The sequence below is a fragment of the Microcebus murinus genome, chromosome 14 (genome assembly GCF_040939455.1).
Source record: "Microcebus murinus isolate Inina chromosome 14, M.murinus_Inina_mat1.0, whole genome shotgun sequence".
In the NCBI taxonomy this organism is placed as follows: Eukaryota; Metazoa; Chordata; class Mammalia; order Primates; family Cheirogaleidae; genus Microcebus; species Microcebus murinus.
Window position 1 is genome coordinate 79,038,590 of NC_134117.1, and position 144,179 is coordinate 79,182,768.

At 42.6% G+C, this 144,179-nt stretch overlaps 1 protein-coding gene, 2 long non-coding RNA genes, 2 other non-coding genes and 2 pseudogenes across 6 annotated transcripts; 4 read left to right on the plus strand and 3 right to left on the minus strand.

Annotated features, from left to right (window-relative positions):
- Window positions 1–32,099: 32,099 nt before the first annotated feature.
- LOC105878994 (uncharacterized) lies at window positions 32,100–42,885 on the minus strand (annotated as a pseudogene).
- Window positions 42,886–55,176: 12,291 nt separating this feature from the next.
- LOC142875788 (U7 small nuclear RNA) lies at window positions 55,177–55,238 on the plus strand. The gene has a single exon (XR_012923074.1). It is a non-coding gene; the product is annotated as a U7 small nuclear RNA (small nuclear RNA).
- A 1,731-nt stretch (window positions 55,239–56,969) lies between these two features.
- LOC105878995 (uncharacterized) lies at window positions 56,970–74,377 on the plus strand. Its single transcript, XM_076010333.1, has 3 exons — window positions 56,970–57,024; window positions 68,649–68,739; window positions 71,969–74,377. The coding sequence occupies exon 3, from the start codon at window positions 72,272–72,274 to the stop codon at window positions 73,445–73,447; it is 1,176 nt and encodes a 391-aa protein (XP_075866448.1). The 5' UTR covers window positions 56,970–57,024; window positions 68,649–68,739; window positions 71,969–72,271; the 3' UTR covers window positions 73,448–74,377.
- LOC142875599 (uncharacterized) lies at window positions 73,390–121,403 on the minus strand. Of its 2 annotated transcripts, XR_012922925.1 has the most exons (6): window positions 120,924–121,403; window positions 119,482–119,540; window positions 96,457–96,581; window positions 96,085–96,181; window positions 88,060–88,155; window positions 73,390–73,525 (listed from the first exon to the last, which is right to left on the minus strand). It is a non-coding gene; the product is annotated as an uncharacterized LOC142875599 (long non-coding RNA). The 2 variants fall into 2 exon arrangements; XR_012922924.1 differs by lacking the exon at window positions 96,457–96,581.
- On the plus strand, window positions 82,725–83,658 carry LOC142875598 (high mobility group protein B1 pseudogene; annotated as a pseudogene).
- An 8,225-nt stretch (window positions 121,404–129,628) lies between the features above and the next one.
- On the minus strand, window positions 129,629–142,506 carry LOC142875600 (uncharacterized). Its single transcript, XR_012922926.1, has 4 exons — window positions 141,993–142,506; window positions 136,386–140,095; window positions 132,484–132,579; window positions 129,629–131,163 (listed from the first exon to the last, which is right to left on the minus strand). It is a non-coding gene; the product is annotated as an uncharacterized LOC142875600 (long non-coding RNA).
- Window positions 139,686–140,099, plus strand: LOC142875837 (small Cajal body-specific RNA 2). The gene has a single exon (XR_012923117.1).
- Window positions 142,507–144,179: the final 1,673 nt, after the last annotated feature.

Genomic DNA, 144,179 nt, shown 5'->3' on the forward strand with positions numbered 1-144,179 from the left:
CTGTCTGATTGCTGTAGCCAGGACTTCCAGCACTCTATTGAACAGAAGTGGAGATAGTGGGCAGCCTTGCCTGGTTCCAGTTCTAAGTGGGAATGCTTCCAGTTTTTCCCCATTCAGTATGATGTTGGCTATGGGTCTGTCATATATGGCTTGTATCATTTTTAGGTGTGTCCCTTCTATGCCTATTTTCTTAAGTGTTCGTATCATGAAATGGTGTTGAATTTTGTTGAAAGCTTTTTCTGCATCTATTGAGAGAATCATGTGGTCTTTGCTTTGCTTTTGCTTCTGTTTATGTGGTGAATTGCATTTACAGATTTTTGTATGTTGAACCATCCCTGCATCCCTGGGATGAAGCCCACTTGGTCATGATGGATTATTTTTTTGATAAGCGTCTGGATTCGGTTAGCTAAGATTTTGTTGAAAATTTTTGCATCTATATTCATTAAGGATATTGGTCTGTAGTTTTCTTTTTTTGTTGCATCCTTTCTCGGTTTTGGTATCAAAGTAATAATCGCTTCATAAAAGTTGTGGGGGAGGTTTCCGTTCTTCTGGATGTTGTGGAATAGTTTCTGCAAGATAGGTACTAGTTCTCTTTGTAAGTGTGGTAAAATTCGGGTGTGAAGCCAACTGGACCGGGACTTTTCTTTTTATAGAGATTCTTAATTGCTGTTTCCATTTCAGCTGTTGAGATTGGTCTGTTCAGGGAATCTATTTCTTCCTGATTGAGCCTAGGGAGGCTGTGTGTTTCTAGAAATTTGTCCATTTCCTCCACATTTTCCAGTTTGTGTGAATAAAGATTTTTGTAGTACTCATAAATTATATCTTCCATCTCTTCGGGACCAGTTGTGATATCTCCTTTTTTGTTCCTGATGGAGCTTAGTAGAGATTTTTCTGCTTTTTGTTAGCTTAGCCAGTAGCATGTCAATTTTGTTTATTTTTTCAAAGAACCAACTTTTTGTTTTGTTGATCTCTTCAATAGCTTCCCTGTTTTCAATTTCGTTTAGTTCTGATTTGATATTGTTGATTTTACTCCTTCTGCTGGGTTTGGGGTTGGTCTGTTCTTCTTCTTCCAGCTCTTTGAGTCATTTCAGTAGATTATCTATCTGTGATCTTTTTGACTTTTGGTTATAGGCATTTATGGAGATAAACTTTCCTCTCGGAACCGCTTTAGCTGTGTCCCAGGGGACTTGATAACTTGTCTCTCCATTGTCATTTTCATCATAGAATTTTTTATTTCCATCTTGATTTCTTCATTTATGAAGTAATCAGTTAGTAGGAGGTTGTTTAATTTCCACGTTTTTGTGTAGAAATGTGAGTTTCTGTTAGGGTTGATTTCTAGTTTTATTCCACTGTGATCTGAGAAGATACATGGTATGCTTTCTATTTTTTTAAATTTCTTGAGATTTTCTTTGTGTCCTAGGATATGGTCAATCTTAGAGAATGTCCGGTGAGCTGATGAGAAGAATGCATATTCAGTGGATTTTGGGTAGAATGTTCTGTGTCAGTCAGTCCCAATTGTTCTAGAATTTTGTTTAAGTATATTATTTCTTTGTTAATCTTCTGATTGGAGTATCTGTCTCGTGCCATCAGTGTGGTGTTGAAATCTCCAGTGATTATGGTATTGCTATTAATCAATTTGTTTAGATCCAGTAAGGTTTGCTTTATGAATCTGGGTGCACCTAAGTTGGATGCATATATATTTAAAATTGTTATCTCTTCCTGTTGAAGTGTGGCTTCACCATTATATAATGACCCTCATTGTCTTTCACTACTTTTGTTGGTTTAAAAACTAAATCGGGAGAGAGAGTCAAGATGGCGGACGAATAACACCGCCAGACAGAGTGTCTCTGCAGAAAAGACAGATTCTAGCAGAAATTAGAGGAAAGAAGCAAGAAGACGAGCATTCAGCGGACAAGGGCCAGAAGGAGGGGTACCTGAGACCCCGGGAGACTTTACGGGATGAGGCTGGGTAGGAGAACTGGAGGCTGAGACCACCGGAGCAGCCTGGAGACCAGCGGCAAGGGTAGGTGGATTTGCTGTTTTCCCTCCCCTGCATTTGGAACTGCTGGTGGGCTCCCCAGCGGGTGGAGAGACCTGCGGACACCAGCCCAGAGACGCAGCTGCCAGCCAGCGGTGAGCCTGTAGCAGACGTGGCACCAGGTTCCCAACTTCCTCCGGGCACCTCCATATGCACAGACCCAAGCCGCGCGGCAGGTGCCATATTGCCTCCTCCTCCCCTCCGCCGAACCTACCCGCAGCTGGCCAGAGAGACAATACAGCCACCAGCCAGAGGCACCTCCAGGGAACGGGACCTTCCCTTTTGGGACCCTACAGCTGACTCAGGGGAACTCAGACTGTGAGCTCCCTACCCGTCCGCCCTCCCAGGTGCTGCTGGCATGGTGTTCCCAGGAGAACGGTGCTGACTCAGAGGATGAGAGACATGGACCCAGCTTGGGCTCCCTGTGGGTGAATTGGGACCGGAAATCCTCTCCCTGGTGGGGATACAGTTTGAACTCTGGGACCCAGAGGTCGGACCTGCAGACCAGATCCCCTGCACCGAGGGCTAGCATTGCCCGGGGCACAGAAGGGTTATACGTGAACAGCCTACTGAGGTGTGTGTGCCTCCAGGGACAGATTGGCGTCTTAGAGGGCAACCCTCCTCCCAGGAGGAGGCCGTGCACCCAACCCAGGTGGCGTTCCTGTGCAGGGAACCTCCCCGCCGACATCACAGTCCCGGGACACCTGGTGGCTTGTGGTCTGGCCTGCTGGCAGAGGCCCAGGAGTAGCTGCGGAGTTGGGGAGGGTGGAAAGAAGTGAGGCCCGCTCCAGACTGCGGGTCTCCGACAGCCTCACCCCCCCCACACAGACTTTCTGGCTGAGCGGGACCATTCCAGCCCTGCCCTGACAGCTTTCTCTGCAAGCAGGGAACAGAACTTTGACCCCTGCTAACGGCCTGAGGGCAGGCTTACACAAAATCAACAGCATAGCCTGTTCCCCCAAGCAAACGCCACCTACTGACAGGGATGGAATCCTGCACAGCCATTTCACGGCACCCACTGACTCAATATACAGGAAGTGGTCCAATTTCACCCACAGACACCACCTAACATCACAGAATCTAAAAAAGGTGTGTGAATACCCAAACAATAACTTAAGGAAAGAAACAACAACTGATCGACATGGGAAGAAATCAGCGAAAGAACTCAGGAAATATGAAGAGTCAAACGGAAAACACACCCCCAAAGAGGAGCACCAGCCCCCTAGAAACGGACACCAACCAAAATCAGGCAACCAATATGACAGAAGAGGAATTTTGTATGTGGATCATAAGAACACTCACCGAGCTGAAACAACAACTCAATAACCAACACAAAGAAACCACAAAAAGCCTCCATATATGGAAAAAGAAATAGACACAATGAAGAAAAGTGTAACTGAACTCCTGGAAATGAAGAATCAATTCAAGGAACTACAAAATACAGTGGAAAGTATCAAGAACAGGGTAGATCAAACAGAAGAAAGAATCTCAGAGATTGAAGATAACACCCTCCAATTAAATAAATCAGTCACAGAAATAGAGCAGAGAAACAAGAGAAAAGAGCAAAGCCTACAAGAGCTGTACGATTATGTGAAGAAACCTAATGTGAGGCTCATAGGGTTACCAGAAAGAGAAGAAGACAACACTCAAGGGTTGGACAAGCTGTTTGAAGATATAATAGAGGAAAATTTCCCAGGCCTTGCTCAAAATCTTGATATACAAGTTCAAGAAGCTCAGAGGACCCCTGGGAGATTGAATAAAAACAGGAAGACGTCATGACATGCAGTCATCAGACTGTCCAAAGTATCAACTAAAGAGGCCCTTCTAAGAGCTATAAGACAAAAGAAGCAAGTAACATGCAAGGGAAAGCCAATTCGAATAACATCAGACTTCTCTAATGAGACTTTACAAGCAAGGAGAGACTGGGGCACCATTCTCACTCTTTTGAAACAAAACAATGCCCAGCCTAGAATATTATTCCCTGCAAAACTAAGCTTCGTATATGAAGGAGAAATAAAAACATTCTCAGACAAGCAAAGGCTCAGAGAATTCACCAAGACAAGACCAGCCCTACAAGAAGTACTTAAAACAGCGTTACGCACGGAACATCATAATAATAACCCACGAACATAAAAACAACCAAAACCCAAAGTTATTAAAGGCCGGATTATACAATGGCTCAAGACAGAAATCATAGCAACAACATCCAACCCAACAAAATTAACAGTAATCTACCTTACCTATCAGTACTCTCAATAAACGTGAATGGCTTAAACTCTCCACTCAAGAGACATAGGCTGACTGAATGGATAAGAAAATACAGGCCAAGTATATGCTGTCTTCAGGAAACACATCTAACCTGCAAGGATGCATATAGACTAAACATAAAAGGGTGGAGATCAATATTCCAAGCAAATAGAAGCCAAAAGAAGGCTGGTGTGGCAGTTCTAATTTCAGACGATTTAGTTTTTAAACCAACAAAAGTAGTAAAAGACAAAGAGGGTCATTATATAATGGTGAAGGGCACAGGCCAACAAGAAGAGATGACAATTTTAAATACATATGCACCCAACTTAGGTGCACCCAGATTCATAAAGCAAACCTTACTGGAGCTAAGCAAATGGATGAATAGCAACTCCATAATCGCCGGAGATTTCAACACCCAACTGATGGCACGAGACAGATCCTCCAAACAGAAAATTAATAAAGAAATAATGGACTTAAACAAAACTCTAGAACAATTGGGTCTGACTGACATTTACAGATCATTCTACCCAAAATCCACTGAATATACATTCTTCTCATCAGCTCACGGGACATTCTCTAAGATTGACCATATCCTAGGACACAAAGAAAATCTCAAGAAATTAAAAAAAATAGAAATCATACCATGTACCTTCTCAGATCACAGTGGAATAAAAGTAGAAATCAACCGTAACAGAAACTCACATTTCTATACAAAAACGTGGAAATTAAATAACCTCCTACTAAATGATTACTTCATAAATGAAGAAATCAAAACGGAAATAAAAAATTCTATGAAGAAAACGACAATGGAGAGAAAAGTTATCAAGTCCTCTGGGACACAGCTAAAGCACTTCTGAGAGGAAAGTTTATCTCTATAAATGCCTATAACCAAAAGACAAAAGGATCACAAATAGACAATTTAATGAAACAACTCAAAGAGCTGGAAAAAGAAGAGCAGGCCAACCCCAAACCCAGCAGAAGAAGTGAAATCAACAAGATCAAATCAGAACTAAACGAAATTGAAAACAGAGAAGCTATTCAGGAGATTAATAAAACAAAAAGTTGGTTCTTTGAAAAAATAAACAAAATTGACACACCATTGGCTAAGCTAACGAAAAGCAGAAAAGAGAAATCTCTAATAAGCTCCATCAGGAATAAAAAAGGAGATATCACAACTGATCCCAAAGATATACAAGATACAATTTAGGAATACCACAAAAATCTTAATGCACACAAACTGGAAAATGTGGAGGAAATGGACAAATTTCTAGAAACACACAGTCTCCCTAGGCTCAACCAGGAAGAAATAGATTCCCTGAACAGCCCAATCTCAACAGCTGAAATAGAAACAGCAATTAAAAATCTCCCTAAAAAGAAAAGTCCCGGTCCAGATGGCTTCACACCTGAATTTTACCATACTTACAAAGAAGAACTAGTACCTAACTTGCAGAAACTATTCAACAACATCGAGAAGAACAGAAACCTCCCCGACACCTTTTATGAAGCGAATATTACTTTGATACCAAAACCAGGAAAGGATGCAACAAAAAAAGAAAACTACAGACCAATATCCCTAATAAATATAGATGCAAAAATTTTCAACAAAATCTTAGCTAACCGAATCCAGACGCTTATCAAAAAAATAATCCACCACGACCAAGTGGGCTTCATCCCAGGGATGCAGGGATGGTTAAACATACAAAAATCTATAAATGCAATTCACCACATAAACAGAAGCAAAAATAAAGACCACATGATTCTCTCAATAGATGCAGAAAAAGCTTTTGACAAAATTCAACGCCATTTCATGATACGAACACTTAAGAAAATAGGCATAGAAGGGACATACCAAAAATGATATCAGCCATATATGACAGACCCATAGCCAACATCATACTGAATGGGGAAAAATTGAAATCATTCCCACTTAGAACTGGAACCAGGCAAGGCTGCCCACTATCTCCACTTCTGTTCAATAGAGTGCTGGAAGTATTGGCTACAACAATCTTACAGGAAAATGGAATCAAAGGTATCCAAATAGGGGCAGAAGAGATCAAACTTTTACTGTTTGCTGATGATATGATATTGTATCTAGAAAACCCCAAAGATTCAACCAAGAAACTCCTAGAACTGATAAATGAATTTAGTAAAGTCTCAGGATACAAAATTAATACACAGAAATCAGAGGCATTCATATAGGCCAACAACAATCTAATTGAAAAACAAATCAAAGACTCAATTCCCTTCACAATAGCAACAAAGAAATTAAAGTACCTAGGAATATACTTAACCAAGGACATAAAAGACATCTACAGGGAGAACTATGAAACACTGAGGAAGGAAATAGCAGAGGATGTAAAGAGATGGAAATCCATACCATGTTCGTGGATCGGCAGACTCAATATCATCAAAATGTCTATACTACGGCCGGGCGCTGTGGGTCACGCCTGTAATCCTAGCTCTTGGGAGGCCGAGGCGGGCAGATTGCTCAAGGTCAGGAGTTCAAAACCAGCCTGACCAAGAGCGAGACCCCGTCTCTACTATAAATAGAAAGAAATTAATTGGCCAACTGAGATATATATAAAAAAAAAAAATTAGCCGGGCATGGTGGCACATGCCTGTAGTCCCAGCTACTCGGGAGGCTGAGGCAGAAGGATCACTCAAGCCCAGGAGATTGAGGTTGCTGTGAGCTAGGCTGACGCCACGGCACTCACTCTAGCCTGGACAACAAAGTGAGACTCTGTCTCAATAAAAAAAAAAAAAAAAATGTCTATACTACCCAAACTGATCTACAGATTCAATGCAATACCTATGAAAATCCCATCAGCATTCTTCAGAGATATAGGAAAAATAATTTTATGCTTTGTATGGAACCAAAGAAGACCCCGAATATCAAGAGCAATTCTAGGCAACAAAAACAAAATGGGAGGCATTAATATGCCAGATATCAAACTATACTACAAAGCTGTAGTAATTAAATCAATATGGTATTGGCACAAAAATAGGAATATTGACCAGTGGAACAGATGTGAGAATCCTGATATAAAACCATCCTCATATAGCCATCTAATCTTTGACAAAGCAGACAAAAACATACGCTGGGGAAAAGAATCCCTTTTCAATAAATGGTGCTGGGAAAACTGGATAGCCACCTGCAGAAGGCTAAAACAGGACCCACACCTTTCACCTCTCACAAAAACCAACTCGCGCTGGATAACAGACTTAAACCTAAGGTATGAAACTATTAGAACTCTAGAGGGAAAAGTTGGAAACACTCTCCTAGACATCGGCCTGGGCAAAGAGTTTATGAAGAAGTCCCCAAAGGCAATCAAAGCAGCAACAAAAATAAATAAATGGGACATGATCAAACTACAAAGCTTCTGCACAGCCAAATAAATAGTCATGAAAGTAAACAGACAACCTACAGAATGGGAGAAAATTTTTTCATCCTATGCATCCGATAAGGGACTGATAACTAGATTATACTTAGAACTCATAAAAATAAGTAAGAAAAAATCAAATAACCCCATTAAAAAGTGGGCAAAGGACTTGAACAGAAACTTTTCTGAAGAAGACAGAAGAATGGCCAACAAACATATGAAAAAATGCTCAACATCTCTAATCATCAGGAAAATGCAAATCAAAACCACAATGAGATATCACTTAACTCCAGTGAGAATGGCCTTTATCAAAAAGTCTCCAAACAATAAATGCTGGCGTGGTTGCGGAGAGAGAGGAACACTCCTACACTGCTGGTGGGACTGCAAACTAGTTCAACCTCTGTAGAAAGCAATATCGAGATACCTTAAAGTGATACAAGTGAATCTACCATTTGATCCAGCAATCCCATTGCTGGGCATCTACCCAAAAGATCCAATGACACTCTACAAAAAAGACACCTGCACTCGAATGTTTATAGCAGCAAAATTCATAATTGCAAAGCTATGGAAACAGCCCAAGTGCCCATCAATCCAAGAATGGATTAATAAAATGTGGTATATGTATACCATGGAGTACTATTCAGCTCTAAGAAACAATGGTGATATAGCACATCTTATATTTTCCTGGTTAGAGCTGGAACCCATACTACTAAGTGAAGTATCCCAAGAATGGAGAAACAAGCACCAGATATATTCTCCAGCAAACTGGTATTAACTGAGTAGCACCTAAGTGGACACATAGGTACTACAGTAATAGGGTATTGGGCAGGTGGGAGGGGGGAGGGGGTGAGTATACAGATACATAATGAGTGAGATGTGCACCATCTGGGGGATGGTCATGATGGAGACTCAGACTTTTGGGGGGAGGGGGGAAATGGGCATTTATTGAAACCTTAAAATCTGTACCCCCATAATACGCCAAAATAAAAAATATAATAATAATAATGAAAAAAAAACAAACTAAATCATCTGAAATTGGAACTGCCACGCCAGCCTTCTTTTGACTCCCACTTGCCTAGAATACTGATCTCCACCCTTTTACTTTTAGTCTATATGCATCCTTGCAGGTTAGATGTGTTTCCTGAAGACAGCATATATTTGGCCTGTATTTTCTTACCCATTCAGACAGCCTATGTCTCTGGAGTGGACAGGTTAAGCCATTCACGTTTATTGAGAGAACTGATAGGTAAGGTAGATTACTGTTCATTCTGTTGGGTTGGATGTTGTTGCTTTGATTTCTCTCTTGAGCCATAGTGATACCTGGCCTTTAATCTTTGGGTTTTGGTCATTTTTATACTTGTGAGTTTCTATTATGTTGTTCCGTGTGTAACACTGTTTGAGTACTTCTTGTAGGGCTGGTCTTGGTGAATTCTCTGAGGCTTTGCTTGTCTGAGAATGTCTTTATTTCTCCTTCATATATGAAGCTTAGTTTTGCAGGTAATAAGATTCTAGGCTGGGCATTGTTTTGTTTCAGAAGAGTGAGAATGGGTGGGGAAGAGAAAAAAATGGCGCAGTAGGGGTGCCCTCCTGGCTCTCTGCTCCAAGAGCGAAAAGTGAAGGAAGTGGATAGCCACACTCGAGTGATCTGCACTTCTACGAGACCAACTTCGCAAGCCTGCAGACATCCAACAGGAAACCGAGAGATAAGACCATTTGCAGCCTAAAGCAAAGATGAACTGATCATTCTTCCGCAAAACTCGGGGATTCAGAGGCATACAACAGGGAGGGAGCGAGGCGCAGGTTAAGCTGCTGCCATCTGGCAGTCGCGCCAGCCTTGCCCGGTGCTGAGAAACACCCCATCCCACACCGAGCTCCACTTCCACATAGATGGGGAGGTGCCTGAAGTTGGTGAGAAGTGGCAGCCCGGGACTAAGCCGTGTGGAGAGGAGACTAGAGCAGGGAACGCGCTGAGTTCGCCAGAAGACACAGCTGCCGCAGTTTAAGGTGGGGGAGGGTCCGAGCACAGCAACCGCTCTCCACACAGCAGGAACCAGAGCCCACTCGGGCATGTCCCTGCAGAACACTCCCAGGTCAAGGTTAGGGAGTTTATACAAAAGGAGGCTTTGACTTTGGATATAGAGGAGGTTTGGGATAGCACTGAGAGGTCAGAGTGTGCAAAGTTAGACTCCTTGATCCATTAGGACCCCCCTACCTCTGCCCCTCCGGCACCACTCCCACCCCGCATTCCGGCACTGACTCGGCATTCCAGCACTGACTTGAGCTCGGGGTTTGGAGAGGAGGTGCAGAGAGAGCGCTGGTACACGCCCCTGCTCCACCAATTTGATATTGGACCGTCACTTGCTGCACAAGTGGCACAGACTCTGTGCTCAGAGAGTGCACCCTGCCAGAACGGGGCAGTGCTACAGGGGAGATTGCCCTTGGTGGATTTAAGGCAGAGAAACATTGCCTTCCACACTCTCCTGGGACCCAGAGCCCCGCCCTGAGCTCCAAAGTCTCTGTCCCAACCTTGGGGGCAGAGCTGAAATAGAAACTGTTCTCATTCCTGCCGCTTATCTCCACCGGTGTAATTAAAAAGACAAAAGTCAGGGATAGGTGGGGCCCATTGACTGCCTGCCCACTTCTGGTCAGTCTTTCCCTGCACAGGTCGCCCTCGATGCGTGTGGAGCCTGCCTGGGCAGAGCTGGGCCTTGCAGGAGGCAGCCATTAGTGGTTATAAGGCAGAGATATTTTACGACCCCCACATCCAGGGATTTGGGGCTAGGCCTCTGGCTCCAAAGTTTGTATCCCCACAATGAGGGTGGAGCCCAGATAGAAACTGCTCCCAGTCCTGCCACTTATCGCCACCAGTGGAACTAAAGAGTCAGAACACGGGGCCTGGTGGATCTGGCTTCAGGACAATCTCTCACTGCACAGGTCTCCCGTGCTCTGTGTCCAGAGTGCAGAGCCCGCGTGGGCAGTGCCTACCCTCGAAGGAGGCTGCCCTTAGTAGCTATAAGGCAGACAGACTTTATGTCTACCACCGTCCGGTGTCTTCTGACTGAGCCTTCGGCTCCAAAGTCTCTGTCCCCACCTTGGGGGCGGAGCTGAGATAGGAACTGTTCTCATTCCTGCCGCTTATCTCCACCTGTGGAATTAAAGAGACAAAAGACAGGGATGGGTGGGTCCCATTGCCTGGCTGCCTGCTTCTGGTCAGTCTCTCCCAGGATAGGTCTCCTGCGCTCTGTGTCCAGAGTGCGGAGCCCGCCTGGGCAGGGCTGAGCATTGTGAGAGACAGCCCTTAGTGGCTATAAGGCAGAGAGACTTAATGTCCACCACGCTCAAGTGTCTTGTGGCTGAGCCTTTGGCTCCAAAGTCTCTGTCCCCACCTTGGGGGCAGAGCTGAGATAGGAACTGTTCCCATTCCTACCGCTTATCTCTACCTGTGCAAATAAAGAGACAGAAAATGGGGAACCGTGGGTTTGGCTACGGGCCTGCCGGCTTCAGGCCAGTCTCTAATTGCACAGGTCTTCTGCGCTCGGTGTCCAGGCCCTGGAGTTTGCCTGGGTAGTAACGAGCCTAGTAGGTGGCAGCCTTTGGTCAATACAAGACAGACAGACGTTACACCCCACACATTCTGGTGACTTAGGGCTGGGCCTTCAGTTCCAAAGTTTCTAGCCCCGCCTTGGGGGTGGAGCTGAGATAGGAACTGCTTCCGTTCCTGCCATCTATCTCCACCTGTATAATTAAGGAGGCAGAAGATGGGAGGCCGCCAGAGCAGCCCAGAGACCAGCGGAAAGGGTAGGAGAATTGGCTGTTTCTCCTCCACTACATCTCGGACTGCTGACTCCCCAGAGGGTAGAGAGACCTGCAGACACCAGCCCAGCGATGGCTGCCGCCAGTGAGCAACATCACCTACCGGCTGAGAAACTAAACAGACATGTGAATACCCAAATGAAAACCTAAAGGAAAGAAACAACAACTGAGCGAAATGGGAAGAAATCAGCAGAGGAACACCGGAAATATGAAGAAACAAACGGAAAACACACACCCAAAGAGGAGCACCAGCCCCTTAGAAACAGACAACAACCAAAACCTGGCAACCAAAATGACAGAAAAGGAATTTCGATTGTGGATCATAAGAACACTCACCGACCTGCAACAACAACTCAATAACCAACACAAAGAAACCACAAAAAGCCTCCAGGATATGGAACAAAGGTTCACTAAAGAGGTAGACACAGTGAAGATAACTTTAACCGAAGTCCTGGAGATGAATAATCAACTCAGGGAATTACAAAATACTGTGGAAAGTCTCAAGAACAGGGTAGATCAAACAGAAGAAAGAATCTCAGAGATTGAAGATAACAACTTCCATTAAATAAATCAGTCACAGATATAGAGCAGAGAAACAAGAGAAAAGAGCAAAGCCTACAAGAGTTGTGGGATTATGTGAAAAAACCTAATGTGAGGGTCATAGGGTTAGCAGAAGGGGAAGAAGACAACACTCAAGGGCTGGACAAGCTTTATGAAGATATAATAGAGGAAATTTTCCCAGGCCTTGCTCAAAATCTCGATATACAAGTTCAAGATCTACATTCGAAATTCGAAATTCCTCTTCTGTCATTTTGGATGCCAGGTTTTGGTTGTTGTCTGTTTCTAAGGGGCTGGTGCTCCTCTTTAGCGGTGTCTTTTTTGTTTGTTTCTTCATATTTCCGGAGTTCCTCTGCTGATTTCTTCCCATGTCGCTCAGTTGTTGTTCCTTTCCTTTAGGTTTTTGTTTGGGTATTCACACATCTTGATTAGTTTCTGAGCTGGTAGGTGGTGTTGCTCACTGATGGCAGCCATCGCTGGGCAGGTGTCTGCATGTCTCTCTACCCGCTGGGGAGCCCACCCGCAGTCCAAGATGTAGTGGAGGGGAAACAGCCAATTCCCCTACCCTTCCCGCTGGTCTCCAGGCTGCTCTGGCGACCTCCCGTCTTCTGCCTCCTTAATTACACAGGTGGAGATAGATGGCAGGAACGGAAGCAGTTCCTATCTCAGCTCCACCCCCAAGGTGGGGCTAGAAACTTTGGAGCCAAAGGCCCAGCCCCAAGTCACCAGAGTGTGTGGTTTGTAACGTCTCTCTGTCTTGTATTCACCAAAGACAGCCTCCTACTAGGTTCGGCCCTGCCCAGGCAAACTCCAGTGTCTGGACACTGAGGGCAGGAGACCTGTGCAGGTAGAGACTGGCTTGAAGCCGGCATGCCAGTAGTCAGACCCAGGGATCTCTGTCTTCTGTCTCTTTAATTGCACAGGTGGAGATAAGCGGTAGGAATGGGAACAGTTCCTATCTCAGCTCTGCCCCCAAGGTGGGGAGAGAAACTTTGGAGCCAAAGGCTCAGCCACATGACACTTGAGCGTGGTGGACGTAAAGTCTCTCTGCCTTATAGCCACTAAGGGCTGTCTGTCACAATGCTCAGCCCTGCCCAGGCGGGCTTCGCACTCTGTACACAAAGCGCGGGAGACTTGTGCAGGGAGAGACTGACCAAAAGCAGGCAGCCAGGCAATGGGACCCACCCATCCCTGTCTTCTGTCTCCTTAATTACACACGTGGAGATAAGCGGCAGGAATGAGAACAGTTCCTATCTCAGCTCCGCCCCCAATGCAGGGACAGAGACTTTGGAGCCAAAGGCTCAGCCACAAGACACGGGGACGGTGGTGGACCTAAAGTCTCTCTGCCTAATAGCCACTAAGGGCAGCCTGCTACGAAGCTAGGCCCTGCCCAGGCGGGCTCTGCACTCTGGACACAGAGAGCGCAGGAGATCTGTGCAGTGAGAGATTGTCCTCAAGCAGGCCAGCAGCCAGTCCCACCAGGCCCCGTCTTCTGTCTCTTTAATTCCACAGGTGGAGATAAGCGGCAGGACTGGGAGCAGTTTCTATCTCGGCTCTGCCCCCAAGGCGGGGATACAAACTTTGGAGCCAGAGGCCTAGCCCCAAATCCCCGGATGTGGGCGTCGTAAAATATCTCTACCTTATAACCACTAAAGGCAGCCTCCTACAAAGTCAGATTCTGCCCAGTCGGGCTCCACACTCTGGTCACAGCGCGGGAGACCTGTGCAGGGAGAGACTGACCAGAAGTGGGCAGGCAGGCAGTCAATGGGACCCACGTATCCCTGTCTTTTGTGTCCTTAATTAGACAGGTGGAGATAAGTGGCAGGAATGAGAACAGCTCCTATCTCAACTCCGCCCCCAAGGCTGGGACAGAGACTTTGGAGCCCAGGGCGGGGCTCCAGGTCGCAGGAGAGTGTGGAAGGCAATGTTTCTCTGCCTTAAACCCTCCAAGGGCAATCTCCCCTGTAGCACTGCCCTGTCCAGGCAGGGTCCACTCTCTGAGCACAGAGTCTGTGCCACTTGTGCAGCCCGTGAAGGTCCAATATCAAATTGGTGGAGCAGGGGCGCGTACCAGTGCTCTCTCTGTGCCTCCCCTCCAAACCCTGAGCCCAAGTCAGCGCTGGAATGCCGAGTCAGCGCCAGAGTGCAGGGGCAGGAGCGGTGCTGGAGGGGCAGAGGGAGGGGGGTCCTAATGGATCAAGGAGTCTAACTTTGCGCACTCTGACCTCTCAGTGCTATCCCAAACCTCCCCTATATCCAAAGTCAAAGCCTCCTTCTGTGTAAACTCCCCTTAACCTTGACCTGGGAGTGTTCTGCAGGGGGATGCCCAAGTGGGCTCTGGTTCCTGCTGCGCGGAGAGCGGTTGCTGCGCTCGGACCCTCCCCCTCCTTATACTGCGGCAGCTGTGTCTTCTGGCGAACTCAGCACGTTCCCTGCTCTAGTCTCCTCTCCACATGGCTTAGTCCCACGCTGCCACTTCTCACCAACTTCAGGCACTTCCTGGCCTACGTGGAAGTGGAGCTCAGTGTAGGGGGGGTGTTTCTCAGCACCGGGTTGGGCTGGAGCCACTGCCAGCCGGCAGCGGCTTGAACCACACCTCGCTCCCTCCCTGTTGTGTGCCTCCGAATCCCTGAGTTTTGCGGAAGAATAATCGGTTCACCTTTGCTTTAGGCTGCAAATGGTCTTATCCCTCCGATTCCTGGTGGATGTCTGCAGGCTTGCGAAGCTGGTCCCATGGAAGTGCAGATTGCTCAAGTGTGGCTATCGCTTTCTTCACTTTTTGCTCTGGGAGCAGAGAGCCAGGAGGGCACCCCTACTCCGCCATTTTCCTCTCTCAGAAGTGTCAGAGCGTGCTCTTTAACCGGTGCAGTGGGAGTCAAAGCCAGGAGCCGCTCACGGGGGAAGCCTGCGCTGCTGGGACCTGAGTGGGCACCTTTCTTCCCACTCCCCGCAGAGCCAAAGGGCTGCAAGGAACCCAACCATCAACCCGACGGAGGCCTCAGTGGTAGCTCAAGGACTCAGTCTGGTCACAGCTTCTTCCTCAGACTGAAGGAGGATTTTGGCGCAGGGTGGTTGGCCATCATGGAAAAGGAACATGAGGAGGGGACAGTTGGCAAAGGGAGTTAGTATTTGGGTGCAATGCCTGCCGTGGCTCTCTTTGTGATGGCTGAGGACTCCAAGTCTTGCTTCCCCTTGGTGACTGGGTGATAGCTGGAGCCGCATGTCAGGTTCCTAGAGAAATGCTGAGCCCCAGGACCTGGGGCCTCAAGCTCTTTCTTCACTCGAGAGGTCCATGAACTAGGAATGTGGGAGGAAGGGGTGACAGGGGCTGGAATATTCCTTCCTCTGTGCTGGCAAGGCTGTGGCCATGTCAGCTTCTCTCTCTGCTTAGACAGGTGATGGAGAACTGGGTGGAAGAACAGCTCAGGGGGGACGCATACCTGGGCAGCACCTGCCCTGGCAATGGTGATGCTGAAGGAGTGGGGCAGGGGAGGGGCAGACGAGAGGGAAGGGAGAGCCAAGAACCTCATCTCCATTCAGGCTCAAGTGTGCTACAAATCCAAGGGATACTTGTAAAGATTTGCTGAATTTCTTAAAAACTCATTTTCTTCTCCCATCTGCTGTAGTTAGAAAAGTAGCTTACAGGGCAGGTCTGACCAGAAGTGTGGGATCTTAGGGGTGAAGGTCTAGAATGGTCTGGCTTGTCAGACCTGTAGCATTTGATTTAATATTCAAGAAGATAGAGCTTTCTACCCCAACTCCTTCCGTGGGCTGTGGGCCCTTCCCTCAGTTTTTAAGTTTTCTTTCCTCATCTCCCATAAAAAGCAGAAAGGCCATTCTCTCAGTGCCCATGGGTCAGTAGAAGGCTACATACTTCCAAGATAGCGTGTGATCTTCTCCCCAGATAGGGAAAAGGAGCCACTCCAATCCGTTTCCCTGGCGGCGGCCACAGCTTCTGCTTCCTCTGCTCACGGCATCTGGGGGCTCCCTTTTCTCTCACTGCAGCCCTGCTTTCTTCATGTCTCTTCAGGGGACTGTGTAGGCAAGAAGAGTTGATTAAAGATTATTTTTCTTGAGCAAGGCTTTACTGTGGCCCCCAAAGTGGCCTACAGAGCCTGAACCCTTCCTCCCAGATGCTCCTGCTGCGAATGCAGGAATTTAGGGGTCACCTGATTCCTATCCAGCCTCACAGGTCAGTACCAGAGAGGAACCGTGGTGCCCTCATCTTTCCCTCTCACCTGTCCTGCTTCTGCTTCCCAAGGGAGCAGAACAAAAGTAAGAAATAATCAGCATGGGGGAGGGAGTGGAAGTTATTGGAAATCTCTCATTTAGGAGGTCGTGCCAGGTACTAAGAGCAACCCCTTCCCTTGTCCAGCTAGTCCCCTGCTCCCAAGCCTGGAGACCCAGAGACTCAGAGCCCACCGGCGTGCCTGCCTCACCTCCTCCCTGCAGCTCTCTTCCTTTGATTGTGACATCATGGTCATCTTGGCTGGCCGAATACCTTCTGGACCACCCATTTCTTTTTCCATGGTTTTGCCCAACTTTTATCCATTCCCCCACAGAACCTCAGAAAGGAATCGTCATTGCTGACTCCATGTTTGGCTCCAGCCTGCTCTCTACCAGGGCCCCCTTGTGCATGTGTGTTCCATACCTCTCTACGGCGAAACCAGCAGGCAGGCAGAGACCTCCATGGACAGAGCGAGGCGTGGAGGGGCAGTGCAGAGCCAGCAGCCTCTGCCTGCTCTTTCTCCTGGGGAGCTCCCTGCCGCCTCGGTTTTCTACTGGGCCTGCTGAAGAAGGAGGAAGAGATGGCCCAGAGGGTCTCCTGACCATACTTTCACTGTGAATCATTTCTCTTTTCTCCTGTGGCCTTGCTACAGTGAGAGTGCAGCTGCGCGAGGGGCTAGAGGTGGTGAGGGTTTCCGGGGACCAGGCACTGGGTAGAAGTGTCATTTCACCACTCTTTGTCTCATCCCCGGATCTCTTCTTCCTGCCCAATTCCAAGAGGGGCAGAAGCCCCAGGGAACCTCATACTGAGAAATAACAAATCATTTCATTGCCATCTGATTGCATTGATATGCAGCCTGGTTTCTCCCCCTCCTTCAGCTGAGGGACACACAGGTGTGGTGGCCTTGGAGGGCAGGCCAAAGAAGCCACAATATGGGGGTGGGTGAGTGCAGAGGTATCATGGAAGAAAACACCCAAGGAGTTAAAATTCTTCCTCTGCCTGCTTACTGACTCTTGCTAAGCTCTGTCCCCACTGCTTTTGCCCTTTAATGAAAGCAGAAAACATAGCTTCCTCTTCTTTATTTGCTCAATCAAGGCTCATGGCATCTACAGAATTATTATCCCTTTCCTGCCTGGAGCCAGGACCTCAACCTGACCTGGCAAAGTCCCCTTGCCATGGAAACATATTACCTTGTCTAAAGGTTCTGGCTCCATGTGACCACAGTGTCTCTGTTTGAACACATCTGCCCACCCACCCAGCCATGCTTAGAGTCTTCAGGTGACAGGGCCTGCCTGTCAGTGCCTCCTGAGGGGTCAGTGTGGGGTGTGAAAGAGGAGTGGAGTCCAAGGTTGGGGCCAAAGTTATCAGGAGCATGAGATGCAGAAGTCTGAGGGCAGGAGGGATGGGGATGGAGCTTTTGGCAGATTAAGTTTGAGACAACTATTAGACATTCGTTTGGAGATGTTCAGTGGGCGCTTGGAATGGGCTAGAGATATAAACTCTCGATGCTTTTAAATACTTGATCCTGGACAACTCCACCAAGGGTGAGAAAAGAAAACTAAAGAAGACAGGAGTGGCGCCCTGGTGCACACTAGTGCTCAGAGGTAGGGATGGCAGCTGGGGAGCAGCAGCCAGGTGGGGGCTGGCGGAAGACCAGGAGATGTGCCTGCCTGCGTGTTCCAGCAAGGAGGGCTTCCCCATGAGGGCATGGCCCACAGAGCCAATGCTGCCGACGGGTTGGGGAAGTGAGGACGGAGAACCCTCCGTCAGCTTTAGCAACATTCAGGTTATTGTTGACCTTGAAAAGTATAGTTTTCATAGAGCAATAGAGCCTTAAATAGTGTGGGTTCCAGAGAGTTGGGAGAAGAGTGTCAAGAGAAAAATCAACCAAATATAAGGCCTCAATTAGGTCCTGATTCAAATGAAGCAACTTTACAGCAATCGGAGAAATTTGAACACAGGTAAGGTATTAACTGATGTTAGAGAAATATTGTTATTTTGTTAGATGTGGTAAGGATTGTCTTTTAAGAGTTCTCATTTGTTAGAGATATAGTCTACTAGGTGAAATGACATGATTTCTGGGGTTTGCTTTAAAATAAGCAAAAAAATTAAGAGGTTGGAAAATTGAATATTGGCAAAATGTATATTTGAAATTTCTTTAGTGAAAGATGACAGAATTGGAGGAATTATAGAAGGTGAGTATAGAAAAGTATTTGGTGAATTTTCCTATAAAGAGAAGAAAAGAAATGGAGTGCTCGCTGGAGGGGGAGTGGGTCCAATATAGAGGATTGCTCTGCAGGTTGGGAGGAGTCGTGGCATGTTTGTGTCGGCCATACGGGTTCACTGCATGGGCTGATGTCTGCCACAGGGAAGGCCTATCCTAAGCACTGTAGGGAAATTGAGAAAGGCTATGTCAGTCCTAGAGGAAAGCAATAATTTAATGAAAACTAATATTGACCATGTACTTACTATGAGCTAGGCACTGTGTTAAATACTTGACAAACTTTCTCTCAATGTGTCCTAGTAACAGCTTCCTGAGCATGGCCCAGTCCATATTCCAAGCAATGTGAGGCTGCTTGTCCAGAGTCAGGCCCAGTGTGATTCCGGCAGTCAGTGCTCCCAGCCTGTCCTCTCCACTGCCTTCCTGCAGATGGCTGAGGTAACATGTGTCTCAATTTCCAAGAGACATGTTTTCAAATTGCACTTGCCCCAGCCCAGCCCTGGAGACTGTTGTTCAGCAAGGATTAGGAGAAGAAAGGCAGCCAAGTGTGTTTTAAATGAAGCTGTCAGGGGCTTCTGGTGCACCTCCCTGTGTGATAGCAATGAGAACAGACCAGCCTGGGCACACTCAGTCATCGACACCTGCACATATGCTCACACCAGTGCTGTGCGTGTTAGGCTAGCTGGGCTGGAGAAGAAATGAAAGTATGGGGGGGGCGGTGCTGTACAGGAGAAAGGGAAGTGGAGGCATGTTTGGAAATAGAGCTAAAGACGTTGAAAGTTGCAGGAGTTTTGCAGGGCTTCTCCTTGAAGGAATCTGTGGGCGTGTTAGTTCACAGACCAGAAGCTGCTTAGAAACAAGGGGGGCATTCCACCGATCAGGTGGAATGCAGCTGCAAGGCAGCACCTGTCCCAAGGCCTGCAGGCCAGCGCCTGGAGCTTGTGCATGGCAGAGCTCGGCATGGGCCGCAGGTTAAGGACTAATCAAAGAATGTCAGCCCAGCAGACACCTGCAGCTGAAACCAATTAGCCTGAAGGACAGTTACTGTTTCAGTCCTGACCACATGTCTCAGTTAATGAGGAGCTAAATAAAAAAAATATATTGTCTTTATGTTTCTGTTTTAGCTTTACTGCTAATTGGCAATTTTATCTTTAACTTGTATGCTCAGCTAGGTCTGTTCTTAGTGCTTAAGAAGCTTATCTTTGAAAAATTTTGTAACCATATGCTCATGTAGATAGAATTAATTAAGGGATCCCTTGAAACCTTTGGGGAGCCATGAAACCTAAACAAATAATTTGTACATATAAATCTACAATCACTAACAACTAATTTCTGTACCAATATGGATGTGAGACTTCACTCAGTGCCTCCTGGCTCACAGGAATGCTGAGGGACCTCTGATTTCCCCACCACTTTAAACTACACTTTGTCTCCATCTCTATTATTTCCAAATCTCTTGTGATGATCCTGCCTGGGACCTGTTTTGCTGGGAGAGTAACTAACTCCCGGCAACTGGTGCAGTGAGCAGAGTCCTAAAAGCAGAAGGCTTCACCGGAGTGAAGGAGATTCCCATACAGTGTCACAGAGACCTGGAGAAGGATCTGAGCCATGGTGCCCAGGAGGGGTGAGCTCAGCTCTGGGGATTGTTCAGTCAGGGTAACAATGTGGCAGAATCAGTCTAAATTACTGAGTACATTGAATTGTTGCAGACTCTGTTACAGAGTTCTGGGGTGGTTGCCAAGCATAAAACTTTTGAGGACCTCTTTCATTTAGTTTCCAAACCCTGCTATTGGTTTCCCTCTCCAGGTGCACTCAGACAGTGGCGGCCGGCCATCAGAGCACTGTGGCACACGCACCAGAGAGGAGAGAAGGTCCCTTTTTCTGTGTGACAACTTTGCTCCTTAATTACTCAGGCTCTGAAACCATTTCAATCAGACTTAGACTGATAATGAGATGGCTCACTCCTATCCTAAAATAAAGACAGTGTCTGATCCAGAGCCCGGCTTTCATACGGAAGAGGAGGTTATATAAGATCTTCCACATGCATCAGGCAAGGATGAAGAAAAGCTGCTAAATTTGGCTGCTGGTCCTCAGTATGGATCAATAGAGAGAATGAAGGAGTGGAAAAATTCTGAAGATGAATTTCTGCTTCCCCTTCCCTTGGCTCCTTGTGAAACTGAAAGTAAAGGCAAGACCTCAGATAGAGACTTCCCTGCGCCAAGTTCTCACCCTTTGCACAGCTGCTTTCTTATGCTGACTTTTCCCTGAAACATGATCCTCCCCTTAAAAAGGCTTTAAAGAAGGCTCCTAAAAAACAAACAAGAACTCAAGGAGGCATTCAGGAAGCCATAAGAGAGGCACAGCTGAGGGGAGACCTGGAAGCTTGTCTTGTCCCGGTTGCTATAGTACAGCCAGATTCAGATTCTGATGATCAAGGCCAGGTGGCACGAGCAACTTGGACCCCATGCTATATTCATGAGCCATCACTTAAAACTTTGAAAGAATTAAAACAAGCCTGTGTTTCTTATGGAACTAACTCTCCTTATACGAAAGGCTTGCTTGAGAGATTGGCTCAAGTGGAATGATTAATTCCTTGGGACTGGGAAATGTTTGCTCAGATAGTCGTATCTCCATCTGAATTTCTTCAGTTCACTATCTGGTGGGGTGACTAAGCTCGTCAGCAAGCATAGCATAATCAGTCCTAAGATCCTCTAACAGGTATTTCAGCAGCACAAATTACAGGACAAGGAAAATGATTTGGCATAGATGCTCAATTGAAATATGATGATCAGGCTATTGCTCAAGTCTGGCAGTGCTGTCTTAGAGCATGGGAGAAGATAACCCCACTTGGACAAACTGTGCCTTCTTGTGTAAATGTTAAACAAACTGCTAGTGAACGTTATCTGGATTTCATTACTAGATTGCAGGATGTTATGCAAAAAATGGTTAGGCCTCCTGAGTTAGGAAATATGTTGTTGTGTATGCTGGCTTTTGATGACGCCGACTCTGAGCCTCGGTGGCTTCTGCACCCTTTCAAATCCAGCGGCACTCCTTTAGAGGAATATATGAAAGCCTGTTGGATCAGACACAAAAATGCAACTATTGGCTGAGGTTATCCAGGAACAATGCCCTGGAGGACAAAAAACAGCCTCTAAATGTTGTAATTGTGACCAAAAAGGTTATTTTAAAACAGATTGTAAACAACCACCGAGAACAACTAATAATTGTCACCTGACTGGTCCTGCTCCTGGACTTTGCCTTCGCTTTGGCAAAGGGTATCACTGGACTGATGGATGCCATTCTAAATTTCATGCTGACGGCCACTCCTTTATGGACCAGGGAAACGGGGGATGGGGCCCTGCCCAGGGCCCCAAGAAAAACAATACAGGAGACAATCTTGCCCAACGATTCCCAACCTGGCAGCTGCAGACTCAGAAAACAATGTGGCAATAGACAGCCCCGGCCAGCAGCCCCACGACAATTTTAAAGCTAGATTCCCCAAAATGAAAGGTTGCTGACTTACCTGCCAGGAGCAGGAGTGCAGCCTTAGATCTTCCATCCATGATAATGGTCTTCTAATGCCATCTGCTGGCATATGTAAAGTACATACAGGTGTATTCGGTCCAATTCCTCCAGCCACAGTGGGATTAATCATTGGCCGGAGTTCTCTTACTATGAAAGGAATTTCAGTGCATTCAGGTGTAATTGATTCAGACTTTTCAGAGGAGATTTCAGTCATAATGAGTTCCAATTCTGCACAACTTCTGTTACGCAAATTGGAAAGTCTAATGTTCAAAGACAAGGAGGGTTTGGGAATACTGGAACTAAAGTATATTAGCAGGCCGGGCACAGTGGCTCACGCCTATAATCCTAGCACTCTGGGATTGCTAGGGGCAGATCGCTCAAGGTCAGGAGTTCGAAACCAGCCTGAGCAAGAATGAGACCCCATCTCTACTAAAAATAGACAGAAATTAATTGGCCAACTAAAAACATATATAGAAAAAATTAGCCGGGCATGGTGGCACATGCCTGTAGTCCCAGCTACTCAGGAGGCTGAGGCAGGAGGATGATTTGAGCCCAGGAGTTTGAGGTTGCTGTGAGCTAGGCTGACGCCGCAGCACTCTAGCCCAGGCAACAAAGTGAGACTCTGTTTCAAAAAAAAATAAAAAAATAATAAAGCATATTGGCAAATTTTTATTAATGACTAGAGACCTCAACTAGAGATCAAACTAAATGACAAATCTTTTGTTGCACTTGTAGACACTGGGGCTGATGCTATAATTATTTCTAAAGGCTTTTGGCTGACTGCTTGGCTTTTACAACAGGTCCCGTGGTACTTACTGGAATTGGAACTATGACTAATAAATTTCAAAGTTAATAAATATTAAATTGTTGTGGCCCTGATAAACAGCCACTCTAAAACCTTATGTGGCTGACATAGCTATTAATCTATGGGGAAGAGATTTTTTACAACAATGGGGAGCTTACATCAGTATACATACTCTATCTGCTCCTGCTGAACAAATAATGCTTAATATGAATTATAATCCTTGTTTTGGTTTGGGTGAAGAAGGCCAAGGGGCTAAGACTTTTGTGGTACCAAAAGAGCACTGTTCGACTTGGTTTAGGCTATCCAATTTTGGATAGCGGCCACTGCTGCTGAAGGGTACCACTAAGCACTGGCTCTAAAATGGACATCATCAGAGCCTACATATATGGAGGGAGCAGTGGCTGCTAAGCCAGGAAAAATTGGGTGCTCTTCAAACATTAGTGGAACAATTACAAGCAGGACATATAGAGGATTCCACCAGTCCGTGGAACTCCCGGTATGTGTTATTAAAAAGAAATCTGGTAAATGGTGAATGTTAACTAATTTAAGAAAGATCAATTCAATTATACAACCAATGGGGGCTCTTTAGCCAGGACTCCCATCTCCAACTATGATCCCTAAAGATTGGTATATTGTAATAGTGGATTTAAGAGACTGCTTTTTTACAATTCCTTTACAAATATCTGATTGAGAAAAATTTGCCTCTACCATTCCTGATTTAAACAATCAACAACCAACTAAACTGTACCAATGGAAAGTCTTGCCTCAGGACATGCTTAATAGCCCAACCCTGTGCCAATGTTTTGTCAATCAGCCTTTGGAAATATCGTGGAATTGTTTCCCACATAGTTATATTATTCATGATATGGATATCATTTTATTTACATGTTCATCTAAACAAAAATTGGAACAACTATACCAACAGGCCAAACAAGTATTGCCTCAATTTGGTTTAATAAATTGCTGAGGATAAAATCCAACAGGATTATCCACTTATTTTTGTAGGGTCTCTCATTGATAGAAATAAAATAGTTCCTCAAAAAGTTCAAATACATATAGACAAATTACAAACTCTGAATGATTTTTAAAAATTACTAGGAGACATAAATTGGCTTAGACCTATGTTAGGTATTCCTAGTTATGCTTTAAGCAACTTGTTTAATATACTAAAGGGTGACTCTGATCTTAATAGTCCTCGTAAGCTAACTCAGGCAGCTCAAGAGAAACTGGTATGGATTCAACCTCATATTCACAAAGCTCAACTTTCTAGAGTGGATCTAGAAAAAAGAGTGGATTTAATTGTTTACCCATCGGAACATTCTCCATCTGCTATCTTAATTCAAGAAAAGGGTATAATTGAATGGATTTTTTCCCACATAAACAACAGAAATATCTTATGACATATTTGGACAAAATTGGTCAGATTATATTTAAAGGCTGTCAAAGACTAAAACAACTAAGTGGGCAAGATCCTGAGAAAATTGTTGTTCTTCTTACTAATGCACAAATTCAAATGGCTTATCAACAAAACCTGGATTGGCAATCAGGTATATCTTATTTTTTAGGAACAATTGACAATCACTATCCGAAAAACAAATTGTTCCAATTTCTAAAATTAACTCAATGGATATTACCTAAAATAATAAATCCACACCTATACCTCATGCCCCTATCTTTCTTACTGATGGCAGCAGCAATGGTCGGGCAGCTTTTCCAGTCCTTTAACTAAAATGTGGACCACACCTTATAATTCAGCACAAAAAGTAGAACTGCATGCTGTTGCTCAGCTTTTACAATATATTACTTCAGCTTTAAATATTGTTTCAGATTCACAATATGTCTTACAAACAGTTCTAGCCTTGGAAACAGTTACCATTACAGAAACTGAGGAAGTTTCCAAACTGTTTCAGCAACTTCAGTCAATTATATGAAATCGCCAGTTTTCACCTTTTATTACTCATATCATATCTCATACTTATCTCTCAGGTCCATTGGTGGCTGGCAATGAAAAAATAGATCAATTACTTATTGGTTCTGTTCAAGAGGCAACTCAATTTTATCAATTAACTCACATTAATATGAAAGGTTTAATCAAAAATTTTCACATAACAAATAATCAAGCTAAGCATATTGTTTCTCACTGTCCCACTTGCCAAACAGTTAATCCATTTAGTCTTCCTGCAGGGGTTAGTCCCCAAGGCCTCTCACTAAATGAATTATGGCAAATGGATGTTATACATATTCCTGAATTCGGCAAGTTAGGCATTGTACACGTTACAATAGATACATATTCTGGTCTTATTATGGCTACTCCATGCCCTGGAGAAACTGTTAGACACGTACTTTCATGCTTATACTCCTGTTTTATGTACATGGGAGTCCCAGCCACCGTCAAGACTGACAACAGCCCTGCCTAAACTAGTCACTCTTTTGCAACCTTTTGCACTAGGTGGAATATCAAACACATTACTAGCATTCCTTATAATCCTCAAGGACAAGGTATTCTAGAACATGCTCATCAAACCTTAAAAAGTGTTATTTAAACAAAAAGAGGGAGGTATACGGTCCCACAGAGGTAGAATAAATAAAGCCTTATTTACGCTAAATTGTTTGAATATTCATAAAGAAGACAATTTAACAGCAGTAGAGAAACATTGGAGTGCGAGTTGACAACCATGCTCTTTCCCTCACCAGCCTATCTGGTGGAAAGATGATATAGAAAATAAATGGAGAGAAGGATGGGCAGAGGAGTGTGGTCAAGGTTTTGCTTGTATTTTGACAGATGACGGACAAGCAATATGGATTCCCAGGAGAAGAATCAAGCCCACAGTGGACGGCCAAGGATTTTCAAAGAATTAAACTAAAGTGCAAGAGATCCTGAACCCAGAAAACACAACAGGCACAAGCCATAACATGGGGCCAGCTGAAGAAGACCTGTGAGAAAGCAGACAAGATATTAGATCAGACATCTGTACCTAAAATGTCTGTAAACCTTTTTCTTGCTATGATCAGCATGTGAGCATGGCAGTAGGTGTATCTGGCAACCAACCTATCACTATTGGGCCTATATTCCTAACCCACCTTTAAATAAAACTGTCAACTGGGCTGACACCCCTTTCTTAGTATTTGTTAATGATTCCAATTGGCTACCAGAACCTTATGACTATTGTCATCCAATAAAACCCAACGAGGAAGGCACTAAAATTAATAAATACGAAGTTGGAACAGAGGGCCCTCCCATATGTATTGGTAAATGTATTCATTGTTTAAAACCTGCTACCCACGCCAGGCATGGTGGCTCATGCCTGTAATCCTAGCATACTGAGAGGCTGAGGCAGGATGATCGTTTGAGCTCAGGAGTTTGAGACCAGCCTGAGCAAGAATGAGACCCTGTCTCTACTATAAATAGAAACAAATTAGCTGGACAATTAAAAATATATAGAAAAAATTAGCTGGGCATGGTGGCACATGCCTGTAGTCCCAGCTACTCAGGAGGCTGAGGCAGGAGGATTCCTTGAGCCCAGGAGTGTGAAGTTGCTGTGAGGTAGGCTGACACCACAGCACTCTAGCCCGGGCAACAGAGTGAGACTCTGTCTCAAAAAAACCCAAAAAACAAAAAAAGCCCCACTACCCAAACCTGGCTGGTCACCAGAAAATCAACCAGTGGTAAAACTAAGGCCTCATTGTTCCTTCTGACCATCTCTTCTGTTTCTTCTTTTGAACATTCTAAGATTGCACCCACAGATGTACCCATTTGTAAAAAGGTAGTAATTACTCTAAAAACTGGGCACAATGGGAAAATTGTAGAACCCACATGGGACACATTCTTACTAGATTACCATCTTACAGTTATGTACTAGACTGGAGTCCCTATGGGCATCCTGCCTCCTCTTGCAATCTTAGGAAATTTCATTGGAATAAAACTGCCACCTCAATGTCTGTAAAAGACACTGACTTGCAAAGTAATATTAGGTAGCTCAATAATGATATGAGCCCTCCAGCCCCTCACATTTTCAATGGCCCTATATATGATCAATTGTGGAAACTGTTGGTTACTTTGCATCCTCTACAGGCTTGGATTAGCACACACACATTAAATACAAACAATAGTCAGGAGTGGACTTTTAATGTTAACTCTACTATATATCCAAGCTTGTGTTATACTGTCTTACTTATTCATGATTGGCCCTGCCGAGTATAATGAACCTTCCTTTCTTGTGACTTGTAACAACTGTTCTTATTATACCTGTATTGACAATTCCATAAAGTTTAATCCTTATAGAGAAACACTTTATATTCTCAAAGCCAGAACAAACTGTGGTTACCTGTTAAAATGAATAGAGTCTGGCAAGAAACCCCAGCAATGTTCCTTTTAGACAAGGTACTTAACCACATTTTTAAATGTACTAAAAGATTTAATGTACTAAAAGATGTAAATAAATGTACTAAAAGATGCCGTTGGTCTCCTAATGGCAGCTATTTGGGGAATCATTGCTGCGACCACCTCTGCAGCTACAGCAGGAGTGGCTTTACATCAAACTGTGAAAACTACTGAATTTGTTCAAAATTGGCATCATGAATCAAATCAATTATGGTCTACCCCAAATCAAATTGACAACAAATTGGTTACGCAAGTGGCTGACTTACAACAAGTAGTCACTTTACTGGGAAAACAGGTTGTAAGCCTACAAAAGCAAATTAGACTCCATTGTGTTTGGAATATCACTCAATTTTGTGTTGTACCTCATATAGATAATCAGACTCTGTTTCCTTGGGAAAACATTAAGAAACATCTACTAAATCAAGGGAATCTGACTGAAGAGATTGGAAATTTACAACAAGAAATATTAAGTACTTTCAGGCACAAACTTAATTTACTCTGAGGCTGACATTATTAATGGCATTTTATCTGGATTGGAGTCAACTAATCCACTTTCTCATCTTAAGATCTATGGGAGTTCTACAATAGTAATTTTTGGAATTAATCATTTCCTTGCACTTATAGTCTAGAGAAAGCTCCGAAAAAGACAAGACTCTGGAGACCAATGCATCACAGTGATGGCTATCCAACTTCATCAACTTACTTCTAAAAAGAAAGAGGGAGATGTTGGGAAATAGGCCTAAAAGACGAGCAGTTTCAGGAGTTTTGCAGGGTTTTTCCTTGAAGGAATCTGTGTGTGTGTTGGGTCACAGACCAGAAGCTGTTTAGCAACAAAGGGAAGCACTGTCAGAGGATGTCTGCACAGCAACATTTCTTCAAAGCTGCAAGCTATCGCCTAGAGCTTATTGCAAGGCAGAGCTCAGTTTAGGCCCAAAGCTGAGAAGCTGATTGAAATGCCTGCCTAGCAGACAACGGGCAGCTGGAACTACCATGTTTCCCTGAAAATAAGACAGGGTCATATATTTATTTTTCCTCAAGAAGACACCTTAGGGCTTATTTTCAGGGGGTGTGTTATTTTTTTAAGTACAGTATAACCATCTACCTTTATTCAAATATAATTAAGTCGTCTTCTTCTGGAACATCATCATAACTCTCCAAACCCAGAAATTCATCCTGAATTTCTTGCCAATCTCTCATGTCGAGCAATAGAGCTCTCATGGGGCAGATGAGAAGGTCTGTTCATCTTTACCACTCTGCAACGAAATGCATGGGTTGTGCAGATATGCTGCATAGCCACGCCCATCACTAGGTCTTATTTTTGGGGTAGGGCTTATATTGCACAAATGTTTAGAAATTCTGCTAGGGCTTATTTTATGGGTAGGTCTTATTTTCTGGGAAACATGGTATCTTAAACTTCAAGGTTTTCACTAGGGTCTTGATTGCTAAAAAAAAAGAAAAAAAAAAGTAAAAAAAAAAAAAAAAAACTTCAAGGTTATTCCTGTTTCACTCCTGACCATGTCTCTGTATTTAGAGAAATAGATTAGATCAGTATACAGACTCCATGTTCCTGCTTTATACATTTTTATCTTTAATTTGTATGCTCAGCTAGGTCTATTCTTAACGTACGGCTTAACATGTTTATCATAGAAAAATTTTGTAAACATCTATTCTTGTAGACAGAAGTAGGTTAAGGGTCCCTTGAAACTTTTGGGGAGCCTTGAAACCTCAACAAATGCACTGTTCACATATTCTTTAACCAAGGACAACTGCTTGCTGTAACTATAAATAATGGTGTGGGATTTCACTCAGGGCCTACCAGCTCATGGGAACCTGAGCTGGTAGGAGGACCTACCAGCTGAGGACCCCTCTCTCCCCTATCACTTTAAACTGTGCTGTCTCTGTCTCTATTATTTCCAAATCTCTTGCAATGATCCTGCCTGGGACCTGTTTTGCTGGGAGAGTAGCTAACTCCTGGCAACACTACGTCTTCAAAATCTGATGCATATTTTACTCTTACAACACATCTCAATTTAGACTGGCCTCATTTCAAATGCTCAATTGCCATTTACAGCTATGTATTGCAGCAGCCTCAGATGATTCCACTGCCCAACTGTCAATTCCAGCCTTGAAACTTGAAATTTTACCAGCTGAAACCCCTGAACTAATGAAGTCACAAAACTGTTCATGCTGTGCCCATTTTCCCTTTTGGAATTCTTGATTCACAAAATCTATGAGCATAACACACTGGCAACTAAATTTGGAATGGGTTTATTTTTGCCTCAGTGGTAACTAGGCTACTGGCCTATGAGAGCTCTATTATTTATTTTAACATTTTTCTACTCAGGTTTTTTTTCCTGACTCTCCAAGACTTTATTATAACCAATGCTGTAATGAGCCAATACAATATCTGTAAGCTAATCTAATTATTTTCTTGCATTTTCTTTTTTTTTTTTTTTTTTTTATCCCAGAAGTTGAAGGTTAGTATATTTTCTTGCATTTTCTAGGTCAACGGGAACATTGATTAGGTAGATTTACATTCATATTGCCAAACTGTTATCCAAAGCAGCTTAACCAGTTCTCACTAACAATAAACATATGTGTTCACAACTGTGCTTCTCTTGACTCAATATAGTCCTTTTCTAGTTTCTTGGGTTGAATGCTCAGGTCCCTTCTTTTCTATCTTATAACATTCTTCTCTAAATTTGCTTTAGTTTCTTTTCTATTTTAAAGTGTATCAGTGATACACTTTTATCATAAAAGATTCGGGTAATCTGTAAGCTATATGAAGGGGGTACTACACTATTATTCTATGCTTTGGATGTCTTTGAACTCCATGAAGTAGAGAGCTTACCCTGCCAGTTCATACAAGTCTAACTCATCAAACATTAGTTGACTAAACAACTGCATTTTAATTAATCAAATGTTAAGTGACTGCACAGTAATCCAAAGAATGCATGTATCTTAAATTAACCATTGCCCTCACTACAGACATGACTCCAACTATTACTTTATAGACCACCTTTACTTTTTATTAGATTTTTAAGAATGTTAGGTCAAATGGTCAAAGCTGGTAGGGTCTAGTCATTTATATTTCTTCTTTTGACAACTTTTCATTCATATTCAAGACTATTTCTCCACTGGGATTTTTATATTAATATGATTCTTATGTATTTTTATGTATTCTCTAGATGTTCTAAGTGTTGTTCATTAAATATGATGATAGTAATATTTCCTCCAAGTATGGCCCTTTGTATTTTAATATTGTGAAACATCTGGTCATACGAAAGTTCTTAGTTTTTACGTAGCATTTTTTATGGCTTCTGAATTTTCTCATTTAGGAAGAAAACTGTAATATAGAAGATACATGAATGTATGCTTGATTAATATTTCAGATAACAAAGCCAAAGTCAAAATTTTTTTCTCACTTTGTTGCCCAGCCTTGAGTGAGTGCCGTGCCATCAACCTAGCTCACAGCAACCTCAATCTCCTGGGCTCAAGCAATCCTTCTACCTCAGCCTCCCAAGTAGCTGGGACTACAGGCATGTGCCACCATGCCCGGCTAATTTTTTCTATATATATTAGTTGGCCAATTAATTTCTTTCTATTTATTGTAGAGACAGGTCTCGCTCTTGCTCAGGCTGGTTTCAAACTCCTGACCTCAGCAATCCGCCCGCCTCGGCCTCCCAGAGTGCTAGGATTACAGGCGTGAGCCATCGCGCCTGGCCCAAAGTCAAATTTTTACTTCATCATACCAATACTCCTTTGGTTAAGGAGTATTCCTTAACCAAAATGCTTGGGACAAGAGTGGTTTGAATTTCAGATTTTTTTCAGATTTTGGAGTCTCTGAATATACATGATGAGACATCCTGCAGATAGAAACCAAGTTTTGACTGCATTTTGACTGAGACTCATCACATGAGGTCAGTTGTAGAGTTTTCCACTTGTGGTGTCTTACCAGTGTTCAAACATTTTTAGATTTTGGAGCACTTCAGATTTCAGATTTTTGGATTAGGGATGCTCAACTGGTATCACAACCTTCTCAAAGATGACTGCTGTTAAATTTTTGTACTTATTTTTCCAGGGATTTTTGTTGTTGTTTTTGTTTTCTGAGACAGAGTCTCACTCTCTTGCCCAGGCTAGAGTGCCGTGGCATCAGCCTAGCTCACAGCAACCTCAAACTCCTAGGCTCAAGTGATCCTTCTACCTCAGCCTCCTGAGTAGCTGGGACTACAGGCATGCACCACCATGCCCGGCTAATTTTTTCTGTATATTTTTAGTTGGCCAATTGAATTCTTTCTATCTTTTAGTAGAGACAGGGTGTCATTCTTGCTCAGGCTGGTTTCCAACTCCGGACCTTGAGTGATCCACCCACCTTGGCCTCCTACAGTGCTACGATTACAGGCGTGAGCCACCATGCCCGGCCTCCAGGTATTTTTTAATGCATATAATATATATGTATAAGCAAAAATAGCATCATTTTTAAAAACATAAGACAGTAATATATAATTTTCTGCAACTTGCTTTTTAAACAAAGTATCATGGGGGCATTTCTACTAGTTTTGTTTTTCCTTATTTTTAGAGATAGAGTCTCCCTATGTTGCCCATATTGGAGTGCAGTGGCTATTCACAGACACAATCCTGGCATACTAAAGCCTCAAACTCCTGGCCTCCTGGATCCTCCTGCCTCAGCCTCCTTAGTAGCTGGAACTTCAGGAGCATGCCACCACTCCCAGCTTTGTACACTATTTAGAGCTCTAACTCATTCCTTTCAAGTAGCACACAATATTCTATAATGACTATTTCCACATCAATAGATAGTTTCTTCAAATATTTCACTAGTACAAACCTCACAATGAATATCATCACAAGTGATAAGTTCTATCAGATAGAGATACACAGAATATTTTTGTTAAATGTGTACTTTATTGAATGTTTCATCTATGATGGTCAGAAGGAATAAACTAGTTCTTCATGATTTACAACACTAAATATATTTGATGGCTTTCTTTGTTATGAATCTTCTTATGCTGTTTAAGTGCTAAACTTTAGGGGAAAGCTTCCCCATATTCATTACGTTTATAAGGTTTTTCTCCAGTATGGAGTCTCTGATGTTCAACAAGGCCTGAGCTGTGCCAGAAGGCTTTCCCACACTTCGTACAGTGATAGGGTTTTTCTCCAGTATGAATTTTCCACAGTCATTGCACTGAAAGGGTTTGTTTCTACCATGAGTTTTCTGATGTTCAGTAAAGGATGAGCGATACCTGAAAGATTTACCAAATTTACCACAGTCGTAGGGTCTCTCCTCTGTAGGCATTCTTTGATGACTTATAAAAGTTAAACTCTTTCTACAGGCTTTTCAACATTCATTACCTCGATAGTTTCTCACCAGTATGGATTTTCTGATGTTCCAATACAGTTGACTTATCCATGAAAGCTTTCCCACATTCATTACATTTTAAAGGCTTCTTTCCACTATGTATTCTTTCAGGACAAGTAAGGTCTGTATTCTGGAATAAAGCTTTCCCACAGTTGTTACATTTGGGTTTATGACCAGTATGAATTCTCTGATGACTTAAAAGGATACAGTTCTTCCTGAAAGCTTTTCCACATTCACTGCATTTATGAGGTTCTCTCTGGAAAGAATCCTCTGATGATTAATAACTGTCAAGTGCTTCTTGAGAAATTTCCCACATTCAGTACATCTATAACGTTATTTACCTACATAAATTTTAATGATGATTTAAAATGGATGAACTGTTCATAAAAGCTATCCCAAATTCTTTACATTTATGTTGTTTCTCAACACTATGATTTCTCTGGTGGCTTACAAAAGAGGAATTATATTTGAAGACTTTCCCACATTCTTCAAATTTATAGAGCTTCTTTTCTGTGGAGTTTCTGCCCTCCCACTGCAGGTCTCTTTCCATCATGACATTTTTTGTTCCTTCTCCCAGAACAGATCCTTCAGAAGTATTTTGCTTTAGGGCTGACATCTTTGTTTCAAAACAGTACTTCTGGACTGAAAGAAAATTTTAAAAATTCAAATGTTCTCTATGTTGAAATGCTGAAAATGAGAGTTGCACAAAGACCTGGATAATGTTCTAGTCTACATAACTAAGGGTTATGTAGAATTATTTGTGTGTCACACTTGTGATTCTTGCTGAGAACAGATGGCAAGACTAAAGATATAAGACATATGTAGTATTCCAAAGAAATGAAAGGAACTTGTACTGTAAACATTATATTTAAGGAATGTAATGAGCACCTAAGAAGTTGGTAAGTTAAGAAGGTAACACAGGAATCGACCAAAAATGAAAAAACAAAAATGACAATGTGAGAATAAACACAAATTTAGGGAAAAACACCTAGTATCCCAAAGCAAACCATGGTTCCTACTGGAGCAGATTCCTGGAGGTGGTATATCTGAGAACATTTATGATGTCCCCAAGAACTTAAGAATAACATTTCTTGGTGAGAATTTAACAAGGAACCAACATTTAATGGCTCAGAGGAAAAAACAGAAAAAAAAATTTAAGAAATCAAAATAGTTCTCAGGCCAACAACCTAATTTAAATGTTTAACATATCTAATAAAGAACATACCAATCTTGGCCGGGTGCAGTGGCTCATGCCTGTAACTCTAGCACTCTGGGAGGCCGAAGCGTGCAGATTGCTCAAGATCAGGAGTTCGAAACCAGCCTGACCCTATCTCTCCTATAAATAGAAAGAAATTAATTGGCCAACTAATATATATAGAAAAAATTAGCTAGGCATGGTGGCGCATGCCTGTAGTCCCAGCTACTCAAGAGGCTGAGACAGCAAGATTGCTTGAGCCCAGGAGTCTGAGGTTGCTGTGAGCTAAGCTGATGCCACAGCACTCTAGCCAGGACAACAAGAGTGAGACTCTGTCTCCAAAAAAAAGAACAAAAAAAGAACATACCAATCAAAAGGCAAAAGGTGAATATGCATTTTCTCTAGCTGTTTACAAAGTACAGACACCAGATTCAAGAGAAACTAAGAAAAATCATTCTGACAAGAATATTCTCAAAATCTAATGGAGTCAAACTTGAGGTAAAATTAACAATCACTGACCAATTTGTTTACTGAATGCATTTTTTGTTATAAAAATAAATTATATCTACTATATCTATGGGTATATACACATATGTATATATATACACTTAAATTTTTATATCTTTATTATTTATTTCTTGAGAAAAATTCAATACATCAAATACTAGAGCTGAGATTTATTTTTTCAAGGAAATGCAAGTTAAATGTGAAACTAAGAAATAGCCCAAATTCTTCAAAGGCCTTTGATGGGATATTTATTTAATGTATAAGGATTAGAGATAATTTCCCCAGATCAGCAGCAGTATCAAGATACTGATTATATGCCAGGCACTGTGGCTCACGTCTGTAATCCTAGCACTCTGGGAAGCCATGGCAGGAGAATCACTTAAGCTCAGGAGTTGAGACCAGCCTGAGAAAGAGCAAGATCCTGTTGCTATTTTTTTAAGTTGTTTTTTGAGACAAGATACTGATTATAAAGCTAGGTAGAGGCAAATTAGTCAAATGAAGAGAAAGGCATACATATGGGACACTTATTCTGTGATAAAGGTGGCCTTGCAAAGCAATGAGGAAAAGGAGACACTGCATTAGCACATTTTGGGAGGGAAAAAGTAAACAAACCCTACCTCATACCATGCACAAAAATCCATTCTAAGAGGATGATAGATCTAAATGTAAAAAGCAAGCAGCAAAGCTTCTAGAAATTAACACAGGAGAATATTTTCATGAGCTTGGCAAACAAAAACAGGAAGAACATAAAATAATAATAATACATAATTTAAAATAAGTATTTTTAATAAGGCAAGACACAATAAGAAAAACATAGATAAATTGGAAGGACTTCTATTCATCAAAAGATCATTAACAGTGAAAATCCAAACCACACAGAAACAGATGACACTATACATGTAATCAACAATAGGCTCTTTGAGAGCTTGTTTGGAGGTTCTAACAGGGGAGCAGAGCTATCCATATATCCTTGAAGGAAGAACAGTCCTCCTCTAATAGTGAAGGTCATCCTCTTCAACTGAGTGCACAGCTTCAAGAGGGATGCACATCGAGCAGTGAGGGATGAAGAGGACAGCCACCTAGCCAACTGGATCAGCCAAATCAACCCTGGCAATCAATGGGATGACAGATGTCACAGCCAGCTCATCCTCACATCTAGCAATAGGCTCTCTGAATAGTTATTCAATAAAAGATGATATATAATGGCCAATGAATATCTTCAATCTCATTAGATATCAAGGATATGGATATTAAAACCACAATGAGATATACTCTACCAGAATGACTAACTTCAAAAAAATGACATTATCAAGTCTTAGCAAGAATATGAAACAAGGCCTGGCGCGGTGGCTCATGCCTGTAATCCTAGCACTCTGGGAGGCCGAGGCGGGTGGATTGCTCGAGGTCAGGAGTTCGAAACCAGCCTGAGCAAGAGCAAGACCCCGCCTCTACTATAAATAGAAAGAAATTAATTGGCCAACTAATGTTGGGGGCTGATTCTGGTGTTATGCCTTATACTAATCATTCACTACAGCCTGTAATGCACGTGTGCTGCCTGACGCAGCGGTAGTAAGCATTTTCTTCAGACACGGTTGCTGCTTTGTGACTTGTTAAGAGGCCTGAGTTCAGTAGCTCTTTCAGCCAACAAAAAAGAAAGAAAAAAAAAAAAAAAAAAAGAGGCCTGAGTTGTTGCACATAAGCAAATGCTCCCAACTCCCACACGGAGGGCCCCGTGGTGGGAGTCTGGAGGCCGTGAGAACAAGAATAAGAAGAACTCTCCCAAGAACTGGCCCCCAATTGATGGTTGGTAGTCAATGACGGGTAAGACTCCCCATGGAGGGGGGCGACCTAAAACAGGCACAATCATGGGAGCCAGGGAGGAGCCACTGCCTGGGATTGAGACCAAGAAGCACTTCAAATGGCTGCATTGTCTTATGTTGCCTATCTCGGCCTTGGCTTTTGACCTCTGTCTGGCAACTGAATTTTAGTAACCGTTTTGAGGTCTGAGACCATGGGAAATTGTTCCCTTTTGAAACACCTTCAGAATTGGCTGATATCACTGCTATGCTCAGATGCTCACGTACAAGAACTAACCTTGGGTCTAGGGGGTATAAAAATAAAGCGACCGGTGCATTGGTGACTCGAATCATTGTCATGTCCATGTGTGTCTGTGTCGTTATTTTATGTTCTGTGTCTCCCCCATCCTGTAATCGGGCCACGACAACTAAAAATACATACAAAAAATTAGCCGGGCATGTGGCGCATGCCTGTAGTCCCAGCTACTCGGGAGGCTGAGGCAGTAGGATCGCTTGGGCCCAGGAATTTCAGGTTGCTGTGAGCTAGGCTGATTGCCACAGCACTCACTCTAGCCTGGGCAACAAAGCAAGACTGTATCTCAGAAAAAAAAAAAAAAAAAGAATATGAAACAATGAGTATTCTCATACACTAATGACAGAAATATAAATTAGTACAAAACTCTGGAAAATTATTTGGCATCATGTACTAATGCTGAATATATGCACACCCTATAAACAGAAATTCCATTCCTACGTATATGCCCAACAGAAATGTACCCACATGCAAACTAAATGTGTAAGAATGTTAATAGCATTTTTATAGCCAAAAGCTGAAAAATCTTTGAATATAAGAGAGAAACCATGCTACAGTCACATAGTACGATACTCCATGGCAGTGATTCCTGGAGCATGCTCCCCAGACCAGCAGCAGCAGCATCAACACACCTGACGTGATGAATAATGATCTCGGAGGGTAGGACCCAGTGACTGCACTTCAACATGCATCTGACGCAGACCAGAGTTTTAAAAACCACTGAACCACAGCAAAAAAATGAACAGAAATGGATTAATTCCACAAAATGTTATGTATAAGCCAGACAAAATAATATATACACTCTATGATTCCATTTAACTTCATATAAAGTTTGAAAACAGGTAAAAATAAACTAGTGTCAGTTCAGGGGAAGGGGAATGGATAATGATTGGAGGAATCAACATGCGATTTACCGGGGTATTGCCAATGTTCTATTTTTTGACCTAGTGTTGGTTACCAACTTTTGTAGGCTTTAACAAAGAAAAGGCTAGCTTATAAGTCTCTTAACATTTCAATCACTGAAATCAAAACACAAATTGCAAAATATCTAAAAAATGATAACGAAATCACTATATGTTATAACTTATTAAATACAATAAAAACATTGTACAGACAAAACTTCAAGACTTTAAATATTTGTATTACATAAATAACAAAGAAGAAAATTCAATGAATTAAGTAAATAACTAAAAATGTTAAGAAAAAGTAAATAAACCTAAGGAAAGCAAAAGGGAAAAGGAATTAAAGATTCAAAAGACAGATCCAGGACAAGATGGACGACTACAGTCAAGGCTTGCTGGACCACCCCATTAGAGGAGTTGAGGTTTGGAATGAAGGAAACAGAGAGTGATAGCTGATCAGGAGTGGTCCACAGGGTCTGACACCAGTGGAATCCAGGACATCGCCAGCAGGAACTAAACAGCTGAGAGAGGATAGAAAGGAGAAATGAGCACAGGGGAGTTCCAGAGGCACCTACGAGCTGTAAGGCAAAAGCATCAGGTAACTTACAAAATTATTTTTTCTAAATCTGCAAAAAATGATGTTGGTATTTTAGTAGGCATTCCATTGAATCTGCAGATCACTTTTGATAGTACATTAAAGACACAAAAAGACAAGCATATCCATCATTATCTTTAATATTTTAAAAAGTCAATATAAAACAAGTTTTTTAAAAATCTATGATATGTGTCATATAATTTCATTAATGCATACAGAACCACATTAATAATAAGAAAGACCAATAATCTAACAGTTAAATGGGTAAAGGACTGGAAGAGCCAGTTCTCAGAAAAAGAAATACAAGGATTCCTGAAAATGTTAAAACATGTTCAACCACACTCCTGATAAGGGAAATGCAAATTTAAGTTACAATAAAATAATTATTTTCACCTGTGAGATTGGCAAAGACTGATAAGACATTTATTTCTTTCAGCAGGATTTTAAGGGAAAAAAAGTATAAGACACTGTTGATAAGTTATGATCAAGCTGGCACTCATACCCTGTCAGGAGTATAGATGTGTATAATCTCTATGAATAGAGGAAATAGCCACCAAACTTGAAAATATACTTACCCTTTAACCTAGTAATTCTTCTTCTAAGAATTTATTTTACAGATTTACTTGTACACTATAAATTTACTTGTATACAGAACTGATGTGTAGGAAGATAATCATTGCAACACTGTTCATAGTTATTATGCCAGTAAAGAGAACTGATTATATAAATTATAGGACATCCATAAAATGGAACACTATACAGGCATTAAGAAGGAAAACAGCAGCTCTAAATCATATAACTATGTGAAATGATTTCCATGACATAAGTGCCAAAGTAAGATGCAGAATAGTGTGCTACCATGTGCTTTAAAAAAAACAATGTATATTCTCACAAAGTATACATCATGTCTGGAAATCTCCACAAGAAATGTACAAAAGGATGTCTCTGGGGAGGAGAACTAGGTGATTAGGAAGGCATGTGAAGGAGACTGCATATCATTTGAACCATCTAAATTTTGTACCATAAGCATTTCTTAAGACAAATAGCAGGGAATACACAGACACACGCACATGTCCACACACAAAGACAAGAAAAAATCATAGGACATTGAATAGTTGTGAAGGTTTTACAGAAAGACTTATTAGTACTCTCAATTGGTAAAAGAAATACCAGAGGAAACACTGCTTATTTTTATTACATCAAACTTTTAAACATCCTATTGCAAATAACAATCAAAATTAAAACAAAGAACAAAGAATAAGGAAGACTGAGTTACTACACAGTTTCTATATAAAGAACCTACACAAGAATTTGGGTGGGGAATGTTAAACATAGGGAGAATAAAAGGAATTACCATACTTCAAAAGCATCCTTCCCCACCCCTGGCAAAAACCTAGATTAAGCAAGATTATGTATGACCGGTATTTTACATGAAATACAGTTACAAAAGATCCCCTGAGGATGATATAGAGTAAATGACAGAGTTTTAGAAGAAGGGACACTGGCAGGATAAATATTTTAGATGAGAGAAGCATTAATATTTAAAGTTTTACAAATGAACTCTGACACAGAAAAAGTGACATACAGAAAACAGATGCAAAGTATACACAGATAAAAAATGAGAGCCAAAAGCTAAGGATAGCTGAGAAGAAAAATAAGATCCATGAGAAAAGGGAAGAAAATGCTTCCTCATCAGTTTGCCAAAGATAGCAACTGCCTGGGAGTTAGGAACCTCTGCTTATGTATGGAATCTGCCACTGTCGCTAGAAAGTGGAATACAGTCAACCAGCAAGCTTGCCAGCAGGGAGGAAACAAGAGAAGCAAAGGACAGCCTGATGAACACCTGAAAACAGAGAGAGAAAGTCACAGTAAAATTCTGAGGATTGGAAGGTGCTGGGGAGAAACCACAGGCCTGAGGCCCTCAGGAAGAAAGCAGCTCTCCACGGGAGTGCAAAGACTGAGGAGGAAATGGCAAGGCACTTGACATGAGGATAGCATTAAAAAAAGAGAAAACAGCATTTGACGGCCAGCCCTTCTGCAAATAGGGGTGCCAAGATGAGCTTTCCTCCCAGGAGCCCCTCCTCACTGTCCAGCGTGCTGAGCTGCCACTAGAATGGTTCCAACTCCACTCACCTGCACAAGGCCCCACTGGGACCTCTCAGGCCTCCATCCAGGGCTCTGCCTCTTGTTCCAACTGAGCAATTAGTTTTGGAACACAGAAGCCCTGTTCATAGAGAGAAAAGAAACATGACTATGGTTACGAACTCAAGGGATCATCCCAGACCTCAGTGTCAACTTGAGGGTCTACAAGGAGCATGGATAGGTCAGGGAGGCCTAGAGGTTAGTATCAAGGATGCCCAACTCGTGCAGTAATACAGATAGAGGGAAAGTCAATTAGAATACTGGGCCCTCCTTGAGGATGAGAAGCTCCTCTTTTTGGAGGCAGATGAATCCTGACATGGAAACATTAGAGAACGGGGCTAGCCCACATAACAAAGCTGCCCATCTTAAACCTTGTGTGGCTCGGATCTTCCTGAGGGCCTATGAGCCAATGCTTTAAAAAGAAATAATTCAAGATTTTTCAATAACCCAAACCATTTGCCTTGAGAAAACACAAAGTTGCCTACTAGAGCAATTCTGAGTCAAGGAGAAAGACATGCTTACCCACAGACACCAGATTCCTAGTTTTCCAGCCTCACATCCCTGTGCAGGGCCCGCTGAGCAGCATCCAGGTGCCTCCACTCAAGCTGGGTCAAGGCCACAGCCACATCCCCAAATGTCAGTGGTCCCTGCAAAACCAAACCCAATTCTGCTCATCCAGGAACCATCATTTGTACCATCCCCCCGATGAAGGGAGCCAGGATAGCTCCACAGAAGAAGGAAAGCAAGACCTTTAAGGCCAACTTCTCACAGTTCTGATGGTCACAGGAATGAAGACAAAAGCCAAGAAGCTGGAAAACCAGAGAATGAGGGGAGATTGTAACCCCTCACTGGACCACACTGCCCTCCTTGGACTCTTCCAACATGGAGTTTGCTCATCCCGCACTGCATCAGTCTTTGCTCATGTCACCTCATCAGAAAGGTCTTCTCTGTCCTCCTTCTCTTCTCTCACCACCCTATCACGTGACCCACTTCGTATTTCTTCACAGGATTTCTCACCACTTGACAGGATTGTATTCCTCTTTAATGTGAGCTCCAGGAGGGCTTGACAGCTTGGGTCATTGCTGCCTCCTGGCCTAAAACACTGCCTGACATTTAGAAGTATCCAGGATTTGTTCCATCAACACATGAATAGAAACTCTGAAAAAACACGGAAAGTGATATTGATTTATTCTAGAATTTAGGAAGAGTATGGTCTGACTCTGGGGCAGAATACTAAAAAAGAAAAACAATTTAATTGCTTTTCATAACAGTAACAACTTAGTATATACCAGGCACAATGCTAAACCCTAATATATATATTATCTCTCTGAATTTCCACCACAACTGTATACAAGTATTATTGCATCTAATGTGTTAAGGATTCTAAGGTTCAGAGAGTTGGAAGAAATTGCTCGAAGTCCCAGGGTTGGTTAAAGGTACAGTATAAGAGGCAGCTGTAAAAAGTGGTAATAAAACTGTCACAAATTTGAAGAAATGGCTATAAAATATTAAAATAAAAAAATGAGTAAGCCTAAAAAATACATATACAAAGATGTTTCAGATGAAATAATTTGATTTGTTAGAGTGGTAGAAATGATGATGATCTTTAATTTTTAAGTGTTCTTTGTTACTCTTGTATAATAAATGTACAAATATTTATCATTTCCTTTCTAAATGCTGATCACTTCCTGTCAACTTCTCAAAAACTTCAAAACCCAGTTTTCTCCACGATAAAGGCAAACTCCAGCCTGACATTCTGAATCATTAATGTTTCCAACTTTCTCGGGCCAGTCTGTTCATGGTTGGGTCATACTGACTTCACTCAGGCTGCAGCACCTTCCCTTAGTTTCCCCATCCTCTGAAATTATGCAAATTTCATTTATTCTTCAGAAGGAAGTAAAATGCCCCACCCCACCTCACCCCACCCAAAGGTCAAGAGAATATTGCCATCCCTGCCATGTGTATCATTCACCGACTCTTTAGTCTATGTCGGTATATGTTAAATGTATTCAGTTTGCATCGTCTACAAGTTTGCAAAGTATTTTTCAGTTTCTAGCAGAAAACGTAAGTGGCACAATCTCTTTGGTGCGTGACTATGTAATGGGTAGAAAAGAATGAACTGAAGGGATGACAGTAGAGAGAGAGGTGGATTGGTAAGGCAGCTTGGTCCATACACAGGGTAGAGCATCTTCTGGGCAAGAGACATAAACCCCACCTCTCTTTGAAACGCTTGTTGATACCTTAGAAAATGGAAAAATCAGACTTGCCTAGATCTGGGCTCTTCTGGCCATCTGCATCCTGAACTGTTCTCCCAGGCAAGGGCAGAGAATTCTGCATAAACCAATCTGGGAAAGAAGAAAGGAAACGTGAGGTCGTCACTCCATGCAAACTACAACTAGCCCTATGGACGAGTCCACCCACCACCGCCCTACTCCCTACAAAGGGCGGCAGACAGGTGAAGGCGGGTACGGGCAGGAAGAAAGGGCCTGGAACGCGAACCCCGGCCCTCCAGGCCTAGCACCTCTGCCAACACGGGCGGACCATCTGGCTGGCGGCTCCGTCTCCCCGCCTGGGCACAAGGCGCATGCTCTCTGGGACGCGCCGGACCCAGGCGGCCGTTCCGCAGGCGCAGCCACCTCGGGTGGGCCCAGCCGCCGCTGCCCTCCGCTCCCAACCGCGCTCTCTCCTCCGCCTGCCGCTGGGGAAGGAAGGCAGCAGCCGCCAGGGCCGAGGCCCTAGGGTCCCAGCCCGCCGGCGGCCGCTCCCGCACCGGGCCGGGCGGCGGAGCTGCGCAACCGCACACCACAGAGGTGTCGACCGGCCAACCAGGCCAGCGACGCTCGCCCACGCATGCGGGGGGCCGGAAGCGGAAGTGGCCGCGGAGGCCTCTGGGAAGTGTGGTCTGGAGCCCTGGGGCCTGCGTATTGGGCGCTCTGGCACCGCCTGGGTCCCCGCGCCGGAGGTTCTGTGCTGGTCGTCCCGGTGGTGGTCCTAGCGTCGGGATTTTTAAAAGCTCCCAAGTGATTATAATGTGCTGCCAAGATTGGCACCCGCCCCATTCTGATGAAGATATGAGAGGCATATTTTGTTACTTCGGATAGCTGTTTATGATTGCTTATTTGTTTCCAAATAATCCTATTTTGATTTCAAACGAAGAAAAAGCACATCAGAAAAGTACGGCACCCAGAACATAAAAATGTTATTTCTTCACCATTTGCTGACAGAGAAAATGAAACAAGATTGATTCCATTTTAACAAATGTATTATTTTCTAGAAAGAAATATCTTTTTCAACTTATAAACTGCAGAAATTGGGAAGTATAGGAAGGAAAATGTATCTCTTTTGTTCAATTAGGACGTTTCTTTTAAAAGAAGATTTCTCAGGACGGGCGTTGCTTTGCAGATTTGGCAATGGTTGCTGAAAGCCCCACTACATGCCACTTACTTGACTGCACTTGAGGCAGGCTCCTTCACATCTTCCTTTCCACTGTGCTTCACCTTGGTCTGATGAGCCCAGTTTCAGCAAAGAATCCTGATAAACCGCTTTATCAAGAACCGCCCCCCCTTGATATCCAATGAAGCTCCTCTTCCCCTGCACTTGATACCAAGTTCCTCTTAGTAATTTTCCATCTACTCCCTCACTCTGCCCATTGGTATAAACCCCCACTTGGGCCTTTTGCGTTCAGAGTTAAGTGCAATCGCTTTCCCCTATTGCAGTAGTCCTGAATAAAGTCTTCCTTGCCATTTTTAACAAGTGTCAGGATAACATCTCTTTAATACAGTGAACAAATGAATAATGACCTCCTCAAAAACCTACGTTCCAATGGGGGTCCAGAGGACAGAAATTAAACAAAAGCAAAAGGGTCAAGAAGTGGGAGAGGATTGTTATTTAATATAAATGACAACAACAACAACAAAAAAGCCAAACCGTAAAATAATTTTAAAGAGATTTATTCTGAGCCAAATTTGAAGACCATGACCTGGAGCCACTCCCAAGAGGCCTTGAGCAGTGGACTCCATGTGACTGGCTTACAGTTTGGTTTTTATTCATTTCAGGGAAACAGGAGTTACAGGTAAAATCATAAATCAAGGCCGGGCGCTGTGGCTCACGCCTGTAATCCTAGCTCTTGGGAGGCCGAGGCGGGCGGATTGCTCAAGGTCAGGAGTTCAAAACCAGCCTGAGCAAGAGCGAGACCCCGTCTCTACTATAAATAGAAAGAAATTAATTGGCCAACTGATATATATATAAAAAATTAGCCGGGCATGGTGGCGCATGCCTGTAGTCCCAGCTACCTGGGAGGCTGAGGCAGAAGGATCACTCCAGCCCAGGAGTTTGAGGTTGCTGTGAGCTAGGCTGACGCCACGGCACTCACTCTAGCCTGGGCAACAAAGCGAGACTCTGTCTCAAAAAAAAAAAAAAATAAAAAAAAAAAAAAAAAAATCATAAATCAATACGTGGGAGGCATACATTGGTTTGGCCCAAAAAAGTTGGGATATCTTGAAGCAGGGGGGCTTACAGGTTATAGGTGGGTTTAAAGGTTCTTTGGATTGTAATTGGTTAAAGACATGAAGCTTTGTCTACAGGCTTGGAATGTTTTCATATAAGGAGCTGTTATCAGAGAGAAGCCACCCGACATACATGTGTTGTGTAAATTGAGGACCTGCAGGATTGTCTTGCATACCCTTAGGCCTGTTAATGGGTTATAAAGGATGTCTCCAGACAGGCATGATGAGGCCTGTCTGACCACCCTCCTCCTGGCAGACAATTTAATTTTAGGATATTCCTTTGGCCACGAGGGGGTCCATTCAGTAAGCTGGTGGGGGTTGAGCCTTAAAATTTTACTTTAGTTCACGTAGAGCTATGATGAATGGCCTCTTTGATAAGAAATTATATGAGCAAAAGAGGACTAAAGTGAGGTAACAAGGAGTGCATTTGTGGAAAGCCTGTTCCAGGCAGATGAAACAGCAAACGCAAAGACCCTACAGAGAGTGTGTTTTGTTTATATGAGGAACAGCAAAAAGTCAATGTGTGAGGACGCTAAAGACAGGAAAGACCGGGCGTGGTGGCGCACGCCTGTAATCCTGGCACTCTGGGAGGCCAAGGCGGGCGGATTGCTCGAGATCAGGAGTTTGAAACCAGCCTGAGTAAGAGTGAGACCCCGTCTCTACTATAAATAGAAAGAAGTTAATTGGCCAACTAATATATATAGAAAAAATTAGCCAGGCATGGTGGCGCATGCCTGTAGTCCCAGCTACTCGGGAGGCTGAGGCAGAAGGATTGCTGGAGCCCAGGAGTTTGAGGTTGCTGTGAGCTAGGCTGACGCCACGGCACTCACTCTAGCCTGGGCAACAAAAGTGAGACTCTGTCTCAAAAAAAAAAGACAGGAAAAAGCCAGATCATATTTTTCCATTTAGTCCACCAAAAGGATGTTGGCTCTTATTTTAATGAAATAAGCCATCAGAATGTAAAGAAATTGGAACCCTCATTTATTGTTGATGGGATAGCAAAATGGTACAGCTACTTTGGAAAACAGTTTGGCAGTTCCTCAAAATGTTAACCATGGACTTACTGTATCATCCAGTGATTTTATTCCTAAGTATCTACTGAAAACAAATGAAATTTATACATGAATATTCATAGCAGCATTATTCATAAAAGCCAAAAAATGGAAGCAACACAAATATTCATGAACTAGTGAATGGATAGAAAAAAATGTGATATATCCTGTCAATGGAAAAGAAGCCAAACTGTTTAAAGTAATTTTAACGAGATTTATTCTGAGCCAAATTTGAGGATCATGACCCAGAGCCATATCCAAGAAGCCTTGAGCAAGTGGACTCAGTATGGCTGGTTACAGTTTGGTTTTATACATTTCAGGGAGACAGGGGTTACAAGTAAAGTCATAAATCAATACATGGGAGGCATACATTGGTTTGGCCTGAAAAATCTTGAAGGTGGAGTGCTTCCAAGTTATACATGGGTTTAAAGATTCTTTGACTTATAATTGGTTAAAGACAGGAAGCTTTGTCTAAAGACTTGGAAGGTTTTTAAGATAAGGAACTGTTAATCAGAGTCAAACCACCAGACATATATTTGTCCTGCAAATTGAGGATCTGCAGATTTGTCTTGCATACTCTTAGGCCTGTTAATGGGTTACAAAGGATGATTCCAAGAAGGGAGGGGGGCATAATGAGGCATGTATGATCTCCCTCCACATGGGGGGCAAGCTTTAAGATTTTATTTCAGGCTGGGCGCGGTGGCTCACCCTTATAATACTAGCACTCTGGGAGGCCGAGGCAGGAGGAGCACTCAAGGTCAGGAGTTCAAAACCAGCCTGAGCAAGAGCGAGACCCCGTCTCTACTAAAAATAAGAAAGAAATTAATTGGCCAACTAAAAATATATAGAAAATATTAGCCGGGCATGGTGGCACATGCCTGTAGTCCAACTACTTGGGAGGGTGAGGCAGCAGGATTGCTTGAGCCCAGGAGTCTGAAGTTGCTGTGAGCTAGGCTGAGGCCACAGGCAACAGAGTGAGACTCGGTCTAAAAAAAAAAAGGATTTTATTTTAGTTCACAATCCAAATGATGGAATAATATTTGTCAATAAAAGTAATGAAGTACTGATACATACTACATGGATGAACCCTTTGAAAACACATTAAGTGAAAGAAGACAGCCACAAAATGTCATTCATTGTATGACTGTATTTATATAAAATATCCCAAAAAGGCAATTCCATAGAGGAATTAGGAAATAGATTAATGGTTGCCAGCAGCTTTAGGGGAAAAGGGCTGGGAGGAGGTATGGGAAGGTAGGAATAGAAAATGACTGCTAATGTGTATGTAGTTTTTTAGAGGTGATGAAATGTTCCCAAATTAGATGGTGGTTGTATTAGTTTCCTAAGGCTGCTGCAACAAAGTACTACAAACTTAAACAACAGAAATCACTTTTATAGTTCTGGAGGCCAGACTTGCAAAATCAATACATCAAGAGGGTTGGTTCCTTCTGGGACTCTGTATGGAATTCTTCCTTGAATCTACCTAGTTTCTGGTCACTGTCAATCCTGAGCGTTCCTTGGCTTGCTGTTGTATCACTCCAGTCTGCACCTCTGCCGTCGTGTGGTGTCCTTCCTGTGTGTCTCTGTCTTCATATATCATCTCCTCCTCTTATGAGAACACCAGTTATATTGGATTAGAGCACACTATGTTTTCATCTTAATGTAATCACCTCTGCAAAGACCCTATTTCCAAATAAGGTCACATTCTGGGTACTGAGGGTGAGGAACTTGACATAGACATTGATGGGGGCACAATTCAACTCATTTTAGTACTTAGTTTTGTGTTTTGTTTTGTTTGTTAATGTTTTGCCCTTAATAATCTGTGATTTGTTTTTGTAAAATTCACATAGTGTAAGTGATGGATCTAAGTTTGTTTCAGATGACTGGTTAATGGCCCAGCATCATTCATTGTGAGGACTGAACTCTGATCTTTTTATTTTGCTTTAAACTCCTTCCTAAGGAGGCCAGCTGGGTCAGGCTGACAAATGGTAAATTCCCACTAAGCAGCTTTTATTAACCAAATAAAGCAGTGGTTTACTTCCCTGATTCTGGTATAGCATTAACATCACCTAAAAGATAAAAAGCCCCTATCTTAACTCAAGCATCCTAACAGATGCCTATCTTAAACTTGAAATATTCTCCTGTCTGGACTTCCCAGAGTGCTCATTTAATTTGTCTTAAATTAAGCATATCCTTTCTGGTCTTTTAGATAAAGCCTAACTCTCTCATCCAGTTGCCAGCCAAAGAATCTTTAAACCCACCTATAACCTGTAAGCCCCAGCTTTGAGATGTCCCACCTGTAAGGCTGGTGGCAGGGGCCCCCTCCCCTCCCTAGATGGAAAAAGAAAACGCTTAGTGACCTGACCTGCCAAGGACAAACTGCCAGGCCCCACTGAGAGGAACCACACCCAGATCTCCACCTGGATTCGCTCCTGGATTCCACAATACCTCCAGCCCCTCCTATTTCTCAACGACCTTCCAAGGTCACAATAGAGAATCCCAGCTCTTCCCGCCACAAGTCCCTAGCCCCACCCAAAGGGTATAAAATGCCTCAGCCCCTTCAAACTGCGGCGACTTCTGGGGCGCCCGCTCTTGGGGCCCCAGAACCTTGTCCACAAGTGTATAATAAAGCCACGTGGTTTGGCCCCCCCACTCTTTCTCTTTCTGTGTCTCTTTTCTTTTCGCCACCGCCGAAAAACCTTACACCACCTTTTGGGGCCAAACCAATGTATGCCTCTCACGTATTGATTTGTAACTTTACCTGTAACCCCTGCCTCTCAGAAATGTTTAAAAACCAAACTGTAACCCAGTCACATCAAGTCCACTTGTCCAAGGCCTCTTGGCAGTGGCTCTGTGTCATGGCCTTCAAATTTGGTTCAGAATAAATCTCTTTAAAATTATTTTACAGAGCTTGGCTTTTTTTCCATTGACAATTGAAAAGTCCATTCACTCCTCCACTAAAACAGAAAACCATCATCATCTCATGCCACACTCCACTGTTTTAAGTCACAAGAGAGACGATTATTGTCAAAAACAACTCTCCAGGCTCCTCAAGAGACACAGCGTGAATGCTGAGCAAATGTTCTGATGGTCTCCCTTTGACTGGCTGCGTTTATTCCTCAGATTGTGGCTCCTGCAGTATCTTCTCCAAGCCCCCAAGGTGGCACAGGGCTCAGAAGGCAGGAAGGGGGGAGGTAATGGTGGAGAGGGACTCATGCTGGTGAAGTCAGTCAGTGGCAGAGTATCTGAAACAGCAAGCCATGTGGCCAAAAATGGGATTGGTACACCCACCATCAGGAGACCAGGAGACCTAAGTCTGCACCAGGCCTGTGAATGTAGGGATGACAGTAACGATCACTATCACTATTGTTTCACTAGGTCCCAAAGGGACCACATCATTGAACCATTCCCCTTTTTCCAACAAGGGCACCTGAGGACTACCCCCTCCTTACTTTGGGGCCTGATCCAGAACCTGCATTCATTTACATATGGACATGCAGAGCTCCTTGCTTATGTAATTGCACTGAATCCTTTCCCCTGAAGGAGGTACAGTTATTATTCCCATTTTGCAGAGAACTCGGTTTGTCTTCTGTCCCTCACCTAGAAAAGAGCAGAGCTGGGATACCAGCACCTATTGTTGGTTCCCAAAGCAAAACTGCCACATTGGCTTTCCGTTGTCCCTTGGCACTTTTACAAAAGCAAGAGAAAGCATTAATCTTACATTTCTATCTTGTTTTTGCACAATCTGGGGGGTTTGGAGCCTTGAGATGGGTTTTGTAGGAGTCACCAGCTACAGCTAAGATTCAGCCGAGAGGAAGCCTCTGAAGTAGCGTAATTATGGACATTAATCCTAGTTGAAATACATCCTGCATCCTGTGATATAAGCCCAAGTGCATTTCTCTAGGTACTTGAAGTATGTCAGGCACCTCAGGGGTCCGGGGCATTTTGACCATGGCCTAGCAGCTATAGTTTGTGGGCAGTTGTACCGTGCACCACCGCCCTTCCCCTTAGTTTCTAAACTTAATCACACTACCAGAGGCGAGATGGCAGGTGCAGAATCAGATAAGGGTCTGTTGAAAATTTTCCACTCTCCTAAGCAAGCAAGCATAATACAGAAGGTAATGGCAGGTTATTTGCTACCTATGGTCCCTAGGCCCTAACAAATGTGCTCACAAAATATTCTTGAGTGAAAAAAATCAGTTTACAAAACAGCCTGTGTAATACAATCCCAGATACTAACTATCCCACATAATGAGGAGACAACAGTGGAGACTGGCTGCAAGGTAAGACCCACCAGATGGCAAGCCCTGTGCTAAGCCTTGTGAACTAAAATAAAATCTTAAGGCTCATCCCCCTACCAGCTGACTGAATGGAGCCCCTCTTAGCCAAAGGAATATACTAAAACTAAATATTATAGCTGGATAACTGGATTGAAAAAATAAATAAATAAAAATAAATAAATAAAAATAAATTGCCTGCCAGGAAGAGGGAAGTCAGACATGCTTCATCATGCCCCCCTCCCTTCTTGGAGACATCCTTTGTAATCCATTAATAGGCCTAAAGCTATGCAAGACAAACCTGCAGGTCCTGATTTACAAAATAAACCTATGTCAGGTGGCTTGTCTCTGATAAACAGCTCCTTATGTTAAAACATTCCAAACCTTTAGACAAAGCTTCATGTCTTTAACCAATTGCAAGTCAAACAATCTTTAAACCCACCTATAACCTGTAAGTGCCACCCCGCCCGCCCCTCAGGCCAAACCAATGTAGGCCTCCCATGCATTGATTTGTGACTTCACCTGTAACCCCTGCCCCCCTGGTATAAAACCAAAGTGTAATCCAGCCACACCAAGTCCACTTGCTCAAGGCTTCTTGGGCGTGACTCCGGGTCCTGGTCATCAAATTTGGCTCAAAGTAAATCTCTTTAAAATTATTTTACAGAGTTTGGCTTCTTTTCTGTTGACATATCCAAAATGCCCTCAGTGCCTTACATCTTTCCTTTATAGCTAGTTTGTTTGAATGAAATAGGGAGGCTTCAAGTTGGTCCTGGGTCCTTTACGGCAGGAAGCCCCTGGTCTTGGGGCTTCCCTGTGCGCTGGCAGGACAAGGCATCCCAGGCTCACACCACGTCGCCAGGAACTAGCCGTTTCCCCCAAAGAGCCCCGGCTTCTTCAGCTCCCTGGGTCGTGTGCAGGAGCCAGGCAGGGTGCTCTGCCAGGTTCCCACGGTGTTCTCAGGGCTGCTTGCCCACAATTCCACTCAGGAGCTCTCTTCTCCGGGGCTGCGTTATTTGTTGGCAATTTCTGGGCTCCAGGATTCTCACTATTTTAGCGCAGCTGTTAAAATCTGGTGGTGGTTTGGTCCCACCATCCGTCCTCTGGGATTTGTGGGGATGCCCTGACCCCTGGTTCCAGGAGGAAGTTTCTTCTGCTACCCTACTGACTCCCTTCATTTTTATGAGCAATTTGGGGAGATCAAAAAAATGCTGCCATTACGATGTCACCCTGCTCCCCATTTGTTTAACAGATGAGGAAGATTTAGGAAGGCTAAAGAGTTTGGCCTCAGTTTGCTCATCTGCAAAACAGTTAATAATCTCTGTTCACCTGGACTGCTGTGAGAATTAACCCAGATAAAAGAAATGAAGCCTCAGGGGCCTCAAGGAGCAGTGTCCCACAGGGGGACAAGGGCAAGGGCAAGGGAAGACACACTGGAGCAGGCAAGAAATGTCCTCCTGTGACACTGTCATGGCTCTGAGGTCATGCCTCCAATGACTGCCATCTGAAAGTCAGAGATGCCAGTGACAAAAGCTGACTTTTACTGCCACGCACTATGATAGCACCTTCTGTACAAGATCTCACACGCCAGCCTCATACAAAAACAATCTGCAGCAACCTTGGAAGTCAGAACTCGGTGACATCGATAAACCTCCAAGTCACACAGTTTTCTGGTGGCAGAGCCTGCATTTAAACTCAGGCTATCTGTCTGGCTCCACACCCCACCTTTGGCTCTGAGAGCTGAAGAGGTACTAATTTTCGCTGAAGATGTAGGAAAGAGAGAGAGCATGGAAGGAGGTCTGGTTGGACACTCTGCTAAGGGGCTTCAGCAGGATGGAGTCTGTCCACACAGCTACTGTCAGTGTCCACTTTCTCTGTGCCAGGTGACCAAGGTGAAGGCAGGGCTGAGCCCAGCTTTTGGTGAGCCTACAAGATGGCAAATCCACTTCTAGTCTTCTGAGGAGTTCTCAGAAGCATGCCCCTCTTCTAGGGCTTGTCTGAGACAATATAGGATGCCCAGCTACATTGAACTGCAGAAAAACAAACGTTGCATGGGACACACATTCTATTTTTTTAAAAAGTGTTCACTGTTTATCTGAAAGTCAAGTTTAGCTGGGTATACTGTGTATTTATTTGCTAAACCTGGCAACCCAACCCTCCTCACACCATACAGATATATATATTTTTTTACACATTTCTATTACCTGAATACAACATCTAAAAAGCCACAATTCCTTGGTGTAAAATCTAAATCGTTAGGGATGCCCTATGTAAATACATCTGACCCTGGATTAGGGGGATTCCTCCCTTAGGTTGTGATCTACTCATCAGTGTCCTTCACTGGCTGCACCCAACATCTTTTAAAAAGTCTTTGGGTGGAGTTTGAAGACAGGTGGGGAGGTGCAGCCACAGCACAGGACTAGGGAGAAGCTGAAAGGAGGAGGGAGAATTCATGGTGCCAGAAACATCTAAACTCTCCTTGGCTAGTGCTGGCCGAGCCCTACAGAGAAACAGCATTTTGTGTGGCAATGTACACAGTGTACATGCAGCGAATGCATTTGAGTAAGTGCGGGAGTGATGAGTTTCTGCATCCTGAGACCATTTTCCCTGGACCCCTAGCAGGGCAGCACCAAGAGCCAGGCAGGATTCTTTCCCTCCTCCCTCCTCCGCACTTGCCTGGGTGTGCTCGAACAATTCTCAACCCTCAGTATGAAGAGTGAAGAGGGCTGGATGAGACCACCCTTATTGCACTATCTCCATGGCATCATGGCATTTGGAGACATCCTGGGGACAGCTGGGTACATTCTTGGAACCCACAGAAATCTGCAAGGAGACTGTCTTGTGTTCCCTGCTGTGGGGGCCATCTGGGTTGGGGAAGGTGCTGTAATCCACACAGGAGAGTCAGGAGGAAAGGTAAGGAGTCTCAGGTACTGGCCTTCCTTTCCAGCTGCTACTGTGATTTCTTCAGCTTTCCCTGGAGTCTGTTATGGCCAGGCCTGGGTCTACCACCAACCCTGCTCAGACTGATGTTGACTTTCTGTGTCAGAGCCCCTCCCCCATGGGCTAGGCTAGGTGGCCAGTCGAAGGGGCCACACGGAACCCTCTTCCCTCCACTCTGGCCTGTGCTGTGTGCGACGCCCTGAGAAGACACAGCGCTCCTGAGCCATCACACAGGTCTGAGTCCCAGCTCTGCCCTTCACCAGCACACGGCAAGCCACTGCCGTCCTCGTCCTCTGCGCTCTCACCTTAGCACGGTGAGCAATCACCCTACTCTGCAGCGCCATTAGGAGGCCAGGACAAAGGCTGGGCCCTGAGCCAGGCAAGGCACCCAGGAGGAAACCAGTAAACGTGGTGGGGTTCTGTGAACAAGGGGGTGAACATGAGGAAGGGGTACAGAAAGCACATGTCTCCCTCTGCCTGGGGCTGCTGAACACAGCCTGGGTGCCTTACTAACAACAGAAACTTATTTCTCAGTTCTGGAGTCTGAAAAGTCCAGGATCAAAGCACTGGCACATTCTGTGTCTGGTGAGGCCCCGCTCCCTGGCTCGTAAGTGGCTGTCTTGTCGCTGTGTCCTCACATGGCAGAAGAGGCAAGGAGTCTCGGGCCTCTTTTATAAGGGCACTAAGCCTATTGATAAGGGCTCCGTCACCATGACATACCAAAAGTCCCACCTCCTAATAACAACACCTTGCAGGGTTAGGATTTCAACATATGAATCATATGAATTCTGGGGGGACACAAACATTCAGCCCATAGCAGTGTGTATGTGCAAGTGTGAGGTTGCATGCAACAGGGAGGCCTATGATATGTGGAGGTGAGTTCCTAAGATAAAGTGTGACAGTGTACTGGTTAGCTATTTTCACAGTGCTATGTAAAAAGAAAATACCCCAAAATGTGGTGGCTTGCAACAATCACTTGTTTTGTGCTCGTGCATCTGCAGGCCAGCTGGGGACTGGATGATCTAGGCTGGGCACAATTGGGCTTGGCTTTGGGCCACAAGTTGGGTTCAGATCTGTTCCACATGTCCCTTATTTTCCTAGGGCAAGAGGACTGTCCAGGCCATGTTCTTCTCATACGAATGGCATGAGAAGTGCAACAGAACCAGTACAACCCTACAATTCCAAGCATCAGTGGGCTTGGAATTGCATCCTTCCTCTAGTAAAAGAAATGCAAATTTATATGGAAAAGAATGTGAATAGATGAAAAATTAAAACAGGGACTTCTTGTTCCAGCCAAGATGGGGTATTCCCAATTCTCCCAAGTCCTCTCTCCTACACTAACACATTCTGAATATAGCACAGTTAACAGGCCCAGAAGGCCCCTCAAAGGTGGGGGGAAAAGGCAGACTGCCTAGGGACCTTTGGACTTGAATAACAACAGCAAGTTCCCAGGTTTTCTTTCATGCTTTCCATATATCCCAGACAGGGTTCTGGGAAAAACCTACAGCCCAGAACTACCAATGATCACAGACCCCCCCCCCCAAAAAAGTGAGAAAAACCTGGTCCCCCTGGAAAAAGATTGGAAAGAAAAGGGCTTGACAGACAATGTATTTTGACACTAACCTCCCCGCTCCAGCCAAACACAGATGGAAAACCTCTCTGCCCACCCCCCCAACACACATTCAGCAGAGCCAAGTGGATAGCTGATTTCCCACCTGCCAAACAGCCCCCCACCCTACAGAAGAAGGTGGAAGTGGCAAGCAATGCTCCAATTCTCGTCACCCCAACCCCCAATGGTAGTAGCAGCAGGGCTGAGCCGGTAGCTATTTTTCTGTCCCCTGCCTGGAAGAAGCAGGCAGGGCTCTGATTTCCTGCTGGGTGGTGTTGGCAGAGCTGAGCAAGGAGCAGATCTCTATCCCCTGTGTAGCAGAAGCATGTGGTTCCAGTTCCCTCATGGGGAGAGTGTCAATAGGGTCCACGAGGGAGCTGAGCCTCTATGCTCACTTGGCAGTGATGAGACGTTACAAGGTGGTGCAAGGAGGGATAGCTACGGCAGTGGGCAGTCTGCTTTGCCCTCCGCCCTGTATCGAGGGTTGAGCAGACAGCAAGCGTCGACTCTCAGCCAGCAGCAACGAGGTGCAACAGCGGGTGAGTGAGACAGGGCTAGTCTACACTCCACCTTCTACCCATGCTTATACCAACAAGACACAGCTGGGAGCTGAATCTCCAACTCCAACCAACATCAACTAGGAGAAATGAGATGGTAGGAGGAGTTGTGGTCAGTTCATTGGTGTAGATTGGGGCTAATCAGCACTACCCTCCTTCCACTGAATGGATTTTTAAAAAGTGCTGGCTATATTCTGTCTTCAAGAAATTCCCTCCAAGTGTTACAGCTCTTTTAGAATTTGTCTAGCAGGTCTTCCGGTCCTTACCGGAAGGCCCCCCACACACACAAAAAAAAGAAATTCCCTCCAAACATAATGACATAAGTAGGTTGAAAGTAAAATAATGGAAAAATATATTATGCAAATTACATGATAAAAAGATTAACCCATCAGGAAGAAATAGTGATCATAAATGGGTATACATCTGTCAACCTAAATGAAAGAACACTAGAGAAAATTATTCCTAAATATGCTGGGTCTACTTGGAAATAAAAATAACGATTATAATCTGGAATGCATGAAATGACAAGCTGCCAGTATATTCTAAGAGGGAAGGGTAATGATAGCTTTTATTAGCAAAAAGAGTGACTTACATAAGCTACTTAGAAACAGAGTTCATTGGTTCTAGAGGTTCAAAGCCAGTGTTCTGGTCAGTTCTTTGGTGTAGATTCTGTTACCTAAAGGCTTGAAGAGCTCCCCTGTATACCATCTATAAAAGAAATATTTGAGGCACTTAGGGAGATTGAAGTCATGCACTTTGAAGATGGAGGAAAGGGTTGCGAGTATATATGTAGTCACTGGAAGCTGGAAAAGGCAAAGAAATATTCTTCTCTACAGCCTCCAGAAGGAATTATCCCTGCCCACATGTTGACTTCAGCTCAGGGAAACTGACTTCAGACTTCTGACCTCCAGAAGCTTAAGAGTCTAAATCTGTTGTACACCACTAAGCTTGTGCAGATTTGTTATTGCAGCAATTGGAAACTAACACACCAAGGAAAGGAGAGTACATAATAGGTCCAGGCAACAGCACTTTCATCTTCAAAATACATCCAAAGGAAAGGAACTGGGAAGAGACCAAATGGCCTGGACCGGCTCTTTGTCACTCAGTGAGAAGGGAAGGAATTCTGATACAGCCTTGGAGAATGTTGGTGCCACCCCTTGAAGGCATAAACGACTAAAAGGGTCTCAGAAGGCAAGGTTTCTGTATCCCCAGTGAATCTATGATACACAGTACTAGTGAATTTTCAAAAGCAAACTGCAGGCCCATATATATGCCAAGACCTCATTCTTGTTTAAAAAGTATATCTACATGTGTAAATAGCTATGTCTGCTTATGCTGACTGCTGGGTACCGCCTAACTAATCCCCACACCTCCTCAGTCTTTGCTCCAAGATCTCCTATTTAAAATTGCAAAGTGCACTCCAAACCCACACCCACCCACACAAGCTCCCCTAACCCCCAACCCAGCTCTATTTTTTCCATAACACGTATCACCTTATAACACGCTATGCCATTTATTAGTAGCCAGACACTGAATAGGCTATGCCATTTATTTATTATAATTATGGATTACTTGTTTACTCCACTAGAATTCAACACCCACGAGGACAGTGATTTTTGTGTAAGCGTCTTTAACAGCTCCTGTTACACAGCTGCCTCTTAAATAATATTTGTTAAACGAATGAACTTCAGAGGTGAGATGGAAGATGCCAAATGGTCAATATTTATTTCAGAATAGTTTTAAAGGTAAGGACAAATTATGGGTGTTATTTACCTCCTTTTCCTTCAGTAGCACTTTAACAGGTATTGCTAAAATAATTCTTATACGTCTGTGATATTAAAAAAAAAAAAAAAAACTAGGAAAGCTTGAATGAAGTCGTGCCCGTGGCCAGGTCCCTCTCTCATTACAGCGCCCTCAGATAGGCCTGGACCGGCGCCGGAAGTGGGCGCCGGAAGTAGGTGCCGCCCGCGCGCGGCTCCCTGGGACTTGTAGTTCGGGGCCCGCCTCGCGGGAGCCGTCAGTGTCCGAACCCGGCGCCACCAGGTCTGGGATTCCACGTGGGAGGTGAGACCCACCCGGTCACCCGCGCCGCCGGCGGCGGCGTCCCGGGATCCTGACGTGGGTGTGGCGCGGGGGAGGCGCCGGGCCTCCGAGCTCCGGAAGGCGGGCGGGGCGGCCGTGGGAGGGCGCGCGACCTGCGGAGGCGCGGCCCGGGGCGCACGTGGATCCCGCGCCGCGTTTGCGAGCTGCTGCGTGCGCCCGGCCCCGCTGCGGTCACGCGGAGGCGGGCGGCTCCGAACCACCTTCTGTTGCCTGGGGTGATCTGGCCTGGGTGGGCCTCGGGGCTTCTAGCTGGCCACAGGGGCCTTTTCCACGCCAGTGACCCGGCTTATTCCAGCGAGGTCTTCGGAGGGCGTTAGGTGACGGACAGGGGCTCCTGTGAGAGAGGTTCTGCGCCACAGCACTGCCCTTGCCGAAGAGAGTCTGCTCCTCTGCTCTGAGAATGAGACTGGGGACGGCCTCTTGGGCGACCGCAACCCATCCCAAGAGGCAAAACGCGGGAGCTCCTACTCTAGCTAGAACTTGAGGGCAGAAAACCAAAGGCCTGCGAAATGGGCACATCTTAGAGCTGCTGGCAGCTGTGGAATTTGCTTAACCTTATGTGTTTTGGGAGAAGGCTTTGCCTGTTTGATCTAAGCCCCGTGGAGAGAGATGAGGGAGGTGACGGGAAAAGCGCCCCAGGAGAGGGAGTGCGAGAGAAGGGTTGACTGAAGAGGGGCCAGGAGCAGGAGCTGAGTAACTCCCTACAGTCTTGCTGGGCTGGCTAGTGTGTGTCCCGCAAGGTGGGCTTGGTGTTCGTGGCCCTTCTTCATTCCCTAACTCTGCCTTTCCAGGAATCTTCCCCTCCCTGAGGGGAGAAAATGAGCAGGGTCCTGGTGAATTGGGGTTTCTTTTTTCCTGAAATGCCATCTCAGAAATGCCTCTGTACTGTGTGTTGTTTCTCTATTGTCAGACCCAGTGTAAGACATAGAGTATATATAGCTGTGGGTACAGGGACATTAGGATACTCAGGGCATATAGCTAGCAAATGATGTCACCAGGCTCCACACAGAGGAGCTTTCTCTGTCTTACCCTGCCTCTATGAATTTGGGCCACTACTCAAAGCACTGGGCTGTGCTCTTTTGTAGAATCCCCAGAGCACCTTTGCCTGGTCCTCTCAGAGCCTGCCTTTTCCTGCCAGACATTTCACTGCCATTGAAAGTCATTCAAAGCTATTCCATGCTCAGCAGTGCTAAGAGGTCTAAATATGGTGCTTTTCTTCAAGGAGTTTACTGTTTTAATGAGATTACCTGTATGCAAAAAGTATGCATATTAATAGTGATCATTTTTAACCATTAGAAAGTAAAAAACATGAGAAAATTTGTTAAATGGCAGCATAGTAGTTACAAAATCACTCCTAGAAATGTTCCTCAACCAGGCTGTGCACCAGAATTATCTGTGGTGTTACAAAGTTAAGATTCCTTAATGAGGTGACTCATTAGCTCTGCGGGCACCAGGGAGACTATTCATTTTTGAGTCCTTCAGTCCCGACTCTGTCTTGCTTTAACAGGAGCACTATTCTCTTTCCCTTTCTCCCTTCCCCGTCACAAAGATCCCTCTCATTTGGTCCACTCTCGCCATTTTTACCTATTACAGAGTTAGTAGCCTATCAACACATCCTTTCCATTCTCAGCATGGAATTGCCCCCACACTTTATCTGCAGGATCTTAAAAAAATTAATAACTCTGATCTATGGATGGAAGTTGACAAAATGTGTACTTAAGAAGAACTGATAAGGAGTTATTGTGGTCTAGGTGAAAAAAAAATGAGGGCCTAAGACAGTGGCAGTGGAAATGGAGAAGAGATAACATATTGGAGGGAAATTTAGGAGGTAGAATTGACAAGATCTGAAGTGGTTTGAATATTGTTGGGGTAGAGAAGGAGACTTAGGCAATCCAGATGACTGAGTAGAAAGTGCATAAAAAAATAAAGGGAGAAAAGATGATCGATGGGCTTGAGTCTCAGAAGAGAGAGGAAGGGAGGGACCTCGAATGTACAGGGAGAGATTAACCTTGAACAGAAGGAATCCTTTTTTCCCTGCACTCAGAAGGAAAAGCTCTGGTGGAGAGGATCAGCCAGTCCACTTGCTTGACTTTCCCAGGGTTATGCTTTGCTGATGGGTGTGGTGCTGAGGTTGTAAGCTGCTTCCACTGCTTCTTTGTCCCACCCTTGCTTGGAGCTTGCGTGCTTCTCTATCATGGCAGAGTGGAAAGCAGTGAACTCCAAAGGAGAGCTTGGGAGAAAGCTCACTCTTTCCTCATCCTGACCTTCTCCGATGGTGACCCATTGGGAAAGTCATGTCCTTCTGCAGGGCAAGCCTGAGGAGGAAGGAAGTGGTGTCCCTTCAGCCTCAAGTTGAAGCTGGCTTAGCTGATCCAGTTTACAAGACAGCCTTCATTGTCTTTTATATATTCTGTCACTCTGCTTTTCAAAGTGTGCCTTATGGACTGGTGCCAGCCCATGCACCATGCAGACACAGGACAGAAATAGAGAGTGTTTATTTAGAAAACAAAAACCTGGTTCTTCACCACATGTAGCTTGAGAAGTATTGCTCCAGCAGACGGAACCCTGGAGGGAACCAGATTCACTGAAGTTAACTGAGTAAATATTTGGACTGCTTTTATGTGCCAAGCCCACTTGGGGCTTTGGGGATGCAATAGGGGACAAATCACACAGCCTCTCTGCTCCCAGGGAACTTAGGTCTCAGCGGGGAGAAACGGACAGTAAATAAAAGAGCAAATGAATAAACAAGAAAACAAGGTAAGGCGTAAGTAATAGGAAGAAATTAAAACCAGGAAAGTGATAGTTACTGGGTGCTACCGTGATTAAATGGTAAAGGAAATGCTTTTCTGAGGAGGCAACAGTTGGGCTGAGGCATGAAGGATAAGGACAAGGACAAGGCATGTGAAGATGTGGGAAAAGAACATTCTGCAGAGAGGGCAACTAGTGCAAAGGCCCTAGGTTGAGAATGGGTTTGACGTGGCTCAAGGGCTGTGATGTTGCTGTGCATGTGTGTGATCGTAAGAGAGGACTCACTCAGGCCAAGGCGGAGAGGTGACAGGAGCCAGATCTGCAGAGCTCCGCCAGGGTAAAGATTCTGGGTTTTACTTGATATCCACTGAAAAGCCTTTGGAGGGTTCCACACCTGACCTGGTTGGTGTTTTGAAAGATCACCCTGGCTGCTGTGTGGAAAACTCGTGCAGGGAGAAAGTGGAGACAGAGACCAAGCAGGAGGCTGGTGCGGGAGATAATGACGGTGGGACCTGGAATGCGGGGTGGGAAGAGGTGGGGAGATGCACACATGCTTTAGAGGCAGAGGAGTGGGACGTGTTGATAGGTGGGATGTGAGGAAGAGAGAAGAGAATGAAATGACTTCTGGGATTTGGGTTGAGCCCACTTGGGTGGGCCGTGTGGCTGTTTGCTAAAATGGGACAACTAGGAGTGAGCAGATGGTGAAGGAGATTGCCAGGGCAAGAGTCTTGTAAGCTTTAAGCACCTTTTAGACATCCCAGCGTAGCTCTTAGGTGGAAAGCTGGAGTCTGCAGTGCAGGGGAATGGTTAGGGCTGAATATAAATATTTGGCAGTGGATGGTATTTTAAGCCACAGGACTGGATAGGATACCTAAGGAGTGTTTTGTGGTTGGGTGTATATGTGCTATTTTATTTTTCCAGTAATATTCAACTACTGAGGTAGGAAGAAGAAAGGACATATGATTGATACAGCTAGGGAAAACCTTGAGATAGAAATGTGCTTTTACTAGAGAAAAAAGAAGAAGAGTTAAAAGGGTAGTCATCTTGATTGATAAAGTAGATGTGAGGGAAGAGAAAGAACAGAAAGAATAGGCAGTATCTTTAAGGTATAAGATACTAAGAAATTAGTATTTGAAAAGCAGAGGGGTCCAAGTAGTGAGCTAGACCTGATTATGTTTATTGCAGTTTGATGAAATGAGGCAGAGATTATTGACATTATGGAGATTGAGGTCACTGGGTAAATTGTCTCGAATGTTGAGGTATAATGGAATAGTGGCTGATGAAATAGGGTGAAAAGAACAACTAAGCAATGACCAGGAAATGACAGTGACAAGGAAAGATTCAGTAGCTGATAGCTTGAGCTTGGACTGCTTGTGGGCAGGAGGGAAAGGAATTGGATGGGTGTAGCAAAGTAGGTGAGAAAGGAAAGATTTTCTAACAAAACTTGACTTAGCTTACTCAGATTTCCTGAACTGCATACTAGTCTTCTATACTTTTCTTACCTTTTCCAGTGCTACTAACATCACCCTCCCTCCAGGGCATTTGTGGTTGTCAGCTGAGCAGAAATGTGCTTAATGTCTTAGGAACCAGTCACATTCAAGGATGTGTCTGTGGACTTCACCGAGAAGGAGTGGGGTTGCCTTGACCCTGCTCAGAGGAAGCGGTGCAGGGGTGTGATATGGAAAACTACAGGAACTTGGTCTCAGTGGGTAAGACGTATGAGCGTGGACACTTACCCATTGTGTTCTTTGTTTCCTAATTCCTTTTTTTTTTTTTTTTTTTTTTTTTTTTGAGACAGAGTCTCGCTTTCTTGCTTAGGCTAGAGTGAGTGCCGTGGCGTCAGCCTAGCTCACAGCAACCTCAATCTCCTGGGCTCAAGCAATCCTGCTGTCTCAGCCTCCCGAGTTGCTGGGACTACAGGCACGAGCCACCATGCCCGGCTAATTTTTTATATATATATATTAGTTGGCCAATTAATTTCTTTCTATTTTTATAGTAGAGACGGGGTCTCGCTCAGGCTGGTTTTGAACTCCTGACCTTGAGCAATCCGCCCGCCTCGGCCTCCCAGAGTGCTAGGATTACAAGCGTGAGCCACCACGCCCGGCCCCTAATTCCTTTTTGATACAAATGATGTTTCCTGACTATTCTAAGCAGCTAAAGAAATTTACTTGGTAAGAATTGGAAAATGGTATTAATAGTGTTACTGAGTTTTCTCAGAAAGCGTACCTATTCCTTCCCTTGTAAGCCAGAGCTTGGGACTGATTTTGCTTTCTGCACAATCACCCAATCCCTGTGTGTTTCCCAGATGTGATCATTCAGTTGGAGTAAGATAAAGATCATTATGTAATGGAGAATGAACTCCAAAGATTATCAGCCATCATGGCAAGTTCTAAGCCCAGGCTACTCCATGAAAGAGAAGTCCCTTGATACATGTTCTGGGAATTCTCTGACATCTGGTCTGTGTACACATGTGATCTGTGTAGAGAGGGGGGCTTCTGGGACACTTTCTACATACTGTTCCACCTGGATCTATTCACTTACTCTGCCTCCTACCTCAGTAGAAGGTTATGGTCTTCTCCATGATGGCTCTCTTCTCTGTATTCTTATCTTTTCCCACGTTGCTCCCACATTAGTCTTGTATAGTCTTTGCTTAGACTTATTTTCATTGAGTATCCTTCCCCTGCCTTGTGGTATCTAGTTTCCATTGTTTCTTTTCTTAAATATTCAGGGATTCATCCATCTTCCCTCCTGAAAATGATCAAAACCTCATGGTGAGACTGTCATACCCTAGAAATAGATAAGAGTATAATTGATACAGTTTTTCTGAAAACACTTTGCATGAATCAAAGAGCTTTAAACATTTCAAATGTAGTATTTCATTTTTAAGTATCTGTCCTAAGGTACCAGTCAGTAACTCCAAGCGAAAATCATAAACAAAGATAGTCATTTTAGAATTATTTAAAATACTGAAAAATTAGTTACAAATGTATCACAGGGGATTGGTCAAATTATCATGGATTATAGAAAAGAAAGATATGTAGCCATTAAAATTGTGTTGATAAAGAATTTTTGATTGTAGGCCGGGCACAGTGGCTCACGCCTGTAATCCTAGCTCTCTGGGAGGCCGAGGCGGGCGGATTGCTCGAGGTCAGGAGTTCAAAACCAGCCTGAGCAAGAGTGAGACCCTGTCTCTACTATAAATAGAAAGAAATTAATTGGCCAACTAATATATATAGAAAAAATTAGCTGGGCATGGTGGCACATGCCTGTAATCCCAGCTACTTGGGAGGCTGAGGCAGAAAGATTGCTTGAGCCCAGGAGTTGGAGGTTGCTGTGAGCTAGGCTGACGCCATGGCACTCACTCTAGCCTAGGCAACAAAGCGAGACTCTGTCTCAAAAAAAAAAAAAAAAAGAATTTTTGATTGTATGGGGAGTTGAATGTACACCTACTTGGTTGAACCATGTTAAATTGCCTGCCATTTTGTAGTCAAAAGCAGACATTCTACAGAAACAACTGAGAAGAGGCCATCATGGTGCCTTTCGGGTTTTGTTCCCACATCAGCTCTTGGGAGGGCCCTGATTCTCTCCCCTCAGTGACCTGGTTCTCTACTATCAGCTAAGCCTGAAGAACAAGAAAGGGAAAGTGCTGTAGCGTGCAGTGGTTATCCCTAGGTGGGGAGTCGGGTATTTCCACATTTTTAAAGTAAATTTTTATTCTTTTAGAGACATGATCACAGCTCACTGCAGCCTTGAACTCCTGGGCTCAAGCAATCCTCCTACCTCAGCCCCCCGAGTAGCTGGGACTACAGGTGTGTGCCACCACGCCTGGCTCACTAATGGTTTTTACAATGTTGACCTTCTCGTAAAATTCTTTGTCTTATATGAAATCATAGTTTTCCTCTTTCTCCTGCCTTCTTTCTTATTCCTTTCCCCACAGATTCACTGGCTTCTCTTTCTTCTAACTTTGCAAATCCCAAAGGGCTCTTTGCTTTTCTGTCACAGCACGTACCACTGTACATAGCATTCTTTGACCTTTTTTTTATCATCACTCTCCCTCCACTAAAAGGAGACAAGCTAAATTTCTCCTTTAGAGAAATTAGGTGCTAAGGAATGAGATTTGTTAGATAGGATTGAGGTTTTGCGGGCCACAAACCGAGTGTAGTATGTAAGATTTTTCGTTCTCCCCAAGATCCAGTTCTCACCGTTGAGGGCAGCGGTGCCCCTATGAGAATGCATGCTGGGCATGCCCACTCATATAAGGAGCCATTACACATTTCATGGTTTCGGCTGTCCATTTACTTATTTATTTATTGAGAGATGGAGTCTTGCTCTCTTACCTGGCTAGAGTGCCATGGCATCAGCCTAGCCCACAGCAACCTCAAACTCCTGTGCTCAAGCAATCCTCCTGCCTCAGCCTCCTGGGTAGCTGGGACTATAGGCATGCACCACCATGCCTGGCTAATTTTTCAAATTTTTAGTTGTTTGGCTAATTTCTTTCTATTTTTTGTAGAGACAGGATCTCGCTCTTGTTCAGGCTGATCTTGAACTCCTGAGCTCAAGCAATCCACCCACCTCGGCCTCCCAGAGTGCTAGGATTACAGGCGTGAGCCACCATGCCTGGCCTGTCCACTTATTTTGATAACTCTAATGATAGGCAGAGCAGTAGTTACCCTGTTCTATACTGAGCCCGACCACTCCCGCCATTAACTGCAGGTAGCAGAAAGTCACCTACCCAATCCGGATGCCTCCTAACACACCAGTTGATATGGATCAGAGACTTTACATCTCCAGTCACCTGCCTGACCACAAAAACAATACGGATCATGAGTTCTACCCAGGAACAACAAAGAATTGAATGGTGCAGGTAGGGGTGGCGGGGATTATCTCTCCCCAACTTATAAAAATCCTCACAAAACCCCCTTCTGTGCTGACTCTCTTTTTGGACTCAGCCCACCCGCACCAGAGTGAATAAACCAGCCGTGTTGCTCCCACACAGCCTGTGTGTGAAATCTGTCCTTTGGGTCATTCATTCTTTCACCTAATATCTTTATTTCCTGTCATGGTATTAAACTCTATTCCCACATGTTTTCTTGGCTATGGGATATCTACACTGGAATATATAGCCACTTCATATTCAGTGTGTTGAGAATTTTAAAAGTTCCTTTTCTTAACCTCCTTTGCTGTATTTCCACTTTTGTCAGGATTAAAGTTCTTCCATTCCATTCCATTCCATTTATTTATTTATTTATTTATTTATTTATTTATTTATTTATTTATTTATTTTTGAGACAGAGTCTCACTCTGTCACCTGGGCTAGAGTGTCATGGTGTCAGCCTAGCTCACAGCAACCTCAAACTCTGGACTCCATTGATCCTCCTGCCTCAGCCTCCCGAGTAGCTGGGACTACAGGCACATGCCACCATGCCTGGCTAATTTTTCTATTTTTAGTAGAGATGGTGTCACTCTTGCTCAGTTGGTCTCCAACTTCTGACCTCAAGCAATCCTCCTGCCTCAACCTCCCAGAGTGCTAGGATTACAGGCGTGAGCCACCGCGCCCGGCCAGTCCCCTAGTATAGAAATAGGTCTTTACTGCATTGTTCCTCTCTCCCCCATCCTTAGTATCTGCAAATTTATCGACAGTTCTTTTTTAACTTCCTTTAAATTTATTAACTCTCTTAATTCCCACAGATATCACCGTAAAATGGATCCATTTAATGCCTGAATTATGGTATAAATTGGCCAGGTTGTTAACATCATTTTTCATGCTCAAGTTAGATGTTGCAAATAGACTTGTCTCCCTTAAATACATCACTTACAATGTCACTCTTTGGATGAAAAGTCAAATTACCCTCAGCTGCTGTGTGTACATAATCAATATTTAGTAATTGCTGCAGAATTTACCAGAGAAAAAGTAGTTGTTACAGTCTTGTAGCAGAAACATTAAGTAAACACAACATAAATTTGACAAGTCCTGTGAAAGCTAGAACAGTGCTCTGAGAGAACCAAGGCATGTGAAGGGACAAGGGTGACGTAGGTGTTGCTGAGAGTGTCAGGGAAAGCCTCTGAAGTGACATTTAAACCAGAAGGTAAAAGATTAAATAAGTGACTGGGGAGAAGAACATCCCAGAGAAGGGAAACTATGCAAGGGGAGACCCAAAGACCTGGAAGGAAGAGCATGGCTAGAACACAGGGTACATCTGGGCAGAACAGAGTGGGCAGAAGTGGTGGGCATGCCTGGCTCATGACACTGACGCATTGGTAAAAAGTGGATCTATGCTACATTCATTGGATAACAGAGTGGTATGCTCTGAATGACCCAGCATCACTGTGACTGCTTTGTGGAGAATGATTTGCAGAGGAGCAAAAACAAAGTTGGAGATGGGTTTCCAGTTTCAAGCTCTGCCCTAGATTATTGTGTTTTGTTTTGTTTTTTGAGACAGGGTCTCACTCTATTGCCCAGATTAGAGTGTGGTGGCGTCATCATAGTTTACTGCAACCACAAACAATCCTCCTGCCTCAGCCTCCTGAGTAGCTCAACTGCAGGCATGTGTCACCACACTTGGCTGATTTTTTAAATTTTTTGTAGAGGTGAGGTCTTTGTTGCTCAGCCTCACTTTTCATTTTTAGTATTATAAAATTGAACATAGTTGTTCAACATTTTTGTTTTATACAAGTAAGACATAAAAGTCAAAAATGCAAACACAAGCATAATATGAAATAAAATCACTAATAGTTTGTGATTCTATATTTCTATGTACTCTATACATATGTATATATATTACAAATTTATGTTAAAATTTTATGAGATTATACTGTATGTATTATTCAATGTGCTGTTTTTATGCAGTGTGTTAAGTGCTTCTTTATGTCATGTTAACTACCTATAAAAGGACCCCTTTTCTCATGTCAGTATTTTCTCCTAATGGTATGTATTTATTCTTCATATTATTTTAGATATTAAAAAACTAATATCACAAAGTTTCAGCACTACTTATGAAAACGTACCATTAATAAAATCCCTCCCCTATTTTCATATGCCTATGATTTCTACAGCCACTAGCCATTCCCAAGTACTGTACAGTAAAAGCTGCTGAAGCAATCCTTTAACCCTTCATTTCAGGCCACTTCATGACTTAACTGGCACAAACTGCACTCTTTTATCATTTTTAATTTTTCTTTTTGCCATTACTTTTGAAATTTGTAAACAAAATGATACATTCACCAGGGTAAAGCAAATTGTATTTACAAGCTTTTAATAAAAATGTTGCCCGGCCCCGCTGCTCCTGCAGCAGCATGGCTTCTCAGAGGCACTCCATGTTAATCCTGTCAGCTGTTCCCTACTCAGTTCCTCTTCATACATCCAAGCCATGTGCTTATACAGTTATTTCTTTTTTGTCTCTTTCTTTTAAAAGAATAAATGTATTCACATGGTTTATAAGAAGTATAAAAAGATGCACAATTAGGGGCAGGACCTCTTGGCTAGTCACACACATTTGGCTCGGATAAACCTCTTTAAAAGTTTCTTTAATGTCTGTAACTCCAGTCTACTCAGGTTCTGGTCATTGGCTTCTACAGAGTATCTGTTATCTCATAAATGTCATTTCTCCATTACGCTTGGAAATCTGAAGAGTAAAGCCAGCAAGCTGTAATGCTGAGTGTATACATTTGTGATTTTAATTGATGACTGTCAAAATGTCCATCCGTCATCATGGGTGATACCAGTTTATATTCATGAGCAATTTTAATCTTCAGACTTTTTGGGTTTGTGCTGATGTAATAGGTGGAAAATGGTACCTTAGAATCATTTTAATTTGAATTTATTTATTGTGATATACTGCTATGTCTCAATTTATCACTATTTTATATTGACTTTCTCATATCGTAGATGAGAATATAGCTTTTTGGTTTTTTGTTTTTGTTTTTTTGGTGTTTTTTTTTTGAGACAGAGTCTCACTTTGTTGCCCAGGCTAGAGTGAGTGCCGTGGCGGTCAGCCTGGCTCACAGCAACCTCAATCTCCGGGGCTCAGCGATCCTACTGCCTCAGCCTCCTGAGTAGCTGGGACTACAGGCATGCGCCACCATGCCCGGCTAATTTTTTGTATATATATTTTTAGTTGGTCAATTAATTTATTTCTATTTTTGGTAGAGACGGGGTCTCGCTCAGGCTGGTTTCGAACTCCTGACCTTGAGCAATCCGCCCGCCTCGGCCTCCCAAAGTGCTAGGATTACAGGCGTGAGCCAGAGAATATAGCTTTTTTACATTATTTCCCCCAACATGCCCAATCTCCCAATGATTTATGTTAGAGTCATGTCAGTGATTAGTGCGTAGGTTCTTTGACCTGGTAATTACTGTTTACTCTACAGGCAAGTAGTATACTATAATTATAGTTCCTTTTCCTTCCTTTGAGGTAATAGTTGCTTTTTAAAAACATATTTTATTTGGGGGGATTTTCATTCCATACTGTGATTATAGTCGTAAGTAATTATTTTTTCTTTCATTTATCAACAATTAATTCAACTTCATTATGTATTTTATTGACTTATTTGTTTACTGCAATTTCCTGTATGATATATCATCTTTTATTTAAATTAATTTTAAAGATTTTGCTATAGTACATTCTTTTTTTTTTTTTTTTTGAGACAGAGTCTCACTCTGTTCCCAGGCTAGAATGCCATGGCATTAGCCTAGCTCACAGCAACCTCAATCTCCGGGGCTCAGCGATCCTACTGCCTCAGCCTCCTGAGTAGCTGGGACTACAGGCATGTACCACCATGTCTGGCTAATTTTTTCTATATATGTATATTTAGTTGTCCAGCTAATTTCTTTCTATTTATAGTGGAGACAGTCTCAATCTTGCGCAGCTGGTTTTGAACTCCTGACCTTGAGCGATCTGCCTGCCTCAGCCTCCAAGAGTGCTAGGATTACAGGTGTGAGCCACCGCTACCGGCCTATAGTACATTCTTGAGTAATTGTTTCAGTAATCGAATCCTTTCTTGTCTAAAAAAGTGTCTATTTTTTCCTCTCATTGAAATGGTTAATTGGCTGGGTAGAGAATTCTAATTTCATACTTTTCCTCCAAAATTTGAAGATACTGCTCTAATATTTCGATACAAAGTTCCATATCAATGTAATTCTTACTTATTTGTACATAATCTGGCTTTAGGTGTGATGCTTTTAGAATTTTCTTGGGATTTTTTTTCCCCCTAAAGTCCTGAGGTTTTATAAGGGTATGTTTAGTTGTAGGTTTTTTTCTCATACCATTTTTAGCATTCACTGGGCTCTGAATCTTGATTTCTGGGAAACATTTTTTTCTGTTATGTGTTTGACCATTGTCTCTTGCTTCATTCTATCTTCACTATCCTCATGGAACTCCCCAAGATGGGCTTTTTTCTTTATCTTTCCATTTGTCTATCCTTTTAATATGCATTCCAGGAATCCCTCAGTCTTCTGTCGTACCATGTTTCCATTTTGCTCTTCAACCCTCTAGATCAGGGGTCCTCAAGCTTTTTAAACAGGGGGCCAGTTCACTGTCCCTCAGACCGTTGGAGAGTGCGCACTGTGGGCCCAGGACAAGTTGGCTGCTAAGCAGGACAGGTAGCGGCAGCAAAAACACCCAGCAGGCTAGATAAATGTCCTTGGCAGGCCGCATGTGCTCTACGCACCATAGTTTGAGGACCCCTGCTCTAGATTGTAGGCCTTACAAAGATAGCCTGACACTTAGCTATGAGACAAGTTACTTTAACCTCTTTCAACTTTGGTTTCCTCATGTGCAAAATGGGTGTCCTAATAGTTCCTCTCACATAAGATTTCACAATCCTTGGCTGAGAGCTTCAATCAAACACAGTAGGTATTTCTTAGTATTATCATCTTCTTTAATACATTTTACTAATTTAGAATTATGGTTCTTTTTTGTAGCAACAGGTCTATGTTTTATAATTAGATTGTGTTTAAATGTGACACTTTCTATGATTTCTGTGAGATTTTAATTATGTACCTTTTAAATTGTTTCCTCTGATCACTGTTTCTCATTTGTGCTTCTTTTATTAACTTGCTACTTTTTTTTTGTTCTCCTTATATATTTTTTAACTGTCTCCTTATATGTTTTTTGAAAAGTCTTATGTTTCTCTGTATGATACTGGAGTGTGCATCCTCGGCAGATGTTCGACCTACTTTGGGGCACATGTGTGTTCTACTTTAGGGGATGCCTCTGCCAGTTGGGTGGGGGGGAGATAAGAATCCAGATGGTAGATGGTGTAGGCCATTTTTTAAGGCTGCCTCTTCATGCTAGAAAGTTCTCTGGGGCACACCCTGCTTCTTCAGCCCCAGCTCTGGACTACCTGCCTTGTCAGAGCTCCCTCTTCAGAGGTTACCTTGAGGCTTTTTCCTGGGCACATAGGGAGTCAATTGCTCTTTTTTGTACCTTAGTCGACTTTGTCATTGTGTAGATTCAGTGTTAACGCAGCCTCTGCTTCTTTCTTCAGCCTCAATACTAATACTACTATTAGCAATCTTTCTTTGGCAGATCATTTGTTTGATTCTTGAGGCTTTATATGGGGCCACTGCTATTATCTACCCAATATTTCTATTTTTGAAGGGAAAAGGGGCATTAGGAGAAATGCTGCTAATGGCAACAACTAGCCCAGCCATTAAGAATGCCTAACTTGAATTAATGAATCTGTCTTTGTTACTGTTGATTCTGAGGTTGGAATTAGAATTTCTAGGAGTTGCTGAGAAGATCTCTTAGCCCTGAGGGAGGCTTCTCCTGTACAAGATTTGAACTGTGCATTTTTTCCCTGGTTTCTCCATCTTTCCCAATCCATCTGCTCTTTATCATCTAGGAGTTCCTCAACATTTTTATTCTGGTGACATCAACCTTTCTTTTTTTTCCAAGACTACTATGGATTTCTTTTTGTCATTTCAGTGTAATATTTGGATGTTCACTGTAACTGTTTTGACCAACATATATTCCAGTAAGTCTAAACTACTCTGTATTCCTAGCACAGTTCTCTCAAGAGTTCCAAAGCCCTACATGTCACTGCTCGCTCAGCAGGGCTGCAAGTGTTCCAGCAGCACAGATCAAACAAGGCAGATTTTGAGTTTGTCATCCACTCCCTTCCCCACTCCAGCCTTGCCCTCCTGCATTTCCTGTCTTATTGTACAGCACCACTGTACCTAGTCGCTCAGGCAAGGAGCTCAGGGAGCATGCATGGTGCCTCCTTTCCCTTGCCTTCTAGGTTTAGTTTGTCATCACCTAATTTGAATGAATCTCTCCCCTTTTCTCTACAACCATCATCCTTACCATTTTTCTTCTGGTTTGCTATAGCAGCTGTCCTCTACCTAAAGCCTTGCTTTCCAGTGGTGTTTATAATCACAAAGTCAGTTACTTCACTACGAATTTAAATCCTTTAATAGTATTCACTCCCTGCAGAGATTAGCCCCAAGTCCTTAGGATTAGACACCAAGCCCTTTGCTTAGGCTCCTACCTTCCCTGCGGGGACACATTCTTTACCACTGTTAAGCTTTTTTTTTTTTTTATCTCCTTCACAAGAAGCTACTAGTAGTCTTCCTGAACATGTCATATTTTTCTCTCTACATTTCGCTTTTTTCCCCCATCATTTTCTCCCAGAAATCTTCCCAATACCCCAAAGTACAAGTTGTGTGCTCCAGTTCTGCGTTCTCATAACTGATTGTGCATGTATCTGTTGTATGTTCATCCACACAGCTTACTATTATTGTTGTTGGTATATCTTGTCTTTCTCCCAAGAGGCTTTATCTTGTTAAGCAAAAGGATTTCTATTTTCTTCCTTGTATTCACAATGCCTGTGACAGTGGAGGAGTACTAATTAAATGTAAATTTAATTAAAAGAAAATGAAGGGAAATGAAATGGAATGTTATTTGTGGCAATGTATAGGATTCAGAGCCTTATGCAGGACTAGTGAAGGAATACTTCTATTGGCTATGCTTAAAAGCAGAGAAAAAATTTCTATCTTCTGTACCCAGATATTCTCTCCTTCTGACATTAACCCAAGGGAGAGGACTATAAGGACAAGTTGAACGTTTTCCCAGTTACTAAATGTTCAGGCCTTAGGCACTCCCATTCTGAAATCTTGAAATCTACCTTCTGTTCTTATCACTGAATACTCTTTGTTCCCTAGGAAACTTGAATGAAAATTCCATGGAGCATCTTCAAGAGAAAAGACTTAAGGATCTGTCATATGAGCTTTCTTGCTGGCTAACTTTGGAAGAGATGGCCAGTACAATAACTGGAAGTCAGGATGGTGTTGTGCATCTTTAAGGGGAAGTGTATGGGAAGCCTGAACTAGATCTCCCCCCTTGTCAAAAGTGGGGAGAAGCATCTTCTCATATTTCCAGAAAAGGGCAGTGTGGCGACTCTTCAAAGTGATGATTTCAAAAACACTGGAAGTGAAAAATATTTGTCTTTGAAAGTCCCCAGCCAAATGGCCACACAAGAGTCATCAATAAAGGTCTATAAAGACAAGCATCAGGATGCTCGGGCAAGCACGTGTCTCTCTATAACTGAAGAAAGCACTGAGAGCAAGGTGACAAGCAGGGGAAGTTCTTCTGTGGACCGCTGTGCAGAGAACCTTCAAGTTAAACCCATGTCTGATGTAACAGAACTGGCCTCACCATTGTACAGTGGTGAAGGAACTTGCCAGAATGGCCAGTTGAAAGAATCTTTGGATACCTTTGACTGTAACTGCAAAGACATTTATGGGCAGAAATCACAGTTGGTCAGTTGTCAGCAGCGAGCTCCTAGAGAGGAGAAACCCGGTACCCGTAATGACCATGGGAAAGTACTTAATACCAGCCAAGGTGCTCATCCATTTGAGAAAGTCCACACTCCAGAGAAACTATACAGATGTGGCCATTGTGGTAAGGACTTCAGTCAAAGCTCAGAGCTGCTACTTCATCAGAGAGACCACGCAGAAGAAAAGCCCTACAAATGTGAAGAGTGTGGGAAGGGCTTCACCAGGAGCTCAAGTCTGTTAGTCCATCAAGCAGTCCACATGGATGAGAAACCCTATAAGTGTGACAAGTGTGGGAAGGGCTTCACCAGGAGCTCGAGTCTGCTCATTCATCATGCAGTCCATACAGGCGAGAAGCCTTATAAATGTGATAAATGTGGGAAGGGCTTTAGTCAGAGCTCCAAACTGCACATCCACCAGCGAGTGCACACTGGGGAGAAGCCTTATGAGTGTGGGGAGTGTGGTATGAGCTTCAGTCAACGCTCAAACCTGCACATCCACCAGCGCGTCCACACAGGGGAGAGGCCCTACAAGTGTGGTGAATGCGGGAAGGGCTTCAGTCAGAGCTCGAACCTCCACATTCACCGGTGCATCCACACAGGAGAGAAGCCTTACCAGTGCTATGAGTGTGGGAAGGGCTTCAGCCAGAGCTCAGATCTTCGCATCCATCTCAGAGTCCACACTGGAGAGAAGCCATATCACTGTGGCAAATGTGGGAAGGGATTCAGCCAGAGTTCCAAACTCCTCATCCACCAGAGGGTACATACTGGAGAGAAGCCCTATGAGTGCAGCAAGTGTGGAAAGGGCTTCAGCCAGAGCTCCAACCTGCACATCCACCAGCGGGTTCACAGGAAAGATCCCCATTAAGTGACATGAGCCACTCAGGTCTTCAGAGGGCTCGTACTGTTAAAACTGTCACATATTTTCAACATCACTCTTTATATTCTACAAAGGAGAGAGAAAATAAGGGTTATTGAGATATTTTCCCTCACTGAAAAATCATTCATTCATTTAAAGTATTTAAGTATCAAGCACTTTGTTATGCTATACAATGAATAACTTGTTCTGATTTCGTAGATGGGTAGAGTGAAAACATCTGTACTTTGCAATTCAGTGTTATTAGAACTACATATTCTACCCAGCATTTTTAATTGCCAGAACTTTGTATTTGTCAAACCATGGCATATTTCCCATTGTTCACATTCTCTTAGAAATTGAAACTTTGTTTTTTCTTCAAATTATGTGCCTGCGTTTTTTTGTATTTTTTTGTATTACCTTCCAGTCCTGATTAGCCCTTTCTAAACTACAATTATATTATATAATATGCCCATTTTAGGCTGAGGAGGTAGTTGGAGATACAATGAACATGGAAATCTCTTCTGTTTACTGTAAATATGTACAGTGGTTTGTGACCACACCACAAGAAGGTAGAAAGTTACTCATTACTCATGTAGTACACCCTCATGTACTGTTTTGACAGAAAGTAGAACAACTTCTTCCCTCCCGGGCAACTGTTCAGGAATGTAAGTAGTTTTTTCTTGAGTACATCTAGTTTACTGGGGGTACTTCCAGAGTGAAAGCAGGGGAAGGTCCAAAGCAATATGCCCCAAGTAGTTGACAGAGTGTGGCTGGCAGTGAAGGATGGCACCTGAGAGCAGGTGATACCAACAGATAGGTTCCAGACACAGAGCTTGGAAAAGCTAATACATAGGGAGCACATGTCAACTGATGAGCAAAGGCTGCAGAAATCACTGGGGCTTGGTAAACTATTAATAAAAATGGCTAGCAGAGAAAGTTCTAATTCTCTAATGAATGTGCTTTTGTTAAACATATCTGGATGTCCCTGAACAACATTAAAATGCTAGGAAAAAGTTTTTTTATAAAACCACAGCAATAGAGAATGGGAGAAGACCATCAGCAAGTGCGATCTCAACACAAATTTGAAAGACGGAAAGAAAATGGAAGGAGAGTTATTAGAGCATAAGCAGGCACAGATATGCTGCTTACACGTGGGGATGAGGAAAAGACAGAACCAGTTTGGCTCCAGGCTCAGACATGGTTAATATCCTGGAGGATGGGAGTGAGACTCAAAGAGAAAGCAGTGAAACTAATGGCCGTTTTATATGGAACATTCTTCCTTGTCCCATAAATACACATTTTCCCCCAACCCCTGTGCATGGCCAACCAGGGATTTTTCCTCCAGCTAGAGATGGGAAATTTCTTCTCTGCAGAAGTTGAATGGTCCCAAGGAAAGGACCTCTATATTCTGGCACTTGGGAATCCAATAGTAAAGCAGCTATCTTTCTAGCTGTGTATATACACATATATTAATAATATAGCTTCTAAACCCATGATATAAAAACTGATACAATTGAAATACATAGAGGTAAATTTTAAATTATAATTAGATATTTCAATAATCAAGTAATTGATAGCACAAGTAGACAAAAAGTACGGCTATATAGACTGGACATGTACTCTCAACAAACGACTAATTTGCATTTGTAGGACACTTCACTCAAGAGCATAATATACATTCTCTTCATGTGTACCTATTATGGATTATAAAATTAAGTCTTTAAAAATTTAAAAGAAGGCCGGGCGCTGTGGCTCACGCCTGTAATCCTAGCTCTTGGGAGGCCGAGGCGGGCGGATTGCTCAAGGTCAGGAGTTCAAAACCAGCCTGAGCAAGAGCGAGACCCCGTCTCTACTATAAATAGAAAGAAATTAATTGGCCAACTGATATATATATATAAAAAATTAGCCGGGCATGGTGGCGCATGCCTGTAGTCCCAGCTACTCGGGAGGCTGAGGCAGAAGGATCACTCGAGCCCAGGAGTTTGAGGTTGCTGTGAGCTAGGCTGACGCCATGGCACTCACTCTAGCCTGGGCATCAAAGTGAGACTCTGTCTCAAAAAAAAAAAAAAAAAAAAATGTAAAAGAGTGAAAACTATGCAAAGTATGTTATTGCCCCAGGACAGAATTAAGTTAGACATCAGTAAAAAAGATATCTGAAGAATCCTCAAATATTTGGAAACTAAACAACACACTTGTAAATGAGCAATAGGTTAAAAAGAAAGTAAGAAAATTTTGAACTGAATGAATATTAGCAGAATTTGTGAGAATGCAGCTAAAGAAGTGCTTAGAAGGAAAATAATAACATAAAATACTTAAATTAGATAAAAAGAAAGAAATCAATAGTCTAAGCTCCAACCTTAAGAAACTAGAAAAAGAGCAGATTTAGCCCAAAGCAAGTGGAATAGGAGATGATAAATATAAGAACTAAAAACCATGAAATAGCAAATGGACAATAGAGAAAATTCAGTGGAACGAAAACCTTGCTTTTTGAAAAGATCGAAAGAATTGCCAGTATCAGGAATGAAAGAGGAAGCATACTACAGATTCTATAGGTGGTAAAAGTATAACAAGCAATTTTATTAACAATTTTATGGCAATAAATTCAACAACTTCGATGGAATGAAAGAACGCTAAATTGGCATATTAACGTATTAGAGGCTCACCTTCATGGCAGATCAAGCAACCATAGAAGCACACACATCCAGGCTTGTAGGTAAGAGCTGCGATCTGTCTTGTTCTTACCCACACTTTAAGGAGTAATAGGGTCCAAGTAACCCTCGGGAGTGGCAAGACCCTTCCTAAAGATCAGGGCATTAGTATTCCCCATCCAGGGGACCAGAGACCAACACAGGCATCAGATTACCTTGTAACTGGCTCCTCCAGGCAATCTGCAACCAATGACAGAGATGGTAGCCCCATAGCTTAACACAGTGCCCTCCATCTCAAGCTATTGGAGTTATACACAGGTACAATTCACCACATGGGAGCTTAAGCTGGGGGATCAAACTCACTAATCTCTACTGGCAAGAGATGAAAACAATAGTTCATAGGTCACTCAAATTGATAAAATACCTCAAAGGCAATACAAGACCAGCACACCTCTTCCCACCACTGTCAAGGAACATCCTTGGGGGCTTGAAGTAGAGGCACAAACCAGGCCTAGCACTCTCAGTTCTCAACTACCCTGATGAGAAAGAACCAGCGAAAGAATGCAGGAAATATGAAAGATTAGAGAGAAAAGTCACTCCCAAAAGAAATCATTAGACCCTCAAAAATGGACACTAATTTAAGTGAAATGATTAAAATGACAAAGGAAGAATTCTGAATATGGATTATAAGGAAACTCAGTGTAATTGAAGAGAAAATGGAAACAATACAGGCCACAAGAATAATACAGGAAATAAATAAAAAATTCTCTAAAGAAATTGAAATATTATGAAAGAACAAACAGAAATCCTGGAAATGAAAGAGGCATTCAAGGAACTTCAAAACACAGTGGAAAGCCTTAAAAATAGAATGGATCACACAGGAAAGAATCTCCGAGCTTGAAGATAGTGTCTGTGTGCTAAACAAATCAGATGGAACAAAGAACACAGAAGCAAGAGACAAGAACAAAACATAAAAGAAATGTGGAGTTGTGTAAGGAAACAAAATAAAAGAATTATAGGCAGCCTAGAGAGAGAAGAAGAAAATATACAAGGGCTGGAAAAATCTATTTCTTGGAATACTAAAGGAAAATATGCCTGGCCTAGCCAGAAACCTAGATATCCAGATATAAGAAGTACACAGAAGTCTTGGGAGACTCAATGTGAAAAAGCAATCACCACGTCACATAATTATTAGAGTAGCCAAAGTAAACATGAAAGAGGCAATCCTTGAAGCAGTAAGGTGAAAACAGCAAATAACCTATAAAGGAAAACCTATCAGACTAACTGCAGACTTCTCAACTGAAACCCTCCAAGCTAGAAGGGACTGGGGACCCATCCTCAATCTTCTAAAACATAATAATGGCCAACCTAGAATCCTTTATCTGGCAAAACTAACCTTCATCTATGAGGGAGAACTAAAGTCTGTCCAAGCAATCACTGATGGAATTTGCAAAGACCAAACCTGCCCTGCAGGAAGTACTCAGACCTGCATTGTACACTGAACAGTGCAATAGACACTGACCAAAATAAAATTACTCAGGAGTTAAAAACTAGAACCCAGATTCCACAATGGCTTGAAAGGTAAAACAAAACAATAAGAATTTACCCAAAAATATGAACAGAAATCTACCCCAAATATCAATCTTCTCAATAAAAGTGAATGGTTTGTCCAGATGCAGTGGCTCACACCTGTAATCCTACCACTCTGGGAGGCCAAGGGGGAAGAATAGTTTGAGCTCAGGAGTTTGAGACCAGCCTGAGTAATAGCAAGACCCCATCTCTACTATAAATAGAAAGAAATTAGCTGAGCATGGTGGCGCATGCCAGGAGTCCCAGCTGCTTGGGAGGCTGAGACAGAAGGATTGCTTGAGCCTGGAAGTCTGAGGTTGCTGTGAGCTAGGCTGGTGCCACAGCACTCTAGCCCAGGCAACAGAGTGAGACTCTGTCTATAAATAAATAAGCAAACAAATGAACAAACAAATAAGAATGTCTCAAACTGTCCTCTGAAGACACATAGACTGGCTGAGTGGATAAAAAATTATAAACCAAGTATCTGCTGTCTCCAGGAAATGCATTTAACCCACAAAGACGCTTTCAGACTCAAGGCTTGGAAAACAAAGTTCCAGGCAAATGGAAGCCAAAAGAGAGCAGGGTAACAATCTTGATTTGAGACACCATAAACTTTAAAATAGCAAAAGTAAAGACAAAGATGGTCACTAGCCGGGCGTGGTGGCTCACGCCTGTAATCCTAGCTCTCTGGGAGGCTGAGGCGGGCGGATTGTTCGAGGTCAGGAGTTCGAAACCAGCCTGAGCAAGTGCGAGACCCCGTCTCTACTATAAAATAGAAAGAAATTAATTGGCCAACTAATATATATAGAAAAAATTAGCCGGGCATGGTGGCGCATGCCTGTAGTCCCAGCTACTTGGGAGGCTGAGGCAGAAGGATTGCTTGAGCCCAGGAGTTTGAGGTTGCTGTGAGCTAGGCTGACGCCACGGCACTCACTCTAGCCCGGGCAACAAAGTGAGACTCTGTCTCAAAAAAAAAAAAAAAAAAAAAAAAAAAAGATGGTCACTATATAATGGTGAAAGGAAAAATCCAACAAGAAGACTTAAAAATTCTTAATACTTATGCAGCCAACCCAGGGACACCCAGATACATAATGCAAACCCTGTTTGATCTAAATAGCATGATAAACAGTACTGCAATGGTAGCTAACAATTTCGACACCCCACTGATGGACAGATATTCCAAACAGAAAATAAGCAAAGAAACAATGGACTTAAAAAGAGCTCTAGAAAAAGTAGGTCTCACAGACATATACAGAACATTCCACCCAAATAAAGCCAAACATCCAAACATACATTCTTCTCATCAGCTTATGGAACTTCTCTAAAAGGCCACAAATCAGACCTCAACAAATTTTAAAAAATAGAAATTGTATCATGTATCTTCTCGGACCCTAGTGGTATAAAATTAGAGATCAATTCCAGGAGAAACAACACTTTGTAAAGTAATGGAAATAAAGCAATCTACTGCTGAATGATTACTGGGTCAAGGAGGAGATCCAGGTGGAAATGAAAAGATTCCTTGAACTAAATGACAATGGGGACACAAGTCATCAAAATCTGTGGGATACAGGGAAAGTATTCCTGAGGGGAAAACTAATAGCATTAAATGCTCACATCCAAAAGCAGCTCACAAATCAAGAAACTAAAAAACTGAAGATGGCGGACAAAAAACACCGCCAGACAGAGTGTCTCTGCAGAAAAGACAGACTCTAGCACAAATTAGAAGAAAGAAGCAAGAAGACGTGCATACAGTGGATGAGGGTCGGAAGGAGGTGTACCTGAGAGCACAGGAGACTCCACGGGAGGAGGTTGCGGAGGAGAACTGGAAGCAGAGACGTCAGGAGCAGCCTGGAGACCAGTGGCAAGGGTAGGTAGAGTGGTTAACTCTCCCCTCCCTTGCATCTCGGACTGCTGGTGGGCTCCACAGTGGGTGGAGAGACCTGCGGACACGAGCCCAGAGATGGCCGCCGCCAGTGAGCGGTAAGCCAGTAGCAGATGTGGCACCATGCTGTCAAATCCCGCAGGGAAACTCCGTGTGCACAGACCCAAGCCACGCGGCAGGCGCCATATTGATTTATTCTCCCTTCTGCCAGCCCTATCCCGGATTACGCAGAGAGACAATATAGCCACAAGCCGGAGGCACCTCCAGGGAATGGGACCTTCCCTTTTGGGGCCCTACAGCTGACGAAGGGGAACTTAGACTGTGAGCTCCCTACCCGCCAGCCCTCCCAGGTGCTGCTGGCATGGTGTTCCCAGGAGAACAGGGCAGACCATGAGGCTGAGAGACATAGACCCAGCTTGGGCTCCCCGTGGGTGAATTGGGACTGGGACTGCTCTCCCTGGTGGGGATATAGTTTGAACTCTGGGGCCCAGAGGTCAGACCTGCAGACCAGATCCTGTGCACCAAGGTCTCGCATTGCCCGAGGAACAGAAGGGATATACGTGAACAGCCTACTGAGGTGTGTGTGCCTTCAGGGGCAGATCAGCGTCCTAGAGGGCAACCCTTCTCCCAAAGGAAGGCTGTGAGCCCAGCCCAGGTGGCTTTCCTGCACAGGGAACCTCCCTGCCGGCATCACAGTCAGGGGAGGCCTGGTGGTGGGAGGTCTGGCCTGCTTGCAGTGGCCCAGGAGTAGCTGCAGAGTTGGAAAGGGTGGAAAGAAGTGAGGCCCGCTCCAGACTGTGGGTCTCAGACGGCATCACCCCACACGTAGACTTTCTGACTGAGTGGGGCCATTCCAGCCCCTCCCTGACAGCCTTTCCTGAAAGCAGAGAACAGAACTCTGACCCCTGCTAATGACATTGGTGGTGCCTGAGGGCAGGCTGACCTAACTCAGCTCTGCCCAGACTCATTCCCAGACCAGCACTCACTGAAGGGGAGAAAAGTACTCACCTGGAAGTCCCATGACCCCACCAACCACCTGAGGCACTAGAGTGCCCCTCTACAGTACAAGAGCTGATAACAGGACACAAAAACAACAGTGTAGCCTGCTCCTCCAAGAAAGCGCCACCTACTGACAGGGAGAGCATCCTGCACACCCTAATCATGGCACCTACTGACTCATTATACGGAGAGTGGTCGAATCTCACCCACAGACATCACCTACCAGCTGAGAAACTAAGCAAGGCATGTGAATATCCAAACAAAAACCTAAATGAGAGAAACAACAACTGATCGACATGGGAAGAAATCAGAGAAGGAACTCTGGAAATATGAAGGACCAAATGGAAAACACACCCCCAGAGGAGTACCAGCCCATTGGAAATGGACACCAACCAAAATCAGGCAACCAAAATGACAGAAGAGGAATTTCGAATGTGGATCATAAGAAAATTCAACGACCTGTAAGAACAACTCAATAACCAACACAAAGAAACCACAAAAAACCTCCAGGACCTGGAACAAAAGTTCACTAAGGAAATCGACACAATGAAGAAAAGGTTAACCGAACACCTGGAAATGAAGAATCAATTCAATGAAATACAAAATACAGTGGAAAGTCTCAAGAACAGGGTAGATCAAACAGAAGAAACAATCTCAGAGATTGAAGATAACACCCTCCAATTAAAGAAATCAGTCACAGAGATAGAGCAGAGAAACAAGAGAAAAGAGCAAAGCCTACAAGAGATGTGGGATTATGTGAAGAAACCTACTGTGAGGGTCATAGGGTTACAAGAAGGGGAAGAAGACAACACTCAAGGGTTGGACAAGCTATTTGAAGATATAATAGAGGAAAATTTCCCAGGCCTTGCTCAAAATCTCGATATACAAGTTCAAGAAGCTCAGAGGACTCCTGGGAGATTCAATGCAAGCAGGAAGACGTTACAACATGCAGTCATCAGACTGACCACAATATCAACTAAAGAGGCCCTTCTAAGTGCTGTAAGATGAAAGAAGCAAGTAACATACAAGGGAAAGCCAATTCGAATAACACCAGACTTCTCTACTGAGACTTTACAAGCAAGGAGAGACTGGGGCCGAATTCTCACTCTTCTGAGACAGAACCGTGCCCAGCCTACAATCTTATTCCCTGCAAAACTAAACTTCGTATATGAAGGAGAAGTAAAGACATGCTCAGGTAGGCAAAGTCTCAGAGAATTCTCCAAGATAAGACCAGCCCTACAAGAAGTACTCAAAACAGTCTTAGGCACAAAACATCATAATAGAAACTCACGAACATAAAAACAACCAAAACCCAAAGATTAAAGGCCAGATATTACAATGGCTCAAGAGAGAAATCAAAGCAACAACATCCAACAAAACAGAATGAACAGTAATCTACCTTACCTATCAGTTCTCTCAATAAATGTGAATGGCTTAAACTCTCCACTCAAGAGACATAGGCTGGCTGAATGGATAAGAAAATGCAGGCCAAGTATATGCTGTCTTCAGGAAACACATCTAACCTGCAAGGATGCATATAGACTAAAAGTAAAAGGGTGGAGATCAGTATTCCAGTCAAGTGGAACCCAAAAGAAGGCTGACATGGCAGTACTAATTTCAGAAGATTTAGTTTTTTTTTTTTTTTTTTTTTGAGACAGAGTCTCGCTTGTTGACCAGGCTAGAGTGAGTGCCATGGCGTCAGCGTAGCTCACAGCAACCTCAAACTCCTGGACTCAAGCAATCCTTCTGCCTCAGCCTCCCGAGTAGCTGGGACTACAGGCATGTGCCACTATGCCCGGCTAATTTTATATATATATTAGTTGGCCAATTAATTTCTTTCTATTTATAGTAGAGACGGGGTCTTGCTCTTGCTCAGGCTGGTTTCGAACTCCTGACCTCGAACAATCCGCCCGCCTCAGCCTCCCAGAGAGCTAGGATTACAGGCGTGAGCCACCGCGCCTGGCTGATGATTTAGTTTTTAAAGCAACAAAAGTAGGGAAAGACAAAGAGGGTCATTATATAATGGTAACGGGCACAGTTCAGCAAGAAGAGATAACAATTTTAAATATATATGCACCCAACTTAGGGGCACCCAGTTTCATAAAGCAAACCTTACTGGATCTAAGCAAATGGATTAATAGCAACTCCATAATCACCGGAGATTTCAACACCTCACTGATGGCACAAGACAGATCCTCCAAACAGAAAATTAATAAAGAAATAATGGGTTACAGAGCGGAGAGAGTGAGGAGGCTGCGTCTGGCTCCCGCTCTCACAGCCATTGCAGTACATTGAGCTCCATAGAGACAGCGCCGGGGCAAGTGAGAGCCGGACGGGCACTGGGCGACTCTGTGCCTTGCTGAGGAAAAATAACTAAACATGGGCAAAGGAGATCCTAAGAAGCCGAGAGGCAAAATGTCATCATACGCATTCTTTGTGCAAACTTGCCGGGAGGAGCACAAGAAGAAGCACCCAGATGCTTCAGTCAACTTCTCAGGGTTTTCTAAGAAGTGCTCAGAGAGGTGGAAGACCATGTCTGCTAAAGAGAAAGGAAAGTTTGAAGATATGGCAAAGGCAGACGAGGCCCGTTATGAAAGAGAAATGAAGACCTATATCCCTCCTAAAGGGGAAACAAAAAAGAAGTTCAAGGATCCCAATGCACCCAAGAGGCCTCCTTCAGCCTTTTTCTTGTTCTGTTCTGAGTATCGCCCTAAAATCAAAAGAGAACATCCTGGCCTTTCCACTGATGATGTTGCAAAGAAGCTGGGAGAGATGTGGAATGACGCTGCTGCAGATGACGAGCAGCCTTATGGAAAGAAGGCTGCAAAGCTGAAGGGAAAGTATGAAAAGGATATTGCTGCATACTGAGCTAAAGGTAAGCCTGACGCAGCAAAAAAGGGAGTCGTCAAGGCTGAAAAAAGCAAGAAAAAGAAGTAAGAGGAGGAAGATGAAGAGGATGAAGAGGAGGAGGAAGATGAAGAAGAAGATGATGATGATGAATAAGTTGGTTCTAGCGCAGTTTTTTTTTTCTTGTCTATAAAGCATTTAACCCCCCTGTACACAACTCACTCCTTTTAAAGAAAAAAATTGAAATGTAAGGCTGTGTAAGATTTGTTTTTAAACTGTACAGTGTCTTTTTTTGTATAGTTAACACACTACCGAATGTGTCTTTAGCTAGGCCTGTCCTGGTGGTATTTTCAATAGCCACTAACCTTGCCTGGTACAGTATGGGGGTTGTAAATTGGCATGGAAATTTAAAGCAGGTTCTTGTTGGTGCACAGCACAAATTAGTTATATATGGGGATGGTACTTTTTTTACTCTTCAGTTGTCTCTGATGCAGCTTATACGAAATAATTGTTGTTCTGTTAACTGAATACCACTCTGTAATTGCAAAAAAAAAGTTGCAGCTGTTTTGTTGACATTCTGAATGCTTCTAAGTAAATAAAAAAAAAAGAAAGAAATAATGAACTTAAGCAAAACCCTGGAACAATTGGGTCTGACTGACATCTACAGGACATTCTACCCAAAATCTATTGAATATACGTTCTTCTCATCAGCTCACGGGACATTCTCTAAGATTGACCATATCCTAGGACACAAAGAAAATCTCAAGAAATTTAAAAAAATAGAAAGCATACCATGTACCTTCTCAGATCACAGTGGAATAAAACTAGAAATCAACCCTAACAGAAACTCACATTTCTACACAAAAACGTGTAAATTAAACAACCTCTTACTAAAAGATTACTTCATAACTGAAGAAATCAAGACGGAAATAAAAAAATTCTATGAAGAAAACGACAATGGAGAGACAAGTTATCAACTCCTCTGGGACACAGCTAAAGCAGTTCTGAGAGGAAAGTTTATCTCCATAAATGCCTATAACCAAAAGACAAGAAGATCACAAATAGACAATCTAATGAAACGACTCAAAGAGCTGGAAAAAGAAGAACAGACCAACCCCAAACCCAGCAGAAGAAGTGAAATCAACAAGATCAAATCAGAACTAAACGAAATTGAAAACAGGAAAGCTATTCAGGAGATTAATAAAACAAAAAGTTGGTTCTTTGAAAAAATAAACAAAATTGACACACCATTGGCTAAGCTAACGAAAAGCAGAAAAGAGAAATCTCTAATAAGCTCTATCAGGAACAAAAAAGGAGATATCACAACTGATCCCAAAGAGATACAAGATACAATTTATGAATACTACAAAAATCTTTATGCACACAAACTGGAAAATGTGGAGGAAATGGACAAATTTCTAGAAACACACAGCCTCCCTAGGCTCAACCAGGAAGAAATAGATTCCCTGAATAGACCAATCTCAACAGCTGAAATAGAAACAGCAATTAAAAATCTCCCTAAAAAGAAAAGTCCGGGTCCAGATGGCTTCACACCTGAATTTTACCACACTTACAAAGAAGAACTAGTACCTATCTTACAGAAACTATTCCACAACATCGAGAAGAACGGAAACCTCCCGACACTTTTTATGAAGCGAATATTACTCTGATACCAAAACCAGGAAAGGATGCAACAAAAAAAGAAAACTACAGACCAATATCCCTAATGAATATAGATGCAAAAATTTTCAACAAAATCTTAGCTAACCGAATCCAGACACTTATCAAAAAAATAATCCACCACGACCAAGTGGGCTTCATCCCAGGGATGCAGGGATGGTTCAACATACGTAAATCTATAAATGCAATTCACCACATAAACAGAAGCAAAAACAAAGACCACATGATTCTTTCAATAGATGCAGAAAAAGCTTTTGACAAAATTCAACACCCTTTCATGATACAAATACTTAAGAAAATAGGCATAGAAGGGACATACCTAAAAATGATACAAGCCATATATGACAGACCCATAGCCAACATCATACTGAATGGGGAAAAATTGAAATCATTCCCACTTAGAACTGGAACCAGACAAGGCTGCCCACTATCTCCACTTCTGTTCAACATAGTACTGGAAGTCTTGGCTACAGCAATCAGACAGGAAAATGGAATCAAAGGTATCCAAATAGGGGCTGAAGAGATCAAACTTTCACTGTTTGCTGATGATATGACATTGTATCTAGAAAACCCCAAAGATTCAACCAAGAAACTCCTGGAACTGATCAATGAATTTAGTAAAGTCTCAGGATACAAAATCAATATACAGAAATCAGAGGCATTCATATACGCCAACAAAATCTAATTGAGAAACAAATCAAAGACTCAATTCCCTTCACAATAGCAACAAAGAAATTAAAGTACCTAGGAATTTACTTAACCAAGGACGTAAAAGACCTCTACAGGGAGAACTATGAAACACTGAGGAAGGAAACAGCAGAGGATGTAAACAGATGGAAATCCATACCATGCTCGTGGATCGGCAGACTCAATATCATCAAAATGTCTATACTACCCAAACTGATCTACAGATTCAATGCAATACCTATTAAAATCCCATCAGCATACTTCACAGATATAGAAAAAATAATTTTACGCTTCATATGGAACCAAAGAAGACGCCGAATATCAAGAGCAATTCTAGGCAACAAAAACAAAATGGGAGGCATTAATATGCCAGATATCAAACTATACTACAAAGCTGTAGTAATTAAATCAATATGGTATTGGCACAAAAATAGGAATATTGACCAGTGGAACAGATGTGAGAATCCTGATATAAAACCATCCTCATATAGCCATCTAATCTTTGACAAAGCAGACAAAAACATACGCTGGGGAAAAGAATCCCTTTTCAATAAATGGTGCTGGGAAAACTGGATAGCCACCTGCAGAAGGCTAAAACAGGACCCACACCTTTCACCTCTCACAAAAACCAACTCACGCTGGATAACAGACTTAAACCTAAGGTATGAAACTATTAGAACTCTAAAGGAAAAAGTTGGAAACACTCTCCTAGACATCGGCCTGGGCAAAGAGTTTATGAAGAAGTCCCAAAAGGCAATCACAGCAGCAACAAAAATAAATAAATGGGACGTGATCAAACTACAAAGCTTCTGCACAGCCAAAGAAATAGTCATGAAAGTAAACAGACAACCTACAGAATGGGAGAAAATTTTTGCATCCTATGCATCCGATAAGGGACTGATAACTAGAATATACTTAGAACTCACGAAAATCAGGAAGAAAAAATCAAATAACCCCATTAAAAAGTGGGCAAAGGACTTGAACAGAAACTTTTCTAAAGAAGACATAAGAATGGCCAACAAACATATGAAAAAATGCTCAACATCCCTAATCATCAGGGAAATGCAAATCAAAACCACAATGAGATATCACTTAACCCCAGTGAGAATGGCCTTTATCAAAAAATCTCCAAACAATAAATGCTGGTGTGGTTGCGGAGAGAGAGGAACACTCCTACACTGCTGGTGGGACTGCAAACTAGTTCAACCTCTGTGGAAAGCAATATGGAGATACCTTAAAGCGATACAAGTGAATCTACCATTTGATCCAGCAATCCTATTGCTGGGCATCTACCCAAATGATCCAATGACACTCTACAAAAAAGACACCTGCACTCGAATGTTTATAGCAGCACAATTCATAATTGCAAGGCTGTGGAAACAGCCCAAGTGCCCATCAATCCAAGAATGGATTAATAAAATGTGGTATATGTATACCATGGAGTACTATTCAGCTCTAAGAAACAATGGTGATATAGCACATCTTATATTTTCCTGGTTAGAGCTGGAACCCATACTACTAAGCGAAGTATCCCAAGAATGGAAAAACAAGCACCAGATATATTCTCCAGCAAACTGGTATTAACTGAGTAGCACCTAAGTGGACACGTAGGTACTACAGTAATAGGGTGTTGGGCAGGTGGGAGGGGGGAGGGGGGCGGGTATATACATACATAATGAGTGAGATGTGCACCATCTTGGGGATGGTCATGATGGAGACTCAGACTTTTGGGGGGAGGGGGGGAAGTGGGCATTTATTGAAACTTTAAAATCTGTACCCCCATAATATGCCGAAATAAAAAAAAGACAACATTTCAAAACAGACAAACAAAAAAACCTACCAAACATTATCACAGGGAGGTAACATTGACGTAAGCTATAAATACAAATATCTTGTTAATGAAAGGAAGGAACATTAGGGAAATATGTTATTCTAATTAGGAAGAGAGAAAAAATAGTATCACTGGTGTGCAAATATCAGAAATGGAAAGCTGAAGGAATCAAGAAAAATGTTACTACTCAGTTTTACCTAGAATTAACTAAAATCATGAGATTTTATTCCATAAACGAATTAAATATTACTAAATATATTAAAGTAAAATCTTTGAAACCCTCAGACACATGATGGGGACACAGGAAGGAGGAGCCTCAGACAGCAGCTGGAGACCATTTCGGTCCAGACCCTAATTAGATGCAGCCCCTTGGAGCAGCCTGGAGTGGAGCAGGAGGCCTGCCTGTCGACTGACCATTGTCCAGAGGGCAACAGCAGCCAGACATGGGGCCTCTGTCCCTGCACAGTTCCTGGCTCACCTGCCAACATGGTGGGTCCTTCCCTCTGGGTACTGTCTCTAGCATACTCCTCCTTCCACCCAGAATGTTCTACATTCCCTGTGTGTCCATTCAGACCTATAAATAAATAATAAAATAAGGTAAAATCTTTGAAATGACCTTGACCTCACATTTATGACCTACTATTCTGAAAGTGATTATTATCAGTGGTAAAAATGAATAATCCTTAACATTTATTGAATATTTACTATATGCCACATAATGTGCTGGGATTATATCATTTAATCTTCACAACATCTCAAATAAAATGAATATTTTTATTGCCTGAAAAAAAAACAAGAAGTTACCCACTCTGAACAACAAAGAGAAAATTGACTGGGGGGAAATGCATAGATAGAGTGACTGGCACCTGACAGACCAGTCAAAAAACTTAACATTCATGTCATCAGAGTTCCAGAAGGAGAGGAGAAAGAAGGAAGTGCTGGAAAAATACTCAAAGAAATAATGGATCAAAACTCCCCAAATTTGAAGGATTTCTAGAGCAATGCCTTGAGTAGGCAACAGGGCCTGGGAGCTGATTCCCAGGAATACGATCTCAGACATTTCTTCCATAGTAATAGGAAAGAAGGCAGAGTAAATGGGAACAGATGCAGGTAGGTGAATATGTATGGTTATGGGAGTGTAAGAACATTCTCTTGCCATTGCTTTTTTCCTCAGTAAAATAAGAAGCATTGTCATTAGCTGAACAAGAGGTCGGGAAGGAGGTGTTGGAGGTTAAAGAGAGAGGAAAACGTACAGAATACGATCATTCTTGCGCTCAAGAGAGAATGGACTGGAGAAAAACAGTTGGATTGGCTGCGCACGGTGGCTCACGCCTGTAATCCTAGCACTCTGGGAGGCCAAGGCAGGAGGATTGCTTGAGCTCAAGAGTTCGAAAGCAGCCTGAGCAAGAGCGAGACCCCGTCTCTACTGAAAATAGAAAGAAATTAGCCAAACAACTAAAAGTTGAAAAAAAATTATCCAGGCACAGTGGCGCATGCCTGTAGTCCCAACAGTAAGACAGGAGGATCGCTTGAGCCCGGGAGTTGGAGGTTGCTGTGAGCTAGGCTAACACTTGCTGTGAGCTAGGCTGATGCCATGACAACACAGTGAGACTCTGTCTAAAAAAAAAAAAAAGTCAATTTTAAGGGGGAAAATTGTGAGTGGAATAGTGCAACATTAAAATAAAGAGATATAAAAATCAAAAACAGTGAATCAATCTTGATAGAATCCTGGTTCATAAACTATCAGGCATAGGACATTCATTGGACAATTGGATAAATTTGAATTTGGACTGGATATTAGATTATATGATATAGAATAACTGTTAATTTTCTTATATATGATAATGGAATTTCTGGTTAAATCAGAGAATGACATTATTCTTAGCAGATACATGCTGAAATATATATGCATGAAGTGCCAGGATCACCATATTAATTCCAAATGGTTTAAGCAAATAATAATAATATTAATAAACTACACATGGATACATAAATGAAGCAAATATAGAAAAATTTTAATAGTTGTTGAATCTAAGAAGACATCTGGGTGCTCACTGAATTATTCTTTTATATTTTCCCCTATGTTTGAAATGCTCAAGTTGAGAAAAAATAAACTAAGTTCTTAAAGCAAATACAGATGCCATTTATCCCCTTAAAACCAAGCATTTTGGGATGGATAATACTAAAAGCAGGAATCCTAAAGATATTGACCAACAGATTGTATAATAGTACAGAAAATTAAACACCTTAATTTCAAGTGAAAAACTTTTAGTATTAAATAGAAAACTTGAAAATACACTTGTTACATATTTGAGAGACAAAGATTTATCTTAATTTACAAACTTATATAAATCACTACAAAGTTCAACACTACAATATAAAAAGGCTAAAACATATAGAATAAAGAAAAAATATAAGTGAAAAATGAATATTAAAAGTTTCATTAAGAAAAAGAGGCTGGGCATAGCGGCTCGTGCCTTTAATCCTAGCACTCTGGGAGACTGAGGCAGGATTGCTTGAGCTAAGGAGTTTAAGACCAGCCTGAGCAAGACTCGTGTCTACTACCGTGTTTCCCCGAAAATAAGACAGGGTCTTATATTTATTTTTCCTCAAGAAGACACCCTAGGGCTTATTTTCAGGAGATGTGTTATTTTCCCCTCAAAGCCTCAGCTTGTAGCACGCACAGGATGGCTGGGACCTGACAGGGGGAGTGACCTTGTTGGTGGGGCTGCCCGCACCTTTCTGGTCACCTCTGGGATAGTAGCTGTCATGATGGGGCAGACGAGAACTGTTCATCTTCTTTACCGCTCCTCGATGAAATGCATGGGTTGTGCAGATATGCTGTGTAGCCACGCCCATCACTAGGTCTTATTTTTGGGGTGGCGCTTATATTGTGCAAATGCTTAGAATTCCTGCTAGGGCTTATTTTATGGGTAGGTCTTATTTTCAGGGAAACACGGTAAAAGTAGAAAAATTAGCCAGGTGGGTGGCAGGTGTCTGTAGTCCCAGGTACTCGGGAGGCTGAGGCAGGAGGATTGCCTGAGCCCAGGAGTTTGAGGTTGCCGTGAGCTAGGCTGACGCCACGGCACTCTAGCCTGGGCAACAGAGTAATACTCTGCCCCCCCCCAAAAAAATACATACACACACACACACACACACATATATATATATATCAGGGACTACTGAATTCATTGTTTTTTAAAAATCCCTATTCCATATGTGCATAAATTTAAATAACTTTAAATAAACTTTAAATAAAAATATATCTGAAACAGAAATTCAGCAGGGTGTGGTGGCTCACATCTGAAATCCTAGCACTTTGGGAGGCAAGGTGGGAGGACTGCTTGAGGTCAAGAGTTTGAGACCAGCCTGGGAAAGATAATGAGACCCCATCTCTATAAAAATTTTTTTAAAAATTAACTGGGCATGGTAGTACACACCTGTAGTCCCAGCTACTAAGGAGTTTGAGGCAGGAAGACTGCCTGAACCCAAGAGTTTGAGGCTACAATGAGCTATGATTGTGCCACTGCACTCCAGCCGAGGCAGTGGAACAAGATGCTGTCTCTAAAAAAAATGTTTTAATAAAAAAATATAGAAATGTAAATTCACAAATCCCAAACTGATTTAAGTTCTATTCAGTATAGACTTGCTAATATAAGGTATAAACCTTTGTTGACACTACAACAGCTACAAGATATTAATGAGGTTTCCAAATAGCAATTATTTGCTGTTCAATGCAATGTCACTTCTGGGCAAAAGATTTCTCATATTTATTGTGTGCTCCATCCCCACCCTGGGTCATTTCTGCTGTGCAATGAGTCGGACAAAAGGGTAAAGGTTTCTGAGCCTTCTGGATGTTGATAGGAGCTTCTTCTGTGTTGTCTCTCTGATGTTGGTGAAGTCAGGATTCCGGTGAAACATCTCATTATACTCATAGGGTTGCTCCCTGCCTAGTGTGTGTTCTCTGATGTGTTGCAAGAGATGACTTCTGATGGAAAAATTTCCCACATTCACTACATTCATAGGGTTTCTCTCCTGTGGGTCTTCCCTGACTTCAGGGAAGTACTGCAAGGCCTAACCTATATCCAAAGGATATCTAACATTCATTAAATTCATAGGGCTTTTCTCCTCTGTGTATCCTCTTATCTAGAATGAGAGAGGATTTATGGCTGAAGGTTTTCCCACATTCACTATACTCATATGGTTTTTCTCCTGTATCTGTTTTCTGATATATAGGAAGCTTTAGCTTATTGCAAAATGTATTAGCATACTGATTAGTTTCATAGGCTTTTTCTCCTATATGTGTTTCTTGATGCTGAGGGGAATTTAGCTTCTTGCAGAACACTTCCAATCTCTATTATAATCAAAAGTTTTCCCTCCTTTATAAATTTGTTGAGTATGAGTGAGGAGTGCCTTCTTGACAAAACTGTCCTCACTCTTATTACACGCACAGCATTTCTTCTCCATGACAACGCTATGGTGTTTCGAGCTGGCGTCTCACCAACACACAGTGTCTACATTCACAGCGATTCTCCCTTGTGTGAGTTTGCTGATGAACAATGAACACCGGTCTATCAGAAAGGCTTTCACATGTCCATCATATTCACAGGGCTTCTCCCATGAGCACGCTCTCTTTTAGGTAGTGAAGACTGCCTCCTTGTCAAAAGCTTTCCCATGCTCATTATACTCAAAAAACTGCTTCAGAGTTTGAATGTTCTGATGCTGTCAGGGCCTCATTCTGACTGATGGCTTTCCCATTTCTATCATGTTCAAATGGTTTCTCTCTGACATGAGGATTCTTGTGCTTTCTACAAAGGAGAAATTTCCCACATGCCTTAAATTCATCAGCTTCCTTACCAAGGAGTTTCTATTGCTAATAATTAATTCTGAAATATAATATAAACTCATTCCATATGAGTAATAGTTATCAGGTATTTTTCTTAATAGAATAGGGTTTGTGTCCAGATAAAATGTTTTTCCTAATACACTATTTCTTTCCTAAGTCAGTGTTTTGCTGTTGACAAATGCTGGTGTTGGTTTTCCTGGCTCTTCTCCATCAGATCATCAATTATGCATAAATCTAGAAATAAGCATAAGTTACCACCATTTACAAATGTTAACATATTTCTCATGAAAAGGACACATATTCACATGCCTTATAATAGACTGGTCTTTTGGTATGAAAGAAATCCCGAGGGTATACTTCCTCACTCCCACAGGTTTAGAAAAATCAAATAACTTGTAGTAGTAAAAAATGACTAGGAAATTTGGCAACAAAACACTTTAATTTGGTACTTCAAAAATGTGACTTTGAAAAATGGACAGATAATTTGAAATAAACACAAACAATACATAAAATTTCAGAAAGTGTCAATTTCTACATGTTCAAAGGAAAATTCTATTGCCTGGCCTACATTTGATTCTAACTGGGATTCATAAGAAATACTAGTGTCCAAACAAAGTACATATTACATTCATGCTGTTTTTAGAACAGGATCAGATACACACCTTTATTCATCTAGGACAACATCATCTAAAACTAATAGCCTGTATTTCACTTATACAATAAATTACAGCAGGCCAGGTGTGGTGGCTCATGCCTATAATCCTATCACTCTGGGAGGCCAAGGTGGGCCGATTCTATGAGCTCAGGAGTTCAAGACCAACCTGAGCAAGAGCGAGATACCATCTCTACTAAAAATAGAAAGATATTAGCCGAACAACTAAAAATAGAAAAACTTAGCTGGGCACGGTGGTGTGTGTCTGTAGTCCCAGATACCGGGGAGGCTGAGGCAGAAGGATTGCTTGAGCCCAGGAGTTTGAGGTTGCTGTGAACTAGGCTGACACCATGGCACTCTAGCCAGGGCAACAAAGCGAGACTCTGTCTTAAAATAAATAAATAAATGCACATAATCATTAGATTCTACGTGCTTCTACCTGTCTCTTTTCATTCATCTTCTGATGTATCTAATAATTGTGAAGTCTTCCTCCTTTGAATTTTCTACCCTTTGAAACTAAGGGGAGAAAATAAAATTCTGAATTCTCAACTCTGCCCAATGAAAGCTAAAAAAGGAAACTACAAATAAGGTATCTCCAGGCTTCTTTCATATCTTCATTACAATTGATGCAATACTTCAGGCAACTCAGTAAGAAAATTGAAAGGTGGACCGGGCATGAGCAAGAGCAAGACCCTGTCTCTACTAAAATAGAAAGAAATTAATTGGACAACTAAAAATATATAGAAAAAAACAGCCAGGCACGGTGGCACATGCCTGTAGTGCCAGCTAGTTGAGAGGCTGAGGCAAAAGGATTGCTTGAGCCCAAGAGTCTGAGGTTGCTGTGAGCTAGGCTGATGCCATGGCACTCACTCTAGCCTGGGCAACAGAGTGAGACTCTGTCTCAAAAAACAAAAAAAGAAAACCAAAAGGTGATATAATAGTGATAATTTACTTCACTATTGCATTACCCTTCTAAGCAATTCCATCATTCTTCCATTTTCTTACTATTTTATCACAGTTGGACACAATTGATGAGTAATGTAGAAATAATTCTAAGGTAATAACATAGCAAAACATTTCAAACTTAGGAAAAATAAATAACTTCAATCTTATGTTTCCTAGATTATAAATGGGCTCAATACACCCATATGACAACTGCAAAATAGAATGAGTTTTATTCATTAAAAAATAGAATTAAGGCCGGGCGTGGTGGCTCACGCCTATAATCCTAGCACTTTGGGAGGCCGAGGCGGGCGGATTGCTCAAGGTCAGGAGTTCGAAACCAGCCTGAGCGAGACCCCGTCTCTACCAAAAATAGAAATAAATTAATTGACCAACTAAAAATATATATACAAAAAATTAGCCGGGCATGGTGACGCATGCCTGTAGTCCCAGCTACTCGGGAGGCTGAGGCAGTAGGATCGCTGAGCCCAGGAGATTGAGGTTGCTGTGAGCCAGGCTGACGCCATGGCACTCACTCTAGCCTGGGCAACAAAGTGAGACTCTGTCTCAAAAAAAAAAAAAAAAAATAGAATTAAATTTTCCCTTTGTTCATTCAAGTTAAAACTTTTTACATTTTGTAAGAAATTATGAAAGTCACAAAGTATCAATCTTTACACATAGGTTTGAAAAGAAACTCAAAAACTAAAATTGGGTCCACTGAAACCCTGATGGTATAATGAGGGTTAATGTTCTATTTTGTTTAGTATTGGATTGTGTATCCTTATTCTTTTTATAAAACAGCCCAGGCTAGCCTGGTGCCTCACACCTGTAATCCCAGCACTCTGGGAGGCCAAGGCGGGCGGATTGCTCAAGGTCAGGAGTTCGAAACCAGCCTGAGCAAGAGCGAGACCCCGTCTCTACTATAAATAGAAAGAAATTAATTGGCCAACTAATATATATAGAAAAAATTAGCCGGGCATGGTGGCGCATGCCTGTAGTCCCAGCTACTCGAGAGGCTGAGGCAGCAGGATCTCTTGAGCCCAGGAGTTTGAGGTTGCTGTGAGCTAGGCTGACACCACGGCACTCACTCTAGCCTGAGCAACAAAGCGAGACTCTGTCTCAAAAAAAAAATAAAAATAAAAATAAAACAAAAAAACATGTTAGCAGGGCCTGCAGTAGTTCTATGTGTGCTAAATGTGTTTGTGACAGGATCAAGTGTACTTTCCTTATCAAGGAGCAGAAAATCATTGTGAAGGTGTTGAAGGCACAAGCACAGAGTCAGAAAGCTAAATAAGAAAATGAAGCTTTTTTGAGTAATAAAAATTAAAAGGCTTAAAAAAAATCTATCAACAGTCCAACAAGCTATCTCTATGATAGCATTTCTTATATGCTCCCCTCCCCCACAGACCTCTCTCTAGCTGGGCTCACTGCTGCCCTGCACATACTGTGTACTCTGCCTCAGGTCCCTGGACAGGGTATGCTGCCTGGCAGGAATACTTGGAATCCGTTGCCTCATTTCATTCAAATCTGTGTTCATTAAATTATTGACTTCAAAAAGGCCCTTTCCTGACCATACTTTCATGAAGAACACACTACACCTCATTCTCTTCTACCACTAGAATACAGAGTCATCGTGCGGTCAGAGCTGTGTCTCCAGCACAGACACAGCCGGCATGCCATGTGTGTAGAGTGACTACAAAACATACGATGAAAGAAAGATAACTGAAACTGATGCAGAAAGAGTAGTCAAGTGTCTGAAATGAGACAGGAAAGGATTGGATTTTTGGAAGAAAACAAAGACCATTTAGCTATTATCTGCCAGTATGATATATGCATCTGAGGCATGCAAACTCTTTACAATCACTGTCAAAGTTCTTGTAACTTGACAAAGATTCCTGAAAAATTTCAAAGATGACAATATGTCTACCAACAACTATCTACCAAGGACTCAATTTCACCCTGCTTTAAAGCTTCCTTTCAAACTGTCTACTACTGCTAAAAAAAAAAATAAAAAAAAAAAATAAAAATAAAAAATAAAGCTTCCTATATACTCACTAACTCACCTGCGTGGCTCTGGCTTGGGGACTCTTCCTCCACTATTCAATGGCTCCTCTCTTTGCTCCAACTTGAAAATTTCCTCTGGTTTGTTAACACAACACCCTGTGAATGAAAATGACATAGGACATGGGCCAGGTAGACTCAGGTTCAGGATATTTAAAGGAGGACAAAGGTGTGCCTGCACAAAAATAAATCCACTTGAACATTTCACTGGAGAAAAGAACACAGATGTTCTTTATGGTACCAAAAGGGATGAATCAGCTTTGGTTCCGGAATCTCAAGTTTTTAAATCATACTCTCTACAAAGAAACCATCTGTAATCAGCAGCTAAAAATAAAATGAATGTTGTTCAGAGTTTCACATTACACGATCCTCACCCACTGAGAGAGGTGGCTGTCGTTCCCCAGCATCACATCCCTGTACAGAGCCCTCTGAGCAGGGCCAGGTGCTGCCAGTCTTCCCAGGTGAAGCCCACAGTCACATCCCTGAATGACACTGATCCCTGAAACAGCACATGTGTTCATTCTACAGTGATCAGAAGTGGATAGCATGCAATGTTACTGTCAGTAGTTAAAGAGAAAACGCTACATAGAATGATTCTTATCAGTACTACACATCGTAGGGAAATGAGAGACCATGAAGGACTCTGCTAATGTATTATTTCTTGATGCATACAAAAAGTGTGTGAGTTACTGCTAGTATACTGGAAACTACTCCAATTTCTGGAGACATAAAGATAAATAAAAGAATACTCCAACTCTCAAAAATAATCATGTCAGAGACATATTTAAACATAAATGCTTACACTAAGTTTTACAGTGCCAAGCTAGCAGTCTCTGAAAGGTAAACATGTAGTTGCAAAGAGAAAAGAAAAGGTAAGTTTTATTTTGTATTTCAGATTGAGCTTCATTCAGGAGTAAAGCTTTGAGTCTTTTTCTTTTTTTTTTTTTGAGACAGAGTCTCACTCTGTTGCCCAGGTTGGAGTGCCGTGGCATCACCCTAGCTCACAGCAACCTCAAATTCCTGGGCTCAAGCAATCCTCCTGCCTCAGCCTCCCAAGTAGCTGGGACTACAGGCATGTGCCGCCATGCCTGGCTAGTTTTTTCTATATATATTAGTTGGCCAATTAATTTCTTTCTATTTATAGTAGAGACGGGGTCTCGCTCTTGCTCAGGCTGGTTTCGAACTCCTGACTTCAAGCAATCCACCCACCTCAGCCTCCCAGAGTGCTAGGATTATAGGCGTGAGCCACCTCGCCCAGCCTAGCTTTAAGTCTTGATATGTAAAATCATGTGTTCTTTTTTTTCTTTTTTGAGACAGTCTTGCTTTGTTGCCCAGGCTAGAGTGAGTGCCACGGCGTCAGCCTAGCTCACAGCAACCTCAAACTCCTGGGCTCAACAGATCCTACTGCCTCAGCCTCCCAAGTAGCTGGGACTACAGGCAAGCACCACCATGCCCGGCTAATTTTTGTGTGTGTATATATATTAGTTGTCCAATTAATTTATTTCTGTTTATAGTAGAGACAGGGTCTCACTCTTGCTCAGGCTGGTTTTGAACTCCTGACCTCAAGCAATCCATCCACCTTGGCCTCCCAGAGTGCTAGGATTATAGGCGTGAGCCACCTCGCCCGGCCAAATCATGTGTTCTTTATACAAGAGAACATAACTACATAAACAAACATAACTACATAAACTACATGAAAAATATTTGGTACATTAATGGAACTAAATAATAGTACAGGCCTGGCGCAGTGGCTCACACCTGTAATCCTAGCACTCTGGGAGGCCGAGGTGGGAGGATAGCTCGAGGTCAGGAGTTTGAAACCAGCCTGACCCCATCTCTACTATAAATAGAATGAAATTAATTGGCCAACTAATATATATAGAAAAAATTAGCCAGGCATGGTGGCGCATGCCTGTAGTCCCAGCTACTCGGGAGGCTGAGGCAGAAGGATCGCTTGAGCCCAGGAGTTTGAGGTTGCTGTGAGCTAGGCTGACACCATAGTACTTACTCTAGCCTGGGCAACAAAGCAAGACTCTGTTTCAAAAAAAATAGTACAATAGAGGCTTCAGATGTATTAAGATAAAGTCTAACAGACATTATAAGGAGCCAGATTAAAATTAGAGACATATTCCTACAGCCTTGAGGTTCCAAAATACTTGATCATTTACCCCTTAATTAAAATCATTTAATTAAAATTTGAGCACCTGTCTAGCATAGCTATTTATATATTTATATGTATATAAAATCTCATTTCCAGTTTTTTTTTTTTTTTTTTTTTTTTTTGAGACAGAGTCTCGCTTTGTTGCCCAGGCTAGAGTGAGTGCCGTGGCGTCAGCCTAGCTCACAGCAACCTCAAACTCCTGGCTCAAGCAATCCTCCTGCCTCAGCCTCCCAAGCTGGGACTACAGGCATTTGCCACCATGCCCGGCTAATTTTTTGTATATATATTAGTTGGCCAATTAATTTCCTTCTATTTTATAGTAGAGACGGGGTCTCGCTCTTGCTCAGGCTGGTTTCGAACTCCTGACCTCGAGCAATCCGCCCGCCTCGGCCTCCCAGAGAGCTAGGATTACAGGCGTGAGCCACCGCGCCCGGCCTTCCAGTTATTTTTAATACAAATACCTGCATATAAACATGCTAATACAGCTGGCCCTTGAACAGCAGGCTTGAACCGTGCAAGTGCGCTTAGATGCGGATTTTCTTCCACCCTGCTTCCCTGAAACAGGATGACCAGCCCTCCTCTTCCTCAGCTTATTCAATGTGAAGATGACAAGGATGAAGACCTTTATGATAATACATTTTCACTTAATTAATAGTAAATATATTTGTTCTTATGATTTTATTAATAACATTTTATTTTCTCTAGCTTACTTTAAGCATATAGTATATGTGGGAAGCTGAGGCATGAGGATTGTTAAGACCAGGAGTCCGAGATGAGCCCGAGCAAGAGCAAAACCTGTCTTCACAAAAAACAGAAAAATTAGCTGGGAATGTTGTGCACTCGTAGTCCCAACTACTGGGGAGGCTGAGGCAGGAAGATCGTTTGAGCCCACGAGTTGGGGGTTGCAGTGAGCTGTGATCACATGACTGTACTCTAGCCTAGCAACAGAGTGTGATCTTGTCAAAAAAATACAGGCGGGGCCAGCGCGGTGGTTCACGTCTGTAATCCTAGCACTCTGAGAGGCCAAGGTAGGCGGATTGCTCAAGGTCAGGAGTTCAAAACCAGCCTGAGCTGAGCAAGAGCAAGACCCCATCTCTACTATAAATAGAAAGAAATTAATTGGCCGACTAATATACATAGAAAAGTTAGCCGGGCATGGTGGCGCATGCCTGTAGTCCCAGCTACTCGGGAGGCTGAGGCAGCAGGACTGCTTGAGCCCAGGAGATTGAGGTTGCTGTGAGCTAGGCTCACAGTGAGTAAGTGATGCCACAGGACTCACTCTAGCCTGGGCAACAAAGCGACACTCTGTCTCAAAAAAAACCCCACAAAAATAAAACATACAATACAAATAACATATAAAATATGTACTAATCGACTTCCAGTCAACAGTAGGCTATTACTAATTAAGTTGTTGGGGAATCAGGCCAGGCACAGTGGCTCACACCTATAATCCTAGCACTCTGGGAGGCAGAAGCAGGAGGATCCCTCGAGGTCAGGAGTTCAAAACCAGCCTGAGCAAGAGCTACCCTGTCTCTACTATAAATAGAAAGAAATTAATTGGCCAACTAAAAATATATATAAAAAAAATTAGCCGGGTATGGTGACGCATGCCTGTAGTCCCAGCTACTTGGGAGGCTGAGGCAGGAGTATTGATTGAGCCCAGGAATTTGAGGTTGCCGTGAGCTAGGCCGATGCCACAGCATTCTAGCCCGGGCAACAGAGTGAGACTGTGTCTCAAAAAAAAAAAAAAAAGAAAGCCATTCAGTCCCTGTTGCAACTACTCGATTCTGCCATTGTTATGTGAAATCAGTCATAGACAATAAATACATAAACATATAAGCGCTTCTTTTTTCCAATAAAACTTTATTGACAAAAACAAGTGGCAGGTCAGATTTGGTCTGTGTGCCACAATTTGCTGAAACCTGATCTAGAGAGCAGACAAGAAAAGTTAAGATACAGTCATATCAAAATTAATCTAATAAAAAGCACCTTAAATACAAGAAGGACTGTCTCTTGAAAACCTAATCTGCATTTCTAACAAGTTCCCAGGTCATGCTCATGACACTCACTGCTGGTACATGTTAGGAGTACAACTCCACTTCTGAAATCACGAATGCAAACAATAGAGAGTCAACAAAGAGGTGAAATGAACACGAGAGATACATGTCCAAGTTTGTATTTCAGAAGCAATGATATAGAGTTATGTTAATCAATATGGTAGCCCCTAACCACATGGGTTATTGAGCACTGGATATGTGGCTAGACCAAACTGAGGTGTACTATAATTATTAAACACACAATAGATTTCAAAAACTTAGAACAAAAATATATAAACAATTTTATTCAGTGTTTTTAAACATTGATTACATGTTGAAATTATAATATTTAGATATACCAAGTTAAATCAAACACATTATTGAAGTTAATTTCACCTGTTTTTCACTTTTTTTTTTTTTTTGAGACAGAGTCTCACTTTGTTGCCCAGGCTGGAGTAAGTGCCATGGCGTCAGCCTAGCTCACAGCAACCTCAAACTCCTGGGCTCGGGCGATCCTCCTGTCTCAGCCTCCCAAGTAGCTGGGACTACAGGCATGCGCCACCATGCCCAGCTAATTTTTTTTTTTGTATATATATTTTTAGTTGTCCAATTAATTTCTTTCTATTTTTAGTAGAGACGGGGTCTTGCTCAGGCTGGTTTTGAACTCCTGACCTCAAGCAATCCGCCCGCCTCGGCCTCCCAGAATGCTAGGATTACAGGCGTGAGCCACCACGCCCAGCCCTGTTTTTCACTTTTTTAATGTGACTACTAGAAAACTTAAAATAACATGTAGCTTGCATTACGTTTCTATTGGTCAGTGCTAATCAAGAAAAATAGTGGAAAATGGCTTAAGGGGAAATAAAGGGCAAAGAGCAAGATAAGAGTTGACCACCTAATTCAGATGATAATAATGAGGAGGCAAAAGAGACTTGATCCAACAGAAATAGCTCTAAGAATATCAGGTCCCTGATTCATAATACAGAGAGAAAGACAGGAAGATTATCTCCTGGAGTTTCTTTACAAGCATCCAGGTAAATCCAGGTGCCATCTGCAAAGACTGGGAAGTGGAATGAAAGAGGCAGGGCAGAAGGTAAGGGTTAGAGAGCTCTCCGACATGCTGTGCTTTAAATGTCTGCACAACGGGCAGGCAAGGATCTCCAGGAGGCAGCTGACGTGTGGTTCTGGAGCTCAGAAGGAAAGCCCAAGACGAAAGTGAGGGCCAGGGGAGTCACTGGTGTCTTGGTGGCTGCTGAAACCAGCAGTGAGTCAGATGCTCCCCAGGAGAGAGACCAAGGGGGCAAAGGACAAAGGACAAGGACAGGATCTGAGGGGACCCCACATGGGAGCCTAGAGAGGAACAGGCCAAGAATGAGAATAAAATTCTCTGAGCATAAAAATAAAACTAGCAACCTACACTAAGCCTAAGAGTTCTTCACTTACGGAAAATGAATTGGGAATGAAAAAGCAGTGATATTTTAGGAAAACCAAGGACATAACAGTAAGAACTAAAGATAAGCAAAACAACTGAATATGGAAAAAACAGAATTACAGCAAGAAATGGAAGAAAATCTGCTTTTAACTCCAAATGATGCTCTTACAGATTTCAGCAGGAAACTGCTTCAATAGTTCAAGTAGAACTGACTTCAATTACAAGAATCCATCAGAGAACAAGAAAGAATTCTCAAAAGTTAAAAAAAACTTGACTGCTGAATTGTGAAAACCAAAGTCAATACTCTCAAATGAAATTCTGAAACAGAATGGACATAAATGAAAAATTATGCAAATATCCTAGAATATAGGATGAACGACAGAGACTGCCAGGTCCAGATGGAGATCCCAAGAGTACAGAACATTTTTCCTGAGCATTTAAAATTATACCTGTTTCTAGCTTATTAGAAACGCTTGTGAAGGTCACAGCCCAGGGACATAGGCCCTTTGAAATTCCAAGATTATGCAATGCTTCCCTCCCCAAAAGCCACCACCACACCAACAGGCTCCAGTGCAGTAACTGCTTATCACAGCTGAAAGAGCTGCAAGACCCAAACTCTCCTTCAAGAGGATTGTGCATGGAAACCCAGTCAAGAGGGGAGACAACAACAAGGACAGTAAAGGAATTTGAAGCTTCTGGTACCCAGAACTACAACAAACATTAAGTCCAGTCCAACTTCTAGCCAGAATAACATAAATCTTCACACAAAGGCCTGTTTACCTCAGTTCCTATAATCAGATGCAACATGTCTAGCTTTCAACAAAAAATTGCAAGACATGCTAAATGGCAAGAAAAACCACTCAGAAGAGACAAAGCAATCATCAGAACCAGACTCAAACACGACACAGATGTTGGAATTATCAGGGAATTTTTTAATTATGATTCATATGCTAAGGACCTGAATGTAAAAAAGTAGAAAACATTCAAGAACAAATGAATAACGTGGAAAAAGGCAACAAAGAAAAAAAAAGAATAAAAATAAATAAATGAAAAGAACAAATGAGTAATATAAGAAGAGAGGCAGAAATTCTGAGAAAGAATTAAAAAGAAATGCCAGAAGTCAAAAACATAGTAACAAAAATGAAGAATGCCTTCAATGGGTTCATCACACAAAAAGCTTAGGGAAGAACCAGAACTTGAAAATAGGTCAACAGAAACATCACAAACCAAAATGCAAAAGGAATAAACAAAATAAAACATCCAAGAACTGTAGGACAACATTAAAAGGTATAATACATGAATAATTAGAATACCAGAAGACAAAAGAACAGAGCAGAAGAAATATTTGAGATAATAGTAGCCAAAACATTCTAAAACGACAGATTCGGGAAGCTCAGAAAATGCCAAGCAGTATAAATACAATGCATACCCCCGACCCTGTATTAGGCATATCATGTTCAAACTGCAGAAAACCAAAGACAAAGAGAAAAATTTAAAAGAACTCATGGGGGTGGGGTTGTAGGAATACCAGAAACAAGGATAAGAATTACAGTTGTCTGGGTACGGGGTGAGGTGCGGTGGATGGATTAAAGCTTTCTAAAATCATCTAGGAGGAGATAGAGGAGGAGGAGAGTGGCAATCGCTACACCATGGAGCAGCAGAAAGCAACGAATTAATTCTGACATAGGCTCAGTTACAATAACTAGGCATGGGTTGGTAGCTAAGAGAAATGAATACCAGAAAACTACCAAACTAACAAAGTGGAAAATGAAATAATAAGAAATCTGAACAAGCCAAAGTAAACCTTCTGAAAAAGTATAATCGATAGTATAAATTATGATATAAATTTTATCATGTTAGATTGAAATATATTTAGTAAACTCTCTATGGCCATACCAATACCACCCTGAACACACCCAATCTCATCTAATATATGTAGTAAACTAAGATGGATGTATAATACCAAAAATACGGCTAGGTGCAGTGGCTCATGCCTGTAATCCTAGCACTCTGGGAGGCCGAGGCGGGCGGATTGCTCGAGGTCGGGAGTTCGAAACCAGCCTGAGCGAGACCCTGTCTCTACTAAAAATAGAAAGAAATTAATTGACCAACTAAAAATATATACACACAAAAAAAAAAATTAGCCGGGCATGGTGGTGCATGCCTGTAGTCCCAGCTACTTGGGAGGCTGAGGCAGGAGGATTGCTTGAGCCCAGGAGTTTGAGGTTGCTGTGAGCTAGGCTGACGCCACGGCACTCACTCTAGCCTGGGCAACAAAAGTGAGACTCTGTCTCAAAAAAATAAAAATAAAAACAGAAAGAAATTAGTTGGACAACTAAAAATATATAGAAAAAATTAGCCAGGCATGGTGGCACATGCCTGTAGTCCAAATCTACTTGGGAAGCTGAGGCAGGAGGATCATTTAAGCCCAGGAGTTTGAGGTTGCTGTGAATTAGGCTGACACCACGGCACTCTAGCCCATGAAACAGAGTGAGACTCTGTCTCAAAAAAATATATATATATATACGAATTATCAGAGAAAATGTGAGTGGTTGTCATCTGACAACAAAGCCCCACTTATCACCATTATGTTATGCTCTCCTCCTAGAGAAAATATTACTGACATCTACAAATCACAGCTTTTACAAGCTACATTGCCTGTTTATTGCTATAATACCAAAATGAAAAAAGTAATCTCACCAAAAAGTCACTGACTCATAAAACAAGAGTTTCTAAATAAAACCTTTAGATGAAAGAAAAGTAATCAACATCCAAATTACTAATTTCCTAGAAAGAAATGAAGGGGTGGGGCCAGCATGGTGGCTCACACCTGTAATCCCAGCACTACGGGAGGCCGAGCCAGGATGGCTTGAGTCCAGGAGTTCAAGATCGGCCTGAGCGAAAGTGAGACCCTGTCTTTACAAAAAAATAAAAAATTAGCCAGGCATGGTGGCCTGCCCCTGTAGTTCTAGCTACTCGGGAAGCTGAGCCAGGAGGATGGCTTGAGCCCAGGAGTTGGAAGATTCAGTGAGCTATGATGACACCACTGCATTCCAGCCTGGGGGACAGGACAGAGTGAGACCCTGCCTGAAAAAGAAACAAAAGCAAACAAACAGGGCATACATTACATGAAAACTTAAGAGGCACAACTAAAGTTATCAGAAAAAACTTGTCTTTAAATCACACCTGTAATCCTAGCACTGTGGGAGGCCAAGGCAGGCGGATTGCTCGAGGTCAGGAGTTCGAAACCAGCCTGAGCAAGAGCGAGACCCCGTCTCTACTATAAATAGAAAGAAATTAATTGGCCAACTAATATATATAGAAAAAAAAAACTAGCCGGGCATGGTGGTGCATGCCTGTAGTCCCAGCTACTCGGGAGGCTGAGGCAGGAGGATCGCCTGAGCCCAGGAGTTTGAGGTTGCTAGGCTGAGGTGAGCGAGGCTGACGCTACGGCACTCACTCTAGCCTGGGCAACAGAGTGAGACTCTGTCTCAAAAAAAATAAAATAAAATAAAATAAATAAAAAATAAAATAAAGATTGAAAGTAATTATAAACTCTAAATTTACCTTAAAAATAAGATAAAAACAAAATAAACCTATATACTTCTTATTGGACCATGAAATAAAAATATAAAATAAACCAAAGAAAGCATGAAAAAATAAAGATAAAATCTAAAATTAATAAAATTATAATAAAGCCAAAATAAATAAGGAAGACTAAATACAACCACAACCATTTTTTTTTCAGTATGTCCCATGAGAGTTTACATACCAAATGGGAAAAATTAGGAGAGAAAAAAGAGAAGGGAAAAATATACATCACTGAGGAAAGGCATCTACTGTGTTTCCCCAAAAATAAGACAGGGTTATATTTATTTTTCCTCAAGAAGACACCCTAGGGCTTATTTCCAGGGGATGTGTTATTTTTTTTTAAGTATGGTACAACAATCTACATTTATTCAAATAGAGTTAATAGAGTCTTCTGGAACATCATCATAACTCTCCAAACCCCGAATTCCATCCTGAATTTCTTGCAACTCTATTTCCTTTAGAACCATTGGCCCCAATCTCTCATGTTGAGCAATAGAGCTCTCATTAAATGAGCAAGGCTGGCTGATTTATCACAGATCCAGTGAGCACTGGGTCCAATCTGCACAGTGGAGCAGAAATGATCTCTCTGGACTCAGTAGGAGACTGCTTGCTGAAGCTTTCCCCTGTCCCCTGGTGTCTGTGGGGGTGAGAGAGGCCCACAGTGCTGAGTAAAATGGCAGCCACAGCTTTCCTCCTTCCCCCTGGGGCCACACAATACCTAAAGCGGTGCGTCCCGCTCCTCACTGCACTGAGGAGACTTTCCCCCCCGAAAGCCTCAACTTGCAGCACGCACAGGATGGCCGGGACCTGACGGGGGGAGCCGCCCTTGTTGGTGGGGCTGCCCACACCTTTCCAGTCACCTCTGGGATAGTAGCTGTCACGATGGGGCAGATGAGAAGGGCTGTTGGTCTTCTTTACCACTCCTCAATGAAATGCATGGGTTGTGCAGATGCCCTGCGTAGCCACACCCATCACTAGGTCTTATTTTCGGGAAACATGGTAGCCACAAAGATGGAAGAGTAGTAAATTATAGGAGAATCATACATGGCACTTCACAGCAAAAATTTTCAGAATACAGAGGAAGAAGCAGGTTGTTTATGAATAAAATTTTAATAAAATTGATCCCTAAAGAACATAATCAGACCAATAATAAAAATGACATTTGCAAATCTGCTGATGATGTAAAAGCCAGCAAGGCTGGGAACCTTTTCACTGAATTCTAGCTAGCCTTTCAAGAACAGATGAGTCTCATATTGTCATACGCTATTCCACAAAACATGGAAAGCCCCCAAATCACTACTGAACTGGAAGAATCTTTTTTTTTTTTTTTTTTTTTGAGACAGAGTCTCACTTTGTTGCCCAGGCTAGAGTGAGTGCTGTGGCGTCAGCCTAGCTCACAGCAACCTCACACTCCTGGGCTCAAGAGATCCTCCTGCCTCAGCCTCCCGAGTAGCTGGGACTACAGGCATGCGCCACCATGCTCGGCTAATTTTTTCTATATATATTAGTTGGCCAATTAATTTCTTTCTATTTATAGTAGAGACGGGGTCTCGCTCTTGCTCAGGGTGGTTTCGAACTCCTGACCTTAAGCAATCCGCCCGCCTCGGCCTCCCAGAGTGCTAGGATTACAGGCGTGAGCCACCGCGCCCGGCCTGGAAGAATCTTAATACCAAAACCTTAAAAAAGTAGTACAACAGAAATTATAGGAAAATTTCTCTTGTAATTTTGATGCAAATGTCCCCAACAAAATATTAGCAAACTAAGTGCAGGAGTATATATTTTTAAATATTAATAATACAGCAAGGCATGATGGCTCAGGCTTACAATCATAGCACTCTGGGAGGCTGAGGGAAAAGGATCGCTTGAGGTCAGGAGTTCCAGACCAGCCTGAGCAAGAGAAAGACCCCGTATCTACTAAATATAGAAAAAATTAGCCGGCCAACTAAAAATAGAAACAAAAAATTACCCAGGTGTGGTGGTGAGCACCTATAGTCCCAGCTAATTGGGAGGCTGAGGCAGGAAGATCACTTGAACCCAGGAGTTTGAGGTTGCTGTGAGCTAGGCTGACGCCACGGCACTCTAGCCCCAGCAACAGAGTAAGACTCTGTCTCAAAAAAAAAAAAAAAAATATATATATATATATACACACACACATAGATATATATATGTATACACACATATACATAGATATATATATATGTATACATCATGACCCATTAGAATATGCTCTCTATGAAAGCAGTGGCTGTTGTTTTTAGTGAACCATGCTCCTAAAATATAATAGGTGCTTAATAATTTTTTTCAAATACATGAAAAATCATATAGGTCTTTTTCTAATAATGTAAGGCCAGTTCAATGATAGGAAACCAATCAACATGAGTCATTACATCAATATATTAATCTTAGACACAGACAAAAAGCACTAGCTCATGAACAATTAGATGTACACTTTTAATTATATTAAATATTAGCAACAATCATTTAATAATGAAAATGTGAGAAAAAAGAAAGTTTAGGAAGAATATCAAAAATTATAAATAACTAGAAAATGTATGATTCAGATCAAAAATTATTTAAAATGTTGGGAAAAATCATAAATCTGGTATGAAACCTATATCCAGAATATATAAAGATCTCCTACAACTCAATAATAAAAGACAAATAATCCAATTTTTAAAATGGCCAAAGGATTTTAATAGATATTTCTCCAAAGAAGATATAAAAATGGCCAATAAACACATGAAAAGATGTCTGACATCATTATTTATCAGGAAAATGTAAATCAAAACCACAGTGAGATACTACTTCATAGTCATTAGGATGTCTACAACCAAAAGAATAGAAAAGTATTGGCAAGGATATGGAGAAATTGGAATCCTCATATATTGCTGGTGGAAATGTCAATGTGCAGCCACCATGGAAAATAGTTTTATAGTTCCACAAAAGCTAAAAATAGTTACCAAACAATTCACTTTTAGGTATATACTCAAAAGAGCTGAAAATATAGGTCTACACAAAACCTTGTACACAAATGTTCATAGTAGCATTACTAATAATAGCCAAAAAAAAGTGAAAATAACCCAAATGTCCATTAATTGATGATTGAATAGACAAAATGTGGCATATTCCCACAATGGAATATTAATCAGCAGTAAAGAAGAATGATATACTGAAACATGCCACAGCATGGACAAACCTTGAAAACAGTGTATGCTAAGTGAAAAAAGCCCGTCACAAACGGACACATTGTATGGTTCTATTTATATGAAATTTCCAGAATAGGCAAATATGCAGAGACAGAAAGTAGGTTAATATTGCCAAGGGCTGGAGGAGGGAAGAATGGGGAAGGACTGCCAATGAGTACAGGGCTTCTTTTAGAGGCAAAGAAAATATTCTGTGAATACATTATTCTAAAAACCACTGAAATGTGTACTTTAAAAGGGTAAGCTATATGGTATATGAGTCAATAAAATTATTTTAAAAAATGTTTTGGAAGAACATAAAACAATGCTCCTGAGAGATAAGATTTATTTATCAAAATATTGAACCACCAAAATTAACATAAAATTTTAAGAAAATTTCATTTAGTAAGCCAACTTTTTTGGTTGTTGTTTTTCAATTGTTATTATAACAGGTGGAGAAGATCCACTGAATATAATTTTATTTTTAATTCAAAGAGGAAAAAAGGTATATGCAAAACAAAAACTATAAAGGGAGCGTGCCTTGCTAAATGTTACTATTTATTACAAAGCAGCTCCTCTAATCCTAAGAAAAATGTATCAGAAGAAAGGAAGAAGTCTAGAAATAGATTCAAATATATAGAAACAGTATCTTAAAATATGGTAAGGTCAAAATTTCAATTTCATGAGGCAAAGGATGATAAAATGAGATTGACATAATTATAAATGAGATAATCTGTCATTAAAAAAAAAAAAACCTAAGGCCAGCACGGTGGCTCACGCCTGTAATCCTAGCACTCTGGGAGGCCAAGGCAGGCGGACTGCTCAAGGTCAGGAGTTGGAAACCAGCCTGAGCAAAAGCGAGACCCCGTCTCTACTATAAATAGAAAGAAATTAATTGGCCAACTAATATATAGAGAAAAAATTAGCTGGGCATGGTGGCACATGCCTGTAGTCCCAGCTACTCAGGAAGCTGAGGCAGCAGGATTGCTTGAACCCAGGAGTTTGAGGTTGCTGTGAGCTAGGGTGACACCATGGCACTCACTCTAGCTTGGGCAACAAAGCAAGACTCTGTCTCAAAAAAAAAAACCCTAGGCCTCACTATATAAAAATGCATTTCTGGCTGGGTATAGTGACTCATGCCTATAATCCCAACACTTTGGGAGGCCAAGGCAGGAGGATGGCTTGAGGCCAGGAGTTTGAGACCAGTCTGGGCAACATAGCAAGACCTCGTCTCTACAAATGATAAAAAAATTAGCTGGGCATGGCGGTGCGCACCCACACCCAGCTACTTGGGAGGCTGAGGCAGGAGAATCGCTTGAGCCCAGGAGTGCAAAGTGATGATGAGCTATGATGGCGCCACTGCACTGCAGCCTGGGTGAGAGTGAGACTCTGTCTCTTAAAAAAATATATATTTCAGTAAGTATAAAACATAAAACAAGGAAACACTCAAGCAATGATATATTAAGTCTGTTAAAAAAGGTAGAAAATCTTAAATTGGATTTTAAAAAATTGCACTATTAATACATAGTACTTACAAAGGAGATGTCTAAAACTAAACATACATAAAAGTTCACTCACTCAATGACTTCTGAATACTTTTTATGTGCCCGTCACTACCCTAGGCACTTGAGAGACAGCAGTGAAAAACAAAGCCTGCAAGAGGATCACATTCGCCCAAGAGGGAGAAAATAGACAATCGACAATATAAGAAGAAAATCGCAGAGCATGTTGGATGAGAAGTGCTATGTCGAAAATACAAAGTGGACCAAGGCAAGGGGTGGGAGTTTGTGCAGAGGACATACATGGTCCTGAGGCGGCAAGAAGGAGCCACAGGCTCCCTGGGAAAGCGCTCCAGGAAGAGGGCACATTTCACACGAGGACAAAGGTGGCGCTGTGCCTGGCATGTGCAGCAAAAAGGCAAGTCAGGCCGGAGCAGAGTGATCCAGAGGAGAAGTCAGAAAAGTAATGGGCCACATAACCCACTACTGGACCTTTGGCTTTTATGTAAAAGGCACAAGAGGAACATAGAATAACTCAACTCCCATCCTTCGAGGGTACACTGGATGCTATGCCAGGAACCAGGACTGAGCAGCAGAGAAACTGCTGTGTGACTCTTGCTGTAACCCAGGCAAGAAATATCCCAGAGAGGACCAGAAGAGGTGTCACACTCTAGATATATTCAGGATGTATGGCCCAGAGGTTCTACTGACAAACAAAGTGTGGCACGCTGAGAGAAACAGGTCGAAGATGATTCCGAGGGGTCTGCTATCAAACAGGAAGGGGAAGGAGGGCTCCGGAGGGTGCAGGTTTGGGAGGTGGAATCCAGGAAGCCAGCTTTAGTCATGTTGAGCTTGGATCTATAAAACACTCCAGTGGAGACGCAGAGTGGACAATTAGATATATGCATCCTAAGTGCAGGAAGAAATCTGAGCTAGAGATATTATCAGGAATGACCAGGCCCCAGGAGTTATTAGGAAAGTACTGATGAAAGCAAACAACATCGCCAAGAGGAAGGACCTCAGAGAAAGGACAAGGACCAAGGACTGCACATGAATATGCAGAACTAGGATGAAAAAGAGAAACCAGCAAACAATGAGAGCAAAGGAAAGTTAAAAGAATGTGGTCTCCTATAAGCCAAATTATTAAAGTCAATCACAAGAAAAAAGTACAGGTATATGAGACCAGCGCAAAGAAGTGAATACTGGAATACAGTGAGTCATACAGATCTTTTGGTTTCCCAGTGCATATAAAAGTTACGTTTACACTTTACTGTTAGTCTATTAAGTGTGCAATAGCATTACATTTAAAAAAACCAATGTACAAATCCTAATTTAAAAACTACTTTATTGCTAAAAAAAAAAATGTTAACGGCCATCTGAGCCTTCAGCAAGTAGTAATCATTTTGCTGGCGGAGGGTCTTGCCTTGATGTTGATGGCTGCTGACTGATCAGGGTGGTGGTTACTAAAGGCTGGGGTAGCTGTGGCAATTTCTTAAAACAATGAAGTCTGCTGCATCCGTTAACTCTTCCTTTCACAGAAGATTTCTCTGCAGTCTGTAGCATGAGATGCTGTTTGGTAGCATTTTACCCACAGAACTTCTTTCAAAATTGGAGTCAAACCTCTCACACTTTGCTGCTGCTTTATCAACTAAGTTTATATAATATATCTAGATGCTTTGTTGTCTCAACAATGTTGCAGGACCTTCACCAGGAGCAGATTCCACCTCAAGAAACCACCCTCCTTGCTCATCCCCAAGAAGCAGCTCCTCATCCGTCCAAGTTTTATCATGAGATTCCATCAATTCAGTCACATCTTCAGGCTGTACTTTTTTTTTTTTTTGAGACCAAGCTAGAGTGCCATGGTGTCAGCCTAGGTCACTCACAGCAACCTCAAACTCCTGGGCTCAAGCAATCCTTCTGCCTCAGCCTCCCGAGTAGCTGGGACTACAGGCATGCGCCACCTTGCCCGGCTAATTTTTATATATATTTTTAGTTGGTCAATTAATTTCTTTCTATTTTTAGTAGAGATGGGGTCTCGCTCTTGCTCAGGTTGGTCTTGAACTCCTGACCTTGAGCAATCCGCCCACCTCGGCCTCCCAGAGTGCTAGGATTACAGGCGTGAGCTACTGCACCTGGCCCAGTCTGTACTTCTAATTCTAGTTCTCTTGCTATTTCCACCACATCTGCAGTGACTTTGTCCACGGAAGTCTTGAACCCCTGAAAGTCATCCACAAGGGTTGGAATCAATTTCTTCCAAACTCCTGCTAATGTAGATAGTTTTATTTATTTATTCATTTTAAAGACAGGATCTTGCTCTGTCACCCAGGCTGGAGTGCAGTGGCACCATCACAGTGCACCATCACTGCAGCCTCAAGTGATCCTCCTGCCTCAGCCTCCCAAGTAGCTGGGATTACAAAGCACCTCTTCCTATGAATCATGACTGTTCTTAACAGCAGCTAGAATGGTGAATCTTCTTCAGGTTTTCAATTTACGTTGTCCAAATCCATCAAAGGAATCACTATCTACAGCAGCTATAACCTTATAAATATATTTCTTAAATAATAAGATTTGAAAGCCAAAATGACTCCTTGATTGATGGCTGCAGAATGATGCCATGCTAGCCGGCATGAAAACAACATTAATCTCCTTGGACATCTCCAGCAGAGCTCTTTGGTAAACAGGTGCACTGGCAATGAGTAGTATATATTTTGAAAGCAATCTTTTCTTCTAAGCAGTAGGTCTCAACAGTGGGCTTAAAAATATTCAGTAAACCATCCCATAGAAAGATGAGCTGTCATCTAGGCTTTGTGGTTCCATTTACAAATACAGGTTTGGGCATAATTCTTAAGGGCCCTAAGATATTCAGAATGGTAAATGAGCATTGGTTTTCACTTAAAGTCACCAGCTGCATTTGTCCCTAACAAGACAGCCAACCTGTCCTTTGACTCTTTGAAGTCTGGCATTGACTTCTCTTCTCTAGCTATGAAAGTCCTACATGGCATCTTCATCCAACAGGTTGTTCTGTCTACATTGAAAATCTGTTGTTTAGTGTAGCCACCTTCATCAATGATCTTAGCTTCTACATCAGCACTTGTTGCTTCATCTTGCACTTGCACATTTTTGTTATTGTTGTTTTGAGACAGGGTCTCACCCTGTTGCCTGGGCTAGACTGCAGTGGTGTCCTTGTCCATAGCCCACTGCAACTTCCAACTCCTGGGCTCAAGCCATTCTCCTGCCTCCGCACCCCAAAGTACTAAGAACAAGAGCCACTGCGCCCAGCCCATCTTGCACTTTTATGTTATGAAAATAGCTTCTTTCCTTAAACTTCATGAACCAACCTCTGCTAGCTTCAAGCTTCTGTAGCTTCCTCATTTCTCTCAGCCTTCAAAGAATTGAAGAGTGTTAGGGCCTTGCTCTGGATTAGGTTTTAGCTTAAAGGAATGTTGTTGTAGCTGGCTGGATCTTCTATCCCATCCACTAAAACTTTCTCCATACCAAAAATGAGGCTATTTCACTTACTTATCATTCTTCGAAAACCTTCCCTTTGCACTTATAACTTGCCTGTTTGAAGCAAGCCTAACTTTTGGCCTATCTTGGCTTTCAATATGCCTTCCTCACTTTTGATTTAAAGCTAGAAAGAGTTAGGAGACATGCAACTCTTCCTTTCATTTGAACACTTAGAGGCTACTGTAGGATAATTAATTAGCCTAATTTCAATGTTGTGTCTCAGGGAATAGGGAGGGCCGAGGAAAGGGAGAGACTGCAACAGCTAGGTGGTAGAACAGTCAGTCACAGCACACACAACATTTGTTAAGTTCGCCATCTTATATGGGTGTAGCACAGTTACAACAGCAACATCAAAGATCACAGATCACAGATCACCATAACAGATACAATGGAGTCTGAAATATTGTGAGAACTACCAAGATATGCCACAGAGACACAAAGTGAGCACATGCTGTTAGAAAAATGGTACCCACAGACTTCATCAAAGCATGGTTGCCACACACTTTCAACTTCTAAAAAAAAAAAAAAAAACAAATTATCTGCAAAGCACAATAAATTAGATATGCCTGTAATCGATAGAGCCAAATGCGTCTAAAAGGTCATGTAAGAGGAAGGCTAAGACTTAACCACTAGAGGGCACTGTTGACCTTGACTTAAAATATTAAGGGGCGAGCCACGGTGAAGACTTAAGTTCCTATCAAGAGGCCGGGCGCGGCGGCTCACGCCTGTAATCCTAGCACTCTGGGAGGTCGAGGCGGGCGGATTGCTCAAGGTCAGCAGTTCGAAACCAGCCTGAGCAAGAGCGAGACCCCGTCTCTGCTAAAAATACAAAGAAAACGAATTGGCCAACTAAAAATATACGGAAAAAAAAAATTAGCCGGGCATGGTGGCACATGCCTGTAGTCCCAGCTATTTGGGAGGTTGAGGCAGGAGGATCCCCTGAGTCCAGGAGTTTGAGGTTGCTGTGAGCTAGGCTGACGCCACGGTACTCTAGCCAGGGCAACAGAGTAAGACTCTGTCTCAAAAAAAAAAAAAAAAAAAAAAAAAAAAGGCCGGGCGCGGTGGCTCACGCCTGTAACCCTAGCACTCTGGGAGGCCGAGGCGGGTGGATTGCTCGAGGTCAGGAGTTCAAAACCAGCCTGAACAAGAGCGAGACCCCGTCTCTACTATAAATAGAAAGAAAATTAATTGGCCAACTAATACATACAGAAAAAATTAGCCGGGCATGGTGGCGCATGCCTGTAGTCCCAGCTACTCGGGAGGCTGAGGCAGTAGGATCGCTTGAGCCCAGGAGTCTGAGGTTGCTGTGAGCTAGGCTGCCGCCATGGCACTCACTCTAGCCTGGGCAACAAAGTGAGACTCTGTCTCAAAAAAAAAAAAAAGATTAGCTGGGGCTGGGCACAGTGGCTCATGCCTGTAATACTAGCACTTTGGGAGGCCAAGGCAGGAAGACTGCTTGAGTCCAGGAGTTCAAGACCAGCCTGGGCAATAGCAAGACCCTATCTCTACAAAAAATAGAAAAATTAGCCAGTCTAGGCACTGTGCACCTGTAGTCCCAGCTACTCAGGAGCCTGAGGCAGAAGGGTCACTTGAGCACAGGAGTTTGAGGCTGCAGTGAGCTCTGATCACAGCACTGCATTCTACCCCAGGAAACAGAGTGAGACCTAAAAAAAAAAAAAAAAAAATGGCTCTAAAAAATAAAAAAATAGAAATAAAGGAAAATAATCTATCTCAAGAACAAAGACACAAAAATCCCTAACAATTTATCATAAAATATATTTTAAAAGGATAGAACATTGACCCCAAGTGTGATTCCTCCCTTCCCCAGAAAATAGACTGATTTAACATTTGAAAATCAAAACATTAACAGAATTATCTCAATCAATAGGTTAATATCAATCAATCTATTTAAAGAAAAAAGGAGAAAACCATATAATCATCTCAATAATAATGTCCAAAAAATATCTAACAAAAAACTGATAGTAAACATATACTAAATGATAAAACATTGAAAATTTTCCCTTGAGACTGGGAAGAAAATAAGCATGTAATACCGCAATTTCATTGAACATCAGAGTTAGGGCTACTGCAATAAAGAAAGAAAAATAAATAAAAGTTTAAAGATTAAGAAGGAAGAAATTTTCATATAAAATATAAGTGTAAGTAGAAAATCTAAAATAATCTACAGATAAAATGTTAGAATTAATAAATGATCACTGAGTACAAGTTCAATATACAAAACCAACTACAGGCTGGGCATGGCGGCTCACGCCTGTAATCCTAGCACTCTGGGAGGCAGAGGCGAGAGGATCGCTCAAGGTCAGGAGTTCAAAACCAGCCTGAGCAAGAGTGAGACCCTGTCTCTACTAACAATAGAAAGAAATTAATTGGCCAACTAAAAATATATAGAAAAAATTAGCCACGCATGGTGGCACATGCCTATAGTCCCAGCTACTTGGGAGGCTGAGGCAGAAGGATTCCTTGAGCCCAGGAGTTTGAGGTTGTTGTGAGTTAGGCTGACATCACGGCACTCACTCTAGCCTGGGCAACAGAGTAAGACTCTGTCTCCAAAAAAAAAAAAAAAATTTTAAAATAAAAAACCAACTACATACTAGCAACACCCAAATGGGGAAAAATTTTTCAAATACCCAGGATAAAGTTAACAAAAGAAGTATAAGACATCCACATGGAAAAGTGCCAGACACTGCTGAGAAAATGAAAAAAGACTTAAGTAAACTGAGAGTAACGTCATGTTGATGAATGGAAAAAAGTTAGTATTAATATGACCATTCTCCCAAATTGATCTATAGATGTAATACAATACTAAAGTCCAGCAGATTAGGGGTGTGAGGAAGCAAGGGGATTGACAAGGTGATTATAAAGTTTATACTGAAATACAAAGGACCTAAAGTAGCCAAGACAATCTTAAAGGACAAAGTTAGAGGCCGGGAGCGGTGGCTCACGCCTATAATCCTAGCACTCTGGGAGGCTGAGGCGGGCAGATTGCGCAAGGTCAGGAGTTCATCAGAATCTGAGACCTATGCTGTAAAAAAAAAAAAAAAAAAAAAAAAAAAAAAAGGAGTTCAAAACCACCCTGAGCAAGAGCAAGACCCCCGTCTCTACTATAAATAGAAAGAAATTAATTGGCCAACTAATATATATAGAAAAAATTAGCCGGGCATGGTTGCGCATGCCTGTAGTCCCAGCTACTTGGGAGGCTGAGGCAGGTGGATTGCTTGAGCCCAGGAGTTTGAGGTTGCTGTGAGCTAGGCTGACGCCACGGCACTCACTCTAGCCTGGGCAACAAAGCGAGACTCTGTCTCAAAAAAAAAAAAAAAGGACAAAGTTAGAGAACTTATACCCGCAGATATGAACACTTTTATAATGCTACAATAATAAGGGCTGGGTGGTATCAGCACAAGGCTTGATAAACAGACAATTGCAACACCACTGAGAATTCAAAAAGAGATCCTCACATATATGGTCCCTAATTTTCGACAGATGACAGAGGTCAAAATAACAGTTACCCTTATGTGACAGTGGGCAAGTACAATCTTGGAGAGAATACAAGGCAGCCTTCCACAGCACAGAAAACGAAATGCCCCTCATCTTGATCTGGGTGACAGTTATCCAGGTGTGTGGCATATGAAAATTCATCAAGCTGTGCACTTACGATTTATGCACTTTGCCTCAACTTCAAAAAAAGAAAGAAAGATTAACAACTTGAAAGTCACAAGACTTGATCACTGACTGGATGTGCTACTTGCAGGTAAAGGACAGCAGTAAAGACAAATGTTTGTCATTTGTATGATGAACTGGCTGACATTCTATGGGAAAGAAAGGAGAAAACTGGAGACTATAAATAACAACTTTCTCTTTGGATCTGTGAAATTTGAGGGGCCTTTGGATGAGCTACACAGAGATGACCAGCAGAAAGTTGGCCATTAGAGTCTAAAGTAGAGAAGTCTAGGCTAGAGATCCAGAGCCAAGCATCTCAGCAGATGGTGTAACCTCAGAGAGGAAAGGACACACGTCAGCAAGCCCAGGAAAGTGAGGATAGTAAGAGATCAAGAATGGACACCTAGATGCAGTAATAACAAGAAGCGGGAAGAGGAAGAAGACTCCACTGCCGTGGCCCGTTTACAGGATGGAGGATGAACACAGAACACAAAACACAAATGCAGAACACAAAGAAAAACACAGACACACATACAGATGGTTGACTCGAGTAATAATACTCCGGGTCAGTTTTATTTTTATACTCTAAAAAATTAAAATTAGTTCCTTGTACATAACCACCCAGGCATTACAGCAATGGCCATAAACTGGAATGCGTAGCCTTAGGGAAGCAGATATCCCCTGACTCAGAATTTCCAGGTGGTTGCTTGAGGCACTAGGCATAGATAAAGGACTGAGATTAGCAAGGGTGGGCAAGGCAAGCCACAGGGGAATTTCTCATCCCCAGCTTCTCTTAGGGTTACCCTCTAAGATCTTAGGCTGACCTCTGGCAGCTGTGCATGGCTTAGGTCGCCCCTTTTCTTGAGGGGTCTTACCAGTCATTGACTAACCAGCCATATTATGGGGTTTAAGCAGCAATCACAGGAACAATGTGTTTATCGTGTGGCTCCAGACCCCCAATGCTGTGGGGCTGGGTAGCTCTTGTTCACTTGCAGCTCAGGTCCTTTGTTATACCTCTAGGCAACAGCCTTGTTTATCACAGGGAGCCTGACTAGAGCACATTACTTTCAAACGCTCTGGGCAGAGCACGTACATTACTCACTAATTCTTTTTTTTTTTTTTTTTTTGAGACAAGAGTCTCACTTTGTTGCCCAGTCTAGAGTGAGTGCCGTAGCATCAGCCTAGCTCGCAGCAACCTCAAACTCCTGGGCTCAAGCAATCCTGCTGCCTCAGCCTCTCCAGTAGCTGGGACTACAGGCATGCACCACCATGCCCGGCTAATTTTTTCTATATATATTAGTTGGTCAATTAATTTCTTTGTATTTATAGTAGAGACAGGGTCTCGCTCTTGCTCAGGCTGGTTTCAAACTCCTGACCTCAGCAATCCGCCCACCTTGGCCTCCCAGGGTGCTAGGATTACAGGCGTGAGCCACCGCGCCCGGCCTAAATTTAATTCTTAAACTAGGAAAATATGTCAGTCCCTTACACTTCACTGAGGACAAAAAAGAAATAATCACAGAGGAAGGACCAGATCAGAAACCAAACAGTAAGACATTCTGGGAGACATGCCATGAGCATCAACTGGACAGAATGCTCAATTAAGGCAAGCACTAAAGTATCCATGACATTTGCCATAATAAGGTCACTGGTATCCCTTACCAGATAGATCCAGCAAGTTGGGCAGTTTGAAATACAAAATGGAAATGGTGAGACATTTGCCAGAAAATATAACTTTAACCTATCTGCTGTCCAATCTATACATAATATTTAAGGAGTTTATCTGAAGGTGACATAATCCATTCTCTCTCGCACATATGCAAGGTTCTATGCCTCGATCAAGCAGGAACCATCAGAAAAAGGTCTAAGGGATGCACGCAGACCCTTAGAAACATGTACCAACTGAGTACTCCACTAGCACAAAGTGCTCTGCTTCCCCTCAGGAGCAATCACAGGCAGCAGGCTGCACTGATTTCTGGTACTCACTGAAAGATATTTACTATGTTACCTACAGGAAAAGAACATTTTTTGGACTTCAATGCCAATAACTGTTCATGTCTCATGCAGAATTCTTGATTTCTTTTAATAGCCAATGCAAATCATATAACAGAGAACACAGCATTTTTACTATGACCATCAGAAAGATCAAACAAATTTGCTGAAAGATCATGGAACCTACATAATTCTGCATACTGCTTTGTCCTGATATTGATGAACTCTTTTATATTTTCTCTGAAGTTGATTTTCATCTATTTCTACATTTCCATTCTAATCTAAGACATTGTAAACCAAATAGGGAACAAAAAATAAACAACTCACCTGAGATCTGATCATTTTCTGCTGTGCCAGAAAACACTTACAGAACTAGGAAGGCGGAGCTGTAAAAGAAAGAATGGATGGCAGGAGCTCTGAGGCAGGGTGTCTGTAGTGTAGTGATTGCCACATTCGCCTGCCCTGCCCTGAGCCTCCTGGATTCTCCTGCCTATAACTCTACACACTGGCTGGATACACTGTGCTCCTGTAGGAGAATGCCCTTTGGCCCTTAACTACCTTGGCAGTATTTTCTCAGTCTTTTGACGGAAACTGACTTTAACTTACGTCAGGAATTCTGACTACTGTCTAGGATACTAATGAATGGGATGACCTGGACAGTCACTCTCCAGAGCTCCGTGTTTTTCATCTTTCATGTTAGACAAAAACTGGTACTCCAGGAAGTTCTATCCTTGCACTGCTTTCTGAATGTGTACAACAGGATGGAGAAAGCACCCACATTTCTCAAGGCCACCTATGGTAAGGAGCATGATGTGAGGGTCCCTCAGGATCTGAAAGAATGGAGAATTTGAAAAAAGTCAAAGGCCATTGGGGAGTTTAAGACAATTGTCTCAATAGTAGGTGGTATTTCTTTCCCCAGACTCTCTCAAACCTGCAGATGGGCCAGGCACAGTGGCTCACACCTGTAATACTAGCACTCTGGGAGACGGAGGCAGGAGGATTGTTTGAGCTCAGGAGTTTGAGACCAGCCTGAGCAAGAGTGAGATTCGGTCTCTACTAAAAATAGAAAGAAATTAATTGGTCAACTAAAAACATACAGAAAAAATTAGCCAGGCATGGTGGCACATGCCTGTGGTCCCAGCTACTTGGGAGGCTGAGGCAGGAGGATCGCTTCAGCCCAGGAGTTTGAGGTTGCTGTGAGCTAGGCTGACACTGCACTCTAGCCAGGGCAACAAGAGTGAGACTGTCTCCAAAAAAAAAAAAACAAAAACAGAAATAAAAACCTGCAGATGAAGTGACATTTCCTGGGCAGACCTGCCCCTTGCCTTAGGCCCAGCGAACCTCTCTTCTAAAACCTAGCATACACCTCTCATTGTTTCACAGTTAGAGGTGGCTTGTGGAGCACAAGGATCACACGCTGCTTCTAGCCGTGCAAATCTAGCTCTTTCTCAGCCTTGTCTTCCTCCAGATGGGGCTGCTCTTTACCTCAGAAAAGCAGCTTTGCTCTTAAGAGCCAGGATCTGGGCCGAGTGAACAAAATCATTTTAGCTGGAACTTACATCGGGGCTCAAGTCTTGGAACTCCCTATGCCCCAGAATCTCAGGTTGGTCCTTCAAAGAACCCAAATCAGGACCACTGAGGATACAATGGCTGGATAGTTCAGCCAGGCCCAGAGCCCTCCATTATGCAGTGTGACCCAGCAGCCCTGAAAACACACCAGGAGCCCAGAACTATGAGTGCCCCAAGATAAAATGCAGCCCACGTTATACTTGACAATGGTGTCCTAAGGTTCAGCGCTGCGGCAACGCTGAACTTGGGCGCCATCAGATTCTAGGGAGCAGGCGAGCGGTGTGCCCACGCCCCCTCCCGCGCGGAGTCGGCCGGGCACACGCGCGCCCTCCCGGGGCGCCAGCAGTCCCCGCAGGCCCCACCAGGCGCGCGGCGGCCGCGGCACGGGCGGCAGACGCCGCTGCGCCTGCTCGCCGCAGAGCTGCCGGGCCGGCCGCCCGCCCGCCTCTCGCCCTCTCCTGCACTGCGGAGGGCCGCGGCTGCCGGAGCGCGCAGAACCGAGGCCCGACCCCCACCCGCGGGCGCGGCTGGCTCTTTGGTCCGGGCGGCGCCCCAACCGCGCCCCGCTCCCGCCGCGCCAGGACCGAGGCCGCGCATGCGCCGGGCGCCCGTCTCGGCCTCGAGCGAGGCGCGCACCAGCGGCGACCCGGAGAGGCCGTTTCCCGTGGGGCTGCGCGGCGGGAGCCTCACCCCGACGGCGTCCTCCGCGCCGGGAGGGGGCGCGCAGGTGTCTCCGCGAGCACGGATCCCGAGCCCGCGGGGCAGGCTCTGAACAGGAAAGCGCAGCCGTGGCGGCAGGGCTGGTCCCAGGACAGCGAAGCAGTTCGGTGCTGGTGGTCTTGGTCGTAGTAGTGATGACAGTAAGCTGTGATACTGCTAACTTCCCAAGATCACTGCAGGCACAAAATTTGTGGATAAAGCACACACAAACTAAAAGAAGAAAACAACTATAACATGGCCTTACCTCCTTTGGAGAAATGACTTTTACAAAAACGGAATAACTATAGCATATATTCAGTAAACAATATAAACCTTTTCTTGGTCTATATATTTGCCAGCGTTCTTACTGAAAATGTCGAATGGAAAATTTGAAAGGATTCAATAAACGGACCTCATTTAGAGTCAACAGCTACTGATATTTTGCCATGTTCACTTTACCTATGTGCATTTGTGCTAAATCATTTGAAAGTAAATTGCAGGCCGGGTGTGGTGGCTCAAGCCTGTAATCCTAGCACTCTGGGACGCCGAGGCGGCAGGATCGCTCCAGCTCAGGAGTTCCAGACCAGCCTGAGCAAGAGTGAGACCCCGTCTCTACTAAAAATGGAAAGAAATTAGCTGGACAACTAAAATATAGAGAGAGAAAAATTAGCCGGGCGTGGTGCACATGTCTGTAGTCCCAGCTACTTGGGAGACTGAGGCAGGATTGCTTGAGCCCAGGAGTTAGAGGTTGCTGTGAGCTAGGCTGACGCAGGGCACTCTAGCCCAGGCAACAGAGTGAGAGTTTGTCTCAAAAAAAGAAAGTAAATTGCAGAAGTGAGGACACTTCAGCCCTAAATATGTCATGTATTTCTAAAATTAAGAACAGACTCCCCATAGTAACAACACCATTGCCACACCCATAAAATTTAACCATGATTCCATAAAAGCCATCTATTATCAAGTCCATATTCAGATTTCCCCAATTATCCCAAGAATATCTATCATAGAGATTTTAAGACATTCCAAGCTTTTTCTTTCTTTCTTTCTTTTTTAAGAGACAGGTTCCCCTCTATCGCCCAGGCTGGAATGTGAAGCTGTTTTTTAACCAAGATGCAACAAAACCCACATATTACAATGCACTGCACTTGGCAAGATTCACTCCCTCCATAATCAAGTACTAATTTTCCCATTGGAATAGTGCAAACGGAAGGCATCAGAAGGCATAAATATACAAATAGGGTAGAGAAATTTTGTTTTAATTATGCTTTATATTTTCTCAGCATTTCAGAAACTATTCTCTACCAATTTAACTGCAAAAGTACATCAAATTTTATTTAAAAACAAAATATTCCGGTTATCAATTTTCAGGCATATTTTATAGCACAAGCATTAATACCATACTAAATGAATACTTGGGTTAGTTGGTTAAAAAATGATTTTGACTTTAACAACACTGAATATTAGAATAGCAGCACAAGTCAGCAGACCATACACAAAAGTTTTAAAGAAAATACACAGCATTTATAGGAGACTGACAAGTAAGGGAGTTAAATTTTATGTTCTAGTGAAAGGCAACTAAGTATAATGATAACACTGCCTTCGACTTACTCTTCAAGAGTATTTTGAAATTCTTTGATTCCTTTCAGTGCAAGGACCACACTAGAAACAAACAAACAAAAAATTGATTCCTGATAATTTTTTAAAATATTAAATGGATTGCATTACTTCAATCTTTGTATAACATACAACTTTCAAATATTCACATTTTTAAATGTGCATGATTTAAATCCCCATAAAATATGACAGCACTATACTCAGCAGGCAGCCTTTGTTTAGCATGGTTCTGATATACATGAATTTCAGTCACCATGGTTTAGTTAAATTGCACCAGTACCCCAACATGATTTAAATTTCAGTTACCACAGTATAATAACCATGAGTAATCCCATAAAGTACAAACTCGCTGCTAGCTATTCAGTCTACACTTCACTACATTAATCTCAAAGGCACATCATGATCAGTGACCAGTCACATCTCTTCTTTCAAAGTCTGTTGATTGGTCACTGTAAATCTGTTATTCAATTCACACAGAGACAGCAACAAGTCATTGTGTGGACTTCTTGTCTCCCATTGATAAACTGTTGTGGTTACTGAGAGCTGCAGATCTCTCTGCATATAACTCCCTCTGAAACCTCTGCACTGAAAGAAACTCTGGCATGGCTGCCAGCAGCAGAGCCTGTGTCCCTCAGATGATTCCAGTGCCCTGTTCAAATGCCTGCCTGAGAAAGCTGAATGCTGCCAGGATAACTTACTGTTTGTTCTAGCCAACACCCGACCATAGACATCTGTTTCTTGGAGCATTTACTAAAAATGACTTACAATTATCAATCCTCCTCCTCCTCCCTTTGAGAGGCATATGTGACTCGCGTGTGTGTGTGTGTGTGTGTGTGTGTGTGTGTGTGTGTGTGTGTGTGTGTGAGGAAAGATAAGGTCTGTCTCCCAGTCTCTGTGGGAGGATAGAATCCTAACTTTGATAACAGCAGGCAAACACAGCTGGCCTAATCACATTTACGCTGACCCTTTGTAATTTTTCACTTCCTCTCCCTACTCCTTCATTCTCCCTTTTAAATACCCAATCACAGGCCGGGCGCGGTGGCTCACGCCTGTAATCCTAGCACTCTGGGAGGCCGAGGCGGGCGGATTGCTCAAGGTCAGGAGTTCAAAACCAGCCTGAGCGAGACCCCGTCTCTACCATAAAAATAGAAAGAAATTAATTGGCCAACTAATATATATAATATAAAAATCAGCCGGGCATGGTGGCTCGTGCCTGTAGTCCCAGCTACTCGGGAGGCTGAGGCAGGAGGATTGCTTGAGCCCAGGAGTCTGAGGTTGCTGTGAGCGAGGCTGACGCCACGGCACTCACTCTAGCCTGGGCAAGAAAGCGAGACTCTGTCTCAAAAAAAAAAAAAAAATAAAAAAAAATAAATAAATACCCAATCACACACACAGAAAAAAATGCCCAATGACCTCTGCACAAAGTGGAATAGAGCTCAGCTCTTTAGTTTCACCACTTTAATTAATGTCCACTGTGTTTATCTTCGATATTACCCTGAAGATTATGATCTGGATTCCCCACCCAAAACTTGGTTTGATTTTCAACTCTGATGACGGCCCTATATGCACAAAGAGAATATGTAAAGGTTTATGACTCACGTGATGAAGCTGAGGAGAAAAGTGATAGCTCCCAAACAAGTTCAAAAATGGCTTGGGCCGGGCGCGGTGGCTCACGCCTGTAATCCTAGCACTCTGGGAGGCCGAGGCGGGTGGATTGCTCGAGGTCAGGAGTTCGAAACCAGCCTAAGCAAGAGTGAGACCCCGTCTCTACTATAAATAAAAAGAAAATTAATTGGCCAACTAATACATATATAGAAAAAATTAGCCGGGCATGGTGGCACATGCCTGTAGTCCCAGCTACTTGGGAGGCTGAGGCAGGAGGATCGCTTGAGCCCAGGAGTTTGAGGTTGCTGTGAGCTAGGCTGACGCCACAGCACTCACTCTAGCCTGGGCAACAAAGTGAGACTCTGTCTCAAAAAAAAAAAAAAAAAAAATGGCTTGATAAGACTGGACTTTAAGAGTAAAAAAAAAAGAAGAAAAAATGACTTGAGAGCAGGGAAAAGCGTTTGGCTTTCAGGTATTATTACGGGTAAGGGGTGAGGTGGAGGTGAGGTCTCCAGTGCACATGCCAGGGCCCCTGTGGCTTGAATTGCCCTTTAGAGTCTAAAGAGGAAGCACCTGGGCTTTCAAAACAGCTGCCCACGTGGGGCTTGAGAGCTGTCAGTAGTCAAATGTCAAATATGTCATTAGACTCTCTAGTACATAAAAGTCACATTTAAATGTACAAAAAAATGAATAATTCTAAAAGGGAATTGGCCATAAAAGATGAAATTGCAGCAAATAAAGAAAAGTGACAACACAGGAAGTGAAATTCGAATTGAACAAATCCTGCAGTGTGGCCTAGTCCTTGTCCCCACCATACTGCTGCCCTGCTCCTCAGAGAACCATCAGTTTACTTTGTGGTGCAGGAACTCTCTTCTAGTACTGTTGCCATTCTTCCATTAATTACCAGGCTTTGTAAATGCTCTAATAGTAATGACGCAAAAATTGAAGTTTACAATGCTCCTCCAAACATATTACTTGTAGGATCACTACAGTGAAGGTGATCACCTTCATAAATGAAGAAATGGAAATGCCAAAGCTTTTTTTTTAATACTAAATCTTTTTTTTTTTTTTTTTTTTGGAGACAGAGTCTCGCTTTGTTGCCCAGGCTAGAGTGAGTGCCGTGGCGTCAGCCTAGCTCACAGCAACCTCAAACTCCTGGGCTCGAGTGATCCTTCTGCCTCAGCCTCCTGGGTAGCTGGGACTACAGGCATGTGCCACCATGCCCGGCTAATTTTTTATATATATATCAGTTGGCCAATTAATTTCTTTCTATTTATAGTAGAGACGGGGTCTCGCTCTTGCTCAGGCTGGTTTTGAACTCCTGACCTTGAGCAATCCGCCCGCCTCGGCCTCCCAAGAGCTAGGATTACAGGCGTGAGCCACAGCGCCCGGCCAATACTAAATCTTTGATATCTGCTGTGTAGTTTATATTTAACAGCCATCTGAATTAAAATGCTAAATTTTTATCAGAAATACTTGATCTATAATTAGAGTTCACTAAACATACTCTTGGGGGGGACTTCACATACCCACTTAAAAGTTTCCATTAACTGAATCAACAATCAGTATTTAAATTCAAACAAATTAAAAATATTTTTTAAGTTTGTAGAGATGGAGATCTCACTACATTGGCCAGGCTGCTGTTGAACTCCTGGCCTCAAGTGATCCTCTTACCTTGGTCTCCCAAAGTGCTTAGATTACAGGCATGAGCCACTGTACCCAGCCATTACACTACAATTAAGAATTCAATACCTTGGTCACACTAGCCACATTTCAAGTGCACCCCAGCCATGTGGGGTTTCATGTGCACAGGGCAGCTTTACACAATCAGACATGACTTTTTCAAGGAATACCTTAGTGAGATCCTAATTTGTGTCTCCACAGGATTTATCTTTATCTCTTCATAGACTCAACACCTCTCATTACAAGTTTCGGAGAGTTTTTGTGTCTTTTTTTGAAATTAGACTGTGATAATGTTAAAGGCAACATTCTTATTCACCTTCTTATTCAGGTCTCCATTGCCTGGCACCACTCCTGCCACAGGTAAGGGCTCAGGCAAGTCGCTCCATTTAATAAACAAGTAGGCCGGGCGCGGTGGCTCACGCCTGTAATCCTAGCTCTCTGGGAGGCCGAGGCGGGTGGATTGTTTGAGCTTAGGAGTTCAAAACCAACCTGAGCAAGAGCGAGACCCCGTCTCTACTATAAATAGAAAGAAATTGACCAACTAATGTATATAGAAAAAATTAGCCGGGCATGGTGGCACATGCCTGTAGTCCCAGCTACTTAGGAGGCTGAGACAGCAGGATTGCTTGAGCCCAGGAGTTTGAGGTTGCTGTGAGCCAGGCTGACGCCACGGCACTCACTCTAGCCTGGGCAACAAAGCGAGACTCTGTCTCAAAAAAAATAAAATAAAATAAAATAAAAAATAAACAAGCAGTGTAGGGGGATATCCAAGTAATAACCCCTGTCACCTGTTGAGAAGACCTTTCTTTTTGTTGTTGATGTACTATAACTTTATTTAAAAACTTAGTGAAAGCCAATATTGAAGTCAATATTAGTAAAAAGCCAACACAGTATGTGGGAAACAAAAGATAAAGAACAAAAACTGTCGAAAAATAAACGCAATTTGCTCATTGCTAGTTCCTTTGGTATCACTGCCACGCTTCTGTGAAAGACTTATAATAAAGACTAATTGCCGACCGGTGCGGTGGCTCACGCCTGTAATCCTAGCACTCTGGGAGGCCAAGGCGGGCGGATTGCTCAAGGTTGGGAGTTCGAAACCAGCCTGAGCAAGAGCAAGACCCCATCTCTACTAAAAATAGAAAGAAATTGGCCAACTAAAAATATATAGAGGCCGGGCGCAGTGGCTCACACCTGTAATCCCAGCACTCTGGGAGGCCGAGGCCGGCGGATTGCTCGAGGTCAGGAGTTCGAAACCAGCCTGAGCAAGAGCGAGACCCCGTCTCTACTATAAATAGAAAGAAATTAATTGGGCAACTAATATATATAGAAAAAACTAACCGGGCATGGTGGTGCATGCCTGTAGTCCCAGCTACTCGGGTGGCTGAGGCAGGAGGATTGCTTGAGCTCAGGAGTGTGAGGTTGCTGTGAGCTAGGCTGACGCCACGGCACTCACTCTAGCCTGGGCAACAAAGCGAGATTCTGTCTCAAAAAAAAAAAAAATATATATATATATATATACATAAAAAAAATATATATATATATATATAGAGAGAGAGAGAGAGAGAGAAAATTACCCGGGCATGGTGGCGCATGCCTGTAGTCCCTGCTACCCGGGAGGCTGAGGCAGGAGGATCATTTGATCCCAGGAGTTTGAGGTTGCTGTGAGCTACGCTGACGCCACGGCACTCTAGCCAGGCACTCCAGCCTGGGCAACAGAGAGAGACTGTCTCAAAAAAAAAAAAAAATTCCTAATCTTCTATTTGCCTGCTTCCTCATTTGTAAAATAGTGTTAGCAATAGCAATGTTACACAAACCATAAAGGAGGACAGTCTTAGGATTTCAACATGGTCCTGAGGGGTTTAACCAATAAAGTATTTCGCACTTTTTTATTTGGATATGTAACCCATTCTGAGTTAATGTACAAGATATGAAGTTTCAGTTCAGGTTTATTTGCATATGGATATACAGTTGTTCTAGCACTTACTTGTTGAAGACAATCTTTTCTGTTGAATTGCTGCCAACTTATTCAAAAATCAATTGACCATATGTGTGTGTAAATTTCTGAACTCTATTCTGTTCCATTGATCTGTCTGTCCCTTCATCAATATGATGCTTATATGGTTAATGTAACTTCGTTAAGTCTAAAAATTGGGCAGTGTTATTCTTCCAACTTTATTCTTTTTCAAAATAGTTTTGGCTACTCAATTCTTTTGACTTTTTTCGTTATATACTATTCTTCTTTATTCATGGTCATTTTCATTGCTCTGAAGTTTACTTTGTCTAATATTAATATAGTTGCATCAGATTTCTTGTTCACTGTTTACATGTTATCTTTTCTCATCCTATTACCTTTAAACTACCTGTATCTATAGGTAATCATATATATAATGAATTTCTTATAGATAGCATATAGCTAGGTAATGATTTAATTCATTCTGACACTGTCATTTAACTGGTGTCTTTATGCCATTTATATCTTGTGCCTAAAATAGTTAACACAGCAGGCCCAAGACTGCTCTCTTTAGAAAGGTCTGCTTGCCAGGCTGGCCCTTGGCTGGTGTCTATGAACTTAACTAGTAAACAGCTGCCTACACTGATATAAAACTTTCCCTAAATAATAAAGGTGGCTCACTCTGCCTAGACTATACCAAAAAAATGTAATTTATGCTGAAAACCTGCTTTCCTTCTGGGTGTCTGGAATTTCAGAGAATCATCAATCACACTGGCAACTATGTGCCTACATAGCTCACCCCCAAAAAAGACCTCAGACTCCTAGTCTTGGATGATGAGTTTCCCTAGTAGATAAGGCAATTTGCCACAACTGGTTGCTGAGGGAACTGAGTGAGTCCTGTGTGAAACCACTGAGAGGACTCTGCCAAGCTTGTGTCTGGTTTCAAGATTTCACCCAATGCACCACTTTTTGCCTGTGCTGATTGTACTCTACATCCTTACATTGCAATAAATCTTAGCCATGAGTACAACCACATGAGTCCTGTGATTTAGTCTGTGAAAAATAATTTATTTTGAGAGAAAAATTTTAGTTAAAAAGTTTCACTTAACAAAATATACCTAAAATTAACAGTAAAAAGAGATCTTTAAATCAAAGGCTTAAAAATTTCATATAATCACAAAGACCAAAATTCTACAGTATAAATGTTAATACTCTTCAAATTTAATGTTTTAAAAATCTTAAGCTTACCTTAAAGGATTATAAATGAAAAAAAACTACTTTTAAAATTATAGATCTATCAAGATGTACGTGCCAAGGTATTTATTATAAAATTTAAAAAAGAAATTTAAAAAATTATGGATCTAAAATTTTTTATTATATTTTTCAAAAAAGGACACCTCTCAAATATGTCCAGTGCAACATGGTATAAAATATTTCACATAATTGAATTTACTTGAACATAAATATATACATATATAACTGCTGAGGTAGATAAAATAAGCTCAAAATGCATTTTGAGGCATTACAAAATACTGATTTCACGAGTTTATTGTTCCACTTTTGTAATAACAGCTGTTCATTATTATGTTCCTTAGTTACCTCTACAATGTTAGGCTGAATTAAGTGGAGTTCTCCCATAAAACTAGCTTCAAAACACGAGCTGATTTGACTAATACTATATGTATCACTGTGCTTTAATAGCCAATCCATTTCAATTCCATATGACTTGAAATGTCGATATACTCAGGTCCTATGGTTTCTCTTTTTTCAGGACCATTTGATTCACTGTTTAAAAATGCAGGAGTTAGGAGCACCAACCTCCTGAACAGTCAAAAATGTGTGTATAACTTTTGACTCCCCCAAAACTTAACTCCTAATAGCCTACTGTTTACCAGAAGCCCTACTGATAACATAAACAGTTGGTTAGCACATATTTTGTATATATGTATTACATACTGTGTTCTTACTATGAAGAAATGTTATTAAGAAAATCATGAGAAAATACATTTACTATTAAGTCAAAATGGATCATCATAAAGGTCTTCAACCTTGTCTTCACATTGAGTAGGCTGAGGAAGAGGAAGAGAAAGGGTGGTTGGGCTGGCTGTCTCAGAAGTGGCAGAGATTATTAGAGGTAGAGGAGTTAGCAGGAGAGGCAGGTACACTTGGTGTGACTTTATGGAAATACATCATAATTTCTGACCTTTTTAGTTTTTCATTTCTCTAAAAATGTTTCTATATGGTACCAATCTTTCTTCCACTGTTGGCTTTAGTTTCAGTGCCCATATCATAGACCGGTCCATGGTGTAAAAGAAGTCAAAAGCAGTCTTGAATAATTGGAACCCTTCTGCCAGACTGTCTAATGTCAATTTGTTTTCTGGCACTGCTTCTTTCTCATCATCTGGCACAGGCTGGGAATCACTCATCTCTTCCTTACTCATGTCCTTTGTGGCATATTTTCCAGAAAAGCACTATTATGTGCATTTAAAACCTTTTCAGGCAGATATCCTTTCTCCTCAGTGATTTTCTTTATGGTGTCTGGGAACTCAGCTGCTGTCTCTTGGTCAGAAGTTGCTTCTCCCGTTATCTTAATATTTTTTAAGCCAAACTTCTTTCTAAAATTAGCAAACCTGCACATAGGCCGCTGGCCAGGTGTGGAAGGGGAAAGCCGGGGCCTTGCTCCGTGTGTAGGGGTTACGGCCGGCAGGGGTCCCCAGAAGGAGACTGCTAAGCTGCAATGCTGCGTCTCAGGTGGGAAACAGTTCACCCCGCTGTTGGAACTGTGGCAGCCCAGGGAGCCCTGGGCAAGGGGACCGGTTCTTCTGTCCGAAGTGCCGCGCACTGCAGCCACCTGACCCCACCCGAGATTACTTCAGCTTCCTGGATTGCTAAACAGAAAGAATTTACTAACATTGTGAGCAGAGCTTTTGAACAAGATGACTTTGAAGGAGCCAAGGAAATTTTAACAAAGATGAGATACTTTTCAAATGTAGAAGATCAAGTTAAAGAAGATTCCCCTCTAATTATTCCTAATTTAAAGTTTTGAAAAATAAAGTTTTTATATATTTCTAAAAAATAAAATAAAATAAAATTATCAACTTGCAATCCTAGCACTCTGGGAGGCCGACGCGGGCAGATTGCTCAAGGTCAGGAGTTCGAAACCAGCCTGAGCAAGAGTGAGACCCCCATCTCTACTATAAATAGAAAGAAATTAATTGGCCAACTAAACTAATATATATAGAAAAAATTAGGCCGGGCACGGTGGCTCACGCCTGTAATCCTAGCACTCTGGGAGGCCGAGGCGGGCGGACTGCTCGAGGTCAGGAGTTCAAAACCAGCCTGAGCAAGAGTGAGACCCCGTCTCTACTATAAAAAAAAAAAAAAATTAGCTGGGCATGGTGGCGCATGCCTATAGTCCCAGCTACTCGGGAGGCTGAGGCAGAAGGATCACTTGAGTTTGAGGGTGCTGCGAGCTAGGCTGTGCCACGGCATTCACTCTACCCTGGGCAACAGAGGAAGACTGTCTCAAACAGAAAAATTATCAAATCATCCTTTGCTGGCATTAAATTATCCAGAGTTAGATCCACCTCCTTTTTTTTTTTATTTTTTTTTTTGAGACAGAGTCTCACTGTTCCCCAGGCTAGAGTGCCATGGCGTCAGCCTAGCTCACAGCAACTTCAAACTCCTGGGCTCAAGCAATCCTACTGCCTCAGCCTCCCGAGTAGCTGGGACTACAGGCATGCACCACCTTGCCCGGCTAATTTTTTCTATATATTTACAGTTGGCCAATTAATTTCTTTCTCATTTTAGTAGAGACGGGGTCTCGCTCTTGCTCAGGCTGGTTTCGAACTCCTGACCTCGAGCAATCTGCCTGCCTCGGCCTCCCAGAGTGCTAGGATTACAGGTGTGAGCCACTGCACCCGGCCCTTTTCTATATATTTTTAGTTGGCCAACTAATTTCTTTCTATTTATAGTAGAGACAAGGTCTCGCTCTTCTTGCTCAGGCTGGTTTCGAACTCCTAACCTTGAGCGATCCACCCACCCCAGCCTCCCAAAGCACTAGGATTACAGGAGTGAGCCACCACACCCGGCCTCCTTTTCTTTTTTTACAATGGTCCTTACACTGGATTCATTTATCTTGAAATGGCGGACAACTGCAGCTGCAGATTTCAATCTATTACACATCAAGTAATTCAACTTTTTCTTACAATGTCATGACTTTTCTCTGCTTCTTGGGAAGACCTCCAGCATCACTACTGGCACATATGGTTCCCACGGTGTTATTTCAGGTTTATAGTACTGCCCTAAACATGATGAAAAATGCACAGATCACAAGGCATCACTTTTTACTGCAATATGCAATTTACTAGATAAACTGCTCACACAGAGATGATTAATGTCACACAGCATTTTACATGGATACTCATAACACTCGAGCTCACTGCAATAGCAACAGGAGGTAGCTACAAAATTATTACACTAGCATAGTATGTACTACAGTTAATTTTATGAAATTATGATTTTTTTGTTTTTAATTGTCTACTTTTGTTTTCTTTGGCATGTGATGAGCTACAAATATGATTTAATACTGCATCTTTTATGTCTGTTTACATTTTTCTCAATTGAGAATGGTACCATGTATGGTCTGTAAAATATGTGCATACGTTTTGATAAATTTTAACTTAAAAGATTTGTACATACTTCATGGTAGTAATGATGAAATAGACTAATATCTACATATATCTTATGCATTCATGACATACCTACATTTTTAAAAAATTTTTTCAGTATTTCTAAGCTACATGGTTCATCTGAGAGTTCTTTCAAATTGTTGCACATCTCCAAACAAATTTTCCAATATATTTATTGAAAAAAATCCACATATAAGTGGACCTGCACAGTTCAAATCAGTTGTTGAAGAGTCACTCCTACTTGTACGATTAGAGTTCAACAAATAATTAAATGAATGCCTAATACCCCATCTTCAATTTTCCACTTCAGGGCAAGATGGATTGAATATCAGGAACCAGATTAACCTTTCCACCTAAAACAATAAAAAAATGACAATATATATGGAAAAAATGGTTTCTAAGACATTGAACAGGCAACGAAGGAGAGTAATCCCTGAGAGATAGGAAACAAATGAGATGAGCCCTACAAATGCCCCAGTTTACTGTCTTGCATAGTATTTAGATTGTGCTGTAGCAAAAAAACAACTAAGCCAGAACCTGGCAGACTCCCTGAGTTGAAGAGATAGATTTGAGAGTCTGGGGCAGCCAAGGCAGCTCAAGTTCAGAGACCATAATACCAGAAAGGAGAGAGCTACATGAAAAGAAGAACCGAGAGATCTGCAGTGTCCAGCAGAGTATTGATCAGCACATGAGTATAAGGAAGTATCTATGTCTGGGAGAAGAACCATCCAAAAAGATCAGAGGGAACAGTGACCTGTGCTCACACAGGGCCCAGAACAGTACCTGCCTGTTCCTACCAGGCAGACTGTAAAATGTCATAATTCATGGCCCAGTGGGGATAGTACTCAGGAAGATCCTGCCTCAGTAGTGGTGAATAATTAGTCCTAGAATAAGCAATGCCCTGGACCTGCCTAATGAATCCCAAGAAGACAGAGATCAAACTATTTTCGAGTAACTTAATCCTAAAATAAAGCTCAAGAAGATTTATAAGATTACAAAAATATTCCACGTAAAAGTAAAATTCACAATGCCTAACATCCAGTAAGATACCAAGTACACGAACAGGCCGAAATCATGACCTATAATGAGAATTATAGTTGTTCAGCCATGAAATATTTTAAAAGACTCAGTCAAGATTCTAGAAATGAAAACTATAATGTCTGAAATGAAAAATGCATTGGATAGGAGGAATAGATTAGACATTACATAGGAAAAGATTTTGAACTGCACAGAAGAAAGAAAATAGATGAAAAGTTTTTTTCTAATAAAAATTTCTAATATTTTTTAAGAAAAAAAGATTGCTGAACTTTAAGGTAATTGAGTTCATTTCTCAAAAAAAAATTTAGAAACATCAATGAGCTATGTTTATAGCTATAACTTAAAGCAGACTAAAATATACATAACTCCAGACTCAGATGGTTTCACTGGAAAAATGTATCAAATGTTTGAAGAAGAATTAAAGCTAATCATATACGTCTCTTACAGAAAATGAAAGAGAAACACTTTCCAATTTATTTAGTGAGATCAGCATTACACTCAGATACCAAACCTAAAGACAGTAAAAGAGCAAAACACCAAAAACTAAACCAATATCCTCATAATACTTATACTGATAATTATGCACCATGTCCAAGTATAGTTTAGAATATTGAAGGCTGGCTCAACAGTTGAAAATCAATTCCAAGTCAATGTCCAAGTTAAAAAAAAAAAAAAAAAGAAAATCAAAGTAATACAGCATATTAATAGGGTAAAGAAGAAAAACTATTATGATGTGAATTGACATAGTAAAGACATCTGACAAAATCTAACACCACCCATTTATGATAAAAACTCTCAACAAGTTAGAAATAGAGGGGAATCATCTCAACTTGATAAAGAACATCTACGAAAACTACAGCTAACATCACACTTAATGGTGAAAAACTGTATGTTTCTCCCTAAAATTGGGAACAAGGAAAGGATATCTACTTTCCACTCTTACTTAACATTGTATTGTAAGTACTAGTCAACAAAATAAGGCAAGAAAAGAAAATATGAGGCATACAGATTGGAACAGAAGTAAAACTACCCCTATTTCCATATGGCATGATGTATTATATTACACAGAAAATCCCAAGCATTAGACAAAAAAAAAAAAAAAAAAAAAAACCTGTAGAACTAATAAGTTTAGCAAGATTGTAGAATATAAGATCAACTATAAAAATCAACTATATTTCTATTACCAATAAAATATGTACAAGCCTAGATTAAAAATAAAGTACCATTTACAATAGCTCAAAGAAACTACTTATATATAAATCTAACAAACATATACAAGACTTGTGTGCTGAGCACTAGAAAATGCTTATGAAAGAAATTCAAGAAAATCTAAGCAAATGAAGAGACATACTACATTAACAGATTAGAAGACTCAATAAAGATGTCAATTCCCCCCAAAATAATATATGTTTAACATATTTGCTATCCAAATCCTAGTAAGATATTTTATTAACAGTATTAGTCTAAAATTAATATGAGCTGGGCAGTGGCTCATGCCTGCAATCCCAGTACTTTAGGAAGCAGGAGCAGGAGGATTGCTTGAGACAAGGAATTCAAGACCAGCCTGGGCAACATAGAAGACCTTGTCTCTAAAAAAAAATTTGTTTTAATTAGCTGGGCATGGTGTCGCAAGCCTGTAGTCCCAGCTACTCAGAAAGCAGGAGGATTGCTTGAGCCCTGGAGTTTGAGGGTGGAATGAACTATGATCCCACCATTGCACTTCAACCTAGCTGACAAAGTGAGACACTATCTTTAAAGACAATAAAAAATAAATAAAAACTTCTATGTCACATGTAAAATGTAATGGTGCAAAACTTTTAGAAGAAAATATAGGAGAAAATTTTCAGGATTATGCAAAGAGTTCTTAGATATAACAAAGGCATAATCTATAAAAAAAAGTTAACAAAATTGACTTCAAAATTTAAAACTTTTGCTGTACAACACTGTTAAGAGAAGACAAAAATAAACTACAAATGGGAAGAAAATAATTGCAAATCACACGTCTGGACTTGTATCCAGAAACCATAAAGAATTCTCAAAACTCAACAGGAAGGAGACAATCCAATTTTTTTAAAGGGCAAACCACTTAAATAGACACTTCATAAACATATTCATGGATGGCAAATAAGCTCATGAAAAGATAATCAACATCACTAGCCATTACCACAATATATATTAAAGGTATGATGAAATATGGCTATATAACCCTATAGAATGGCTAGAATAAAATTTAAACATTTTTAAATTGACAATACCAAGTGATGGTGAAGATAAAAAGCAAGTGGAACTCTCACACTGCTAATGGGAATGCAAAATAAAAATGGTATGACACCGTAGAAAAGTCTGGCAGTTTCTTATTAAGTTAAATAATATATACTTACTATATGATACAGCAGTACCACTGGGGTAGGGGAGGTAGCCTGGTACAACTGTTTTGGAAAATATCCTTATATTATGAAGTTAAATGTGAACAAATCTATGACCCAACAATTCCACGTGGCCCAGGAGACACATGCTTGTTCAAAGCACCACTGTAATGTCCCAAACTGGAAACAACCTATAAATCCTTTAACAGAAGAGTTGAAAAATAAGATGTGGTTCTGCTTATTAAATGGAATACTATAAAACAGCAAAAAATACTATAGTTTTATCATTGGACATGGAATAATTCTTTGAAGATAACATTAATTAACAAAAGCAAGGCACTGAGGAAAACATATATTATGAAGACAACATATATAAAGCTCAAGGTCATGCAATACTATTTAAACATCTCTTTCTGGTATACAAACAATTTTAGAGAAATTATAAAGCAAAGTCAATAGCTGATAAGCATAAAATTGAGGACAGTGATCACCCCAGGGTAAAGAAGGGAGCCCTGATGACCGGGACTACATAAAGTATCATAAAGATGAGGGTAGAGTTCTATTTCTTAAAATGAGTAATGAAAGTCAGGAGAGGTGTCTCACGCCTATAATCCCAGCACTCCAAGAGGCCAGGACTTTGAGAGTAGCCTGGGTACCATAGTGAGACCCCAGCTCTACAAAAAGTTAAAAATTTTAAAAAGACTGGGGGTAAGAGGTGATGGGTAAATTCACACCTAATGGGTACAGTAACTTTGACTCAAACTGTACAAAAGCAATTTATGTAACCAAAACATTTGTACCCCCATAATATTCTGGAAAAAAAAATTAGCTGGGTGTGATGGTATACAGCTATAGTTCTAGCTACTCAGGATGCTGAGGCAGCAGGCTCCCTTGAGCCCAGAAATTTAAGGTTACAGTGAGCTGTATATTCACCACTGCACCTGAGCATGGGCAACAGAGCAAGACCCTGTCTCTTAGAATTAAAAAAAGGAGGGGGGGGGGAGTAATGGCTACATAAATCTTGATTTTGGTAAGATTCTTTATATCGTCCAATAAGCTTTACAATAAAACTCTTATATAACTTGTTATATTTCTTTCTTTTTTCTTTTTGAGACAGAGTTTCACTTTCTTGCCCAGGCTAGAGTGAGTGCCGTGGAGTCAGCCTAGCTCACAGCAACTTCAATCTCCTGGGCTCAAGCGATCCTATTACTTCAGCCTCCCGAGTAGCTGGGACTACAGGCATGAGCCACCATGCCCGGCTAATTTTTTCTCTACATATTTTTTTAGTTGGTTAATTAATTTCTTTCTATTGTTGGTAGAGACGGAGTCTCACTCAGGCTGGTTTCGAACACCTAACCTCAAGCAATCCACCTGCCTTGGCCTCCCAGAGTGCTAGGATTATAGGCATGAGCCACCTTGCCCGGCCTTAAAATTCTTTTTATTGTGATTAAGAATATATATAACGTAAAATTTACCAATTAACCATTTAATGTGTACATTTCAAAGTTAAGTACCTTCACATTGCTGTGAAACACATCTAAAACCTTTTCAACCTGCAAATCTGAAACTCTGTACCCATTAAACAACTCACTCTTCCCCCTTTCCCTAGACTCTTGAAACTATCATTCTACTTTCTGTTTAATAAATTTGACTCCTGGCCGGGCACAGCGGCTCATGCCTGTAATCTTAGCACTCTGGGAGGCCGAGGTGGGCGGATCCCTCGAGATCAGGAGTTCGAAACCAGCCTGAGCAAGAGTGAGACCCCGTCTCTACTATAAATAGAAAGAAATTAAATTGGCAAACTAATATATATAGAAAAAATTAGCCGGGCATGGTGGCGCATGCCTGTAGTCCCAGCTACTCGGGAGGCTGAGGCAAGAGGATTGCCTGAGCCCAGGAGATTTAGGTTGCTGTGAGCTAGGCTGCCGCCAAAGCACTCACTCTAGCCTGGGCAACAAAGTGAGACTATGTCTCAAAATAAATAAATTAATGAAAATAAAAATAAATTTGACTCCTTTAGATCCTCATATAAATGGAATCATTTGTATTTTTGTGACAGGTTTATTTCACTTAACATAATATCCTCAAACTTCATCCATGTTGCAGAATGTGACAGGATTTTCCTTTTTTAAGGCTAAATAATATTCCATTGCATTTACATTTTGTTTACCTATTCATCTACCAATAGACACTGTGGCTACTTCCACCTTTTGACTATTATGAACAATGCTGCTATGAACATGGGTGTACAAATATCTGTTCAAGTCCCTGCTTTCAATTTTTTTGGATCATAAACTTAGAAGTGATAATGCTAGATCATATTACAATTCTATTTTTAATTTTTTGAGGAACTTCCATACTGTTTTCCATAGTTGTGGTACCATTTTACATTCCTATCAACAGTACTCAAGGGCATATTTCCTATTTTTAAGATGAAAAAAAAAATACACACAAAAATCTTAACTGGCCGGGCGAGGTGGCTCACGCCTGTAATCCTAGCACTCTGGGAGGCCGAGGCAGGCGGATTGCTCGAGGTCAGGAGTTAGAAACCAGCCTGAGCAAGAGCGAGACCCCCATCTCTACTATAAATAGAAAGAAATTAATTGGCCAACTTATATATATAGAAAATTAGCCGGGCATGGTGGCGCATGCCTGTAGTCCCAGCTACCAGGGAGGCTGAGGCAGGAGGATCGCCTGAGCCCAGGAGTTTGAGGTTGCTGTGAGCTAGGCTGATGCCACGGCACTCACTCTAGCCTGGTTAACAAGCGAGACTCTGTCTCAAAAAAAAAAAAAAAAAAAAATCTTAACTGTAGGTTGGGCACAGTGGCCCACCCCTGTAATCCCAGCTACTAGGGAGGCTGCGGTGGGAAGTTCACTTGAGCCCAGAATTTTTTTTTTTTTTTTTTTTTAGACAGAGTCTCGCTTTGTTGCCCAGTCTAGAGTGAGTGCCGTGGCGTCAGCCTAGCTCACAGCAACCTCCAACACCTGGGCTCAGGCGATCCTCCTGCCTCAGCCTCCCTGTTAGCTGGGACTACAGGCATGTGCCACCATGCCCGGATAATTTTTCTATATATTTTTACTTGGCCAATTAATTTCTTTCTATTTTTAGTAGAGACGGGGTCTCACTCTTGCTCAGGCTGGTTTCAAACTCCTAACCTCCAGCAATCCGCCCGCCTCTACCTACCAGAGTGCTAGGATTACAGGCCTGAGCCACCGCCCCGGGCCTGAGCCCAGAAATTAAACCCAGCCTGGGCAACAAGGAAAGACTCTGTCACAAAAACAAACAAACAAACAAAACTCTCGTTTATAAAGAAGACACCCGGCAGGGAGAGTGGCCTGGGGCGAGGTGGTGTGCGTGGTGCCACGGTGTCGTGGAAGGCACGCGTAGGCCGAGTGTGAGTGGGTGCGCAAGTGGGTGCGCGAATGCGCGGGGCGTGCGAGGTGAGTGTGTGCGCCCGCCCCTGCGCCCCTCCCCCTGCCTACAACTTGATCTTATTTGATCGGGTAGTGGCCCCAGCCTGCCCGGCAGACCCGAGATGAAAAGCTCTCCTCCTGCGAAGCCCCTCTTCGGAGCACTGTGCAGCTAGGCCCCTTGGAGGGCGGCAACGCCCGGGCCTCTGAGGTCCTGGAGCTGTCCTGCGGGCCCAGCGCTCAGAAGTGATGAATTGATCAGATAGATGAGGCTGGGCTTATCCCAGGCCACTGATTATCGAGGCGATTCTGATCTGAAAAAAAATAAAGAAAGAAAGAAGAAGACATATGGAGCCTGAGACAAAGCCCTGGATCCACCTGAAACCTGATAAACTCAGGTTCTTTCCTAGATGTTTTCAAACAGAATCTGTACAAAATATAGGGCCGGGCGCGGTGGCTCACACCTGTAATCCCAGCACTCTGGGAGGCTGAGGCGGGCGGATTGCTGGAGGTCAGGAGTTCGAAACCAGCCTGAGCAAGAGCGACCGCGTCTCTACTATAAATAGAAAGAAATTAATTGGCCAACTAAAAATAAATAGCAAAAATTAGCCGGGCATGGTGGCCCATGCCTGTAATCCCAGCTACCAGGGAGGAGGATCACTTGAGCCCAGGAGTTGGAGGTTGCTGTGAGCTAGGCTGACGCCACGGCACTCACTCTAGCCTGTGCAACAAAGCGAGACTCTGCCTCAAAAAAAAAAAAAAGAAAAGAAATCTGGGCAAAATATATTTAAGAGCCGGGCGCGGTGGCTCACGCCTGTAATCCTAGCACTCTGGGAGGCCGAGGCGGGCGGATTGCTCAAGGTCAGGAGTTCAAAACCAGCCTGAGCGAGACCCCGTCTCTACCATAAAAATAGAAAGAAATTAATTGGCCAACTAATATATATAATATAAAATCAGCCGGGCATGGTGGCTCGTGCCTGTAGTCCCAGCTACTCGGGAGGCTGAGGCAGGAGGATTGCTTGAGCCCAGGAGTCTGAGGTTGCTGTGAGCGAGGCTGACGCCACGGCACTCACTCTAGCCTGGGCAAGAAAGCGAGACTCTGTCTCAAAAAAAAAAAAAAAAAAAATATATATATATTTAAGAGTATATCTAGAAAAAGGGAAAAAAAAAACAAATGGCCTACTACACACATGCAACAGAAAAGACCAACAGGCAAAGGAAATCAATGAAGAAATATTTCAGACCAAAGTATACAAATTTAGTAAAGCTAACGAAGGAAGAACATAGGGGAGAAATGCCCATATAAGAAGAAGAAATAAGATTTCTGGAGAAGAAAGTTCAAAGGCTTGAAACTATTTCCTCAGAAAGAAGGAAATGGAGAAAAGATGAAGTTTTGAGTAATATGGCCTTGTGCAAGTTTCTGATTCTTTTTTTGAGACAGTCTCGCTTTGCTGCCCAGGCTAGAGTGAGTACCGTGGCGTCAGCCTAGCTCACAGCAACCTGGGCTCAAGGGATCCTCCTGCCTCAGCCTCCCGAGTAGCTGGGACTACAGGCATGCGCCACCATGTACGGCTAATTTTTTCTATATATATATTAGTCAGCCGATTAATTTCTATTTATAGTAGAGACAGAGTCTTGCTCTGGCTCAGGCTGGTCTCGACTCCTGAATTCAAACGATCCTCCCGCCTCGGCCTCCCAGAGTGCTAGGATTACAGGTGTGAGCCACCGCGCCCGGCCAAGTTTCTGATTCTTAAGTATGTGAATGAACTGCCTTAAAAAGTACAGCCAGGGCGTGGTGGTGCATGCCTGTAGTCCCAGCTACTCGGGAGGCTGAGGCAGAAGGATCGCCTGAGCCCAGAAGTTTGAGGTTGCTGTGAGCTAGGCTGACACCACGGCACTCCAGCCTGGGCTAGAGACAGAGCAATACTCTGTCAATAAACATAAATACATACACAGATAAACTAAAGCAAAAAGAGCCTCTTTTCTCAAAACAACCCAATAACCCCGGAGGTATTCCTGCAGGTGGTTAAGACCTCTCGCGCCTCCGGCCCTGATGCCCGCCCACCCAGGGCTGCCGTCCTCCTGCCCGGCGGAAGCGCTTCCTCAAGACCCGCCCGGATCCCAGACTCCAGCGCCGGTGGGTCTAGTCCCCACTTGGTCCCGGGGCCCTCGACCTCGGACCCACCGCCCGCCCGCTGCGGCCGCCCTCACCTCGGGCTCGGCGTCTCCGCGCTCCACCTCCTCCGTCGTCCCTCGCAGCACCTAGAGGAGAGTGGAACGCTGGGCACTGGCAGTTGAGACTGGTTTACCGTCACCATGGAAACCCGGCAGCGCGCTCTGGGCGGGGCTTCTCCGGGCGGCGTGAGGAGCGCGGCGGGCCCGAGACCTCAGCTCCGCCCGTCGAGCGCACGCTGCGCGTCGGAAGCCCTCCTGCTCCCGGCGTGCTCAGCCTCGGACTGACCTCGCGCCCTGGGCTCCCCGGCCCCGGGCCACCTGCCGGCGTGACCGCGAGCCGGACCCCACCCCCACCTCCTTCAGGAAGACGCGGCGCAGTCGCACTTCCCCCACCGAGCCGGAGGACTCACGGACCGCGGCAGGCGCCCCCGCGGCTGGCGCCCGGAGGGCCGGGTGGGGAAACTGCGACGGCGCCACTGTGACGCTCCCGGGCTGGAGCCGGCGATTGGCCAGCCCGTCGCGGGGCGGAACCTGGGGGGCGGGGCCGGCGCGGGACATACGCGGTCGCGCTGGCCACTCGCGGACGCCGATTGGGTGAGCCGAAAGGAGACCCGGTCTGAAGACCAGCGGGAGAGAGGAAAATGAGAGTCGTTTCCTGCAGAGGAAGAAAGGAAACCCAAGAGCAACGGAGTTGGAGTGCCTGTACCCCCAGCTCCAGGAGAGACGGAAACGATTGACTGTCCACTGGGTACCGTAAAGTCGTCTCACGTGCCCCGGCTTCCTCCGGGTGGCAGGACTAGCGTGAGGTCCTCAGGGGCAGAGTGCACGGTGGAGGATGTCACCACCAAGACCTTCGCCGCTGGAGAAGCACGCGTCCAGTTCAGTATCATTTGATACTGCTCCATCCAGGGCTGCTGTGTTTGCTCTGAACAAGACGACTTCCCGGCCCTTGATGAGGAGTTACTAAGTACATGCACACAGTCGGAATTAGCAGTACCAGGGACCAAGAGTTGTCATTTCTGTAGCACAGCTGCTAAGCAGTATCCTTTTGCTTGCCATCTAAATGTGATTAGTTGCCGCAGTGTTAAGAAAGCAACCCTGAGAACCCGCAGTAGCTGTCTTGGATCCCCTGGAGAATATAAACAATTTCACAGAATACTGATATCAAATGAGGTCTCTGTGACACGATGGAAGGAGAAAATAAGTCCACTCGGTAATCGTGCCTGAACAGATAAAAACTGGCACTGTGCAATCACATAAAAAAGAATTAAACATCCCTTCGCAGCCAAGTAGAATGACTACTGCTTTTTCTCCAGTGACAACTCTAGCTTTGCTCAGTTCCTCCTGCTTTCTAGACAAAAACTAAGATAATCACTGAATTGCCCTTGCTTTCTGAAGCACCCAAACCAGAATAGACGCCTGTTTCCTTGGACCCTCCCCCAGATCAACCACAGCCCAAGTACTATAACAAACGCTCTTTAATGGAGCCTCTTGGAAACACCACATGATTCCGCATTAAGGCCTCCCTCACTGCAGCAACTAATAATCCTGAATAGTAACTAATTCACAAAGCAGGAAATACATCCATTCACTGAAATAACAAACAAATCACCATTTAATCATAAGTATAGCCCTGATAGTCTTTGGTAGTCATGGCCAATACAAATAAACTTTTACATTTATATAGGGATTATTCATAACTCATACACACAAAATAAACCTCAGAGCCTATTCTCTAATGAAAAAATAAGTATTTCTAATATGAGTGGTAAATAGGGTCGAGATCTTGGTATATAAAAAGCTAGTATGCTAAATGCAATGTGGGATTCTGGATTGGATTCTAGAACAGCAGAAGGACATTAATGGAAAAACTGATGAAATCAGATTAAAGTCTGTAGTCTAATTAAGAACATAGTAGCAATGATAATTTCTTATTTTTAACAAATGTGCCACAGTTATATAAGATGCTAACTACAGAAGAAACTGGGTGGAGGTATACAGAAGCTCCCTGAAATATCTTTGCAAATTTTCTCTGTATCTAAAACTACTCCAAAATAAAAATTTTATTAAAACAAACACTTATGCACAATTTATTCTCCAGGAAGAATTCTTATTTTTACTTTTGACTGGAGGGGTGGTGAATGTTATTGCATCATGAATGACCCTCATATGAGCAACATAAATATAGTCACAACAACAGCTCTCCTGCCTCACCTCCACTCT

Coding starts and splice junctions, on each gene's coding strand:
- LOC105878995 (XM_076010333.1), top strand. CDS start 72,272: ATGGCCACACAAGAGTCATCAATAAAGGTCTATAAAGACAAGCATCAG.